The following is a 144,179-nucleotide window of genomic DNA, read 5'->3' on the forward strand; positions in this document are numbered from 1 at the left end:
TCCTCCCTTGCCGTTCTCGCAAGTGCGAAATTGGATTCGCTAAAGTACAGGACTCCGAGATCACCGATGTTTGCGAAACGTAGACTGCAGACAGTCCAAAATGGCTCAACCAGCATTTAACCCGCTAATGATAGAGCGACTTCTAACTCTCAACAGAACTAATCTCAAAGTAACGGTACAATTACGAGCCACTGTCTCCATATCAAACATCTGTTTGTCCTAGATGGACTGACAGCCCCTTGTGTAAAGGCGGTTTCAGCGCAGAGGAATAAGTCAGTGATTCAGGCTGTACAACGGAATTAGTGAATTGGTTTTCGTTGGTGAACTCTGTGTTCGCACTAATGCAACACCAACGAAGTCGAAAGCTTAGAAAGTCGAAATATTAGAAATTATCACGGAATTGTAACAGGCCTATGTAAAAAATTGTAGCGTCATTGGTATGAACATATTATATCTAAAATTAATAAATTTAAGATAAACAAACTTCTTGCATATAATAGACACTACATATATTTTTTATCCGTTATAAATGTCACTGTCAATTAAAAAAATAGGAAAATGATTTTATTTAGCCACAAGCAATTTATCCGCAATGTTTAAACATAATGAACGAAACGATTATTGCTGCGGGGCTGGCGGTGACTATCATAGCACTGCTTATGCTTTTTCGATGGAGATGGAGGACCCCTAAGGTACACTTACGACAACCTCAAAAGCTTAAATATAATCATAGACCAATGGATGGATGGATAAAAAACTATACCTATGATGTCTTCTCTAATTTTGTATAAGATACCTTAATAATATATATACCTTAATATGTAGTATATAATACCTTTGACATTAATTTTATTTATAATTTAGCTATAAACCTATTCGCAATCATGATCGTGCCAGATCAAGAAGACCTAAAACTACGTGTAAAATAGTGATATAGAATATCGTAGTATGTATATAGTATTAGAAATTTATAATAAATCCCACAATTTTATATTGCTCAGTTTTCACCGAGTCTTTAAAACTTTGACAATTCCAACGATTTATATTGAAGTTGTTGATTTCCGGACACAATTAACAAATGCCACCATACTAATTTGTATATCTTTAGGTGGAGGCTCCATCTTATACTCCAGTACAACTGGTTCACCGCCTTTGTCCCCATAACAACGTAGTGCAAGGCATTGAAGTGGAACAAAAGGACAGCCTTGACGAACACCTGGATGTACTTACTCGAAAATTAGCTGATAAGGTACCTATACTTTACAAATCTAATGCTTTAATATTAGGTACAAACAATATCTAAAACGAGGCTTATATCATGTACTATAAATACAATTATGTACTCAATTAATCGTGAATAACTTGGCTAAGAAATTTGAGCACACGTAATGTTTAGGAAGGTCGTCTTCGCCTTTCTAAGTACAAAATCCGTGAAACCCAGAACGAGATCGAGAACCTCCACGCGCTGGACAACGACGTGAAGATAAAATATCGGGAGATCATGAACATGCTAAAGCAAGATCTTCACAGCAACGAAAAGGAGTGCAAGAAAATCCAGGAGCAGATTGAATGGGTCTCGCGTCGACGAGCTGAACTTAACAGTGAGGTAATTTGTAAGTCGTTGTAAATTTAGTTTTTAAGGTGATGCTGTTAGTATACATTTTATGGTCTGTATAATTGATAATTTGCCAACTTGTTCTTAGCCCTTATCATAAAAATCGTACATTTCAATAATTTAGGAATATAGCAGTTTAAGGCAAATCTATGACTTGAACATATCAAAGAAAATTTTACCCAAAAGCGTCAAGCATGTCGATGAATTTTATTGCATAGGTTCAGCGCGGGCAGATACTTTATGGCGAAGCTGCACTGGAACTTGCAAGCAATCTAGCAGAGCTTCAGAAGGGCCGCGGCGTCGATCATCGTATAGATCACAGAATGATGGACCAGAGACTGCCGGAGCACCGAGTGACGAACAAGCCCCAGAGACAAGGCTCCCTGACGTCACTCCGACTCAGGAAGGAACCCCAGCTCCCAAGAGCGACACCTATCAGCTCCATAGTCATCAAGTCTCCCCCTTTGTCAAATGATTCCTTGAGACATGCAGTACATCGGCAATAGTTTTCATTTTTTTACAATTCCTCTTTTTATTCATGTTTTACTACATTGTTTTGATTTTTAATTTAATAAATTATTAAATTAATTTTGGTACTTGGCTTTCACTGTCTCTAGTAAGTCGGAGCCAACGCGAAATATAACTTCCGAGTGTCATAGGTACTTGGCGCTAAGTCTTGACTCAATGCCATACGAACCGCATACCTATCAAATTCCTAATTCTAATTAGATAAATAATCTATACAGAGAATGTATGTGTTCAGAAAATCGCAATTGACTGACAATTTAACATAAATTACTTAAATACTAATAACCACAAGTTCACTTTATAAAAGCAATTATCAAGTTAGAAGCAACAAAAGCATAATAAAGTTAGGTGACGTCACCCTGAACGTATCAAGAGGAGACAAAACCGCGGCTCGACCCCCTCTATATCTCGTTAATTCCGAGGGTTAAAATCCCCGAAAAAGTGAGCACTTGCCTTGTTTACAAGGTTTTAGATTTTAATTTAGATTGGGGTTGCCATACGTTGGCCCGAAATGACGTAAACGTCAAACGGAATGCGCGGGAAAATTGTGTTCTCTTACAAAGGAGGTTAGGTTTTATGGAGTTACAAAGGAAGGGATCCATTAAAATCGCATTCGTATGTGATCACCTAATACAATATCATCAAGTCCCAACCGGCCGTGCTTTGTGAATAATTTCGCGGCAATCTGCTCGCATTTGTTTTAAATTAATGTAATATTTCATTATAGAAATGGTATACATATTTTATTATAAGTAAACAACGGTTATGATGGGTCATAAAATTATTTAATGAGTTCACTATTTGCGTATGTAATAGGAGGCAAACGGGCAGGAGGCTCTTCTGATGTTGTGATATCGCCGCATGGACACTCACATTGCCAGAAGGTCCGCAAGTGCGTTGCCGACCTTTCAGGAATTGGTACGCTCTTTTCGGAAATACTTCAGTCAATTTCAATTTCAAAAATTCTTTATTTAATGTTCAATAAAAATTAAAAGTGCTACATGTCCAGTGTACATTAATTCCTGGAATGTAGCAAACTTATAACTAACACGTTTTATTAAAAGCCGTATTGCTTTTTTTAAAAAACTTATGAGAAGGAACAGATAAAAACTAAAGTTATCATAATTCGAGATTTAGCATTGATAATGAGGTAAACTATGCAATCTTTAGCTGAGATTTGCGATTTTTGACATATACACATACATGACAGTCGTAGAACGATATAACATGTATGATATGATCGAAAGCTAAAAAAAGAATTAAAGAAAAGGCACTATCCTATTAAGCTTAATGATAATTATATCATTGGTAGTTAAATTTAAATAAGCTATGAATAGCCTACCTATTTCGATATCGATAATCTTTTTTATGAAGTAGGAATGATATTAAATAAGTGGTAGACTCTGAGTACGTCTGTTAGATATATTTTACTTCTACGATTACAAAAGATTAAAACAATTAAATACTTATAAAATGTATTAATTACCAAAGCGAAACGTATGTAAACGTAATAAAACTAAGTGAACCACAATCACATCTGTGCAATACAAATAATTTGTTTGTTTTCCTTGTGAGCAGTTGTTACGCCCGAGGCTCTTCACTTTAATTGACAAACAAATAAAACGTCAATTACGAAGGGATCCCTCTTTTTTGGATTTATTTTTTATAAGCACAGATTGTGTGAAATAAAACTCGCCTGCAAGTCTCAGACGGTTGTGGGTGTCGGATAGCATTTAGTTTTTTCCACCCTCCATAGGCACCAAATCTGTCTATAAACAATGAGGATCTGTCGCTACTCCGTTGAGTTAGAACGTATCGTTAGAATAACAGAAGATACGTTCTTTGCCTAGAAAGGAAAACACTCAATCATAAAAAACAGAGGTCTAAGTACTAAACCCTGAGGAACTCCACACCCAATCAACCTGGGCACTGAAAGCTAATAACCTATTTGTCTGTAAACAATATTTAAAGAAACGATACATAAATCGAAGGCCAAGTTTGTAGATCTATGTTTTTTATTTACTTATAAAAGTATAATTACTAAATCTTCAATTAAGCATCTACTCTCAAAAGTAAAGTCTCTTCAAAACTGTTTGACTCGAATCATTTTTATAATATCTGAAAACAAACGTCACTTAAGATGCTCATGACTTAAGACATTAATAGAACATATAATGAAATGCGATACAAAAACGTATTCATTATTTTATATAATATTAAGACCAACTTTCTTTTTATCGACAATAGAGCTTTACCGGACGCAGTAGGTGTATAGGTAAGCTTTCGTTTAGTTGACGATGAATGAACCTTAGAATGGACGATCATTAGTATGCTTGATCAAAAACGTTAACTAATAACTTCCTATATATATTACGACGTATATATATACGAAGTACATAGATAGATACCAAGTATAGAATAAAAGAGTTTTAGTCTTGCGTGTTTTTCTTTAAAATCTCTTAATCTTAACTTTGAAGCTATAAAACAAAGATTGCACTTGATACCATTTCTGTAATTCCAATTAGAATTCGGTCTATACCAAGAGGTATATAAACTTTTCCTTTTAAAATACTTTTTAAAACAGCATCCGTGTAAGGAGGGAAATAGCCGTAAATAAAGGAATAAAAATGTAAATCGCACCATCCGGCGACCTCGCGGCCGCCTTCGCGTCAAAAGCTTTGTTGGGCGACAGTGCTTCTCAAATATTATTTGGTTTTGCTAATGACTTAATGTTATCATATGAATGTGGTCATTGATCTGTTGTGGTCTGCTATGTACGTATCTTTAGTAACTATTGTGAGTGACACATAGTTCACAAGACTTAACAAGCAATAGTCGGTGTATACCCAATCTATAAAATAAAATATCCATGCCTACATGGGCTATTACGGCATAGTGGTGCACGGGTATGTTGTATAATCGAAATTACTATTTTAAACTGACAGGCACAGAGGGCTGATCACGTGTTGTACCCAACCATTTGATTACAAAGGAAATTAAGGCCTAGAGACTTAGCTAACTGAGCTACTACAATAGATACCTTACTTAGAGACAACTTGCAAATATTTACTCTCTACTATTCCATGGATATGTGACCTAAGAAAACTTTGGGAAATTGTGCATCCTTCAACTCGTAATAAGCGCATTAGGGGAGAAAAAATTTAAAACTCGCCGCGCCCCGAAAGTTTCGCGTTTTCTTTTTACATTAAGGACAAGAACAAAAATCGTCTACTTAGAAGGGTGGCACAAGTTTTAATGTTGCCATTGCAAGTGAGCTGTAAGAAAATTGGATAAAAACAATACCAATTAGAGATTTATAGAAATTACTATGCATTACCATCTGGCAGAATGTAGACTTCATAGCTTGCGTTCTGAACTACACATATCTATATTTCCTTCGCCATCCACAATTATAGTACTTGTCTCGCAAGTGTAATTGCAAGTATACGTACTAGAGCGAATCTCAATGCTCATATACGTAACGAAGTATAAAATAAAATGTAGAACTCTTGTAATCTTTTAGCACAAAAGCAACATGCAACGCCATCTCTGAACATAAACCTTGTATTTGTCTAGAGTACAGTTATCTTCGATAGATGGCAGTAAACGCAGTCGTTCGTATGGTGAAAAAAGCATCATCAGGGAACCCTATGCCTTGGACACAGAAGGCTAATCACCGATTTTTTACACATATGAAGGAGGCAAACTAAGTAAGGAGGCCAGAATTTTGGTGCTGTTCGTGAATTTTTACGCGAGGAAAAAATTTTTATTTCTGTATTTATCTGTATTTATTTCAAGTAATTTCCGCCAAAAAATAGTTGCGTTAGAACGTGTTATCTATGAAGGATTACCATCGGAGGATTTCGTTGGGGTTGGGTACCTATCTGTAATCATCAGTTTGGTTTTGCGTTAGCAATATATTACCTTAACTAATCGTGATAAAAATTTGAACATTGCATTTTTTAGGTGTTTGTATACAATGCATAAAAAACATATTTAACAGATGTAATAATAAAATAATCCCAGAATTACTTGAATTACGTTCAGACTTGAATTAAATAAACAATACTCAAAAAAAATATCGGTACGATTTGTCAGTAACTTTTTCGAGGCAGGTAACCAGAGGGCGCCTGTTTCGACGTCGAACCGACTGGCTGACACTTAAGTGCTCATAGCAACCGTAATGCGAATTTTGTTTCCAAATTTTGACCACATATTTTTCAGTATGTACTGAAAATGATCAGGAAATAGGTATAAAATCTGTGAGAAAAAATGTTCCTGAAAATGAACAGGAAATAGATATAAGACTTAAAAGGTGCCAATTTTTTGACTTTTTTTTCTTTTGGCGCCATGGAGAAATATGATGAAAGTTAATGTTTATTTATTACACTTACACCGACACCGACACCTGAATTCTACATCGAAAAGTTAGTTCTAGGTGGCATGAAAATCGATAACTATGTTCAAGTTGTATATTCTAGTATTTTTATATTTAGAATACGTATTTCGTAACAGTACAATAATTGAACAGTGTGAATAAATAAATATTATTTTGGTGGTTTTAAATCAATTTCCATACGCCAAAGAAGTAAAACTTCTGATGCGTGTACATAAGTACACACTCTTTTTTTTAAATATACAAATGCAAATATTGGTTTTTCAAAAAAATAATAAAAGACAATAATTACTGAATCAATGATTTATTCAACAAGATTAAATGATTATTTACATGAAATGTTTATAATATACACAATAGCGTGGAATCCCATGACATATACCTAATGTAACGACCAAAAAAAGACGAAAATTGTAAATCTTAAATTTATATTTCTACCTTGAAGAAGATTTTTGTTCAAAAGTTAAATATGCAAATATGCAAAAACAAAGAACAGCCTCAAAAAATACCTAATTTTAATTATATATATATTACACAAGCTTTAATTTAAAATTTTACATTAGTCACTATCAGCAGACAATTATAAAAATAAGATTACTTTCCACTTCAGTCTTTATGTCCTAGTAAAGTAAATAAGCTAGAAACAGAAGATGTTGAGACCATCTTAACCAAACCCCCTTTAGATGATTTTTTTTTATAAATAAAGATCTAATTGCACTTTTAACTTATGAAATCTTTTGTCTCTTTCTTTCAGATTATGTTCATGATGAGATGAAAAGAGACAACTAAAAAAAACTAAAAACTGTGCAACTAGACATGTTTTTAAATTATGAGGTATCTATTGGAGGACCTTATATGGAACTTGAAGTAAAAAAACATATACTTTGATATAATGATATCTAAATATATAATTTTTTGGCAGTTTTTTATTACTAGGCACGCTACTGAATTCGAGTTTAAGCCACTAATGTAAGTCACTTGTTAATTCTATTGTATACAATTGGATATGTATTTAATTAAATTTATGATTAAATCTCACTATGACTAATTATACGCGTCTTATGGTCATCATCGCCTGCAAACTCCGAATCTAGGACCACCTGAAAAATTATTTATTATTCAATTATCTACAGTATTATAAAAATAAATATTATTTTTTAACACATCATCACACAACACAACCAAATTAGACTTAGTTAAATAAATTGAATCACACTTAGTTAAATATATTGAATATGTTTTATTTGTTTGTTCCCTTTGGTAAATCTTAGAACCTTTTTGTAGTAAAATGTATGATGTATTCCATCTTTGGCTATATTTTCAGTGTATTTGTTTTTAATTATATTATATAATTTATGTTAACTGTAGGATTACGAAATAAATAAATAAATAATAACATCTCGGTACGACCGACCCAACGCGGGTGTAACCGCAGCGCGAAGGTAGTAAATGTTTTTCAGACCATCAAATTAGAGCCATTTAAAACATTTTGTTCCTAAACAAAAGTTCATTATTATTTTAGTGCAATGTAAACACCGTGTACATATTGATCTTTTATTTAGTTCCAAATACGGCCACAAAGCGCTGCTTAATATTTCCATACAAAAAACTGTCTGGTATTGTAATAGGTTAACACATCATATATTGTTAGTTATGGATAGATAGATTTAGGAATATAAGTTTAATTTTTTAATGTTTTTATCTAGAATAATAGGTGTGGGAGTTTTATTTGGAATTCTATTGTATTAGTAATTACTGTTAAGATAGAAAAATGTAGTGAAAATAAATAAATAAATAAAAATTAATATTAACTCACCGCTTGCATGTCAGCGACAGCCCGGTCTGTCTCATTTTGTTCATCATCCTGTTCGACCACCTCCATTTGGGACTCGTGTTCTCCATCTGAAACATAGTATTCGATGTCATTTGAATAAACTTGTGTGTAGATTTGTGTGTTAATTTAGTTTAGTTTATAACTTGTATATATTTTTCATTCTTTCTGTTCCTTTGCATTCTTTATTTATACTTTTTTGTGAAACTGTTAATAGTTGGTATAGAGAAAGATCTTAATTATAGGTATTTAAATGTTTGTGTAATTATTATTTTTTAAAAATTTGTAATAATTATTTTTGATTGGGAAAGAATCGAATCGAAGTTATACCATTAAACGATCATAGGATAGCGAAAACGAGAAATTTATATTTCTTCAGTTAATTAAAATTAAAATCTTGGAACAGACATTAATAATAAACAGAAATATGCTAAGGGCCTGTTTCACAATGTCCGGATAAGTTTCCAAATATACTATTTATTACTTATTGGTAGGATAAACGCTATTGTTGCGTCCTCGTAACTTTTATTATTTTTTATATGTTGCATAGCTATTTGGTACTTTATCCATACATTGTGGAACAGACCCTTAGTTTATGAAAGTATTAGTAAAAATTTCTACCATGACTCTTTCCGCACTTTTTTTATCTACCAATAAATCTATATTGGTTTTACAAAGAGGAAAAAGAAACTACCATCAGTGATATGCGTTAGCTGCAACGTTCCATCAACGATCTCCCCCGAGATGACTCCCGAGAGGTTGGAGATGTTGATCCTCTGCCTCATCTTCTTTGCCTCTTGCTCCAGCTGCTGTTGGATGTACAGCTCCTTATGATGGACTTTGTTGTGGTACTTCAGGTGATGGGCCTTCGTGAATTTCTTGTTGCAAGGCTCACATCTAAATAAAAATATATGTTATAAATATTAAACATTTTAAAGAAGTAAATATTGTTTTTTATATTGAATGTTTAGAATGTATGTGATTCCCTAGACAAAGACTTATTATTTTAGATCTAAAATTTGCAGAAATATATTGGTATATTTTGATTTGCTACGTCATTTCAATAATTTTTCATAAAAAAATAATAAAATATAGAAATATTAAACATCCTCTAAAGATATTGTACTCACTACTAATCATGTTACTCTATCGTTACGATTTTTTTTAACAAAAGTTCCTCCCCGCAATAAGTACGCTAGTATATTATGAATTATGGATAAAAGTATTTTCATCAACGATAATCTGTATATAATAAAGTAGTAACTAAGTAACGTAAACCTAACTAATTAAATTAAACACACATATAACAAAAAGTAACGTCGAGCAAAATCATGAATTGAAAATATACTCACGAATACTTCTTCTCCCCGGTGTGAGTCAACATATGATTAGCGAGTACGTACGAGTACGTAAACGACTTTCCACATAACGAACACTGGTAGGGACGAATGCCCATGTGCAATCTGGAATTTTTGAAATATATTATTATTTTATTTTTGAAATTTTAAACGAAATAAATTTCCAGATATCACAGACGCCTGAACTTAATTGGTATATTTTACTACTACAAAGACATCAAGAGAATTCCTTTGAAAAAGTGAAATTCCGGTGAAACACTTTGGCTATTTTAATGTAATTGTGTAATTGAAATGATAAATTGGTAAAAAGAATAAATCAATTGCCTATAAGTAGTACATATGTTTTTTTGTTTGTTAACTTTTCTAAAAATAATAACAATAGAAATCACTATAAGTACACTGCAGTTCTTGAGGCACTTTAAAATGCGTTTTACTGAAAGAATAGAATATAAGCTCACGATACGAAAGAAGGCTGTGTTTTTGTTTAAAAAATCAATCAATGAAACAGACCGAAATCTTAACTACATTGGTATATGACTTATTCCATTCTTTCCATATTATAGAGGGCAGCTGCAAGTCCTTAATTACTGAAACTGAGTTAAATATATATGGGTAAAGTACAGAAAGGGCCAAATTTTCTGGATTAATTCACTTTGTTCAGCCTATATGCTGTTTTCCAATAACTTCTGAAATGTCAACTTTTATATAACCTGCCTTACCGTTCATGTTTCTGTCGTGTACCAAAGTCTGTATACGTCTTATCGCAATGTCGACACGGGTAAGGCCTCTGACCCGTATGCTTCACCATATGCCGTTTTAACTCTATACTAGCCACGGCCGCGAACCCGCAAACGCTATATTAAGTGATTAAGTACATGTACCTAGTTTTACCATGGAAATGGCCCTTTTGTACCGTTGAGCTGCGTTGACTTTGTCTTATACTCAAAAACGTGTCTTAAGTATCTCACTCTATCCGTAGATTAGAATATCAATCATAGATTTTAAATGATAGGTAGATAATTTGTCTTTAACCACGCTTTAGAATACAGTATATTCGAGTTATGGTTCCGAGACTGTAATGAGCCGAAATAAGAAAGATTTAAACATTCAAAATATGGTAGTTTAGATAAAATATTTCTAATACACAGATAAGATAAGATATTCATGATTGATGATTTTTTTTTTTTTATTCTTACTAGGGTTGCCTGGAAGAGATCGCTTGTTAGCGATAAGGCCGCCCGTTGCATCCCTTGTAATTTATATATACTGTGTTATTTGTATTTCTTTAGCAACGAAGTGTAAGTAAATAAAAAATAAATAAATATTCATGTTGAAATCTTTCGTATTTTGACGTATGCTATTGTGCGATGACTCGCCTTTCATGCTTCTGTCGGCTACCGAAGTCCCCAAATCGGCGATCGCAAACTCGGCACTTGTACGGACGCACGCCCGTGTGTCGGAACATATGACGACGCAGCTCCATGTTCATCACGCACGCGTACCCGCATATACTACACACAAACGTATGGCATACGTATACGTATACGTCATTTGTCTCATTTATTTGACGTAAGACAAATTCACGTGCGGTATACGTCGATGTATGCTAATGTCACGTATACAAAAATTATTTCATTAAAAATTGATAAATTATTTTATTATTGATTTCCTTTGAAGACTTCTTGAATGCGGGTGCGGGTGCATGATCAACACAACGGTACAAAAAAGGCCACATATGGGCGCAGGGGACATTATCAAAAATACTGACCATTTGTTAATTTTGAAAAATTATATTGAGTATCAATCCACCCGCACCCATTGTTTCAAAAATAAATACACCAATCTAATTATAAGCTATTGCATAAATAATATAGCTTAATACAAAAAGAGGTCCTGGGTTTCAAGTCTGTTAATATTTAAAATATCCAACAAATAACAATACTAAAGGTATGACATAGAAATCTCGACATCGATCCATTTTCTTTCAAGATTATTGATATATGTAGTATTGTTATAAATATTTAAAAAAAATCACTACTTAAAGCTAGCATACCTGCATACAAATGGCTTGATTCCTAAATGGCGTCTTATATGCGCTTGCAACGACGCGTTTGAAGTGAACGACGCACCGCATGTTTCACACACGTGACTGAAAGAACAAATATCCTAATAAAAACGCCTTCTCTAGCCGTAGTTTTTTTTAACACCACATAATAAATCAAACATCTATTGGTGCAGTCGTAACTCCGACAAACGACCTCAATATATAAGACTAATGGATAATTAATAGCTTTTAAGACACTGTTCCTTTTCTTTTAAATTAAACGTTTTATTCTAATTAAAGTAATATAATAATAATAATCTTTATTTCTTCTCTCACATATACATACAAGGTTACAATGATTAAAACTAAGATGATAACATTTGAAAGTGTATGTGTGAGGCTGGTCTCTGTAACAGGAGACCTGAGTGACAGATAGCCAGCCTCTCCACCAGCGGACCACAATATACAATAGAAGAAAAAAGTAAACGCTAAAAGAAAAACATTGCAAACAGAGATGTAAAATTAAATTTAGTGTGTCTCTATGTGTATGTGTGTGATTGGGTGTGTTACAGAGTAACACTTAATCTAAATCTTCTGTTTCATCATAACTCAACGTCTTCAGCCAAGTAGTAAACCGTTTTTTTGCATTCATATTTTGATAGAGGGTAAATGTTAATTTTTCCATTTAATTTATTATATAGGTATACAGCCTAGGAAACCAAAGAATCTCTGAGAGAAAGAAGTTGTCCATTGTGTAATACGACAGCAAACTTTATGTTTAAAAAAGTGCCTGTACTGAATGTTTAAAGTTGCCATTGGAGGTTCAATATGAAAAAAGAACGTTATAATTGTAAATAATTAATAAAATACAGTAATCCCCACTATAACGCATTATCGTATAACGCTATTTCCGTCTCCGATATAACGGTAATTTAGCCCTATAACGTGAATTTCTCAATTTACATTATTAGTTTTGGATATCTTTGCACCTGTTTTAATTGTGTTTTAAATAATTTCATACAATTCGTGTTGTAAGAAAAAAACGATATATACGAGAAAACTCGTACAACGCGATTTCATATCTTGTACTTTACAATAAATCCTAATATAACTTACGTCTTAGAATACACATATTTCTTTTTCTTCTGTTGAATTTTTTTCTTCTTAGGCTTTGGTTTTGGGTTAAGAGCATCATCATGTATGGGTTCAGAGAATGCCATAATGGTTTCCTTTAGCAGCATGTCTTCCGTTTCTTCTTCTATTTTCACATCTACCGCTGGGGGTCTTATTTTCCTCGGCCGACCGCGTTTCTTTGGGGTATTTTGCTGTAACTATTTTAACGGAATTATTAAACCAAAACTATCTTCAAGTAATATTTTTTATCTTGACTAGAATGAACGGAAACGCACTCGTGAGAACTCTGGCATTGAGAGTGTCCATGGGCGGCGGTATCACTAAATATCAGGGCCCGTTTGCCCCGTTTGCTGTTCTATAAAAAAATTATACCAAATAATAATTATTATATTATAATATTAATCCAGTGGCGCTATTGTGTTTGTTTATAATCAGTTTTTATTTCATATACTAGCAGGTGATCAGCGTTTTATCTGACCCATAAATGGTTTGTTCATCGATTGAGACACACCAGTTTCGACACTAGGGTTTAATCATAATAATGTGCACAGACAGATAGTTGCTGAACTCACTAGGCCAACATTGCTTTGATTATAATTACTACTATTATATTCTAAGTACCTATGTAGAGGTAAAGTTTTAAACAACAATATGTACATCAAACAGTTAAACACTTAAATACTCAGACGTTTTGTAAAACTCTAAATTCCACTCTATGGTCATTATATGAATGATAGTAAATTATGCCTTTACTTCAGATATATGGTAATTCAATTTAATATAAGTTCTACAACCAACTAAAAGTATGGCAGCCATGTTTAAATGATAGCTAATTGAGGAAATTTATTCGAATTAAAATATAGCAATATTTAAAAATGTTTTCACTACTACACAAAAAATATATAAACATGTCTAGAAAATAAAATTCAAATACCTACCGGAACATCATCGGCCTCTTCCTCCCCAGGAACAAAATCTGGATCAGAATCCTCAGCCATTTCTAAAAATTGAGATTTTAATTATGGAACCTAAATAGTGAATTATTTCCCAAGCTATGCCTTGAGCTGGAGTATAGGATTCTGAAGAAAAACAAGACAACCTTTACAAATGAAGATCAATAATAAAGAATTTAAGAAGAAAAATACTAAACTCTTTCTGAGTTCTCAAAGTCTTTGGGATAAGGGCGGATAATCAAACAAAATGGCAATTTATATAAATAACTCTACAATACTTTTTATAAACAAATATTGCAATTCAGTGATATGAGTAGACTGTGCCTTGCTTAGAGGTGAAACATTTGGCTTACTTACTTCTTTATTAATTATTTAATTACAATGATAAACGGTTACTCAACAAGTAACGAGGTAAGCATAATAATGAGGTAAGAGCATGATGGTAATAGTTATGTGCTTTTGTTACAACAACATAACATATTTTGTAAAAAATCCTAGGCAATTTAGGAGTGACAGAGTTTATGGGCTGTTCTTCAGGTACATATGCATACAGTAGATTTGAGAACTAGTAATACATGTAAATGAAGAAGCATATTTTTACTAACATTCCTAAGTGTATATTACCTACAATAATGAATTATATTTAGATTTTATTTCAATTTTTCAGAGCAGTAATTCTAAAGGCAACCTATTCAAGATATTCTAGGTTTACTAGAAGATATAACTAAGTAGAAGTAAAATATATAATAAGTGCTATTAAAATAATTGTAAATACGTCAGCTTTCAGACTTAACTTCAAGAAAGTGTAAGAAAGCCAGGGTGTGTCAAGTCCAATACAGTTTTATACATAAACTCTACCATAAACAAATTAATGCTTTAATTCATTTCCTAAAATTATTATAAAACTACTTAATACCTTCAAATTGAAACAGTGTTTCATCAGAATCTGGTTCTTGTTTAATCTCCAATGTTCCAGAGGCAATTAATGATGTTAACGATTCGGGTTCCCTTACCTCTTCCTTGGGTTTTTTGCGGTGATATGGTGATACTTCTATAAATTAATAAGTTTGAATAAAGCAATATTCACAAAGTTCTGTAAAGTATTGACAGTATAAATACTGACAACCATTATATTCTATTCGGCTTATAAATTAAAAGGGATAAACAGAATAATGCGGACTCTTAGAGACATAAGAAAATAGAATCTTCATACTAACCAATTGCGCCATGTGGATTTGGATATTTACGAGGCCGTCCTCTTTTCTTTGCCTCTGGGGCTTTAAATACAACAGCATTGTTGTCATTCCTAACAAGGCGTCGAGTCCACTGTATTGATGGTTCATGTTCCACTGGAAGCTCATATTGCAACAGCATGCCATTTTGTTGCTTTACGGTGATTGTCTCAGTTTCAGATTCTGAATATAAATGCACAATTAAGTTTACTGTATGTAAATTACAGAAAACATATTTGGATTCTTTGTCTCTTCTCATAAGAAGAGGCGAAGACTGTCGAATTACAGTGCTTGATATGATAGTTATACGTACTGGTAATGGAATCGTTGTCGCCTGTACTAGTCAGAGACGAGGTTTTTAGAAACTCATCCAAACACTCTTTCAGTGTTTCGTTAGAAGATAAACATTGCTTTTTAAATTCATACGCATATGTCAACCGGTCAACACAATTCAGACATATTAACGTTGGCAGTGAATCGTTTTTAGTAACCTAAAATAGAAATCAGAAAACAATTTTAATAATATAGATTACATTAAAATTTAAGGCAACTCTTCAGAAACTTAATGGGGATGTTAGTAAAAAGTCAACAAATTGCTTGAAATTATACAATAATAGCAACATTTTTGTACAAATTTTAGGGTGGCCAACGCAACCATTTTGTAAGATAATTTTTCCATACCTCTACGCCACAGCACGCAGTGTATTTGTCGCTAAGTTGATCATTGTTTTCGTCCCAATCGAACAAGGAAACCATATCTCCCGTTTCCAGACATACTCGGCAAGTTAATTGCCAATCCATTGTTTATGTTAGATGAATCTTGGAATAATTTCATTGAAAATGTAGCTCAAGCAAGCAAATCTCCATATCTATTACCAACATTAGCAGGTAAATGGCGGCAAATGCGCTTTCGCGTCAATAACAGAAACATTCCGTTCTATGCAGTTAGTGCATTCGAAATACAGTTTTTATATAATTTTAATACGAGAACCAATATTCATACTTTGTAATTTTGCTATGTCCAACCATAATTGATATATCAGAATTATTTACAAATTCTAAACCTAATTAAATATGGTTTTTCTGTTCCATGCTATCTTTTCAATCTTGGAAAAAGCAATAACTAACGAAATTTTTGTAGTCCTTTTTTTAAATTTAGCATATTGTTATAATTTGAAAAATTGATGAACTGTAGATTTCATACTCACATTTTTGTCAACTGCGTAGCACGAAGTGTAACCTATCTCCTATGAGTCCAATTCTGCCAATATTCGTCATCGCCCCACCCCCTTTCATTCCTAATAATTATTTCAAAACGTCAATTTCATACAGAAGTCGACAACAACAAAAACAATGAAAATTAAACAGGAAATTACGCGGTTTTAAATCAAAATTAAAATGGAAGTGTTTAGGTCCGAAACATATTACATATTTGTTAGAAATGAATCTAGTCTCTGGTGGAATCGAGTAACTGGTGCGTTCTCCGTCCGTTCAGGTCAGTTTAAAATTTAAATAATAAATCATTATTTACAAGGAAACTAGAATTAATGTAAACTATTCACAAAATTAAAAAATATCTTCTCATATTTTGTTTTCTATAAAATTATAAAATAATAAAACAATTACAGTGCATCGTTTTTTAACGTTGTTATTGTTCTAGCATGGGATCTATCTGATATAGAAGATATAGAATGCTTAGGTATAACAGAGGGCATCATAGGAAAAGTAGAACATTCCAATGTTTATGAACCACGTCTTATGATTATAAAAGAATCTGTACCAGTTGGACAAATTTATTTCCACCATACTATTTATAAAATTAAATCAATATGTTTTCTGAACATGGGTATGACAAATCAAGAGCTAGAACTATGTCCATGCACAAAACATGGTTCATCATCATCTGTTAATTCAAATAGATCCAATAACAGAAAAATGGGTGCAAGGTTATTTGAAAATTCTGCATTTTTGAATAAAACTGTTGGTGCAGTAAAAAATGTAAGCAATACAATTAAAACAACTACTCAACAAGCTGCTACTCAGGTAATCTTCATATTATTACAATTATTAAATGTATTTGATAAGGTAATTGATCAATTTCACTATACTAGTATACAATGCCAAGTACAGTTATAGAAAATGTTATGTTTTTATTGATTTAAGGTTTGCCCTATAGAGAGATAATGTATTTACCTAGCTCCCACTTGTTAGTAAGTAAGGATAAGAGTTTATGAGCATGTCATTTAAAAGTCCTTAATACTATAATACTAGAAGAATAACTTGTTATATGAATTTATTATAAGAATAGTTATTTTCACCAGGTAAAGCAAACTGTGAAAAAACAGAGAGATGTGAAACTGGATGACAAATTTGAGAAGAGGCTTACAGATGAACTTCATAAGATATTTGATGATTCTGATAGTTTCTATTATTGTAGAACATTAGATTTGACAAACAGTCTACAAAGACAATACGAGATAGAGAAAATGCTTGAAACAGAGGAAAATGTGTGTAAACCTGTCACAGATTTAACTAGATGGTGGAAGTATGTTGATGATAGATTCTTTTGGAATAAATATATGTTAAAGGATATCATAGCATTGGAGGTAAAAAGTTAAAATATGACTAATTACAGTACAAATTTACCTATAAAATTAATATTATTAATTAACCACATTGCGTGTGTGAGTCATTGCTCACATGTAATAAATATTACAATTCAAGAAACTACTAACTTAAGTGTAGTAGATGTAAGTGTCTAATCAGGACTAGTACAACCATTTTATATTTGTTAGAATACTTTGCTTAAAAATAAACTTTAATGAAAATTTAAGTTTAATTGTTTTAAAAACAAAAGAAACCAATGTCTCTAAGTATCTGTTTCTTTTATGTAAGCAAGCATGTGTATATATATTGATTTAAGTTTTAAGGAGATGCCAGTTACTGCTCAATATATAAATAATATTCTATTACTGAAATGCTCCCAAGAAAGAGAGAGATCCATGAGACATGATTTAAATGCTTGACCTCATAGTTAAACTGGGCAAACTAACCACTAGGGTTCCTATATTTTTTAACACCTGGCAGATTTTCAAGACACTAAAATGTAATTTAGACTAACAAAAGTTATGTAAGCATCATCAGTAGTGTTTTTTAGAGCCCTGCCTGTGATGAATGGGTGCTACCAATAATTCAAGGATACATACATCTATCCCAAATAGCCTGTGAGCCGGCAGATGTTAATCCACTGAATACAGAAACCCTATCTAGTAATAACACCTCAGATGATACTTTCACCCTTGGTCTTATATCGAGAAGATCTAGATATCAGGCTGGAACCAGGTAATCTCATAATTCATAATTGCAAATGTAGAATTCATATCTTTTTCAGTTGTTCAGTCATAATAAATTCCTTTATATGTTTGGCTTCTAAGAAAAGTAGAAAACTAATCAATTAACACAGGATTATGCTTGCAACACAACCCAAAGGATAATTACAGTTAAAAGTATTTGCTAATGTATATTAAAGAGAAAAATTTTTGTGTACATGACAGATACTACCAATATTTATCAACACACATTAGTATGAATTCTTCATTGACACATAGCATATGTTTATATGCTATGTGTATATTTTGGGTTGTGTCGCCATAGTAGTACTATAAAAAGCGGATCAATTAGCATATAATACCTTCTTGAATAATAAGAAAATTTTGTGAGATTTTTTAATAATATGTATGTGTTGTTATCAGATACAATCGTAGAGGGATAGAGCCAAGTGGTAAAGTAGCCAACTATGTGGAGACCGAGCAAATTGTGTCACTTGTTTGCTCTGACAGCATACACCGAGCTTCATTTGTACAGGTATTATTAATTAAATTTATTACCACTTAATAAAATAGTATTGGAATAAAAAAATATAAAGATCTTTTATTATGTACGTAGCATTAATATTAAGATTGATTAAGCAGCCCTAAGCACTAAGAAACTTAATACTATTAAGTTTCTTCGGGTTTCATTAAAATCAATAGAAATGTTTTACAATTGGTTGCACACCCACTAAATTGGGTCTTCATGGACTACGATGACTGCTCTTTGTGGGCATCCCGTATCCTTGTTTGCCTATCCTAATAAGATTAATTTACATCTGTAAAAAAATATTTATTAAAGTTTGTATGAAGTATAATTTTTTTGTGAATTGTTTACTAAATCTATGAAAGTATTGAGTTGACGGAAATTTTGCGTGTTCATAATAAACAGCGATGATGCAATCTTTTTGCTTATGCCTTCAAATATATCGCTGGCTTTTAAAGCAATCAATAACGGCATTTTAAGTTTCAGTTTAAGTACTTTTGCTTAGACTTTTTGGCGTGCAGCCATTAAAATATTCAGGGGCAAATGTATGAGTCGTAATTATGAAACTGTGTCTTGCAATCCTAGCAATATGCTAAATAGACTTTTGATCAATTATGTTTGTGTAGCCCGTAGCTCTAGGTTTACACCATATGGGTCAAGTATATGAAGTACTTGAAGGCGGTCAATGTTATTTTGCATACAGAGATTTTCATCAAATTGTTATTATTCGAGGTGTGCATAAATACTGCTACAAAAACTATCGTTATGCACAGGTGAATCTCTGAAAGTGGTCATTCAACTCAAACTGTGGTGTTCGCTGTTTTTTTGTTCTGTAATATTTCAGTAGTGGTATTTCGACTGCAATTGTAATGCAAGCCACTAATAAAAAATCTAGAATGTGTGAATAATTAAGATTTATTTCTTTCTGCCAAGGTCCGCGGATCCGTGCCAATATTCTGGAGTCAGCCAGAATACAAGTTCAGGCCACCACCTCGGCTTGATAGAAGTAAGTAAATCATAGTTTAGAAAAATGAATGGTTTTTTTTTATAGAACGCAAGCCTGATGTTAAATGATACCGCCACCCATGAACACTCAACGCCAGAGTGCTCGTAAGTGCGTTGCCGGTCTGTTATTTTATCGCAAAAATCAACTTACCTTTTGATTAATATTAGATTTGACAACATTAAGTTAGTAATAAAAACTATTTTTACTTGTAAAATATAATATATGTCATGTAATATAGTCGAAATTCTTAGTAAAGCGAGCATTGTCTTCCGCTGAACCCTTAAAGACGCCGCGTCTCATCTCGAATAATTGAGACTTTGGAACGCGAACAATAGCCCTTTCCCTACGAAGTATTGATAATACACATTTATAACTCGAATTTCAAAACGAAGACGCCGTAAGTTAGTGAAATAAATTGACGTCTTACTCGGAATTCCTATAAATAATACCAATAAAATCAATGCAATTATTTATTTATTTTAGTGTTCAGTTTAATTCATTATTCGTTTTAGTATGTAAAAATTGTATACTACAAAAGTTAAGTTGAATTGTTATTCAAATTCGACTGTACAAATCGAAAAATACACAGAAATCTCGCCTCTGTACGTCGAAGTTTCAACAGTTAACTTATATGTATCTCGTAGTTCTAAAGTCGAAAACTCGCATGTCTCTTGACATTCGAGTTATATAGATTCCACTAAAATTGCAAGTACCGCGCCTTACTTGCGAGATCTCACCTCTTAGCAAACCCAACTCAGCTCATGTTATGTTTCATTTCAGCGGAAGAAGAGTCACACCAAGCCTTCAAGAAACACTTCGAAGAGGAACTAAATATTTACAAGCAAGTTTGTATCGTAAACCTGGTAGAACAGCAAGGCCGAGAGAAGATTATATGGGAGACGTATGGAAACCATGTGTTAAAGTACAATAGCCCCGATATTATTTACGCTACGTTTGATTTTCATGAATATTGGTAAGTTTGTATTATGGAACCCGTATAAGACCGAATTTGTCTAGTTTGTTTTTTATTATTCAAATATAGGCTTTATCTCTTATGGAAATTAAGAGGCTATAATATTTATAAAATATATTATAGTCTTTGATGTTTTATTATTTATGTGTTTTTACCCAAGTGGATGTTGATGCAAATGGGTAAAACAATTAAGATTGACTGACTGACCATAAATTATAGATGATATGAGCAGTGTTGGCTTAGTGGCTTCAGCGTGCGATTCTCATAACTGAGGTCGTTAGTTCGAACCGTGTGTCAGGCACTGGAGGCTGATCACCTACTTGCCTATTAGATTTAAAATTGATCATGAAACAGAATCAGAAATCTGAGGCCAAGAAGTTATATTTCTTTTGGCGCGATGGAGAAAAATGATGAGAGTGAATTTTTACGATGCGCGCGCAGACCAACACCTAAATTCGACATCGTAATGTTAGGTCTAGGTGTCATGGAAATCGATAAATATGTTCCAGTTCGTAAGTTTCGTAACAGAACAATTAAACGGTGTTAATAAATAAATATTATTTTGGTGTTTTTAAATCAATTTCATATACGACGGTGATAATATTACTAATAATTTATTTATTTAAATAAAATCTTTTTGATTATTTTTTTTCCATACGCCAAAGAAGTATAACTTCTAACGCGTGTACATAAGTACACACTCTTTTGTTTATATGGTGATAATTTTCAAATATTTTTAGCCGCGGTATGCACTATGAAAACGTCAGTATACTGATTAATGCAATCGCAGACATCATAGATGAAATGCGATTCTGTTGGCGCGACGACCGCGGCCTCATTTGCGGCCAAAATGGCGTCTTTCGTGTGAATTGCATCGATTGTCTCGATCGCACTAACGTTGTACAGGTAAGCGCGAAAAGGATAGACAACCTTTGTTGTGATTAAAAAAAATATCACACATAAATAAACCTAGGCGTTAACTGTATACTTATTCCTGGTTTTTATATGTCAAATACTGTGCTTATGTAATACGAATCATAGTTTTTTTACTATTAAAACTGACCTGCTATTGCGCACCATGAACGAATAAAAGTAGGTCAACAGAATGACATGACAATGACATGACATGACAACGACATGACATGACAATGACATGTGTCTTAATGTGCCCAGGGGACTTCTGTGCATCTGCAAAGAGCTAGGCTGGATTAGTACTACCCTTAAACTTTTTTTAAATTATGCGTAATATTATACGTAATACGTTTAAAAAAGTCGTAAAATAGTTCGAAACGATAACGTCGTACTGCATCCACCATGTTGATTAGAGACTACTTAAGATGTAAGCTAATTAAAAATTTAACTATCAATTGTTACATGGTTTATAATTAATAAATCTCCTAAGAATGTCAATATGGATTTATACTAATTATGCTTTTCAGACTGCTATTGCAAAGCTGGTGTTAGAGCTTCAGCTACGTCGTCTTGGCTTAGGCGGTGGTGGTCTCCCGCCCGCCCTACGACAGGCCTTCTTATCTATGTGGGCAGACAGCGGAGATGTCATCTCACGGCAATACGCTGGGACTAAGGCTCTTAAGGTATTATTATTTTATAGTTTCGGGCAATGTTTACAGAAACTTATGACAAAATCCATTAAATAATAATTATTGGTTGGAATTGTGTGTTATTTTACTTTGAATAATATAATAAACTAGGGTGGTGACAGACATTGTCATGCATGGAATTTCTTTCGGCAAACGAAAAATAATTCGGACGGCAGAGACTGGGAATCGAACCCAGATCGCTTGGTTACCAGTCAAGCTATCTGAGTGTCGTACCTGAAAAAATAGCTGTTTAGGCGTAGTATAAATAAATAACATAGATACCGACTGCGGCGCCATCTGCTGGCCTGATATGTGAGTCTAGTTTAGATTAACAAATCCAGGGCTCCACCAAAGGCATACGAGAACAATCATTCAAATCGGTCCAGCCGTTTAAGAAGAGTTCAGATATACTTCGTTTACAGTGACATACGTACAGTAAAGATATACATATATAGAAGACAAATAGAAAATCAACATTTTTTTCTTAAACTTCCTGTTGAAAATAGTTTTGAATAAGAGAATATTAAGGAAATTAAATTATAAAATATAAAAAATATTCTTTATAACTAAAAAAATAGTTTATTTTTCTATCTGCATTTAAGAGTCGGTAACAAATTGACTAATTTCTAATAATTGTTTTTTAGGGTGATTACACACGAACGGGTGAGAGAAAGCTTACGGGTATGATGAAAGATGGTGTTGCTTCAGCAAATAGGTAATTATTTATTTAAAACAACTTGGTCAATAGATTTTTACTATAACCTGTAATACAGACCCAATTACATGTTCTCTACCGTCGAACTTAGAATCAGCGAGTCACTGACTTACTTCTAAATCATCGGACAGGATGCGTCTGTCCATCAACCACACATTCTAACATATACATCTCTTTATTTCAATTTAGTTTACAAAATTATCACTTTCTTAATGTGTTTGGCAAATTAATTTTAAGTTTTTAGATACTTAAATAATATTATAAAACAATTTCGGCCATACTGAATTATTTTGTTTTTTTTTTTTAATTCGAAATTAGCGTCTGGGACACTTTTAACAGCATTAAAAATGTCTGGCAATATTAGATTTACGTTGTGGAAAGTACAATAAATATAATGCAAAAGAAACAAAACTTCTTAAAATGATTTAAAAAATCGATATTTTACCTGTGCAGGTAGGATGCGCATTGCGCACTGATGAACGCAACCACTACCACCAGCCAGACAGTCCATATGACGTGCGGGAGAGTGAGAGAGATAGGATATCTAAAAACTGGCCTACCTGAAATGCTCTCTCAAAAACGTTGCTAGCTCTTAGACGAAAATGTAATGTCAAATTTAAAAGTTTATGTTGTTTACAGATACTATTTGTCAACGTTCAAAGACGCGTTGCGTCAAGTGGCAATAGATGTGATGACTGGGGAGTCCCGCTCCATCCCCGAACAACTGATTGTGCCCTGCAATAAGTGCACTAGTACCGGCATCAAGCTTGATGTCTTTAATGTATGTATTCTTTTTATATACTGGTTGCCTGGAAGAGATCGCTCGAAAGCGATGAGGCAGTTGTCCTCCTTTTCATTTAATTATGTTCAATATACAAATTCAATTTTTATGTAGAACATAATTAAATAAATAAGAAAAGGATATACTATTATTGTAAGACTCCTTATAATCTAAGTATAGCGCTTAGCTCTTTATCTAGACTTTGAATTGACCCTTATATCTTTGTGTTAAAGTACAATGCACAAATATTTTAAGTAAAGTGTTCTAGAAGACTTATACATAAAAACTAAACATAACCTGATGATCTGTTTTATCTATCTGTCCCTTTTCATAATAAAATAAACAGTAGGATAGAAAGAGACGAGAGTATTAATATCGCCTTAAATTTTTTAGCTGGAACAACCAGCTCCTAGTACAGAAGCGATGGCCCAGCATGTGAAGTCACTAATTGACGATTGCAAGAAACTCCTCGTCGATACGGAACCGATTTTGGGCTCATGGGGTCTCATTGATGCGGATCCACAGTTAGTATTCAGACAATTAAATATATCTGAACAGTTGTTTATTTATTTATTTATTTATTTATTAACACTTCGTTGCATTACATAAAAGGAAAATATTAACATAATTTTAGAGCGATTTCTTCTAGACAACCACTGTGAGTTTATGTATTGCCGTGATGATTTATTAACGTTCAATGATCTTTATTAAAAAAGGATTTTTTTAAGAATTATGAAAGATTATACGGTGTGCGCGCCGTCACAAAAAACCGCCACCCCGAATATAGCTATAATTTGGGTTGTTTCTACTGTACTGTTAGATCGTTTTTTCTTCAAACGTAGAATAAGGCGAAAGATGAAATTTTCGATTTTTTTTTCCATATTTTCCCAGTTATGGATTTTCCATCTGTCTAGCATGACTTAAGTTTTCGGCAAATCGCAGGTGTGTCAGCTGTTCTCCGTTGATGTTCAGTCCGTATTCAGCCCCTTTTTATTATCTAAAGATTTCTTCTAATACAGCTGTGATTAATTTAGTTGATAGATTTGGGAGATATAGATCTGTAGCGACCAATTAATACCACTCCTCTTTACCACCGCGTCGGTGAATTTAGCGCTATGTGCGACGACACGTGCACGGTGGGTGGAGCTAAATTATAGGTGCGCGTAAGGCGGGCACCATATAATAATAGTTTTTTAGGCTAGGCAGGGAAACAAAGGAAACTTCTTCAGCTCTTAAGTACATATATTAAAGTTTACACTGAAGAAACAAAGTTAATAAAAGAAAAGAGTTTAGAATAGAAAAGATAAAAAAGCGACAGATCCTATAAACCGTTATCAGCGTGTGGCTATCTCAGATTTAAATTCTAAATATTCCAATTCTTTTTGCCGGATTGTTACACACAAGAATAGACGTTTTGGTGGGTCCTTACAACGATGAATTCTTAAATAATTTTATAAAACAAATCAAATCAAAATTTATTTATTCAGTTTAGATGCGACTTAAGGCATGCTTATGAATGTCAAGAACGTTTACAAAATTCGCGAAAGAGCAAAACTACGCCATCCGTTCGCAAGACTACCAGGAGGTCTTGTTCTGAGAAGAACGGGCAAGAAACTCAGCAAGTTTTATCCTCCCTTTACATACAATAATTCAAAAGAAAATGTCATAAACCACAACGTCATTTAAGTTGTATAACCTTAAGTTGTATAACATAAACAATTTGTATTAGTTAAAGTAATCTCAAATATTTATCTATTAATTTTTTTTTTTTGCAGTACGGGTGATCCCCATGAGACAGAGATGGATAGTGTGTTGGTGCTGACAAGCGAGGCGTATTACGTCACTGATTACGATGAGACGTCAGACCGGCTACTATCCGTACAAAGGGTTGCATTGGGTGACGTCACGGCTGTGGAACTTGGCACCCTGGACACAAATTCCACTGTAAGACCCATATGTCTATATAATAGGGCTAACTAATAAATAATATATGTAGACGGTTCTCTTTACGCACACAGTTTTAGTCTGAATCGTATGTTTGTATATAAGTCCGTAATAGATTTTTTTTTCAATTCAATGTATTTAATTAATTAAAGTATGAACTATTGCTGTCTCTTTTGCCATCTTATAGGTCAGATTGGGCCTTTACAAAAAAAATAGGTTGTGAATCAATAAAATCTATTCGACTGTCCCAACAGTGAGCGAGCGTTCAAGTATGACGTCACGCAATTTTTGGAGATTCTTGATGTAACGCGTAATCCCTCCCATGTAACGCGCCGTAAAGTTTTTTCTGTACCCATTAGTAAAACGTTTTGTTACCATGCAGTGACTCATTAAAACTAAAAGTTGCTATTTATGTGGTGTAAAGTATTGGAATCTCGATAGTAATATAAATAATAACGCATAATTAAATCCCCGCCCCGAATCGTAACGTTTTACCCCATACCCTCCCCCACTCCAATTCGTTACATAATACTTGAACGAATTATGCGATTTTTTAAAAATTTATTTGATATTTAATTAATCAAAGTATGTACCATTCTGGTATGCACCATTCTGGTATGTACCATTCTGGTATGTACCATACTGGTACTGGTACCATTATGGTATTTTTTTGCCATCTTATAATGTAGGCCCTTAACGAAAAAAACATTGGTTGGGAATCAATAAAATGTATGTATGTTTCGTCTGCCCTATCAGTCAGTCAGATTAATTAAATTGTCATAATCTATAGCTATAGGGAGAACAAATCTCTAAGAATCTCATCAGTACTAAATATTACTTGATAAAATTGCATTAAAGGTTTTACTATGCCTTGGCACAATTACAGATATTTAGCGTAGGCCGCAAGAGTGCCACCGAGCCGGTCCACTGTATTCGGATTCATTACGTGTATAATACGGAAGCCGGGTATTTCCACATGTTCCGATCGACAACCCTACGATTCTTCAATAACATGGCCGTTGTTATCAACACCAAGGATGAAATGATAGGTTTGTTAACGACTTGTGAATTAATAGTTTTTTTTTTTTTTTTTTTATAGAACAGGGGGCAAACGGGCAGGAGGCTCACCTGATGTTAAGTGATACCGCCGCCCATGGACACCCTCAATGCCAGAGGGCTCGCGAGTGCGTTGCCGGCCTTTTAAGAATTGGTACGCTCTTTTCTTGAAGGACCCTAAGTCGAATTGGTTCGGAAATACTTCAGTTGGCAGCTGGTTCCACAGAGTAGTGGTGCGCGGTAAAAACTGCCTGGAAAAACGCGCAGTTGTGGAACGGCGGACGTCGAGGTGATACGGGTGGAATTTTGTATTCTGCCTCGACGTCCGATGATGAAACTCAGCTGCAGGTATTAATCCGAACAACTCATCTGAACACTCTCCATGGTAAATGCGGTAGAAGATGCAGAGAGACCCCACATCTCTACGCAACGCCAAAGGATCAAGCCGCTTGGAGAGATTTTGGTCGTCAACGATTCGAATCGCTCTTCGTTGAATACGGTCAAGTGGAAGAAGCTGGTACTGGGGAGCACCCGCCCAAAGGTGGGAACAGTACTCCATGTGGGGCCGAATTTGCGCTTTATATAGTTGCAAGCGGTGGCCCGGAGTGAAGTACCGTCTCGCCCTGCTGAGCACACCGAGCTTTTTGGAGGCTAATTTTGCCTTTCCCTCCAAGTGACCGCGAAACTGAACGTCGTTCGATATGTCAACGCCAAGTATTCCAATGCTAGCTGTGGCTTTAAGGAGAGTGTTTTCGAAAAGAGGAGTAGCGACAAAGGGTATTTTTTTAGCGGAAAACGCGCAAACTTGTGTCTTTTTGGGGTTAAATTGGACTAGGTTTAGTCTGCCCCAGTCAGAGACTCCACGTAGTAGGGTTTCTACTTCAGACACAAGTTTGTTCCGGTACTCATCGACATCTGCCCGAGAAATACTTGCCCGGCCAGTGTAAAGAGTGTCCCCAGTGCTGTCATCCGCATAGCAGTGAATGTTGCTAAGTTGCAAAATATCATTGATATGCAGAAGAAACAGGGTCGGGGATAAAACACAGCCTTGTGGGACCCCAGCGTTCACGGGTTTAAGGTCGGAACATGCTCCGTCGATGACGACCTTGATGCTCCGATCGGCCAGAAAGCTGGAGATCCAATCGCATAATTTCTCGGGAAGCCCATAGGCTGGAAGCTTCGAGAGCAGTGCTCTGTGCCACACCCGATCGAAGGCTTTCGCTATGTCCAAACTAACCGCTAGAGCCTCCCCCTTGGACTCAATTGCCTCCGCCCATCTATGCGTAAGGTATACAAGAAGGTCACCAGCCGAACGACCACGACGAAAGCCGTACTGAGAGTCACTTATCAGCTGGTGGCCCTCCAGATACTCGAGGAGCTGGCAATTAATAATGGATTCCATTATTTTGGAGAACAAGGAGGTTATCGCTATTGGGCGATAGTTGGACGGATCGGAGCGATCGCCTTTTTTAGGGATCGGATGTATCGAAGCGATCTTCCAGCACTCCGGGACAGTGCCAAGCGAGTACAGGTACCGGAAAAGGCGCGTTAAGACCGGAGCCAACTCAGGAGCACAAGTACGCAGCACAATTGGAGGAATACCATCCGGCCCGCTCGACTTATGTATGTCCAAGGAAGATAATGCTTTACGGACAGCACGTTGCCGGAATTTAACTTCCGGCATCGAAGAATCACACCGTGAAATGCTCGGTGGTGATCTCCCTCGGTCATCCAAAGTCGAGTTGGACGCGAAGAGACAGCCTAAAAGGTCGGCCTTCTCCTTCGCAGTGTGGGCCAGCGAGTCATCCTCCCTGTGCAATGGTGGAATGGAGGGCTGACAAAAATTCCCTTGGACAGCTTTGGCTAGAGACCAGAAGGCTCGAGTCCCCGAAGGGAGTTGGGCCAATCTCTCGCCAAATCTGGCAATGTGCTCTGACTTTGCTTTAGTGATTTCCCGTTTGAAGGACCTGGAGGCTGAGTTATATGCTTTTTTGAGTTCGCTGGTATTAGCATCACGAGATTTCGCCGCTTCTGCCCATGCCTTAAAGCATTCTCGCTTTCGACGCGAGGCTGCCTTGCAAGAACGCTTAAACCAGGGCTGAGACTTGCCACCGATCGGCACCGCAGAAAAAGGAATAAAGAGTTCCATTCCCTGCAGAACCAGCCAACCGACCATCGGCGACAGAGGCAGCGACCGGAATCTGGAGCTTCAGACGAAAAGCAAATAGGCCCCCAAGGGTAGGACGCAAAGAAAGACCGCATCCCGTCCCAATCTGCTGACTTGTAGTGCCAAATACGGCGAAAACCCAAAAAGCGCGACCGCGAAGGGCGCGTAGATGGCACAGTACTCCGGACCACACAATGATCCGATGAACCCAATGGCGGGTCAACGAAGACTTGATAGTTCTCCGGATGCGAAGTCAGCAGAAGGTCCAACAAAGAGGGTTTATGACCGTCCACATCTGGTATTCGCGTAATCGCAGGGACCATTTGTGTCAGGTCGTAGGCTAAAGCAAAGTCGTGAAAGGATCTTCCCGCGTGATCGGTGGTTTCAGAGCCGAGCCAATCGGCATGGTGGGCGTTAAAATCGCCAAGTATCACGATTTCGGCGGTAGGAACCCTTTCAAGCAGGGAATCTGTAGCCATTTGGATGTGCTCGATGAGTCGGTCAGTTTCGTCATTTCCGCTATGGGACCTATACAGGCACGCATAGAATCGCGGATGGTCATCGCAGTCTATGCGGAGCCAGAGGTTAGATAGGTCCCTTCCTTCAAGCGTCCCAAGGCGACGAGAACAGATATCCTCTCTGACGTACACGCAAACTCCCGCCCGCGGCACAAATGAATGTTCCAATTTGTACCCCGGGTAGGAGAGGTAAGAAGTATCAGCCGGGGAGGATATCTGAGTCTCAGTCAGGAAGAATAAGGCCGGCTTCGCAGATTCAAGGTGAAAGTGAACCGCGCTTAGGTTTGAATTGAGCCCCCTAACATTGGTAAAGTCCACTGTGAGCGTGGAAGGGGTTGCCTTCGGCGAATTCTTCCGTTTGCCCCGAGATCGAAACCTAAAACTAGAACTGGATGTTTTGTTTAGAGCGCAGTTTTTGCCCACCCCGGAATACGAAGGGCAGCCTGTGCATCCACCACCGGATACTGATTGTTCCGATGATGGACGCCCAGAGGGGGATTCTCCACGTGTGGTACCCCCCCGGGGTAGTCTTTCTTTAAACTGCACCGTCATACTCTGGGGAAGGGGGGGGGGGGCTCCGGGAGTCTCACTCACCGAACGAAACGCGAGTACAATAAGATAAACCTATTGCATCACTTCACGCCGGTTTTCTGTGAGACAGTGGTACTGCCCCGGTCGTGCCTGCCCATTTGGCTGAAGCCCGAAAGCAACAGCATGGCACTCCCACTAGGAAGGGGATTGACTGATTGCACTGGTGAAATAACCTCTTTCACAGGTTATTTCACCAGTGGGCGATGGGGTCGTCAGGTCTCTACGCCTGAAAAAATAAATTAGATAGTTAATAGTTTTTTTTTGTATGAAATATACGTATATATACAAATTTAAATATCTGCACTCGAATTCTTTTGAATCAACAGTTCACGTATAATGCAAAGCTATTCAAAATTTAGCCATATTTTTAGAAACTCTTATTTTAATATAGTTAATGGAAATGCGTTTTTGGATGAGTAGCCAGGAAGTGATGGTTTCTATTGCCAGCGAAACAATAATTGTTTATATTGTATGTATGTCGCAGCCAACTAGTTTAATAAATTTAACTAACGGCCTGAAAGATATTCAGCTAGTTGTTTAACATCTAGGCAAATGACTGTTGACTTTTAATTTAAATTTACTTCCACTTTCTGCCATTCTCAAACTCCAATAATTGTTTGTACTAAAATCTACGTAAACAGTCAAAATATAAATATAAAGGTTTTTTTTAAAAACACAAATTAACACATTTTTTTTTATAAAAATACTTAAGAGCACGATTATAATATTTCAGAATCGCTACACTCAATATGTGAGTCCATAATGGTAGCTCGCGACATCGCTAAATTGCCTCCAATAACCTTTCACGATGGCATCAAATTGGAAAGAAGAAAATCGAAGGTATTAAACGATATAACACACTTTTACTGATTCAACAGTTTGAAATATGTATTTATGATGAAAAAAATTAAAACAAAAAAAAAATTGTCCAAAAAATAAAATACAATTTTTTGGGCTGGCTCCTTATCAATAAGGAGGTTGATAGATAAATATGTACATTTCATAAGAATCGGTCAAGCCGTTTCGGAGGAGTATGGAAACGAAAATTGTGACACGAGAATTTTATGTTAGATTTTTTTTTTAAATTTATTTCATAACCATGGATACAGAGTCCTTCAGTCGGAATCATAGAGATTACAATATTACATAAAATTCTAAAAAGTATAAAATGGACTTTATATCATAACATTTTTACTTAAAATATTCTTAAGCAATTATTAATATAAAGTAGTTAATGCAAATTAACTTTAAGATATCTATACTAAATGACAACACAAAAATACTCTATATAATAAATAAAATACAATTTTTATGTTAGATTATCCATTGTATTGCCATCCTTGACAGGTTCATCCAAGTCAAGGTGGTGTAGGGCGGTCTTCTCTATACGTCGATCTGTCCCGGCTTCCTACCCTCACCAGGAATGTTAGCGAGACGCAGCTGGTAGCTGACATACGGAGTGTTGGTACGTTATAATATAAAAAAAATTGATTGAGATTTTCTTTCTAACAATTTTATTTCGGTGTGAGATTGGAATATGACAATTAACATGTATGAGACTGTTAAATTAAATTAATTTTTTTCGCCTTATATCTTATATTTTATGTCACCGTCAAACTTTAGATGTTTCTCTCGCTCTTGGAGACCCTTTCTCTCTCTCACACACTCTTTTTGCCCTCATTGTTTCGAAGTGTTAGTTCACTTTAACTTAACAGACACTAATAAATATTTAGTATATTATATGAATATATACTAATATTTAGAAGACTCGAAGTTAAACGTTAGTTTATGCCAATTGACTTTTACTCGATTCCTATGTAAAATGTACCAGTTATAAGATTGCATAATTTTTAATGGATGGCTATTAAATAGTATGCACACATATTTTAATTGAAAGATATTTAACATATACAAAAAAATAATATTATCGTTAAAATCCAGAGGTAGACAAGAATTCTTCGACACGCGATGTTTTGCATCAAATAATCCGAACAGTAACCGACCCCGGTACATGTACGCCATGCATTTTTATACGACCGTTAGTGTTTTATTTATTATATTTTTGTATTGTATTATTTATTTTTTATTATGTTTTATATTATATTTGTGACGGTGACGGAGAATTGATCATTTAGATTCATGACTTTTTATTTAAAAAAAATCCTTAGTATGTATTTGAGGTACATAAAAATTGAAGATTAATAAAAAAAAATGTTTATTTTTATTCTGAAAACGATGAGATGGATTGCCATCATCATGCAAAGAAGGGATAATGTTTAACCATTTCATTAAATTATCAATTCTACCGATCACGACATCACAAAGAAAAGTGTAAGTGCGATAGTTATAATTTTAGATTTAGTTTTAAATAGAACTGGGAGTTTTGAATTAAAGGTATAAGTAAAGTAAGGCCAATTTAATAGATCACTTTTGAAACCTCAAAATTCAATATTATATTAAAAGTTTAAATTAGTAATGAAGGAATAATTCTTCATATATCAATAACTTTATTGACAATTTCTTGTAGTTTTTAAATATAAAAATCATTATCAAAAGAAATGTAAGCATAAAAATTTTCATAATTACTTGATTCGACTCATACATTGTAGTTCCTATTGATTTATTTTAATCGATATTTTAGTCAAAACGTACAGATTTCAAATGTGATCTATTAGATTGGACTATATATATAAGACTGTAATATTGTAGTGTAGAAATTAGATTATAGAAGTTAATTAAATAGTCTTAGTCTTAGTCAAATTTTTAGTATTGAAAACTATTTAATTAATATTACAGGATCAAAAGCTCTTACAAACATGACGGAGCAATTCAGTAAACTAAACAAATTAAGTCATACCCTCAACGCTAGAGCGCGCCCCAGTCTACAACTTAAATTCGATCAAAGTGCCGCTAGAACACGAAAAATGTTCACATTAGGAAACAAAACGGATAACAAGAAAAAAGGAAGCCTCTCAGACGGAATGAGCTCGGATTACTCAAGCGATGACGAAAATAGAACAAATATCTTCGAGCCGACCTTGGACAACTTCGAAAACATGCAGCACTACATCGGAGATCAGCAGAAAAGGGACGACGATTGTGAATTAATCCAAAATCCACTTTACACCTCCAAAATCGAACCACACGAAGAGCCATCTTCCTCCACTCCAACGGAAAAGCCAGCGACAACTCCACAAACACAAAAAACGAACCCCTTCGATGTAGAATCGACTCCACAGATTCATATCGACTCGGATTTTAAACCACTTCCGCCCAACTCTTTGTTGCTATCCCAGAAGTTGTCGCAAAGCTCAAGTCACATTTTCGACGATTCTACACCCGAGGGAGTCAATTATCACGTGAGGTCCAATTCGCAGCATGAGATAACGCTCAATATCGCAACATCTCACAGTGAGAGCGCGATACGGCAGCTCAGGAATATCGCCAGTCCGGTGACCAGTGCTCGGGATATGGTTCTTTCGCCGCTGTCGAAGTTAGCTAAAGGGGTTCAGACACTCGGCGCCAACTTGGACCCAAGAAAAATTAAGGTATAGTTGTGTTTGGGTGTGTGTGAGTGGATAATTTTAATACAAGAATTCCGAATTTGCAAAAAATATATATATAAAATTGTACTAAGGGGCCGTTCATAAAATACGTCACACTGAACCCCCTCCCCCCCATTGACACTCGGCCTGACCCCCCCCCCCCCCTTGTATGCGAACGTAGTTTATGAACGGCCCTTAGGTATGATAGTGATAGTATGAGAATTGCAATTAAATATGTAATAATTTAAATCTAAATAAAGTATGATATTTGAAGCAATTAGGATATTAAACGAGTTTAGTTATAGGATAAATAAATAACCCAGATACCGACTGCAGCGCCGCCTGTCGGGTTGATTTGTGAATCTAAACCACCATCCAGGGCATACAAACGCATACAAAATATTCATTTAAATCGGTCTAGCTGTAAGAGGAGTTTCGTAACAGCAGATATATATAAAGATAAACATATTTGGTAAACATCTCTTTAGTATTGTCTTTTATTTACATAACTTTTACACATTTAAAGAAAAACACTTTTTTAACGGATTATAGATATGTATTATTATATTTAAACTTATAATTATTTTTACATAATTTTAAATTTAAACCGACGTTTCGCGTGCTTTACAGCGTGCGTGGTCACGGTGACTGAAGACAAAGGTGTTAAATGTCAAAAAGTATTACAGCTGCAGAAAATGTTGTGTTATCTGTATTTATTTCCCCGGAGTTGGTATCGACTAAAAGATGTAAAACCCTACATCTTTTAGTCGATACCAACTCCGGGGAAATAAATACAGATAACACAACATTTTCTGCAGCTGTAATACTTTTTGACATTTAACACCTTTGTCTTCAGTCACCGTGACCACGCACGCTGTAAAGCACGCGAAACGTCGGTTTAAATTTAAAATTATGTAAAAATAATTATAAGTTTAAATATAATAATACATATCTATAATCCGTTAAAAAAGTGTTTTTCTTTAAACATCTCTTTCCCTAAAGTTCAGAGAACTTTTTTTAGGTATGATTCCCGCTTGTCCAAGACTTATTTTTGACTTATGAAAGACACACAAGATTTTGAGAATTAGTTTAGACTCGATAAGTTAGGCTAAATTGATTTGTCCGATAATTTGTTGAGTTTATATTTCTTACTTCCACAGGGTACTGCAGCAGTAAAACACGTAAGTGAAGCTCAATATGAGGAACATAAGAAATTGCAAGAGAAATGGCAAGGTTGTAGTACTCGACTTGTTGCTCTCTAAGTATTGCCATCTAATTGAATTTACCGTAAATTTGAGGTTATATAATTTAAATAACATTTTATTGGTAACCACTAAATTATAAAATTTATATCAAAATTAATATTTTGAAAATGATGATTGAATTAAAATATTACAATAATTTATTTTAAAACCATTCCGACATTTTGAATTGTTTCAAGCAACCTAAATCTCGTATTCTAAAACGTCAATCAAACTTAATTCTCGTTTCCAGAGTTATAAAACCATTCTTTATGTATGAAGATGACATTTTGACAGGGCTCAAGACGAGATTATGGCTTGAGATATAAAATAAGAATATCAATCTTCAGTCTCACGTTCAGTACAATCTGTGAAGTTGTAGTATTGCATGATAGGGTTAAAATAAATAATTCAATAGCTTTATTTTTTATGAATGATTCATTAACATTGATACAAATATTGCAGTACAATATCCATTTTAATTGTTTAATTCAAATTGTCGATAAAGTGAATATCTTTAGCATCCCAAATATACTATACCCGCCTGAATGTCCAAAACGATAGTTAAATTTTAGACGAAGCTTAGTAAAGCTGATTTGCAGGGTTCTGTAGATTAGATTGTGTGTATGTACTTGTACGAATTTAGATTCTAGATCTGTTTGTATGGGAAAAGGTATAAACTCTCTGTAGAAAAATGTGTCTAATAATTGACCTGACCATTTAATTTTACTAAGTGACCTGAAACCTGTCATACATATAGAACAGTGTTGCCATGTACAATCTTGCCAATTAATTTGTATGTACTGTTAGCAAATCGTTTCCATAAAAGTTTATGTTCTGTTTTAAGATATTCATAAACAATATATGTTTTGTCGTTGTCACAAAACATATGAGGCTTTTAAAATCAATGAAATACTCTTTATAATTATAAACTATTAAATAGTACATCAATCGTATTAAAGTAAAATATTAATCATTTAGTTCGGGACAATTTTTATTAAATACATTTGTCAATGCAATTGATAATTTAGAAGACTATACCTTTTCCCTAATTTTATTGTTACCATAGAGCGTAGAATGCCTGATGAATTCAATGATAAACGCTTCATAAAGCATTCCTAAACATAAGATTATATCCTCTTTAAATTAATAAAGTATGTTGTCAATTATTGCGCGATTTGTCGCAATTGTATAAAATCATACTATGTAGTATTTAAAATTTGTTGCTGGCCTCTTAGCTTCGATGCCACGGAGCTAGTGTAGGTATTATAAGCCAACTCAAGTTTGCAAACTCGGCTTTGAACAATCATTAGTGGAAACTATTGTGTTATTTTGTAAAGTTAACATTAAACATGAAGTACATAGTAATTTAAACATAAATAAAACAGTATAAAATAGCAACTAAAAATTTTCAGTATTACATAGAAATAATTTGTTAAATTGCAAATTATGTTTTAAAATATTATATAAAAGTATTAACTTATATGTCTTTACGCCGTTTAGATGTATTTAGTAATCAAATTAATATCGCTATGACGTTTCTAAAAATCTACACTGTATCTGTACTGTCTGTGCTGCGCTAATGTTGCCAACAAAGAAAATTTAGCAGAATTATACACTATTTGGTAAATATTTATAAATTTATAATGCATTACATTTTATAAGCACTACACTGAAATTAGATTTTAAAATATAGCTGTTACAAAGTGTTATTTAAAAGCTTTTGTGAAATATTTATTTAGATTGTAATAGACAAAAAATATGTAGAATATACTCTCAAACATTATAAACGACACTGTTTTATTCATAATTAGACAAGTATTCAAAATATCTGTTAACGCGATAACTCAAGAAAAAAATTCTTTAAAATGTTATTTTATTTTAAGTTTCTATAAAATTTATTTCTATATTATTTAATACTAATGAAATTCTGTTTTATTTTTACTTCTTGCCTTATTAAATATATTTAAAATAACAGTATTAGGTTTTCAATAAATGTAAGCGTGATATGTTTAATAGCTTGAAAGTTTTCGCACCAATTTAGTGGTAAAGCATCAGTCTCAAGTATATCTCGCTTGAACGAAAAATGCTGCCAATTTATATAATCGTATTGTGTATAACTATATTATACCTGTTATGTAGTCTAATCATGGCTCAATTAAATTCGTTCCTAGATTTTCCAATACAGAATTTAAAGTAAAATTATTAGCGAATTCCGCTTTTTTATGCTACACAAATCATGATAAATTTTCACGATTAAAAGAAAAACTTTGACCCAGAATTAGCGCAGGTGTTTGTATTTAATCGATGTTCAGTAGTCGCAAAACTCTAATTATTGAAAAACAAATACTTAGCAAAATATGTTCTAGGAGAGGAATTCTAGTGTAAAATATTATGAAAAAATTCCTTTATTTTCACTACACATGCGGTTTCGTTCAAGCGCAAAGAGGATAAATATAAACCATTAAAACAATATGTAATCTACGATAACGACTGTATCCATGTAGAAATACGATAAATATATTATGTGGTATCTGTTGAAATGTAGATCTAATATATTTTGTTCATAATTCTGTGTTCTTTTTTCGCTAATATATTTATTTTTAAATGAATTAATTTCTGTGTATCCGAATTATTGTAAAAAAAATTATGTTGATGGTTAGTAAAACAACGTATCTCAATAATATTTTTTAAATCCACTTCGTCAATAGTTTTATACCAAACATGTTTTTGTATATTGTGTTACATCTGTTCATGCTTAGTGAAGATTTCTACTGTGATTATAATTTATTATGTACATTATAATTAAAGTTCCTTAGATAAATGTTATTTTACTAATTGAAATCCCAATCATGTTGTTTTTGGAAAATTAAAAAAAAAACTTTTATTCAGTTAAATGTTTTAATATTTTATATCACAATTTATAGCTTCGATTGAACTATTTTTGCTTGGTTTTCCACAACTTTCCAGGTATATCTGGGATGGCGGATGGTCTGTTTCCGGGATAGCTTTTTTGACAATCCGATCTTCAAACCAGGTGTCCAATCCAACGTACTATTTGGGCGTTGGCTTCACCCATTATTTTTGGTCGTTCTCGTTTTTCCTGATTCCAGAATACATCCTCTGTCGCACCTAGCATATTACCGCAGAACTTTTCTATCGGCGATCAAAAGCTTCTCTTCGTTTAAGCCTCACATCCGCATGGATCCGTATGGAGCTTGTGAAGAGCTGGGCTTCGCTAACAGAGGGCATTTTGAAGACATATAATTTATAATAAAACCTTACTGCTTACTAAACAATGCAAAATAATGTTTAAAAATACCTATTAAAAGTTTTACAGACTAAACAATAATATTACTGGCAATGCGTGTAGGGGTGGGTAAATACCATACCAAATAAGTAATTTGTATGTGTGTGTAAACGAAGCCTGTGTTCAAATCGGATTGGATTCAGTCACGTTTAATGTCTGATGGTGTTCTAAGGAAATCTTTTTTGAAAGAGTTCCAGAGGAAATTGAATGTTAAGAAAATAAATTTGTACAGTGCAGGTAACCGATTAAATAATTAACGTTTAGTGTAATTATTTAATCGTAGATAGAACGCAACTAGAAGATAGATGGGGTCATCAATCTGTTTATTGCGAGTATTGTAGATAATACTAAGATTGATCAAAAAAATATTCTATGGCTGTTGACATTTTGACAATTGACTTTTTTGAGTTAAATAGTACAATGCATTTAAGTAATAAGTCGCGAATAACCAAAGACAAAATGTATAATGTGTAATATACCTTTTTCTCTAACAATATATTATATTCGATATTTAGATTGCCTTCCTAGTTCCTATAGCCTCCATGGTGTAAGGTTTCGTTGCGGAAAATATTTTTTAATACAGTTGCTCAAAAAGTGGCATATTGCAGGGAGGTATAGCGTTCGGAAAGTGGGCTATTACACACTCGTGCTTTTTCTTTGCCATTCCCGCACTCGTGCGTTTTCTTTGCCAACTGTCAAAACAATGTGTATTAAAAAGAAAAAACCAACCACGAAGGTTTTATTCAAAAGATTCATAGAAGTTTTTATGATATATGATTTCTAAATATTATAATAATTGGATTCAATAAGTTCGGTCAGGTTTCTTTTCATTTCATATCAATTAAAAAAATATTAAAAAGAATTTTATAATATATGCAAATACGTATTTTTAAAAAATGTTTCAATATCAGATTTAATGATTGGACTCAATGAGTTAGATTTGGTTTTCTTTCAATAAAAATAGTCTACTGAAGAATAGGCTGTATGGGCCAAGTTCCCTTTGCCTACCCAGAATGGGTGAAGAAAATAAAAAACAAGCTTTGCTCATATTCTTTGCGGTTGGGGCCATTTTCCAAAAATGTTCTTTCGAGTTGAGTTATTTGTTGCACAAAATGAGTAATTTCGACGATATTTTATTTGAATGAATACCACCCGAACGCAGTATAATTGCATAAAATGCTTCGGAGAACAATTTAGCGGAAACATATAAGTCGCTACATATCTACGTGCAACGAATTTATTCCGTAGAGAGAATAGAAAAAAGCAAATATTTTAATTAAATTGCTTAATTTTTTCGCAACTGTATTAAAAATAGTCGTTCAGTACACGTGCGGAACAGTCATTGCAACTTGTCCCGACTGTCAACCCTCACCTTCGGCTGCGCCTCGGCTCGGGTAGACATTCGTCGGAACTCGTTGCAATGACAGGCTTTCCGCACTTGTAATGAAATATACTATATAAGTCAAATTACTTGCTAGTTATTACTACTTCTAGTTAATTTTTGTAAATACATGGTAAAATTGTGTTGATGTTATCTTTAACTTGATTTTAAAATTAGAAATTCGTGCGTGTTGTTAGTTTCTTGCTTTTATTTTCTCATTGCATTATTAAAGCGTTCTAAACTAGTTTTCGAAATGGTAACTTCCTATTATATTATGAATCTTAGTAAAACACATAAAAACCTAGACTTGTCTGGACACATAGTGCTTAATAATAAAAGTGCATCTAATATTAAACACTCTTCCTGCAGAGTGTGCCTTGACGAAGGTTGTGTTTCTCTTTTAGATATAAATTATAATACTTTAGACACCCTGCAACAACTTTGCAAAATTCAAATCAACAAAAACGATGATTTACCTAAAAAATTATGTAATATTTGTTACAAATTCTTAAAAAATACTATGTTATTTATAAATAAAGCAAAAGAAACTGAAGAACTTCTTAAAAAATGCCTTCATAAAAAGACTAAAAGTGAAGAAGGAATACATAACAACAATAGTGATTTATCTGAACCTGAAGACTATAGCTTATTAAATAAAAATACTGAATCTACTGCAAAAATGAAGTTAGAATTTGGGAAAGATAGTCATATTAAAGAGGAAAAGGTTTCTTCAATGTGTGATAAAAAATTAAATACAAAACCAACTGTAGCTAAACGAGTTCAATGTAAAATATGTAAGTCAGTAGTCATGAGGTCATACTTTAAACAGCACATGACCATGCATGATCCAAATCATTCAAAATATGTATGTGAAATTTGTGGAAAGTCCTACAGGTTGATTTGTGCTTTTTATAATCATCGTTTTCAACATAGCACTGATTTCATACACAAGTGTCAATTGTGCCCCTATAAAGCACGAGACAAAGCACTACTAAGAAACCATATGAAAGTTCACATTGCTGACTATAAATATATGTGTACTGAATGCCCATCAAGATTTCTCTTTAGAAGTAATCTTAACCGACACATGTGGAAACATAAACAGAAACAGTTTAGCTGTGACACATGCAAAAGAATGTTTCATACTAAATTAGCTGTTCAGCAACATTATGAAGTTGATCATTTGGGTATGAAGAATCATGTGTGTAATTTATGTGGTAAAGCATTTGGATATAGGAAAGCAATGATGAAACATCAAAGAACAGTGCATAAAAGAGAGAAAAGAGAATATTCAAGAATGCCTACATATTTACAATTTGAAAATAAAAATTAACATTTTACATCTAACTACTTAATGTTGTTATTAGTGGAGATATGTAACTTCACAAAGGCAATACTGTAACTGAAAAGGTTTATCTGAGGCAGAATTAGGGCTGGTTATAAATTGGTTCATACCTTTGTTAAATCTTCAACTGTAAACTGGCTGACTATATTATTTATATCTAATACAGTTTATAAATTAATACATATTACAAATGCATGTAAGTAATAATAAAACAGTATTTTTAAGTATTAATTTATTTAAAACAGGTGACTAGACAGTAAGCTATATAAATAGAACACCCCATAACAACATACAAAAAAACAATATAATAATAATATTTTATTGCAACCCATTTAAGTAAAATGTTAAAATATCTTATACTTATTTTATCTATAACATATAGTTAATATATTCTAAACAATTCATAATAAATAACTACAACATTCAATAAATATTGATTACAAATCTTTGGTATCTAGTTTAAATATTCAATTTTCATTTAATAATGGAAGGTAATATGTGTGTATATAAAGGCCACAAGGTTTATCACTTTAGTACAAATTATGTCTTGTAAAAATATGTTTTTATTAAATCGGCTACTAACAGCAATCTATTTGACTAGATAGTTCCATTATAACAGATCAGTATCAACAGCATATTTTCATTAGGTAAACATCACACTTAGTTATAAGGGCACAATTTCATCATATATTTAAGTACACTTAGGGTAATGGGTCCTACATGGAAGACACACTTTAAAATTCAATCTCAATAAATACTATTTTGTATCCAAAAGTTGCGCTAGTTAAAAGTGCTTCAGTTTCAAAAGACAACTAAAGCTATTATATATATAGCAAAAGAGAACAGAAATGTAGTGCTACTAATACAACTATAATGAACTTAAATACTACGATAAATATACATTGATGTATGTCTTATAGATAAAAAATTATGTGATACATCAAAGTTATATTATAGTTAATAATTTTTTATATGGTGCTTATGTTACATGCTCACATTATTTTTAATATGCAGTTACTTATTAAATATAACATATACCTGACCATTACAAAAAACTAAAAAAAATAAAGCATGATCTGTATAATAATTGTCTCAAGTTATTCAATACTTAAGTAAGATGTAAAAGGTAAGAAAAATTGGTTTAGTCATATGAAGGCCCTCTACACATAGTAACTATAAACATGGACGCAAAGATAAATTCCAAGGATTGTAATGAGAGCATTAAAGTACACCAAATATATTCAATTCTAAGAACAACCACTTGCCATATGAGAAGGTAGAGTACTCCAATTATTGATGGTACAGTTAATAGCACAGAAAACATTACAGGAACATCTGTAACAAATTATGTAAAATAATGTAAACAAATCTATTTTATACTTGTTTACTAAAGCATTATGATTTATACGATTTCGGTGATAACAAAACTTCGTTATACCTTTTTCACTGAGACTGCCCTTCCTCCCGAGAATTAGTCTTGCAGCCTCTATAATAAAAAGTGCTACCAGTACACCAAAATCTTGTCCAAGTCGAAAGCTTCGGTTATTATCGCTATCGTTATACTTTCCACCAATTAATACAGACTTCAAAATAAGCGTTCCTAGTTCACAGGTAGCGAATAGGCCAAAATAAAACGAATTTATATATAGAAGAATTTCGTATGCTAAACTAGAATTAACCATAATGGACAACTCTCCGTTTTTTTCAAGCTAAAAGTTGTATGTACGCAAAATTGGCATGAACTAATGGTATCAAACCAATTAATTTAAATATTTTTTATCAAAATTCATATAGCAGATCAAATTTCCTTTCATGAAAGTAGAGGAAATTTAAATTACATCAATTATTGACTGACAAAAACCACAGATACACACTGACAGCCCACAGTCCTATAAAATGCAGACTTAAGGCGGATGTTTGAGATTTAAATGTTACTTTCTTAAATTTTAATTTTTACACTATTAATTTATTCTTTAAGTTGGCATTGATCGAAATTATCGTTAGTAATACATATTATTTATTGTTTAAAAATTTGTCAAGCTTTCGTTTCGTCGTAGATTTTGGAAATAATCAAAGTTATTTCAAACTGCTAAAAATATAATTATAATGGCTCAAGTAACTCATCTGTTTCATGCGCATATGTATATATTTCCAATAAATATATCACTTGATAATAAACTAATTGATTTATTAAATCTCAGAGCACTCGATAAATCATCGTCATTTGGATAAGATGATTCAATTAAAAAGTGTATAATTTATTTAAAAAACATTTTTTCAATTCACGTTCCAATTAAGCTTTAGCATAATTCGGCATTGTGCGCCACTGAGTCGCATTATACTCTGTAATTGGAAAACTACCACAATGTGCATTACTAATAAAAGGCTTATTACACCACGCGATATTCAGACAGTCTTACTAAGATTCAGCCTAGTGTAATAAGAGTTAGCCAGTTAGCCTGTCTAATTAGACCGACCGAATGGGTTCGGCGGTGCTTACTGGCTTACTTGCTGAATATCGTGTAGTGTAATAAGACTTAGCACGCTAAATCATTCAGTCAGCGCGCGGCAGTCGCAGAGCAAAGACGATTGTACATGTTTGTTTTCTGTGGCCGCGTGCACCATGGCGTGTTCGCAAGAAAAAAAAGTACTTTGGAATGTTTTTTATTTTTTATAGATAAAGTTAGCCAACGCTCGACACACTGATACATTGGTAAAACAAACATGAATCTTAAATTTAGAAAGAAGGTTCGGACAATCAATCTTATTATAGAATATCTTAGCTGCAAACGATGTGTCAATAAATTTAAATAAATTTTCTGCGATTCTCTAATGACAACATACTAAAGTGTGCCAGCCTGGTTCTGTTCTTGATTTGTACCGAGACATGCCATTTTTATTGCCATATTGAATGTATGGAGTATCTATTAAATTACATATAATAATATAAATTACTAATATAACATTTTAATAGTCATTCAAACTCGGCAGCTCCTACTCTAAGGTAGTTTCTTAAGTCACATGGCGACATCCGTCACCGACTACGTACGCTTTGCAAATGAGTAAAAATGAGTTAGCATGCGGTATTCAGTCTAGTGTAATAGCGAGCTTGCTAATTAGATTTTAAGACAGTCTTACTAAGTCAGTCTGAATATCGCATAGTGTAATAAGCCTCTAAATTTAGTTGGCGTAGTTAGGTTAGTAAGTATTACCATACAATAAATTTTTACACGTCACTCTTTACTCTTTAGGCTGTACTCTATAGTCTGTGGTGTCAACTGGTTGTGGCCGACTTGTGAGGCGCGTGCACGTGTTACGAACGTGCAATAGCAAAATAGAAAATTAATGAACAAATGAATAGTACTTTTTTATGTTTTGAATATTTACCTCATTTTCAAGAACTATTTTAAAATGCTGGCTATGTTATGAATTGGTAAGTCTTATGTCAACTTTTTTAAATTTGGAAATAGTATATCCATGTGCGACCACGCGCTTAATGCACTTGATGAGTAAAATGTAGGTATTCAACTTACAATAGTAACTGTTTCGTATCTTAATTTAACTAAATTGCTTTTGTTTTTATTGTTATATTAAATTGAATGTTTCGGAAAAATTTTTTGACTACTAAATTTTTGTTCAAATGGGTGATAGGATTACGATTATATGCCTGATTCTTATTGTTGTTTTGACTTTTCAGCACACTTCCATATTTATTACACTGCAATATCTGCTTCATGAAGATCGAGTTTGAGTTTAACTTTTAATAAATTTATGTTTGTAACTGTACAATATCAAATTTATTGAATTCTGATATACTAACGGAAAAATTGAGAGATTTAGCTTTGGATTTTGTCAATATATTTTAATGAGCCTGTAAAAATATATAACATTTATTTCAATAAGAAGTTCTGCAAGCATAAGGGCATATTGCCTAACATCAGATGACAGACCTGTCCATGAACTTGATAAAAAATATAAACCACTGTACTTGTTATTTCAATGTTGTATTTTAAATAATAATTTCACAGTGTTGCCAAGTGGGTATTTTCCAAGAACTTAATCGGTTTTCAATTTAACTACAAAAGCTTTTAATAATAAATGACAATGTAGTTCCTGATATCTATTGCAATCAGTGCAATGTGTAGAGGTCAAACAACAATAAAGATAATTCAATAATACTTGTGCTATTTGATGAACACAATGAGTGTCAACAAACACTTCTATTAATTTATTACTCTCTTGAGCAATGATAATAGAAAATACAGATTTTATAAAAGCAATTTAACAAGGCCTTAGTCTCTAATACATACTAATTTACATTACATTGATAGATTATTATTCAAAGGTACCTTGGGGGACATTTCATATAGACAGATAATTTTGACAGAATCTTGAACATCTGTTACAGTTCTTGTTATTAAATGCTTAAGTATCAGAAAGAAATAAAAGAAACTAAATTGTATTTTATCACTATACTTTTATAGCACATCTTGCATAAACTCTATAAAAGAAAGATTAGATATAGCCACACAATTTAATGATATAATTTACAACTGTTTATCAATTGAAAGTTTTGTATTAAAAATATTATTGTTATAAAATGTTGTTGCTACAGTGTTTAGGAATTTTGTCAGGTAACAATAAATGTTGCTATAACTATTGTTATTCGAATGTTGATAAAATAATTCATTATGATTATTATATTTTTGATTTTATATTTTATATATAAGATTGCGTGTGTTGTAACCAATTTTCTCATTCTGTGACTTAATTGAATTACAATTATTTTTAGCTCTTTGACATTCTGGTTTTATCAATATGTCTTCTCTGTATGAGCTAGTATTAATTTTTGTTAGAAAAGTCCATTCATATTATTTATATTTTTATGTTTTAGATCTATCACACCCACAGATGTTCATATCAGTTTTATGATATCGGATCTATAAGGCATGGAGATGTCGCACCAGGGGGGAGCTGAGGCAGAAAGCCTCTTGCGCCCTGACCGCAACGCTACCGTTATGCCGCAGAAACGTAAGTTATTCCTAAAGTTTAATAATCCTTTTCCAAAATTTAAATTTATTAAGTAGATTTTTAGAAATTAACAAACAATCAATATTTCGTATTTATAGTGGTAAAATAATAGATACGCTATTCTTCTCTATGATACTCCATAAAATATTAAACTTGGCATTATTAAATTATATAATGTTAATACAATAGCAAATATACAACCAGGAGATTCATAAAAGATTAAGAGGAAAAGTAACAATTTTCAAACTTTCTCAGTCTGTCATGGGACCGTTTTCAAATAAGGCTGTCACTATTGATGGTCTGGTCCCAGTTCAAATCATAATTAATTTTGTTCTCCACCACTGGTAGGTCCAATCATTGGGTCAATCGTCTTATATGGCGTTGGAAATTAATTATTAATATTTAACTGTGGACAAAATGTGTGGTTTAGAGTGACACAGTCTTCTAAATGGCATCACAAATCTAAAAAAGGCACCTTACCAAATATGCTTATTAATTATGAAGCTTGAAAGATTCTAATACTTTTGTCTCACAGTACAGTAAATAATATATGTATTTATATTTTGCAATGTCACGTATCTTTACTTGACTACAAAAGCGATCATGACATAGATGATTGCATCACCTATTCTAATCTGACGTTATATGTTGGCCATGACTTCTCTTAATACCAATTTATACGCCTTAGAAACGTTTTAGGGCGCCATAATTGATTGATTCACTTTAAATTCCGATACTTTGTCTGAGGAACTGTCGGAGTTTATTCCGCTATTGCAACATGTTTTTGGATTGAGGAATCTCATAAGATCGCAGCTTTATATACTTAGTCAAGTAATGGCCTAAATTTCCAGGCATATAATACATAATTTGTATGAAAATCTATCTCATCCAAAATAAGTGTTTTACGAGTCCTGCAGGTTAAAGTAGCCCTATTTCACCGTTAAGGACTGGCAGTATGGGGTTTAAATAATGATTTTCTAGTGAGGTTGAAAAGTTGCTCCCTTCCAAGTAAAACAATTTAGCTGGTAAGCGGATTCAGGGTCATGAAACATTTTCACAAGTTGCCCCTTTATTCGCTTTGTTTTATAACAATAGTTTAATTGCTCATCAAATATTTCTTCGCTTTCTCTAACTACTTATAAAATACAAGAATAAATATCTGTTTCACATTCAAATAACTGTTTGGAAACAATGATTTCTGTTATCTGAAGTTCGACAATATCGTGTTACGCATGAGCGATCACGTTACAAAGTGCAAATTTAGGCGATACAAGCATTTATAGATAGAATAGATCTACTTGTTAAATCAAATCAAAAATCATGTATTCATATAGGTAACATTATGTACACTTATGAACGTCAAAAAAAAATAAGAAATATACATTAAATGGTTCTAATTTTACATTTACTGCCAGTTCTCAAATCAAGAACGGAAGAGAAGTATGGCAATAAACTCTCCGCCACTCTTTTTGATCGCCAAGTTTTTTTACACAATGTTTGTAAGGAGCTGCAACCATTACATCATGTTCCATATGACATCTTGTTCGTTTGGACTTCTCAAATACCCATCTCCGATGTAATTGCCGCGGATTCTAGATATTTTTTCAAGATAAGAAAGAGGCTCATAATTATAATCTGTATGAAAATTAAAGACTATATCTTCAGTCGGTAGCTAACGTTTGAGCGTCGTGGTCACCCAGTTAACATCTAGAGCGGACAATCTGTTTCTACCAGTTTCTTGTCAGTATCTATAGTTTTGAGGACTATTAGTCTTGCACTTCTTCGGTCCATCTTTTTAATAAACAGCCACGAGGTCTTTTGCCTTTGAGTTACCACTTACCAACCACGTATAAACATTTTATTGCAAACCATGCCAGTAGAATTAGGTACAGCGGCAATAAAAGCAAGTGAAAACTTCAACGCGACAGAAACTGGCAAAATATTTTCCTTTTTCGTATAATATTTAAAACAATTACTTTTACTATTAAAATTACGCGTTTGATGTTAATAAATCATGTTATATAAATCGAAAAGTATTTAAATTTATAGCCAAAATACTCTTGAAGTTGAGGTAATCCATGGTATGAGGCAATACAGTTATGTTTGCTAATTGATCAAACAAAATAGACAGAACGTCGCGTAGGTCGTAAAATCTGTGTCATACAAACTTGCTTCGTCGTTCACTGCGTTGTACCTGATTGTCATTTTAGTAAATGAAAGAAAAAGTTTCTTATTCCTGGTGTAAATAAACGCCGCACTTTAGTAAATCTTTTCTGTTATGGGAGGTATTTGGTATTAGTAAATAATGCTTAATTTATTTTAAATGTTTAACAGAATACGAAATCTAAATTAACTTTTGTACTTATCTATGGTAGTACTAAACTTTATTTTTGCAATGGAGAGCACTGAGTTTATGGACAGTACAGTCAAGCTCATAACCTCTTTATTGCAAAGTTCATTGACCGCTATTTTCAAAGCATTAATGCAGGCGTTAGGTTAATGCGTAAAATAAAGTTTTGATATATAATATGAATAGAACCGAGATTGGGTTAAATTACTGAAACCAAACCGTCTCCTGTTTATAAATTGCATTTGTATATGTGGAAACGAATAAATTTAACTACTTTCATTAAAAATATATCACAGAGAATGCTACATTTATCAAGTAACAAAGGCAATATTGACTCCAGACATCTTATAATGTCATGTCGAAGCAAATATGCAATTTTATATGGAAATCAAGATAGTGAAGGCTTTATGTTTTTCGAATTACCCTTTATATTTTGCGGTAATAATTCAATTTATCAGCGAACTTCAAAAGCCAGATCTGCCTGCCAACTCATTAATTGCAATGGCACTTAAAGGAATTTCGGAACGGGCATTAAGTACTACTCTAGCGTTTAATTAAAAAATGTAGGAAATATTTGAGCTCGTTTTAAATTTTATTTTCTTAAATGTGGTGAGGACTGTGTTTTCGATTTTAAATTTTGTGATCTACAGCATGGTTTGTTATAAAGTATTGAATACATTTATTAAATAAATATAAGCTGAATAATTGTAAAATTAATTAATCTTAAAATTTATTTAATCACTTCGCTTAAATAATATTTACGATGCTTTAGCATTTGTTAATATATTTTCTATTAAAAGTGAATTTTTTAGACTAGACAAAAATACACAAACTTAGAAGGCACCTGAACGATTAGTTTATTGTACCGATGCATTTGAGATTAAGTAATTGATTGATAAATGTACTATAAACCGTAGTTATAATTTATTTTGAAAATATTATTAGTCCAAGTTTTTACAACTATTAATTTATGTATGGCTTCAAGTGAGGATGTTAATTTGTAAGTCCTTGCCCTAGTAACAAAAAGATTATGTTAAAACCTGTTGTGCAACAGTCATTCAGTGGTTATCAGGAACATACAGATGTCGTAACGAGTAGGAGGATTGTCTTAGAACATAGTTGAAATATTTTGGCGCGTTAGGAACTAAACTTCAACAGTTTGTCCGAAACTGATTTATCAATGCATAAAAAACTCTACGAAACTATCGAATTGTTTTAATTATTTTGCCTAGATTCGATTAGAATCCCTTAGTTACCTTTTGTAAGCTCTGAAATGTTGACTAATATGTACTTAACATATACGGGTTACGCAGGCAAGAAAATTAGAAATAAAAATAGACAACCGAATTAAATTCCTTCTATATATCACGTTTACTTATATGTTGCCTTATTGAGTTTATGGTAGATCAAAGATGCCAAAAAATACATTTATTTATTTTTTATTCTGACAGTATCATATTACTACAAAAATGCATAATGTTCATGTAAATTGTCACGCTCATAATGCATTGCTAAAACGATAATTATGATAAGAAGTTATCGAACCCATACATACAATATTTAAATATGAAAAATTTAAATCTCTACTTTATATAATCTTATTTGCCACTTTGAATTGAGTCGGTTGGGTCCCTTTTTTAATGTCTGTTAAACACTCTGTTATGTCCAATCTGGTTCTTAAATATTATATTCCAAGTCGGCCTATATTAAGCTATTAATTTATAAAAAAAGTTTGAACGCGGATCTCATTTAGCATTTATTTGCGGCGAATTTATAATCTGCTAATGTTAATCCGCTGTGTGAGGAAAGTGTTAGTTCTGTGGTCCTCGATATTATCGTGTTTAAAAAGTTATTAGTTCTTACAAAATCGCAATTTATTAATATACATAATAATAATACTGTGTAGGTAAAACAATATTTTTGGATGATTCAACATTTTATAACGGCGTTTGCCGTAACGTAAGCCATTGTTTACGTTTTGCATAACAAACATCTTGTACGTAATTTTACCCGTAATAAGAATCGATTTGTACCTCGTTGCCGTTTTGCTAGAATAACGTATGAAATAATTCGCTTCCATGCGTAGTGGTTTTAGACTTGCATTTTTATTGCCATTGGCTATTATTCGATAAATAAAATTTCAGTTTTAATAACGCAATCTGGTTACGCGTCTGATGAATATCTTTTCAATTACAGAATTGCTTCAGTTGTGTAGTGCCATGTAGGTAATTTATATTCCTTAGCTAAATTTGCTTAATGAAAATGTATAAAATATAATATAAGATTTCTCCGAAATCTTTTCAGAAAAACGGGGTTTGGCCAAAATTCATCGAAATCCAGATTGAGCATTGTGATAAACGGGCTTGGTCTGGATATCTTAAATTGCTCTTCTCAATCTTTGAAATCGAATTTTACTGTGCTTTTATAATTTAATTATTTGATGTAATTCTTTATCTCTTTGTGTATGTGTGTTAAGAACTGAGACAGAAATGTTACCTATGTAACAAGCTAACAAAAAGCCTAGAAAGCAAGCTAATAACTTACGTAGTAGAATAATTTTGGCCCATATAAACTGGGATTATACAAGTATGCTTTGACGCAAATATTTAGGCCGTGATTGTAATAACGTTAATATGTAATCATAGTTTAGCCTAGCTTACACAAAACTTTAGCAGACAAGCACGTTTATGCGTATTTTGTATTTCATTAAGATGTTTTATTTGAAAAGATAAAATATTTCTTCGAAATATCAAACAAAGTAAGTCGTTTGAAAAGCAATCCTGTCGTAAACTAAACAAAGTGTTTGGAGAGTTTGTGCTCTATAGATAAACGTTTAATTTAAAATATAATTCAAAGAAATAATTCTGGTTTAATTAGTAATATTTAGGAACTGTAGGAAACGAAAAACGTACTTAGTTATGTCATTTTATTTAAATATTGATGTTCACAAATGTTCATAGTCATCAATATGGATAAATTAATTTCGATTACTTATTTAAATATCATGTTTTCCACTCGTACAAGCGACACTACACGCTAATGAGAATTTAAATCAAAGGATTTTAAATAAGCATTTCTACTTCACACCTTAGCTATACAATGTTTTAAAAAGCTTCCGTGAGCTTAAATGACGTTTTAAGTTGAAGAGTCAGCGAGGATTTTCAAAAGAGCTTGAACCATTATGCAGGCCTATTGTTCTTGTCTATAGCGTTGGAAAGGGTTAGTTCCTGCCTCACTTTTTTTTTACCTAGAGTTTTCAATTTGTTTATTGGCTGGAAAATGTTGGAATGAAGGATTTGAGGGCACAGTTTTGTGCTTTGTAGGAGTGACCCATATAGGTAGTAAGCTTTGCTGGGCTATTTGGGTTTTCTAAAAATGATTCCTGTTTTTCTGAATAGAAATGTACTATAAAGGTGTTGGATAATATAGTTCTTCTAACTATTATATATCAATGGAATTGGATTGAGAACTTTTAAATCATGTTTAACTATGTAGGTATTTAATTACAGTTATTAACTGCTTTAACATGTTATGAGGAGAATTTTGATTATTCATATAATTTTTAAATGCATTTAGATCTGTGTTACTCAATTCTTGTGCCGTTCTAAATACATACATATTTTTAATGAATGAATGAATGAAAAAAAATGAATTGATCACTGAAATTAAACTAAGTATAGGTTTTTGTTAAGATTCATTGTTAACGAAACACAGTAAGTAAATTTTGAATACAATGAAAAACTGTAATTGAAATTGCTAAATATATAAATGTATTATTTTAATCGCTACAGAGGTTTTTATATTAGGTCCCAAATTGGTTACCTTCAGTCTCAAGTCTCCACATTGTGTTATATTCAGCCGATATCTATTACCCCCCTTAACAGTCCAATTGCCTCATTGTGGGGCCCCACGTTGTGAAACCCTGCTTCAGATAATACCAAAAACAATAGCTACACATGGACTTTACAAGCATCCACATACAATACAAACATATATATTGATAGCTTTTAACGATTTCATTTGGTACTGAGTAAGTGTATTCAGCCGAGGTCAAATCAAGAACGGATCGAATACTAAAACAAACAAAATTAAATTATTAATTACAAAAACAATTGTATAATCTGTATGTTTTGAAACATTCATGTTTGTGTTACCTCTTCTTATATGATATTCGTTCTTCATATATGTTAAAAGGAATTTATGCCCGTAATATAGTAATTTAATACAATCCTCACATCCGTAATATTACATCAGTTGTTAAGTACTCAATTGTCTCTTTGTGATGGAAAGAGATTTGAAAGGGCAACGTACTCCTGAATATCGAAAATATTTATCTGTAATTGGGGCATTATTATATTGGTATACTTTTTCTACAGAAGTTTTAGAGTTTGTAGGTTTGATTTCCGGCTGTGCACCAATGGTCATTCTATGTGCGGATTTAATATCGCTCGTACAGTGAAAAAAAAATTGTGAGGAAACTGAAAGGATCACAGATCAGATATAGAAATCTGAGACTCAGAAGATTGTAGTGTCTTTGGTATATACATACAATAAAAATCTGTTATAACGACATCGCAGGGCCTGTCCATATTTGGTCGTATAAACCGATAGTCGTAACAGGCTTATGACGCTGTTATTAAGTTTAAAAGAATTCTGCCGGGTTTCATTCAATCTTTGATTTTGGTCAATATCACTTCACTGTATATACATTTTCTACAGAAAATATTCAAATCAGTAGCTAACTAAACAAATAATTAAGCTGTAACAAGCAATTACGTAATTGCAGTGTACTGAACTCAGATAACCGAGAATGATAATGAGATAATGACGAGCCGTTTACCACTTTCTATTGTTGACGCATAATGTTGCCTAATGGATGATGATAAAGTAGTTAGTAGAGCATTAAGACTAGTAGAACTCAGAATCATTCATAAAGGATCTCGAAGTCAGTATGACTTATTCTCTATATGTATTGCATTTCGATATCTTTGAATCGTTTGCGTCTCGACTTTGATCCTAACTTGTCCACAAAGACATGCCAGTTTCTTCACGATCTTCGCCGTACGAGTAAAAGTTATTCATTTATTTTAACTCTTGCATTACAAGTGCAGAGTGGAATGGTGGGATTTAGAGAAGGCGTTTGACAAAAACAGGCACACCTAAAAGCAGGAGATTCGAATTTATTTAAATTGAAAGTATCTGAATTAAAAAAATTATTATTATTATTACAAGTAACAAATATTATTAGCAAGGTGATGGGCTGCTTTATCGATAACAAGCAATTTCTCCAAGCAACCCTAGTGAGGACACAATTAAAAAAAGGGTGAAATGCAAGAAGTGCATTACCTAATCAACAAAAATAAAATAACAAGTAACATTGAAACATTATACAATTCTCAAACAAAAAATGGACTAAAAACTGAAAGCTAATCTCGCGGTACGTAAATTTCAATGCGCAAAAGAATAAGAAAATACATGAATTACAAGTCACAATTAAGCAAGATAGGATATGGGATAAGAAGTGTTGAAGAATTTTAAAAGCGGCTAGGCAGGTTGCGTTTATAGAAAGAATTTATTTCTAGTACACAGTTGGAATCTGGAAGAAAGCCCTTGTTGAGGTCGAGTTACACGCTTAATCTATTTGATAACTGCTTCATACCGATGATACGATTAATTTATAGTTTTATATATATAGTAAAACAAATGACTCCGATGACGTCATAAGGAGGCTGTAATTTGTAGCCGATTGTAGCCATTATAAGTGACGAGGTGGACTAAATATTTTGTCTATCTAAATATATAAAAGAAAGTCGTGCTAGTTACACCACTTATAACTCAAGATCGGCTGGACGGCGGCTCCGAATAGCAGAATAAGTAATCAATATTGCATAACAATAAATAAATAAATTAATTTTATGAATATAAAGAGCATGTGGTGCCATCTGTTGACAAAACAACGCTTGAGGTGAATGGAGAATAGAAGACATTTGTTACCTTATCATCTATATACATCGCAATATTGGCGCTAGGGAAAAGATTCCTAACGTGTAAAACTACCATTCTTCCTTAGCAATGGCAAGCAATAAAACATTTCTCTATTTGCAAAAATGCTATATTAATTACCTTGATGAAATCCTTAAATAAGTTTAACTAAAGTAACAACAATATTATTAGACGGAACGAAGTTAGGCGGGTCAGATAGTACTACAAGTATATATAAAATTAAATTTACAAACTAGAATTCATTTTTCGAGTTTTATATTAGAGAAATTGCACCAAATGTCCATTCCGAATAATGCAATATTGTTTGGGGTTACTGCGTACAAGTGTGCTACATCAATGTATTGTCTAGGCGTTCCAACGCATTAATATAGTGCGCTTGGGTGCAATGATATTACGACATAAATAAAATAAATACATGTTCAGATGGTTTGTTGTCTTAAATCCTTCCTCCGGTTTGATAGGTAATTTCAAGTAATAATGAAAAATACATTCCTTTATTAAATTGAAATTAGGACGCAGATTTTTATTCTCTGCTTCAATCTAAAGGCACTTTCACGAAGTAAAAGTAAAGGTGCAGAAATCTGATGCCCAGACTTAATATATCGTAGTGGTTTTTTTACTTTGACATTTAATTTGCACTAAAGGAACAAATATATGTATTTCTTTATTCAAAACAAATAACATAATACATAAAAAATTTATCAAATAATTAACCTTAAAATGTAATAATTAAAAAATATTATTAAAAGGAGACCCTTTAGGCAAGGTTCCGAAGATACTGGCAGCGTTCCTTTGAATAGCTAGACTAATACTCACGTCTCATCAATCTCGCGAGGGGTACTTATGTACTACTTGTTTTAAATCGATTTGAAATTTTCAACTGAATTTCTTGGAAGAAAAATTATTTATTTTACGTAGACGTAGTTGCGGGTATAACTCTGTGGAGAATATCAGCAGCAAGTAAATTAGGTTTTGTGCCCGACTCGCAATTTATTAGCAAGAATAAAAGTTTTACTGCCTACGATAACGTTACCTTGATATGGGTTAGTTCCTGATATTATTAAAAACTACAGTTTATTTTATTGTGGGTTCGAAAGTTGACGTGGCCAAAGAAAATCTATGTGATTTGAATATTTCCTTCAATGTGGGTACTAAATTTTCAACAACAATTTTTCTGTGATGACAAAAAATCTGTATTATCAGATTTCAAAGTTGAAATTATCTATGTAGGGAATAGGAGATTTATTTTAGCCGTGTTGGCTTTGTGGTTTTAACGTGCTACTCTCATTCCTGGGGTCGTGGGTTCGATCCTCAACTCTCGACCAATTCTAATAAAATACTAATGGCGGAGTAAGAAAGAGACAATCGCCATTTTTTTACACCGTATAGTTATTGAACGTATATTTCACATGCGCCATCCAAAAGTTACAAACAATTAAAAGTAGACAAAGTATATCATTAACTAAAAGTTACTTCTGTATTTTAATACGGGACTCTTATATATATTTTCTTTTCAGACAATGATTTAATCGATAGTAATGCTAAATGGCTATTAAATTAAACAATACATATTTACCTTCTGATTTGGAACAGTTCAGCTTTCAAATGTAGCTTGTCTAAAAGAAACATACAGTTATCGAAACGTATATATATTAAATTGTGTAGAAAAGTTTCAAAATTTTAACAGGGATTTCGCGCGTAAGTTTTTTTAAATGATGGTGTTATTTTTTTTTAATGGAATCTCGCTGTTGGCTTAAAGGGCCTTTACAGCTCAGCAGGGGCTGTTTTGGCGAGCTTAGGTCAGCCTGAAAGGGTGGGGTTCCCGCGACTCGCGCAAGGGCGTCTCCTGTGAGACTCGAACCTCGGCTTGGGCCTTCGCGGGGGGTCAATCGCCTGAAGGGCAGGACGGAAGCTCACTGGGGTGAGCGAAGTACGAAGTAAAGGTCCTCGCCTTCCCCAGTGAAGGCGGTTTTTAACCCTAGTCTGATGTTTATTGCTACTGTTATTATTATTGGCCGCGCGGGCGGCTTTTAATTTTTCGGATCCGTTAGTACGTGTCGGGGCCTCCTGCGAGCCTTTTAAGTCGGGAAGGGGGATGGTGTTAGATAAGCGTCTTTTCTTTTATACTTAATTTGTTAACATATAATTTCTCGATATTTCTGGTCTCTTTAGTGTTTGAACGGCCTTGACACTTCTGTGATATATTTGATTAATACCTATAAAAATGATTTCACGTCACAATAATATTTTTATTGATGTCGTTAAATTAAAACTAGATCGGATATTTATAGATTTATATGCGATGATTTGAAGAATTCGTTTTGATTTGACAGAAAACTATTATATATGTGATTCTGTTAAATCTATCGAATATTAGAGCGGCGTAGAGTCCGCGGAAAGAGAAGTAGTGGCGGTTATGTAAAATAATATAATTCTTGGTCATACATTTTCAATAATATTTCAGGATTTTAATATATTTCGAGTCATGAGTTTGCGTCATGTATAGTACATAGGACTAAACTGTTTTTCTAAGTATATATATTTAATAATATGGTATAAAAATGTTACATTAAATAACGTATCTTTGTTTTGTTTTAGGTTGGGATGCGAGTGAGGGCGAAAAGGCGCCGTTCCTCCGAAACGAGCCGGTGCGGTTAACGCCCGCCTGGGAAGGGTCAAACCTGCCCAATGACACGCTTAATTTGAAAGGTAATAATAGAATTTATACACCGGTTTCGCCATAGAAAATGTATCTAATAACCCACTGGACATTGACATATTACAGCCGCTAAACGCCTATTCAACTTTGGGGGGTTTCGTCTTCAAATTAAGGTCTCTATTCCCACCGTATCATATAAATTATTTTGTTTATGTAAAAATTTGTATGATGTACATATGTAAGGGTTTTTGGGTCAATTTACAAAAAGTACACTTACCGCTTAGTCTAATACGTCAAAATGTATTACGAGACTTGCTATCAAACTGGTTTTATTCTACACATTTAAAAAGACTCAGTATTTTGATTCGTTCAAGACCTATATTAAAATTTTACTACGGATAACGACCTGATTAATAAATTGCACTAAATGTCCACTCTAAATAATATAATATTATTTGGGGTTACTGCGAATGAAGTGCTACATAATAGTATCGTCTAGGCGTTCCAGAAGGACTGTTATTTAGTGCTTATGGGTGCAATGCTGGTACTACAATCAATCAATATCCTTTGCACTGTTTTGCTTTTAATTGGTGGATGTACTCAGTCGGTCCTACATTCGATTCGGCCTCTTCGCCATGTGAAAACGCCAAGTATGATTTTAGACGCATGAGTATACCTATAATTTATAAAAGGGCACAGTAGTGGATAAATGTCTATTCTAAATAATATAAAACAAATTTACAGCAACTTTATGATAAAAAAAAAATTCGAAACTTGTAGTAACATTACCAAAATTCTAAATTAAATTGAACAGAAGATCGTCTAAGTCCATTTCAAAACCAGAAAAGTATAAAAAGTCATTAATCTTTAATTAGGTAAATTAAAATGACAACAACTCTGTTATTTATGAGGTCTTATTGGCGTAGGATTTATTTATACACGAAAGCAGTGGTAGCATTAGCCAGGGCCGTGTTTATACGGCGAAGATTAAGTTAAGAAACAAAGTGACTCCTAAGGTCAATTTGTGATCTTGGGTAGACCCCAATCGACAGATTGGTCACGTACTTACCTATATAGAAAAATTACCTTTTTACGAGTATAGTGCCATCTCCTTGCGAAGTTTGGCGATCATCATGGCTAGTTTAATTTTGGATACCGCACTTCTAAACAGTGACTTGGTGCTTTAACTAAACCACACCACGTAAACGATTATTGTAATCTTTAATTCAAGTCTCATAATGATAAGAGTTGTAATCTATAAATCGTTTAGAAATATCCCATATATTAGTGACCCATCAACATAATGAATGTGTTTCTGATAAATATTCACAAGGCTTCGCCTACGAACATACGCGCCTATTTGCGTAGGCGATGTCATCGACTAGTTGGTCTGGTCTTTCGAACATCGGCCAAAACTGTTAAAGCAAAGTTTAAATATAAAAATTGAAAAGATCTATTGACCGATCTCCTGCAGGCACGAATTTAGCGTAGTATATACATAATTACTTTTAAAATACGTTAACTTGTACGAAATATCTCTCCTAAACAGTAGGTAATTGCATTATTTTACCACGATTGTGAATTTTTAAAGATTTCCTACCGTTGACAGGTAAATAAATTGTACTTCTCAAATGTAAAGAGTAACCAAAGTAACTAATGGAATTACTGTAGAAAAATGAAAGATTTCGGAAAAGCTAGTGTTTGGGTGTGAAAAGTATATGGACGACGTAGGTTACTTCTCTATGCTATCCGTAGAAGTTGGTAGAAATTTTATTTTCCTGTTAAACAAGAATTAAAATACAATAGAAGCCTTTTAATAATCAGTGGAATATAATTGGATAATTTTCATAATTATCCTTCAATGTTACAAGGAATCTTAATTGTGAACCTTCAAACTTCTACGTAAAATTGAATTATTCAACCATAGAATGCAAGTTATAGACAGGGGAAAAATTAGCTTTAATAACAGGTTTATATTAATTAGGATAATTTTTTTTAATATTTTCGAAAAAAAACAGTTTCCCACAAATGAAATACATATAATCACAGTCAAAAGAGAATTTTGTTTAGTATAATAGAAACATAGGATGCATACAAGGAATAAACAGTGTCAATACTAAAATAAATCCTTACGAAGCATATGTCTCGGATTATTAGGCAATAAATAATTGTAAAAGCAACTGACATAATGTTTTGGAAGCGTCCTAAATAAACGTGTGGAAGATATTGACGCCCGCATCGAAACATTGCCACATTGTGTATCAATTCAAGCATAGTACAAGACGAATTCTTCTAAATCTGTAATCTGTATTACAAATTGATGTTTGGCCAAGCGCGACTTCACCGTGGTCGTGAGTTCAAGCCCCGGTTGTGTGAGCAAACCGATATGCCTTATAAAAACTAAAAGAATACGACTTGCCCAAAGGAAAAAAATATTAAAGCAAAGTTTCCTTATTCATATTATTATTAATCATCTTTCCAGAATTAAGAATTATATATTTATACTGCATTATTACAAGCTTATTTTTTTAAAACACCTAAAATGTATATAGCTTATTTATTTACTTTGATTGGTCATGAATGTCTAAAAGGATATTTAAAGAAAGATAACAATTATTTTTTATATAATCCAAGCTTTATACCGATTATATGCATGCGTGTGTCGGACACGCCAAATACAGAACCACAACAGTTGTTCCATCGTGCAACATCTCTGCATGAAACAGTAACGTATTAAGTGTATTGTAATTGTAACGTATATAAGAAACAATACTGGAATATTCAAATTACTAAAAATGTACATATTATTTAATACAGATGATGAAAAAAAATACAGGGCCTGTTTCACAATGTCCGGATAAGTTCCAAATAAGCTATTTATTACTTATTGATAGGATAAACAGTATTTTTTGCGTTTCACGACTGTCAGAGAGCGCTATTCGTCATGAATCGCGAAGTATCTTATTTGGAACATTTATCTTCCGTATAATTTATGTGTTGCATAGCTATTTAGTACTTTATCCATACATTGTGAAACAGACCCTAAAATATACCTTGGTATTTCAAATATAGAACATGATATTATTTTAAATTAATGGTAACACTTAAAATAAAAATAAATATTCTGTTGCATCTATGATCATAGCCTAATTTCATAATCTACACGCTTGACGGATTGCTTTTCAAGATTATTTCATAATTGACAACTTCCGTGTACTTTAAAAACTAAACAGTCTATGTTAGTGTTTATATCTTTGTGGTCTAATGCCGAACGTTTCTGCAGGGATCGCCATGGATTTGGTACCGCCGAAGGACAAATGGAATTTAATATACCTCACGTTAATTCTCCACGGGCTGGGGACATTGACGGCTTGGAATATGTTCATAACAGCGAAAGACTACTTCGTAAAGTACAAGTTGGCAAATGCACCTTCATATGCAGAGAACCTTATGCCTTATCTGGGCTGGGCGGCACAAGTACCGAACCTTGTATTCAGCTGGGTTAATATTTTTGTTGAAATTGGGTAAGTTATACTGATACAAACTAGTAATAAACTATTACACTACTCCTACTTTTTGAGTAGCAAATCCTCTCGGGTGATTAACATTACATAAAATTTAACGATTTTAAACTTTCCTGTGTTTTGCCAGATTATCGAATAATAATTTGATTTGAAATATCAAATATTAATTAGACGAATATATAAATGTTCCTAATCTTTGGGATTGGTATTGCTCCAGTTCAAATAATTTGTATGACTCAAAACTTGGCTATTGGCGGAGTTTCTGGCCAGTTCTTCTTGCCCACTCTACGCCCTTGACTTGCGAACTAGTAGTAAATTTAGAATCAATTTAACAATTTTTCTGTTGACGTTCATAAGTATACTTGTTTACCTATATGAATAAACTTATTTTGAGTTTATAAATTTAAAAAAAAAATATTTATCTTGGAAGAACGCTAGTAATTTGTCATACACCGGTGTCCCGTAAATCAACGTAAAGCCTAAATTAAGAAGGAAACCCGCAGAAAAACACTTAAAATTATATTGTATGTACAAAAAAAAGAAATTGTGATTAAATACACCAGCTTTTTACGTCTTTTTTATAACACGTCTGATAATTGGATGTTATAACAATTTCGAATATGAAAATTGTTTTTTTTTCAATGGAATTATTTTTTTACTAATTTTCTACTTTTAATAACTACTACCTACCGAAATAACGATTTGGGCTTGACGTTGATTTATTGAATACAATGGGAACTAAAATAATTATACCTATTTCGGCCAATACATTGCAAACATTAGAAGTTTAATGCGCTTTGAATGATATGACTATTAATTAAATCCTTATAAATGTTACCCTATTAAATGCTATATATTTCCCACTTCCAACGCAGTGAGTTATCAGTATGTCTGTCTCTCACATTTTACAGTGGGTACATCGACGCTCTACTAAAACACTTGCAAGTTTCATATAAACTTGTGAGCACCTAAGTTTTGCAACAACTACATATGCTTCCCTTAATAGTATACTACAATCTTTCACTATCACGTTAAATGTTCTGTTTTGCATTAAATTATAAAATCTGAAACACGGCAGTGCTTAATGGAAAACTAACGACAAACGATGGTCGTTAATTTCTGATTTTTCGATGGCATCTTTCGTCGCCACGTTTCATCGTCGGTTTGACCAATCACAACCAAACGACCCGTTGCCTCGTTTACTTTATTTACGAAAATACTCACAGACAGCCAGAAAGTGACAATATAATAATAGTAGCGGCACGAAACTCTAGCGGTGACCGTTATTGCGCAGAAGTACCTGAGGGGGGGGGGGGGGGGGGGGCTAGCTGAATGAAGAGCGTCGATTGGCTCTCCAGTCGCATTCCGGCCCCCGCACCACAGTACACATGCGCAGCAATCCCCTCCACGTATCGGCCAGCGCTAGACTTACGTGCCTATAATAATATTACATTAATGATTATTATAAATAATATAAATTTTTCATTTTTGTTCCGCTATTCAATGTCTTAGTAATATATTTATTCTCATGGGATTAGCAATGTATTAGAATAACATTTTGAATCATTCATTCATAATCATAATTTCAGCGGTGACTTGACCACTCGTATTGTTTGGTCGCTCTGTCTGGAAGTCGTAATGCTGGTCGTGACAGTTATATTTGCGATGGTTGACAGCTCTCAATGGGCCGACATTTTCTTCTGGGTAACGATGGTCACTGTCTTCTTTTTATGCGGTTAGTATAAGCAAATAATAAAGCATTATTTTGAGTGGTCCTCCATCTTTATGCATCTGTATTTTATTGATATAGATATATTGTTGTATGTTTATTTCTAGTATGTTACAAGTTGCAAACCCAAAATTGTTGTTAAATTTCTTTAACTGTTTCTTGATAATTTGTCAATTAGGCAAGTAGGTGATGAGCCTCCTGTGCCTGACACACAGCGAATGTTAAATGTGCTCATGGGCAGAAAGTCCATTGGCGAGTCTTTTTGATATAGTGACTATCCCACTTCCCAACGCAGTGGATTTATCAATAATGATATTTATCACAAATAATAATGTGGGTACAGTAAAGCTCTGCTAAAACACACGCAAGTTTTTTATATAAACTTGTGTGCACCTAAGTCTTGCGACAAGTACGAATTTTTTCTTAGAAGAAAAACCAAAGTGACTTTTGCGTATATAATATTAATTACTTACCGAAATTAACATAATACCTCTCATGTTCTGCCGATGTATGGAATCATCTGTTGAATAATCTTCTCTCCTGTCTAACATTAGTTAAACTTCTCTGGTTTCGACTATAATAATTTCTTTATACAGGTTCCAATGCGATATTCCAAAACTCAGTATACGGTGTGTCAGCTCGCTTGCCTCCTCAATACACCGGCGCAGTAGTCCTAGGGTCGAATATCTGCGGCACCCTCGTGGTTTTCCTGAACTGGGCGAGTGATGAGTTTACCCAGAGCCACCGAACGTCGGCCATCTATTACTTTATCTGTGGGATATTCGTGCTACTGATCTGTTTTGACACCTACTTCGCCTTACCGCTTAATGTAAGTAACAGTACAAACTAGTGACTTTCTACTTAGGGTCTGTTTCACAGTGTCCGTATAAGTTCTAAATAAGGTATTTATTACTTATGTGATGTGATGTGTGCCTGGGTTATCCATAAGAGATAGACATATACCATCACGGACTTTTCTGTAGACCTTTTCAATGTGTACAATACTTAGTGCATTATTTTGATAAAACTCGTAGGGTTCAACTTGCGTTTGCAATGTAAAAGGAAAAAATGTAATTATTTACGACATCACATTAGAAACCTCAAAAATAACAGTACTTCTCCACTATTTAATGGATGTTATTATACATATAAACCTTCCTCTTGAATCACTCTATCTATGTAAAAAAAGCCGCATTAAAATCCGTTGCGTAGTTTCAAAGATTTAAGCATACAAAGGGACATAGGGACAGAGAAAGCGATAAACTACTGTTTGTTGCTTTTCACGACAATCGTGAAACGCGAAGTTTCTTATTCGGAACTTTTATCTTCTGAATAATTTATGTGTTGCATAGCTATTTGGTACTTTATCCATACATTGTGAAACAGACCCGTAATATATATAAAAAAACCTTAAACTATTGTGTTTTATGATATCAAATAAAATATATAGAAAATTTAGATTTATTTACATAACGAGAGACGCCGTTCATTTATTGAATATCCCACTCCCAACGCAGTGAGTTATCAGTATGTCTGTCTCTCACATTTTACAGTGGGTACATTGAAGCTTTACTAAAACACTTGCAAATTTCTTATAAACTTGTGAGCACCTAAGTTTTGCCACAAATGAATAACATCATTTAAACTGATTTTTATAGTATTAGCGTTGTTCGTGTCTAAATAGTCAACCACGAACATCTTAGTCATTCTAAAACATGGATATGTTTTTAAATGCAAACTTCATATATAATGTTATATGATCCCGAATTCCATAAAGAATAATTCTAATTACAAACATTTTTCTATGTCAGCTGTCTCTTTTTATCACAGCGTTAAAACAATGTAAAAGAAAAAGACTAAATAGATAGTACTTTTGATAATACTGATTCAGTTTGAATAATTAAGAGAATTAAAAGTATATGCTATATTTTTTAACGTACCATCAAATCTGCGATTCAGACAAATATTTCTGTTTTATGAATATCTCATTGGCTTTTTTCGAATTCGTATTTATTTTTAGCTTATTCCATAATTTATTAAAAAACTTGATTTCAGAGATTTTACCGCTACCATGTGACATTGCAAGAGCGAACCTTACAAGTGAACCCAACTCTTGCCACCAACAATCCTCCAGTGAAACAGAAGACACCCTACGGACTTATCTTCAGACAGGGCTTCATACAATTCTACAATGTATTCCTCACATTCTTCGTCACGCTCTCTGTATTTCCCGCAATTCATTCAGGTAATAATTATTAGTACAACCTTTACAATATAATTTAAACTTTCGTTTAAGGCAAAAGTTTAGCAAATTTCATTGGAAACAAATTCTCTATGTCATAAGTTACTCCATTAGTTCAATAAAATTTCAGTTCGGGAAATCAATGATTCAAGTGTTTTTCTATGTATCGTCGGGGCAGTTCAAGTATTACATAAGCAGTTTTACTACTATTTATCCCCCTTCCTCTTGTCAGTATAAGTAAGCAAAGATTTCAAAAGAAATAGTATAAAAAAATTGGAGGAAGTCTCTAAAATGCAATTTATGTAATATGGTGTAAAAAGTAAATAATTTACATTCTCGTAAACACTAAATTAGAAAATCAAAGATCCCTTATTACTTATCTAATACTTGAACGGTAGTGTGGTTTAGAAAAATTAAAAAAAAAAAATAACCGCAAAAGCTCTTTATAACGGACCCACTTCCAACGCAGTGACATATACCAAAATGATATCGTCATATTTATTCAGTGGGTATATCGAAGCTCTGCTAAAACACACGCATGTTTCTTCAATAAACTTGTGTGCACCTAAGTTTAGCTACACTTATTAATTATAAAAAAACATACTTTTTCTTCATATTTACTTCCTTTATGATACTGTTTATTATATGTTTTATGTATTTTTCAGACATCAAACCCATGTCTACGGATTTCTTTGGAGATCAGTTCACTCGTATCACGTGTTTCTTGACGTTCAACGCTATGGCCATGATTGGGAATATCACTGCTAGTCTTTGGCAATATGTAAGTTTTATCACCATTTTTTTTAATGAGGTGAAAATCCACTTATGCAGGCCCGCATCAAGAATGTCGAGCTTGACGCGGGGACTGTAGGGCTGGGTCTATACTCAAATCCCTCTGCTATTCAGAGGGGTAGCGAGACCCCACCCACTAAAAACACCTCAGCCCGTCACACGCCCTTAAAATGGGCCCTCGGGGTTCGCTAGGCATTCTACCCAAGCTCAATTTTTATATTATAAATTAATATTAGGTCTACAAACTTTGCCAATAGCAGAGGGTTTACCAGTAGTGTATGTATTTGTACTAAATTTGTATTAAAATATTAGTTCGTTTTGACTAAGCCTCGTCAGAGGTACTTGTCAAAAATTATGTAAATTGTTAAAAAACATTATATATTTTTATTTTTCTACTACTTTAAAAAAATCTTAATATGTTTAAAACTAGGTAATAAAAACAAATAAATATGTCTTGTACATGAATTTATAATTTTGCTTCCTTATATTGACCCACTTTCCAACGCAGTGCCATTATACAATAATGATAATGACGCATCTATATAGTGGGTATATCACAGCTCTACTAAAACACACGCAGGTTTATTCAATAAACTTGTGTGCACCTAAGTTTAGCTACATTAAAAACATCTGTAAATATGCATTTATGGTTATATATGTAACAGGTATATTATGATTATATATCAGATCCCGTATTCAAGAAGATACTAGAGTCCTATCAGATTTCAATTAATATAACTATAATTTCTATATCACTGTATTCTGTATCTACAATGAATTTGTTATGTTAATCTTAATATTAATTTCAGCCAACCCCTCGATGGCTCTCAGTATTCACAACGCTGCGTATCCTGTTCATCCCACTGTTCTTTTTATGCAACTATCAGCCACTTCGCCGGCAACGGACGTTACCCGTGTTAATTAACAATGATTGGGTTTACTGGGTTATGTCTGTCGTCATGGGATGGAGCTCCGGCCATGCAAGTTCTCTTGGAATGATGTATGTTGGCGGGTAAGTAATCATTTTTTAATGTTCTTTGATGTGTAGTATTGTGTTTTATTAACATAACTTTTACACATTTAAAGAAAAACACTTTTTAACGGATTATAGTTATGTATTATTATATTTAAACTTATATTTAAATTATCAAACACCTGGGATCCAATAATATCCAAATTAAAATCTCAAAATAAACAATCCGCGAAAATGGAGGACACCGTGAGCAATTTCTGCAAAAACCCTACATCTTTTAGTCGATACCAACTCCGGGGAAATAAATACAGATAACACAACAATTTCTGCAGCTGTAGTACTTTTTGACATTTAACACCTTTGTCTTCAGTCACCGTGACCACGCACGCTGTAAAGCACGCGAAACGTCGGTTTAAATTTAAAATTATGTACAAATAATTATAAGTTTAAATATAATAATACATAACTATAATCCGTTAAAAAGTGTTTTTCTTTCTTTGATGTGTTTTGCCATATCACAATTATTATTATTATTAATCCAGTGTCACAACTGTATTTGGGTCTTGGACTTGGCTTTTATCCGTTCCCTTGATTATCATTATTTCATAGATCAGTTGGTCGCGGTATACGTCTTGTCGATTTTTTTTTATTTGAGATTTTCCTCACGATTTTGGCCTTTACTACATAAGCACGGCATGGCACGCAGCTTATGGTATATTTTGTTACACCTTCATAGACAAAGTGCACAGACGGGAATCGACCTACGACTCAGGGATTATAGTTGCACCCTGAAGCCATTAGGCCAACACTGCTCTGATTTACTCTGTTGGATATAGATAGTTAAATCCACGTAGACGCGCCCCATTATTCCTCCTTACCGTTTATATTATATGTGTGCAAGCTTCCGTCAATATTATATATACGAACACTACAAGAAACCGCTGACTGTTCGCATCTGACGGAGCAAACCCGCACCAAAACGTATTCCGATTTATTGCTTCCTTCGCGTTGAGTATCTTTTTAGAAACTGTACCAGTTAATATGCCCTGAGATGGGCTTATTAACTGGTAAATTATAATAAATATATTATAAATAATATAAAATATTCGTGCACTACATTTAAATATTTTCTTTAGGACCGTAGCGCCCGAGCACGCAGCTACAGCGGGCATGTTAGGTGGCGCAATGCTCGTAACGGGCATCGTGTCCGGTGTCACATTCTCGTGCTTCGCCCCCTCCTTAGTGTCACTGGGCGTCTGGTCGAGCATGTAGCGGCTAATAACGTATCTGGGAACATTCTGGAACATTATAGTGCTCAAGTGATTTTGAAACCTTTGAGCTGAAATACTAGATGTGTTCTGAAAATATGACATGACCTAGAGACAAGTTTTAGAAAGGAAGTGACGTGTAATGTGAGTAGAAATGGTTGACGTTAAAAATACATGTTAAATTGTTGAGTTAGATATTGTTGATATTGTATAAGTTATAAATAGATGATGGAGGACATGAAACAAAATTTTGAATAAATAGAATTTTTATTAAGAAAATTATGACAGCTATAATTACTCAATATATTATATAAAAAAATTGAAATTGAATGGACATTAATTACTCATACGATTTCATTGTCAGTAAATATGACGAATGAAGTACTATTAATCCTATCTAGATTCATTGTATAAGAGTAAGTTATATGCATTCGGGTGTTCTGAGAAGTCTAAAGCTAGACTAAAATTATATAAGATATAGATTAAAAATAAAAATGTTACTATTTATAAAGTATGTAGTAGTTGGTACAGAATGTTTGGAAGACATGGACATAGAATGACATTTTATAATTAGGTATCTTAGGTATTCATATCTTTCAATAGCGTATGCGATTTTACTTATACGTACGTAAGTTCGTTGGCAAAGCGTTCCCTATAATAATATTAATTTATTCCAATGTGTTTTTCAAGTAAACTTTATGGGATATCTAATTATTAAAATGTCTTAACATTAGATATATGAATTTATTATTAAAATTGTTTGATTGCATTTATGTACTAAGAGAATTTATAGGTAGATTATATTTGGTTTATCCTGATAGAATTAAGTTTTTAATCCAAAGCAAAGACCTATGGAATATCATTTTTGTTAGATTTATTAGCAACATTTTTAATTGTTTGCAGTTTTAAAATGAAAGTGGTATGTCATAGGTATTATAGATACGGAGAGTTAAATATCAAGTCATATTTGTACAAATAATACCATTGCTGGTATGATAAAAATACTAATAAAATAGGAATATATTTCTTAGAAATAACAAAACCACATGAAATTAATTTTCAGACAAATTGTTTTAAAGGGTGCTATAAAGGAATTGCACTTAAACTTTTGACTAAAGCACAAAGTATGTATATGTAACGTCTAGAGTTAGATTGTGTACTAATACCATGTTTTGACTGAATTTTAAAGGTAGTGAAATCATGGGATTGTTTTGAAATCAATTATAGTTTAAATCCTAATTTCTGTATATTTTCCGGCCAGTAAACAGGTCTGTGAGTCATTTGACATGCTGCTATTTATTGAACGTAGTACTATATTGAAACAAATATACTTATTAAATCTTGATACATGATTACAAGTTGTGTGTATATATTTTTATTTTTTTGCATGATTAAATTTTCATCATATTTTATGTAGTGTGATTTTTTATACTATGTTTTTTTTTCAAGAAATATTGTTTCCGGGTAGTTGAAAACTTTATGAATGGTATGTTATGAAAACCAAAAATTACAAATTAGAAATAATTTGTCCTCATACACTAGCCATTGTTAATTTTATTTATTGCCTAGTAAATTTTTTTCTATTATTTTTGTCTTTTATTTTTTGTGTGTGAAATATTTTAACAACACATACCTTCTTGAGAATACACTAATTAAAATGCATTAATAAACAACATAAAAATAAATGTTTACCTGTGTAAGTAAGTTTACGACAATAGACGCAAACAAAACGTTACTGTCCATGTAGTCTTAAGAAGTAATAATTTTTATGAAAATACAACTAAATAACTGCCACATAAGGTATTTAAATTGAAATTTATTATAGTCTAAAACTTCATCCTCGCACTCGCAAAAATTGCTTGGAGTAAAATGATAATACCTCTCGTCCAATTACTGTCATGGGGATTGAGAGGGTAATTTTTTAAACAGTTGAATAATTGTTATACGGTGGAACTTGAACGCGTTTTATCCGGTTAAACTAGTTTCCATGGTTTAACTTATGTACTATTTTAACTTAGTACTTTTTTCTATTAGTAATAGCTTACATTTTCTTGGCATAACCTTCACATAAAGAGCTAAAATATAGCAATTCTGAGTTGCTATCTAGGACAATACGTATCTCAGAATAATAATTAGTGACGAGTGACATATGAGAAATGTTGACACATGTCACTCGAATTATGTCATTCAATTTGACAGTTAACATTGCTGCCATACAAAATAATCGTAATAACCAATATTATTGAAATATGTGCCTGGTTAAAAATTACCAATTATAGCTTATCCTGTACAATATTGAAGCTGTTCTTTCCTATTTACATTAGTTAGCTAAAATGTAACACTTTAATGTAATACGCACTCCTTTTAGTGTTTGAGGCTGTGAAATAATAGCTTTAACCTTTCCATTGTAGATATCACTAATCACATTTTATTTAAAAGTAGACTTTAATTCGAGAGTAAATATAGTTAGGGTAATCGTGGGTGTATTTAAAGTCAATAATATTATTATTGACTGAAAGTTCGTTAACAAGTTATTAATATTGTTAATTTAAAGACGAGACCTTGGAGTACAAATAATTTCTTAGGAATCTTACATTTTATAGATTTCAATGTCTTTAAATAATAAAAAAGGAAAATAATCAGTCTTATCTATATATATCAGATTTGTCTCCTAACGACAAATTGTGTTTATCTGAGAAATGTGAAACAAGATTGAAGCAATACCAATGTAATGCCCTGATTAGAGGATCAGTGTTTTAGTTAAATACCTACTAAATAATTTATATGATTATTTTTGTCTTAAAAAGGACCAAGGTTGTAGTTTTTATACATTGAAATTTACTTTGGAGTTTTATCATTTTGACTATGACGTTTTATTTAGTAAACGTTCGTACCTGTTGCACTAGTTCGTGTAAAAATAAGCATATTTAAAGTATATGTCGGAGCAACAATGGCAGCTGACAGTAGCGTCATTGCTCTGACATACCTATATGTTTTAAAATTAAGAAGTTTTAAACAATGCATTTCTGTAAAGAAGCAAACAAGATGTATGCAATATATCCAAAAGAGACAAATTTATCTTGCTAACTTATTAATAAGTATATTCGCGTGGGTAGAAGACGTTTATGGAATAACTATGCTACATAGAAATGCAATGCTTAAAAAACTATCGTTTTTAAATAGTAGAACCTCTTACCCTGCACTGCCTGTCATATGCTTACCTAATCGTAATTATAAAAACAATATAAAATATCTAAAATTCATAATGTTTCTAGTGATAAGTAATATTATATAATAATGTATAACCTATAATATATATAAAAATACGTATATACAATTTAGGTGCTAGTTGTTAGACGATATTATATTTAAATCAAATTGTAATAAAATGTATTCTTACTAATCTTTCACAATCAAGTAATTTTCGTTCTTACTACTCAACTTAAGATTTGATGATAATTTTTTATCGAATTGAGTCCGTGCTATTGTTTATCTGTATGTTCTTTTATTATTGGGCTTCTCGTAAGGGCGGTATAAGACTAGCGTATTTTTCTGCGCGTACCTATGCAGCATACGCGCTTAAACGCGTGCTACAATACGCGCTTCAAAAAAACCGGACGCGGTTCAAAAAAACCGGACGCGACGTGTTCGCTCGAACCACTGGTGTCGTCGTGTCAGTATCAACATTGATTCTGGCGAAGAAACATCGCTAAGGCTTAGAAGCGCGTCGTTGAGTGTGTGCCAAAAGGTTCACGTGCCTAAAAAACGCTAGTCTTAAGCCACACTAATGCTAAAAAAAATATTACCACCTTGTACGCTTTTTTTCTAAAAAATTGCCCAAATTTGTGGAATATAAATATTTAGCCAACCATTCAATAAGCGTTTCAGTCCATCAAAGACGCCATTGTTAGAAAAGCGCGCGAAAATTTCTTGATAGTGATCTCTATGCTCTCCTTTTTCCTCTTGACCTTCAAAGTAACATTGTGACAATAATAGCAACCCTCACATCCAATTGTAACCGTATTTTTCCACTTTTACACATTATTATCATATGACTAATCTTCTGCTTCTGATATATAATAAAAATACTTATCCATTTTCAAATGTGTTTTATTCTTCTTTTCAAATCAAATCAAAATATCTGTATTCATATAGGTAAACATGTACACTTATGAACGTCAAGAAAAACAAATTAAATTAAATTTAAAATAAGTAACAATTAAAATAACTATTAACGTTAACTAAATCTGCATTTGTTTTCTATATAGCTTTGGTTATGATAGGATAACGTTTAAGTTTGTTTCTCGTCTCCGCCTTTTATGTTACTATACGAATGGCTGATGTCCACCAATGTGTGTGGTTGCAGGTAAATTAAGTAAACATTAATTGTAGGCTAACAAAGATATTTAAGTATAATGCTGTTCTCTTATTTTCTTTGTAGGTAAGACAACTGTTCCCAAAGGATTTGAAAATAACCAGTAGTGTCTACGGGAATTATCTAGGACAGTATAGATCAGGTGCTACGAACATAATATTAATATGAAACAACTTAAATTATAGGCACGTATGTAGGCTTCATTCATATTAACTTTCGCATACCTTGTTTGTTAGGTACAGCGCACATTCAAATCATGATGTCTATAATATAAAAGAAACGATTGCATTATTTGTGCTATATATACGTATGTTAAGCTGGATTTATTTCCAAATTTAAAACAGTTTTCAATACGTCGAAATCTTTTGCGTTGATCTGCAAATGGAATTTCCTTTACTGGAATTTCCGATTTTTATTATTTTAAAGATTTGCTTCCGATTTTGCATGATAGTGCAGCAATTTGGGTATTTTTTCTATAGAAACTCTTTGTTGGGAAATATTTACTATATTGCAGTCGGGTATAGTTATTTTTATACTTAAATAAATAAGCGAAAACAATAGTCCAACAGTCAATTTATTGTGTTTAATAAATAATAATAAATATTTTTAATAAATAAACCTAAACTCTATCCGTATCGATTTGTGTTATTTACATGAGGTAGATTAATTGGTGGGTGATGAAGATGACGATGATGATGCTGAAATTGATGATACGCTAGAATAGCTTGGTGATTGGTTGGAGGAGCTGTCGCTAGGGTAGTAAGAGCTGTACGCTAGAGAGCTAGGGTCCCATACCCTGGAGTAGGGGCCAGATGACGATGGCTCCCATTGCGGTCCGTATGTATCGGATGGGGCAGAAATTGGGGCTGAAGTGGATGGTGGGCCGTATTGAGAAGCTGGAGGGCCGTATTGCGGGGCGGGAGCTTCTGTGGGTGCGGCCATCATCATTGGCATAGCTGGAACCATATAGTATATTAAAGTACATTCAAATGATTTAGAATAATAATTACCTATTACGAATAATATTTTAACTTTAGTTATATAATCGTAATTCTAAGTAATTGGTTTAATGTTTAAGATGTTATATTATATATTATCTACCAACCTCCTTTCTTCATCAAGAGATTGTAAATCAAGAATCCAAGGACTAAAGTGATGGCCAGCTTGCTGAGAATGAGTGCCTTAACTGCTTTAATACCAACAATCGTCACCAAGATTGGCATGAGTGCTTTTAACTTCAGTTTCAGTAGGAGAAGTACGGGCAGAAGCAGTTTCTTCTTCAGGATGCCTCGGGCTGGAATGGGAATTTATTAACATTTGATTTAATGTCTACTCTATTAACCGATGGTAAGACTCAATTTACCTTCACCGTTGTCAGAAGTCTCAGGGAAGTCAACATCAAGGCCCCTGTCAGCGCGGTAGGATACTTCAGCGCTCTGGAAGAGGAATTCCGGAAGTTGGACCTTGAACTCATTTTCGTTAAGCACCCTCCCAACACGGTCGAAGATAACTTTATCAATGTTCTTCTCGTCCAGGGCTCTGGCTGACTCCGACGTAACACCGAGCTTCGTATCCAGGAAGGACAGGACTTTCACTTTGAGGCATGACATCGGGGAGTCGGCTTGAAAACAATCACTCACAACACTGTTTAAGAGATCATCACTATTTTGCAAACGCGATGTTTCGATTTCATTGTCCCTAATCGAGTAGCCGTGGACGAGGGCGGCTGAGGCCAGCAGAAGGCACAAACACTTCATTTTCGCGACTTATCACTTTGTCATTAGATTAGATTAATTAAACGTTCGGCCCGGCCGGTTAATGGAGTAACAGTGACTTAATTTTTCAATGGGCTTGGTTTTTATATGTGATCCTTTGGATAGCAAGGCACGCGGCGCTGAAGCGTGTCAAGAATACTAAGCGTTCATACTTGGCAAAGTATTTAATTTCATTTAAGAAAGTCCTTACGGTGAGAGTGACGGCATATTTGGCAAAAATATGATATTAATAAATCAATTATTAGTCTAGGATCTACTTAGGAATGTAATTACACATTGTATGCACTGTATTGTACTGTAATGTGGTATGTCACAGTATCAAAGCTCTTTCAAGGCGACGATTCTATACGAATAAGGATTTTTTTTTATAAATTCTTATACCATCTAATAAGTCTTCTATTTGTTATTTATAGGCTGGATCGATTTTGATGAAACGTTTGTGTGTGTTTCAGACTGCTTGGAATTAAATTGTTGTATTTGAATTATAAATAACGGATGCTTATGGTAAAGAATCTAGTGAAATAATATCAGCCATGGTCCGTTATGGAAAACACAATTTGATATATAATAATGGAACGAAACCATCAAAATGTAATGGCCGTTGTAGAAAGACTAATTAAATTAACTATTTTTCTCCGCTTAGGATAAGTGAGACCATAGAGAAAAAATAGAACCCTGTCCTCCTACTAGTTCAGCAAGGTCGTACGAACAGTTATAAGGATTCGATTTTACTAATTTCTTTTCATAGTTCTATTATATTACGTATAAACGTACAAGGTGGTTATATAGAAATATCTGTCTAGCCTATGGCCTCATTGCATTTTTCTCTCAGGTTGCAAAATAAATACATTTAAAATTCTGTGTGTCTATATTACAAGTTAATAACTGCAGAGGTAAGTTACATTTCAATCTATAATAAACTGCTACATGGTTGGTTGGTACAAGTAATTAGAACATGTGCATCGAAATCGAACGACTCCTCTAAACACCCTTCGTGTTAAATGCGGTAGAAGATGCAGAGAGACCCCATCTCTACGCAGCACGAAGGGATCAATCTGCCCGGAAAGGGACTGGTCGTCAACGTTTCGAAACACTATGATGTATTTGGTGAAGTGGAAAGAGTTAGTACTGGGGGTGGATGGCCAGCGCTAATAACAGTACTCCAAGTGGGGCCGATTTACGCTTTGTATAGTTAAAAGCGATGGCCCCGAGTGAAATAGGTTTCGCATTGCTACGCACACCAAGATTTTTAGATCTTAATTTAGCCTAATGGTGACGATGATTTTGAAAAAAAAATTTCCATGATTTTGCAGGTTCATTAGAAATTCCACCTGTATAGTATATATCAGATCGTCCTTAGTTGTGGGATCGGGTTTACGACGTTGCGAAATTAAGTTAGAATTTTTTTACTTCCTAGATATTACAACCACATTCAGATTAATTAAATAAATTAGTAAAGAAATTATTAATTGAATTTAACCAGAAAATAAAAGATCACGATTTGTTTAATTGATTTGAGCCATTTCTTAAATATTTCATTATGTACCTATTGAATTAACGAATCTGAGTACGCAGTTGCCTTCTTGTCAGTCAATAAATCAACAATAGTTTAATATGCAGTCGTTCGGAACTCTCACCAGGCGGCACCCGACTTTACATACCAATTAATCAAATTCTTCCGATTTTGTAATATAAAAATGTTGGTGCGTAAGTCAACAGTGTTGCTAAGTTTATATAACTTTACGCGCGCGCCGCTAGAATCTGAAGTAGAGTGTGGCTTACATAATATATTATCTGAAGCAGTTATTAAAAAAAGTAGTAGCAATATGTACATAATACATACAAAAGAAAACACTTGGACAATATACAAAGCCAAGCCAGAGTACATTGATAAAAAATATATGAATCAGAAAACGGTAAAAAATAAGTAAGTACAATAATATATAAGAAAAGGAATCTGAAATTAAATATCGACAACTTAATATTTAAAAAAAAAGAAGTATTATTTACAAACAGTGTTGAATGCATGATGCGTGTTGAATTTTAAAGGCAGGTTAAAGTTCGACGAAAATCCGAACAAAAGTCCGTTTTTCCATGGAACAATACTTAGTCATAACTCTGAGTATAATGAATCTGACGACTAACTCTTCTCTTCTAAAATGTTTATCTTATTTCAGCTGATTTAAATAGTATAAATATTTTTTCCATTGATTGTAACAAATGCTTTAATCTATTTATATATGCTTTATTATGCAATACTCGTCTTAAGATCCTAGTCACATCTGCGTTTAGGCAAACAGTCAAAACGTAGTACGTTACATAAGTACTTGTAGTTATGTAAAACAATTATTTTTGTTAAAAAAGTCAACAGCTACTATCATGATGCTATCTTAGGTTCTTGGAAAGTGAAAAGCTGTGAATCTTACCCAACCTCCATTATGCAATAAGGGATGTCGGCCATTTTGTATTCGTCGTCTGTCCACCATTTGCATTTGCACGCGGCTATGTGAAAACACTATTTACCTCGAACTTCCGTTTTGAACTACTTGTGACATTATTGGATCAGCTAATTATAAACCTTATAATTAAAAGTTACACTCAGAAACGGAAGTATAAATAACTGTCATATTTAACAATACAATATAATATCTTAGTTGCTTTTAAAAAGCGTCAGGTAAATAGCTATAGGTAGAATACTACTAAATAAACACGACAAAACATTTTTCATCTTCGAAGCAGGTTTAGAACAACAGAATTCTACATTTTGGATATAAAATTTTATTTCAGATTCCATGTTCAAACTCTTAATTTTTATGTTTAGATTTCTTACTTAGGAAAATGCACTAAGCATTCTCGGATAGATTAGATGTCGGAGACATGGATTGTCCTACTCCGGGATAGTCTATGAAAGCTAGTAACAACGAAGTTACCACGAACGAAGAAGAACTGTATTCTATACTCAGATATACTTATTACGCTGAAATAACTTGTAAGTTCTTAATACTTAATTAAATATATATGTTTTGGCTGTAATAAACAAACAATTTTAATTCGTACTTAATCTATAATATATAATCTAACAGTGTCAATCGATGCTAATACGTCTTGAGTAGGTCACTCGGTGGCACAGTGCGGAGTGCGGAAGCTATAGACATACTGACATACGAACTGAATTTTGATTAGTTATGCTTTACTGAGCCCTTCTTACGACCTCTTTCCATTGGCTAGTTCTATCATCCTGGTTTTATAACTGATAAGGTAATCAGACAATGAAAGCACAGAATAATATTTCTCAATCCATTTCAATCGATGTCACGTATAATATATTGATATTGTCATTAGGGGTAGTGTGAGGAATATTGTAGATTCAATTATTATTAAGCAATTTTGTTACTGTTTGTGTACAGAAAAACCAATAAAAAATAAAATAAAAATATACGTCTATTTTGGAACAATACTGCCCGTACAGAACGCTTTCGCAGACATCATCAGTAAAGGGATAAACAAACTGTCATAAAAATAGCAAAATTCTAAAGATAATTTGGGCCAATCTTTTGATTCTTTAAATAAAAAATTACTAATTTTATATTTTAAAATTCATTCATTCAATTCATAAAGCGATCAATTCCTGCCGAAACTATTTCTAGGGTATACGCTTTCCTATTTGCATTATCGAATATAACTTTTAATGATACTGTTCAAATGAGAACACTGATACGTAGTTGATAGTCGTAGCGCGTAGCACTTTCGCGACTTCTTTACTCATGCAAAGCTCGATGGGGCTCATTTCGAATACAACACGTAAATAATACTATGATGGCATTAAAAATGTTTTTTGTACTCAAAACGGAAATGTTTTAGTTAAGAATATACTTGAACAGTGTCGAGGCTTTGCAACTTCATGACACGAGCCTAGGAGTAGATTGAAAATGACAAAATCATTAAAATGAGTAAATTCGTGTCGGTGTAAATACTCGTAAGTGAAAAAAAAATTTACACAAGAAAAGAGTGTGTATTGTGTACACATTCTTATGTTAAATATATTTTGTAAATCAGGTTAATTATAAATAACCTACTAAGTCTATATCATAATGTTAAATAATGTCTTTATGCAGAGAAAATTTATAAAAAAGACTTAAACAGTGAACGCTTCTTACGCCAGTACGTCTGTATCAATAGCGATTGCGAACCGATATCCTTACATTCCTGTATGATGATGTAGTTCTCTCAATATTCGTAGCGATGATATCGCAATCTTGCGGCATTGCTAGTGGAATCGCAGATCGAAATCGGAGTAATAGCAAAATCAGTCATAAAGAAGATTTTATCGTTTGAAAAGAAAAATAATTTTTGTGGCTTAATATTTACTGAAATATATCCATGCAGTCATTTTTTATTCTAGAACTCAGATACAAGTCGTGTTTTTCAGGTGCTCATTAGAAATATCGCTTTAAAGTAACGGCCAAACTCTGATCAGTTTTTTTGGATTAAGGTGTAATTGTGAATATTGATTCATAATATAATCCAAAAACTCCTTTATAAAATTATGATTTATTAAACTATTTTATAGACTAAATAATGAGGTTAGTACGGGTGTAATATTTATTATACTTTGAAATAAATTGATGTAGATTTGATAATCATTATTCATTTACTAAACAGCATACAATGTGTCTTTAACTACATTAGAAACTCATAAATAGATCTAAATGTGTGAACTTTCTACTTACAATTCAGGTTGCGAACAGCTTTACATTACAATGAAGTAAAAACAACCTTTAAGCAAACCTTTTATTCAGGATAGGAAATCAAAGTATCAATAATATCAATGATTTATTAAAACAATAAATAACACACACATTCACACACACAAATAAATAAATTACACACTTTATTTACACTCGTGGTTTCGAAAAACCTTTTTGGTTTGGTTCCATTTCATCGGTCATCGGTAGCGTTGGGAACTAGGAGGTATTTAAAATTATTGGTAGGCGTTGTAAGCCAGTTCTTGGGCCATCTCCTGTGGCTCTGCGTCCCTCCTGCGGCGAGTGGTGGCGTACGCGGCGTCCCATGGCCCGTGGGCGGCTATTTGTGGGTGAGAGTTGTCCGCTGCGATCTGGGTAAACTACAAGGTTAATAATAAAGCATTAAGAAGCAGTCAGAGAGAGAGAAAATGTGCAGTAAATAGTGCATTGCAGTACTTGTGCAGTTGTGCGTAATTTTATCAATAAACGTAAATCTATTAATAATACTAACCTTCTTGCAAAGTTGGAAGATGGCGAGACCGACGGATACAACGAAGGAGAAGAAGGACAGCTGCAGGGCGTTCCAGGCCTTCAGACCGAGGACTCCGATAGCGAGAGGAATGAGGGTCATAGCCTTGAGGAGGACAAAGACAAGGATGGGTACGATGATCTTCTTCAGCTTAGCTTTACGTGCTTCACCCACTGCTCTGGCGCCCTCCTTGTTGAACTTGATGTTGAGGCTGAGCTCATCGTTCTCCAAGTTCCTGGGGCTAACAGTGATCTTAGTATCGGCTATGGGCATCTTGAAAGTGACGTCATGGGACTGGATGTAGTTCTCAATGCTGTCAAGAAAGTCACCGTTCGATCTGCCCGTTGCTTCATTGCCATTCTTTGTCACTTCAACCGCATCAGAGATCTGGGGATAAATATGTTTTCAAACTAAGAAATAATAAATAAACTTAGTAAATTCAAGTTTATTTAATGCTGTAAGAACAAAGGAATTAATTGAATCAAAATCTTACCTGGAAGGATTCCTTCTTGAAGATGCTGTCTAATAACGACATGACCTTGTACTTGATGCAAGCTGTGGGATCAGACCCTTCCGCACACCCGGATCTCATTTCTTCAACCATCCCATCCATGGGAGTGCCCTTCCAGAAGCCATGTTGAGGCTGCGCTAAGGCACACCCAAACAAAGCGATAAAGCACACCACTTTCACGGACGCCATTGTTCTTGATGCTAACTGGAGGACGGTTGGTGAGATTGTGATAGTTTCGACAAGGACCCAGCTGTTTTTATACAGCTATTTCAAATTCAGAACGTAGTCCTTAGTTCCGGTACGTATTGTCTTGCTATGTATCAGTCAATTGCGCACTTACGATCTTTTGGCACGTGATGGATCGAAGTGTAAGGGAAAGCTATTTGATTCGAATCCTCTTTGATATCTCAGTTCCGAAAAGGCTTAACGTTTAATGTGCTTGTTAGAGGCGTTGTCGTTTTAGAATTACAGTGTTCGGAGCACCTTTTCTGTTGTTTGTGACACCGTACCCTGATTCGATGGCTGCGTGATTCAATTATTTTGTCTCTTTTTTATAGGTGGAAATTTCTATTGGTGTAAGCAAGAGATAGTGATAGTTGTTTGTTATGGAGGAGTGGACTCGTATCAGGCGCAACTTGAATACGTAATTTCTTTCAAATCGCTATCGTTGAACTTGTCATTTTGGAGATAATCTCATTGAAAAATAGAACAGCTGTTATTTATTACATTTTAAAATATATACATTAAATATTATTTTTATCCCTATTTGTCACTAATTGTCATTTACTACACTAAAAAAACATTCTTAGATGAATCCGGAAAGAAACTCTCAAAGTTGTAAGTCAAGTTCCCAATTCGCTTGTCTCTGCAGGAATACAGTATGTATACAAGTATTTTTACTAAGATTATAAAATATTTCAAAAAGCAAACATTGTTCGGTTCGGTTCGGTTCGGTTATTTCTTGTATACATTATGTTTCTTGAATATATTTATAAGCTGTATTTTGTGGTTTAGTTAAGGTTATATATTTTGAAAATTCTTTTGGGAAATTTATAATAATTTCATGTTGTATCTGCGTGTTATATATCATTCCCCCACAAATACAGATGTAGATCGATAAATAAATTGAAGGATATATATTGTTTCAATAAACACGTTGTGTATACATGTAGTGTATGGGTGGAAAGTATATATTTTAAATACTGTATATATAAAAATAATTAAATGTATTGCAATAGCTAATTAACGTTAGGAATTATAATATTCACTTTCACCGATGCGGAAGTATTCAGAACCCATTAGTATGCACTGTACTCGGCAGCAATGTATTGGAATTATAATATACCGTCAAATATATTTAATCTAGGACACATTAAATTTACGGTACAAAAGCAATTATACTAGGCTGATAGTAGTCATACCCAGATTTATCCCTTTATTAAGAATTAATAAGAATTTTTAATAAGATAGTAATAAGACTTAGAACCTTAAGAACACTAATCAGGCATTAAGTTTAACCAAATATCTTAACCGTGTGACCCTAAAGTCTTAGATTCGATCCCCGGCTTTGGGCTTAGTCCATTAGTGCTCAAGAGGAATCCTGGAGATGGACCTATAAATTCGATGTTGTGTGTTAGAAATTGTGTTGAAGGCTCCTAATTACCTATTAAAAAAACACATGATCAGGGGACTTGGACAAGCCTACCTATTTGTATGAAAATTACTTCAAATTACACAACAAATATATATAATACAAATAACTACTGTTAAAGCATCTTCACTAAGCCCCGAGGAAACACAAACAGAAATTTAATTCAGACCTAAAATTTTAGTCATCCTACAATTGATGGACGCCTTTGATGAGATTTAAGGTGAGCGGGGTTATTTGGAAGTTGCTACTGAGAACGCTAAACCCCAGGCAAAAATCTCGCTAGGCGGGATGTGGTAACAGTGGAGCATTATCAGCTGACACGTGATGCGACCGTTACGGCTTTTTAGTTTGGGGTGCAAACCAGCAAGTATCCTACTCTGATCAAGCCATTCGCTTTGTAACAAGAGCTGGGAGAGATCGGGTCCAGTACTTGCGATGGATCATCCATTCTTCTATTACAACTATTAAACTTCGATATTCTTACGATAAATTTGGAGACAGGTGGTGAGTTTCTATTAGAATTCAGAGTGTATAATGAATTAAAAATTAAAGGTTATATTTATTTAAGTGACATTGTGGCACAGAATTTTTTTTTTACAATGATGATACTTTTATGATATACGCTTAAAAGAATGAAGCCAGATAAAATAATGATTACATCATTCTGGTATCTCGTAGTAAACATTGACTAAATAACTTGCTACGTCAACTAAATTCAATGCAAACTGCATTTAGACCTACGCAAAGTCGAGGCTCTGTAATCATAAATTCATTGCCACGCATAGGAAGCGCACACGGACCAAAACTAAGGAGCGAAACTTCTCATATGGTAAGCCAGCCACCATTCAACCGAACAACCGTTCAGTCTTCAACAGACATCATACTGCGTGGACAAAGATATGTCAGAGTCTTAAAATTAGTTCTGTGTACAGCTTTCTATTCATACCATTCCTTAAAAGGCGGGAGAATGTCGAAGCCATCTTTTACAGACTTTAGTAAGAGAACAGGAAGCCCCTTTCAGAAGATAGATCAAGAAAAAGACGAACAAAAGATAGTTCACGAAGAAGTCCTGCACAAAACAAATTATGAAAAGCAAAAGGAAAAAAGTGAAGAGCTAGTTCAAAAAGTTAGTAAGAAAGCTGCTGAATACCATTCGAATAAACCTAGTTCTGGTGTGTTCACCGAAGTAGTGACTCATGGTGCATTTACAAATAAGAAGGTTGAAACAGAAAAACCTAAGGAAAATCAACCACTTTCAAAAAGTAATAATGGGAACTCAAAACCGCTCCTAGGATTCCCTTCATCAGCCAACGACTTAGCACTGGACGCAAAAACGGACCTAGAATCTGATCCGAATATATCTAAAGAAATCAGAGAAAAAGTAATTGACAAATTGTTTACATTAGTATCAATGGTGCAACACACCTACGAGTCAAAAGTGAGAATAATGACTGAATTTGAAAGATTCAAGGACACCCACCTCAAAAACGACGTGAGAAGAGAAAAAGAACATTCCGAGCAACTGTATAAGCTTAATATAAATTTTCAAAGTGAAGTTATTCAAGCGATACAACAACTGCGAAGTGAGTTAGACTTATCGCGTAATTTGTCGAGTAGTTTAGATGATTCAAATTTATTAAGTTTAAAAGAGAGTAATGTAAAATTTTCATCTTCGCGGGATTGCTCATCTGATAACAGTGATTGCCAAATCAACGACAATGTAAGCTGAGTATGTTTTTTAGAATAAATCAATTGTAAGCTTGTTTTGTTTTATTTTATCATATTATTTATATGCTTAGTAATTAGGTTGTCAAGGTGGTAATGAAATATGCAAAATGTAGGCGTTCGTGGGAGAATATGACGTCATCTACGATGCAACCTTGTTCTTACAAAATACTATAATAAAAATATAAAATGTTATACTATAATATAATTATGTTATTATTCATTATCAATTCTATAAGTATTAACAGAAATAAATCTTTGTTATTAGTGGTAGGAACTAAATATTTGAAACATTCAAGAGTACAATTACCGCATGGACGAAGTCGCGGGCTATCTTTAGTGCCTATTATTACATTATACGTGCGGAGCATCTGCATACTTCCATATGAAAATGGGTGCTGTTTTAAGCGATTACAGTGCATCAGTAGTTAAAATGGATCTATTTGTAATCAGACGTTTTAAACAAGGAAAACCCGAATGAGCGTCTGTTGTTGAATCCAGTTCTTACTCACATGCCGTTTATGTGTCACGTATAGGTCATGTAGCTGTTTGGTTGTGCTTTAATCTTATCAGAGTTCAAATGAAACATGATTTAAACCAAAAAAATTACATTCCTCAAGAAATCTGTGACTGTGATAGTTTTTAGTAAGTAATTCCTGATCTCTACTTAAAACTTGTTTTGTTGTCTTGTTTATATAAATGGCACTACTGTATTGCTGGATTGTCATATTAATAATAATTGGTTTAGTTGAAGCTAAGCCAATTTGCACTAATACAAGTTTTGATCAAGTTTCTTGTGTTCCTGGAAATTATAGTCAAGTTGTGCTCAGAAAAGGCATGGTATCTGAGAATAATTTTACCAAATTATTAAGTCTAACCAGTTGCAGGATAAGTGATGTTGATTTTGAGGCATTCGATGGTGTCCCTGCACTACTAGAACTAGATCTGTCTCAAAATATGATTTCCTATCTACAGCTTGGTGTACTAGATGAGTTCAAACAACTCACGCATTTAAATCTCTCTTTTAATTACATAAGAAATTTCCCCCTGGGATTATTCGACCAGAAACCAAACCTGATAAGTCTAGACTTAGGTTCTAATAAATTACAAGCTTTGGAGCTCGGAATATTTGATCCATTAACAAAATTAGAGTATTTAGATATTTCTTGGAATTCTTTAATCGGTTCAGAAATAAGCCCATACATATTTGATATAAACAGACGAATCAAAACATTGAAATTATCAGGAAACAATATGAATGAAGCCAAAGAAAACTTATTGCACTCTTTGACAATGTTACAAGTGCTTGCATTAGAAGATTGTAAGCTTGATGTGTTTCCACCTTTTGCATTGCAGAGAAGTATGAAAAAGCTGCTCAGATTGGATTTAAGTTTAAATAAAATTCGACAGATTAGTAACGATTTATCTTTTGAGAATCTTACAAGTTTAATTTCTTTACATTTGACGTCAAATGTCATTGAAGATATTGGAGAAAACGTCTTCAAGCCTTTGAAAAAGATTAAGGTGTTAGTATTTCGCAATAATCGAATAAAAGATATACCAGACACCCTATTTCAGAATATTCCAGTGACTTTTGTGGATTTGGCTAACAATATAATAGAATACATACCAGTGAACGCTTTCAGAGGTACTAAATTAAGGAATTTCAATATAGCAAGCAACAGGATTACTTATTTGCAAGATAACTTTTGTTTAGAATTAAGGAATTCTGGAGCCGTCTTGACGAAATTTTATTTTAATGATAATCCCTGGCAATGTGCATGTTTAAGAGATGTACTTAATGAAGTCAAAAAGTTTGGAGTTACCTATAATGATAAAAAATATGATGGCAAGCATCCAGTTTGTGTGGTACCTGATGATTTTGTATGTCATCGTCATTTGCAATATAATGAAAACGTTTATAAAATATTTGATAGTAGATAAATTGTAAAATATTTGAGAATATTCCTAGATATTAAATACAATAAAAATATAATTTGATAAATTTATAACCACGCCACCTAGTGTCTAATTTAGGTATGACATTTAATACTGCAATACTTTTCGTAACGTTTCAAATACATAGTTGATACTTAGTGCAGTGGATAGGTGCCGCTAGTCACTGTTTAAATATTAATCCATGAGCCATCTATATATATAAAAGAAAGTCGTGTTAGTTACACCACTTATAACTCAAGAACGAAAGAACAGATTTGAGTGAAAATTGGTATGGAGGTAGCTTAGAGCCAGGAGACGGACATAGGATACTTTTTATCCCGTTCGACAGCGTTCCCGTGGGACTTGACATGAAACGTCAGTCACTATAAAAAGTGGTATAACAAATAAGAATCAGACTTGGAATAATAAAACGCAAATGATAGCTATGTAATTGACGTATAATGACAGCTGTGTAATGACGTATATATGACAATTTGATATTTGTAAGAAATCAATATTCAAAATATTTCTATTAAATAAATACGTTTAATTATTTTTACAATTTACAATTTAATTATAATGATAGTGCTATTGCCCATTCGTATAAACAGTGAAGAGAACTATAAAACTCGGTATTGTCGTATGTATACAGTTCATCCAAAGAATGATGAATGTTTCTATTTGTTGTTGTTGTCGAATGACGCATTTAATCGAGTATTGGAACGGGAACGTGAATATGATCACCAGGAATTAGATTTAGTAGTTCAAACGAATGTACCCCTGTTGAAATACCAACAAAAGGAAGTTTATGATACTTTAATGAAGGCAAACGATGATGAAAATGGTGGTTTATATTTCCTAGATGCCCTTGGTGGAACTGGCAAGACATTCCTCATGTCATTAGTTTTAGCAACTGTTCGGGCGAGATCCAACATAGCGGTTGCAGTTGCTTCTTCTGAAATAGCAGCCACATTGTTAGAAGGATGCCGTACGGCTCATTCAGAATTAAAATTACCGTTAAATCTTCAAACTATTGGAGAACCAACGTGTAATATTGCAAAACACTCAGCAATGGCCAAAGTTTTAGCGGCATCGAAAATCATCATCTGGGACGAATGCACAATGGCGCATAAACGTGCATTGGAAGCACTTAACCGAACATTAAAAGATTTACGCAATGAATCGAGATGTTTTGGAGGAGCAATGATTTTACTGTCTGGCGATTTCCGCCAAATACTGCCAGTAATTCCAAGATCTACGGCTGTCGACGAAATAAACGCTTGCCTCAAATCGTCAAATCTATGGCGCTATGTGACGAAACTGCAGCTGACAACAAACATGAGAGTTACATTGCTTACTGATAAAAAAGAAGAAAAAGAATAAAGATGTAGATGACCTGAACTACATAATGGTATGCGTTTGGTGGTTAGAAAATTGAAGAACAATGTAATTTACGCTACGATAATGATAGGAAAATTCAAAGGTGAGGAAGTTCTTATTCCGAGGATCCCGATGATCCCAACCGATATGCCGTTTGAATTTAAAAGACTTCAATTTCCGATACGTCTTGCATTTGCCATGACCATCAACAAATCACAAGGCCAATCCTTAAAAGTTTGTGGTTTAAATCTAGAACATTCATGTTTTTCCCATGGTCAATTATACGTGGCATGTTCACGGGTCGGAAGACCATCAGCGTTGTTTGTTTTTGCGCCTGATAATAAAACAAAAAATGAAAAAATGTGTATCACAAGGTACTTAAGTGAAGAGCAACCTATGTACTAAAATACAGAAATAATAATGAATGATTAATGTAGGTATTTAATTTTTTTGTATATTTTCCAATAAAAAAACCCAAACTGCTTATTTATTGCCATTAAGGCGGAACAAAGTTCGCCGGGTCAGCTAGTTTAATTATATTATTTTACCTATTTATTTAAATTCTACATGGAAATTATGCGCTAATTACGCGACCCGTAAAAACGAATTACAAATTTTTAAAAGGTTAAGGAAGCGTTAAACTTATTGGTAATGAATTAAAAATCATATACACGAGTTTGATGATACTGATTATGTAGGTATGTCGGGGGACCTTGATTGGAGTTGCGGCTAAGTATGTATTTAAAAAAAAAATTGTTTCTTAATTTATTGAAATTCGTAATTCGTTCGTTAATAACAAACTGTCCGTTTGCTACTTTTCTTGGTTATTAGGCATTTTGCATAAAAAACTAGATTTTTTCGTATGAAAAATCGATAAATAAAAAATATTCGATTTCTTTATATTTGTCTAGTACCTACTTATTTCCTAATTTTTGAACTTTAAAGTTTTACAATAATAAGCTCCAACCACATTCTCGCGCCAGAAACAATTATTTAAAATAATAATAATATGCTAACCGATCCAGATATTATTAATTTTTTTGGACAGCGTCGGCGCTACGGAAAATGCAACCGCCCACCCTTGCTTACGAAAGCACAGGCATTTTTTTGGGGGCTGGTCTTCCTCCGCGCCTTTAATTTTTTTATATCAACTCCTGCAGCGAAAATCACTTGAAGGTGTTCCAATCAAGGTCCCCCGAAATCTAAATAATCAGTATCATGAAATTTAGGTATGTATATGATTTCAAAGACCAACCCAACTTTTTTAAGACATACTCTTTTTTCTCTATTTTTCTAAGTCATTCATAAAAAATGTAAATACATTTTAGATTTATAAAGTACTGTGAGTGTGTGGTGTCAGAATCCGCACTTAGAATAGCTCGTGGCAGGAGACGCTAAGACGGTGGACTTGTCCGCATCCTGCCACGCGGTCTGTCGTTAAAATCACGTGCAATGCTACATGCGTCAAAAGAAGGGATGTTTTTACTCGCATAAGCCCCTGTTCCCACGCTGATTACACAACGCGTTTCACGGTAGAACAGCGAGGCTTTGGTCTCCTACGGCGACGCGTATGGGCTGCGGGATCGATCTCCCTGGGCCTCTCTTGGTGCTCATGATGCATCTTGTTACATCTTAGGAAGATATCCCTGAAGTTACAAGCTGTTCTTAAAATATTGTCGCAAATAGCGTCCTCACCTTGTAATACGCCCAGTAGAGGGATAATTTCCACCTCCATGCTGAGCCATCCTCCGGAGTTACGATGGCAGATTGGTGCCTCCTCGTAACCGACTATCTTACTTACATATACCTAGGTTGAGTCGCTAAATAATTCATACATCATTAAAGATACGTCACATTTATCGTAAAAAATGCAATATATCTTATTATTGGCACTTCAGACCACAGCTGTGCGCGTCGGCATTCCCTAACCGCAATTTATTCCTAATTAGCTCTATTCGAAACAGTTTTAGACAATTTCATAACCAATATGAGACCGCACTGAACCTAGCAAAAAACCAACAACACGTGCATGAAATTTTATAAAATCAACATCTGCGAAATCGTTGTTTTTTACGTGAATTTCTTTTGCGCACAAAAAAGTTGGGGTGCTTTTTAAGAGATCGCGTATCGCTCAGTTTCCGTACACGTAGCCACTATTCAGTTGTGTGGAAATAAATTATTTTATTATCTATAGGATGCTGCTGATTAGTTACCACAAAGTAACAGCAGTACTAGCATCTATTCTTAACTGATTCATCGTTATTGTATCACAAAGAACGGTTCGGTGGCCGTTGATACGTAATCTTATACTAAAATAAGTCCTGAGTACATACCTCAAGGTTGCTCCTTGTTAGGGCGAAAGGCACAAAAAAACACGTCAGCCGTAAGGATGGATAGATTATTAGTTTTGGGAACAAGAAATGTTAGGACTGATGCTGTACCTTGCCTTACAATAATAGTTCACGAATACGCACAAAAACACTCACTATAATAGTCTAAATGGAGGACGTAACTATTGACAAGAGATGCACAAAAAAAACACTATAAAATTGCATCTAACTGTACGCAACGAATGTTCAACCACGACACGTTCACAATGCGAATTGCGCGGATCAGCCGAGTTAAAAATATTTTTGGGACCACCCTCATGGCCCTCAATTTATTTTATCAACTAAATATGATTCTATTACGAACAGTCCCCCGTCCCAGTCAGGCTTAACATGACTGAGTCTAAAACCGGAGGCTGGTAGCAAAGGTTATGCCACTGGAAGACGTGACAAGCAGGCCACGGCTCTTTTTAAAACCGATTCCCCAACGCGGACCTCGGCGACTCGTGGGGTACCATCTGCACCCGGGAATAGTTTAATAATGCGACCGCGTCTCCAAGATAATGGTGGCATATTTGGTTCTTTGATAAGAACCAAGTCCCCAACTTTAGGCGGATCTGTTTTATCTATCCAACGAACTCGTTGCTGCAATAAATGGAGATATTCTATATTAAAACGTTTCCAAAAACTCTGAGATAATTGTTGTAGCAGTTGGAAACGTGAGAGCCGATTTATTGGTGTGTCTACAAATGGATATTCAGGTAACGCATTGAGAGGAGCCCCAATCAAAAAATGTCCAGGAGTTAAAGCTTCTAGATCATTTGGGTCCGAAGATATAGGACAAAGTGGTCGTGAGTTCAAAACAGATTCAATGTTACAAAAGACTGTGGCTAGTTCTTCATATGTAAGAACTGATTCTCCTATAATTCGTCGTATATGTGTTTTGGCCACCTTCACTACAGCCTCAAATATTCCACCCCAAGATGGATATCCAGCCGGACTAAATTTCCATTTAATTCCACGACGAGAAAGTGAACTTTCGATAGGCAGTTGGTTTTCAGTCAAAAACTTATAAACTTCTCCGAGGTAACGTTCACTGCCCTTAAAATTTGTCCCACAGTCGGAGCGAATCAAGTTTGGTAATCCTCGACGACTAACAAAACGAGACAAACAAGCGATAAAAGCTTCAGTACTAAGTGATGACACCACCTCCAGGTGTACGGATTTTGTAACAAGACAGACAAAGACACAGAGGTACCCTTTTACGATCTTGGCGTTTCGCAATGATGAAACCTTGATGGAAAATGGCCCAGCAAAATCGGTGCCTACACCAGAGAAGGGTCTAGCAGCAGTAATGCGATCTGGAGGCAAATCTCCCATTTGTGGTTGAGTCAAGGATGCTTTAAGTCGATAACAAGGAATACACTTAAAAATAACATTTCGAATAGCCCTCCTGGCTGACAAAATCCAAAATTGTTGATGAATAATAGCCAAAAGTGTATTTAAGCCAACATGTGCATTCTTTTCGTGTCTGTCAGTAATTATCAAATCTCCCAATGGAGTTCGATTAGGAAGGAGAAGCGGATGTTTATGATTATAAGGTAGTTCTGAATGGCGTAATCTCCCACCTACGCGTAACAAACCCTTATCATCAATAAATGGATTCAGCCGAGCAACAGATCCCTTTAATTTACCTTGTCCTTTTAGAGTAGCAAAGACTGTTTCAAAATGCTTAGCTTGGATATAACGAACCCAGAATAATAAGGATTCATTTCTTTCATCTGGTGATAATACATTTGACATATTCTTAATTGTTGGATTCCTTGAATTATAAATAAACCTCCTAATCCAGGCGGTCACTCCAATCAATTTGTCTAATGAACTAAACCTTGCGAGTAACGGGTCTAAGTTTTCTATCGATTCCTGAACGACAAGAGAAATAACTCTTAAACCCGGAAGAGGCTCAACAAGTTCCGTTTTAATGCGAGGCCAACAATTTTCGGGTTGGTACAGCCAACCTGGAGCCCACCATAAGGGATGGTCTAATATTACTGGAGCCTCACAACCTCGAGATGCACAGTCTGCCGGATTAAGTTCTCCCGGTACATGCCTCCAATCCAAGGTCACGACAGATTGCTGAATTTGACAAACCCTATTGGCCACAAATACTTCCAAAACATGAACTGACGCTTGCAGCCATGCAAGAACTATCTGACTATCAGTCCAAGCAAAACACTTCTGAATATTCATTTTTTGGCCAAAAATGGATTTAACATGGTTTATCAAACGTGTCAATAGAACAGCACCTGATAACTCTAATTTAGGAATTGTTAAGCGTGTTCTTACCGGTGCAACCTTACTCTTTGCCATAACTAGTTTAACCGTTACAACACCAGATTGATTGACAGAACGAATATAAACCGCAGCAGCATAACCACTTTCCGATGCATCACAAAAACCATGAATATCCACTATGCATTTCCCTGGTGGCAATAAAGACCTATCAATTTTAATCAATTGAATTTCAGGAAGCGACGAAACAAACCTAACCCAAACACTTAACAATTCACCAACTAAAGGGGCATCCCATGTTAATCCTTGTAACCAAAGCTTTTGTATAAAACATTTTGCCCAAAAAACAACTGGAGCTAACCATCCATTAGGATCGTATATCCTGGCTACAGTTGAAAGTACTACACGCTTTGTCCAAGATTTAATTACATCTATGTCTTGCACTCGAAAGGTAAATATATCACCTAACGGTTGATACTGAATACCTAATACTGCAACAGCGTCAGGGTTGTCCACGTTCTGAAAAATATATGGATGTTGTTGATGATCCTCGGGTAAACCAGCAAGAACAGCTTGTGAGTTAGACACCCATTTCCTTAACTCATATCCACCAGCCTTAAGAATCCCAATTAGCTCATCGCGTAGTATCAAGGCTTCTTTCTCATTTGCAGCTCCAGTGCAAATGTCATCAACGAAAACATCACTATTCAAAACATCAGCTGCTCTTGGAAATTGCAAACGTTCTCGCTCAGCCAATTCTAACAATGTACGAATAGCAATATAAGGACTTGATCTGAGTCCGTATGTATTGGTATTTAATTCAAATACTGTAACTGGATCGGATTCCTTCTCACGCCACAAGATAAGTTGATAGCAACGGTCATCAGTATGAATTACAGTTTGCCTAAACATCATTTTAATATCTGCAACAAATACAATCTGATGTCTTCTAAAATTTGTTAAAATATCACCAATGTCACGATGTAACTTTGGGCCCGAATGCAAACATTGATTTAAAGAAACTCCATTGGAAGTAGGCGCTGAGCCATCAAAAACCACTCTTATTTTACCACCTTTAAACACAGCATGATGTGGAATGAAGTAGTGCTCCTGTGTGCGCCAATCAAAATCAGAAACTGACATATGTCCGAGCTTAAAGTACTCGTCCATAAACTCTATATACTTAGCACGAAAAGTAGAATCTCTCTTCATTCGTCTCTCCATGGATGTTAACCTTTTCTCAGCTAAAGACCTGGAGTGACCCAAAGGTGGTCGGGATGGTAAAAAAGGTAACCTCGTGACAAACCTACCCGAACGGAGACGACCAGTGTTATTCTGAAAAAACAATTCACATTCTTGGTGCTCCGGATTTTCACGAGCCGCTGTGGGAGGCTCTTCGACTTCCCAAAACCGTTGAATGGCTTCAGCAAGTGAGAGTCCCACACACAAGTTACCATCTTCAACGCTAAGAGATTCTATTGGAAACACAGGACCCATAATGATATCACCAAAATCAGTTGTGACTGCTACTAAACCCGCTGGTTGTAAAAGTGTGCTTTTACTTAGCCGCAGCATTCCCAAAACTTCTGCTCCGAGTAGCAAATCGATTTGACCTGGAATATGAAATGTACAATCCGCTAAGTTTAGACTACGTGTAAAATCTAATATCTCCGATGGTAATTTAACAAGTGGGTGTCTGCCCATAACATTATCTAAAATTATGGCAGAAATTGTAATCTGTGGCTGAGAGCATTGAACAGGAGAAAAAGTAAGTGTAACTTGTCCCCGCAAACCAGCAACCTTAGAGCCACCTACACCAAATATACTCCCGCTAGCAGGGAAAATACGCAACTGTAACCTATCCACCAAATCCATTGACACCAAACTTCCCTGTGCTCCAGAATCCAAAATCGCACGCGTGGTTACCTGCTCACCTGATGGAGAACCAACACAAATCTGTGCGGTGGGTAACAAAACAGTAATAGGAGATGTAGGAGTTCTAGTAGGGACGTGACCTAGTCAATATCCTTCTGGTTCAGGGACCCGCTGGCCTAAACGAGGCCACTCAGAAAAGGGCAAAGGCCTAACAAAATCACGACGTTGCTGTTCAATAGCAGGTAATGCACAAGAGTCATAATTATCTTTGCTCTTAGGAAGTTGTTGCTGATCAGAGGTGACACGAGTCCTGTCATGAGACCTTAAGTTTCCCCCGCCCCTGCAGGGTGGTGGCTGCCTCCGATGATAATCATAATAACCTGATCCTGTACGGTGCCTGGAAGCATGACCAAAACTACAGTGTCTAACCTTCACACCACCATTCCACTGATCACCTGTATTTTGCATATCTTCAACAAACTCCCGTGCCGGTGCAGCTGATTGGGGTGAACCATTCATATTACCACAAAGTATAATGTGATGATTGCCATTACATTGTTTGCATGGTCGTGACACTTGGCATTGTGATGCCAGGTGCTTACCTAAACAACCATAACACCACTTCCGCTGTCGGGCAATATTTCGCCGTGCTTGAAAACGTAATGCTAAAAACTTTTGACATGACACTACGGTGTGATCAGGGACTCGACAATAAACACAACATTTGCCTGAATGTTGAGTTGCCACGTTATAAACTCGCTGGTCAGGGCGTCGCATTAAGCGCATATGCTGTTGTCGCGGCCTAGTAGAAATTGGGGCCGGCGTCGTGGACGGCGCTGGAACATTATCCTGTCTGCGACACTCATCCTCTAAAAACAAGATCAATTCATCAAACGTGGGAAGATGAGTGGTTGAATCTCCACCATACGCCTGTTCAAATCGGGTGCGCATATCTAAATTTAGTTTTTGTAATGTAATATGCAACAAAATAAAAGACCAACTATCTACAGGCAAATTTAAACCCCTTAAGCCATTAATTGCCACTAATAAAGGATTTAAAACTTGAATTCTTAAGTTGTGGCTCTGCACATTACTATGTAAATTTAAAATGACATTTACGTGGCTATCCGCTAGCCTACGTATATTTTGATACCGCCTCATTAGTAAATCTCTGGCTATATCATAGTTGTTGTCCACAAGTGCTAAATGTTGGACTAACCCTTTAGCCTCCCCGGTGAGACTAGCCAACAAATATGCCAACTTTTGCGCAGATGTTAAATCACCCCTTGAGTGCACTAAACTATCGAATAAATGTATAAACGCCACCCATTGGCTTAAGTCGCCACTAAAATGGGGCAAATCTAATTTGGGTAACCTACCTATAATACCACTTGAAAAAGTTAAACTATCCTTCGATTGAAGGTTATTTGACTGAGTAGCCGAATTTAATTTAATAATACCAACGGCTTCCCTGATTTGATCAGCCAAATCCTCAGCCTGATCCATGTCTGCACAAACCTTGTCCATCACCTCCGGTTCCAAACCCAATTCAAGTAATGCCTGATACGATTTATATAAATCTTTCATCCTATCCTCTAACGCGTCACTTCTTGATAGAAGGGCCTGAACGCGATCTTTTCGCGAAATATTTAAAACGGCCGATCCTAGCCACCGCAATACACCAGCTATTTGTGCCTTGTGCGAAACCGCCATTATATAAAAGTATAAAAGAACAAACAATAGCACAAAAATCAAATAAAAAGCAAATTATAATAAGCGGCTAATAACTTACTACAAAAAACGATTTATAACACTATCAAAACACTATAATCCCTACAAACATAACAAGATATATGCATTAATAAGTTATGAACCCAGGACTTATATACCGAAAAATCATTAACTAAAATGAAACCACGCTCTGCTACCAAAAAATTATGTATCACAAAGAACGGTTCGGTGGCCGTTGATACGTAATCTTATACTAAAATAAGTCCTGAGTACATACCTCAAGGTTGCTCCTTGTTAGGGCGAAAGGCACAAAAAAACACGTCAGCCGTAAGGATGGATAGATTATTAGTTTTGGGAACAAGAAATGTTAGGACTGATGCTGTACCTTGCCTTACAATAATAGTTCACGAATACGCACAAAAACACTCACTATAATAGTCTAAATGGAGGACGTAACTATTGACAAGAGATGCACAAAAAAAACACTATAAAATTGCATCTAACTGTACGCAACGAATGTTCAACCACGACACGTTCACAATGCGAATTGCGCGGATCAGCCGAGTTAAAAATATTTTTGGGACCACCCTCATGGCCCTCAATTTATTTTATCAACTAAATATGATTCTATTACGAACAGTTATAATACCGTTTAAATTTACCTAAATTAAGATATTTTATTGTAATTTAAGAGGCTGAACCATCACCCGTTCGTGTTCAAACATATACATATTGACAATACTGTTAAGGTTTAATGAAGAATTATATTATAAACCATTTATCATTGCGACAAACTAAAAAGACGCGTAGCAAATAATATAAGTATTATATTTGTTTAAAGTCAAAGTTAAAATAACTTCACTTATTTTGTTCGATCACTGTCCACACAGACTACATTTAGAATAAACATTTCTCCGATTCAATAGATTATTAAAGGTTTAAAAATGTATATAGACTTTACACTGAATGTATTTTTAAATGATAGATTTGTTTTGAAGAAAGAAATGTTTTATGTTATTGATACAGTAAATAGTTCAAAACCTACTTTTGATTAATTGTTTCATACAGCCTGTATCTAACTTTTGATAACTCAGGTAAAGCGAAACTTTTTCTAATAAAATGATTCCTCAAAAGCCTTAATTATCTCGCACGGCCATCGCAGTTTTTTACCAATTCACCCCGGCTCTGTTCCACACCATTTGGCAGAATACCTTTTTGTATTTCCAAAATTATGTCCATATTATAAATTACGAATATAATACGGATATGATAGCATGACAGATTTTATTTGACGTTTCCAAATTGCAAAACATATTTTTAAATCGGTTGGGTATAATCTGCAAACTAAATAGGTTCCACCATCGTAAAACGTACTGGTTTATTATAAGTGCAGTGCTTGATGCGTGGTGTCGGCATAGCTCTAATCATCACAAAGAACGTAATGAATCTCGAAGGCTCAGATTTTAAGATTGTCCTACGCTGACTAATCAATACATATGAAAGAATTGTTAAATTGCTAAAAAAAAATTTGAATTTCCTAATCAAACAGGAAAATATCTCGTCTTTGACTGAGGTCAAAATGCCGAATACATATATAAAGACAAATTAAAATATTAACAATAAATATAATTAATACAACTTATTGTTAATTAATAACAAAAAAAAATCAGTAAATACATTTCAATTTTTTGGTCCCATTGGCTGTGTCTTTTCATGTTGGCAGGATGTGATTTGTTTATAAATTTTAAGCCTATTTCAATTATTACGCTGAGATTCTATATTTTGAAGTTTTTAGCACAAGTTTCCTGGAAGAGATAACTAATCATTCGCCGTCCGTTGCACTCAACCGTACTTTTTATGTTTATTGTTTGCGTATGTGCAATGGGTAAATAAAATAAACCTTAAAATTAAATAATATGTTAAAATTCTAATGTAAAAATAAAGAAATCGTGATTGTTTTGTTTTTCTAATAGGAGATCTTCCGTGCCCAAAACGCGCCTTCCTTTACCATACGAAAGTCTATAAAATCTACGCCTACAATATATTTAGTTATCCATTATATGTGTTTTAATTAAGTTAAAGATTTTAGAATGTTGTGATTTATTAAAACCTGAAAATTGTTCAATAATATAATATTTAAAATATTTACAGTTTAAGAATGTTTAAAGGTTAGATTACACGTACACAAATAAAATATTTAGGCTGTAATGTCATTGCCACTTTAATTAAACAGTTTTTTATTAATGCATATTTATCACTTAATTACAAGCAATGCTACACAAACAATATGTAAATAAAAGTTAAGCAAAGTAATCTACCTTACTTTTAGTAATATAATAAATATTATTTATTTATTAAATCTGTGGCGCTACAACCTTTTTAGCTCTATGCCTTAGATTTCTGTATCTATCATTTGTCAATCTAATCAAGTAGGTGATCTTCCTCAGCCTGACACACGCTGCCAAATTTTTGGGTCTATGGTAAGCCGGATTCATCACGATGTTTTCTCCGTACGAGCGAATGTTATATGTGCACATATAAAGAAAGTCCATAAATGCACAGCCAGGGTTCGAACCTACAACCTCAGAAGGATGAGAGTCGCAAGCTGAAGCCACTAAGCCAACACTACTTTTAGTAATACGGAAGATTTTATTATAAACATTAGACAACGCATATTATATAATATACGAATGTTAAGCCTGTGCCTTTATTATTATAACTAAAAAAATAATACTGCAAATTAAATGAAATAAAAAATATTAATAAAATTAATTAAAAACAAATCATTTTTATATTTACATCTAAGTAAGTATTTATTCGATCTAAAATAATATGAAAAATAAACAGTTATATTATAAACTTCATATTTGATATAGATAAGACCAGTATAAACATATATGAACTATTTATCTTAAAATTCAAAGATTTTTTTTATATTAGCTTAAGTGAGCCTTATGACCTTATCTAAACAAATTTGAAGAAGAAAGCAAAAGCATTACACGGCGGATGTTGATTGGGACAGCTGATGGTGGCACGAGCCATACGTTCTTGTCAAAAAATTTAAAAAACTTCGCTCAATTTGCCAAAGGTAAGACAGGAAGAGGCGGCGTATTGTGGCCACTTCCGCGGTTCAGACGATAGGTTTATGAGGATATGACGACAGTATATGTAGGGTAAAAATAGACTGAGAAGGGGGCTTAGTCAAGATGCCTTAACTGTATGCAGAAAGTTGAAAACTAAATTTATCGAAAACAGACCGCGTGTCGACAAACAAATTTTAGTTTTCGACTTTTTACATACATTACTGTTGAGGCAACTTGACTAAGGAGCCTCCAGCAGTAAATATCAACTACAATCTTTTTAATTATCCTATATGTATATCAATATAATATGTATCTTTATATTATTTAGTAATCATGAAACAAAGTTTAATATGTCAATTTGTGCACTGTTTTATAATTTGAAATGTATTCAATATTAAAAACCACAGACTCTCCGAGCCTAAAAAATCTCTTTTATAGGTACATATATTCCTAGTTAAACTTGAGATAAACTAGATAAACAGGTATTTGGTAAGTGAATATATACTGTGAAGAGGTTATTAGCGAATAGTCTGACGTTGTTATTAAATTTAGAACATTATTAATACAGGTCCATGTTATCTAGCATTGTCGGGTACCTTTTTCTTAATTTGATCAATTGTTCATACAAATGTTGAGATGGAAAGGAGCTAAAAAATTGGCTCGTGCCCAAACTCTCATTTTTTACGGAAACCATTTTGTGCGAGTGAAATTAAATTTCGAACATGTGGCTAATGACAATAGAACAGATGCAATTCAGATAGATCTTTTGAATATACATATATGAAAAAATATATCATGTTATTCGTATATGATGATACATCACATTGTCAGATACACTGATGAGCAAGCGCGAATGTAGGGCCTTGGGGATACATCATTACCTCCCTAGATCCAGATTGTTACTGAGATTTAAGCTATTTGGCTTTCCTTTGAATTGCTTTTTTGTTTACCTTCAAACGAAAGTCCGTACAAGCGAATCGACTTAAGATATGTTTTGCAGCGTATATACATAGTTAATATAAAATCTATAGTTTTCTTGTAATACATATTCTGTTGTTTGTCGAGTATAATATTTATGAATGATGCCATGGTCGAACCATTTAGTGGTGGCTAATAAAAAATTTTGATTGAAATTCAAAGTTATCAAAACACCAAGAAAACATAATCTATAGTTTGTTTTACAAAATGTGTATGTCATGTATGTGTAAAAGAAATAAAAATACAAATTATATGTAAATTAATTACCCCCTCCAATTATTTAGAGGATATTACTGTTTTTAAATAAAAAAAACTATATGATTAGAACCTTTTTTACTGATAAGGTTTAAAAATTACCGTAACTTTGATCCCGGTGACATATTCCTTTAATTATTTTTATTTATTATATTATATTTATTTATATTATATTATTTTTTATTTCATTAGCCTTTATTTCTAAAAACGCGAATTAAGTAACAGAAGCTGGAGACATGATCGTAAAGCCGGAAATTAATGTCTGCTCGCTTCTCGGTAAAGGCGTTATAATTTATACACACAGATTAGTTTGTTTTCTTAATATGCAGTCTCTTTTACGAATTTTAGTGGCTGAGTTACTTAATTATACTTAGGGTTCTGCGTTTCAACCCCGATATCCAATGTATTGTTCCTTTTTTCATTTCTTATTACCACTTGCTCACACAGAAAGAAAACATTGTGAGAAAAAAACAGATATCGAGAAAGATGGTTGTTATGGTAGCTATCATATTTAAGATATACATATTATATCAGACAACAATATCATTATCAGTAAGGAAATCATTTCTTACGCAATTCATCTTTTTCAATCGTTCAATTCTTTTGTCTCAGCTTGCATTTAAATTTAATGAAATATAACACATTTTGTACTTAGGTAATCTTATAAATTTGTCAAGATAAGGGCCCTACTTTAAATATAACGGGGCTCATGTTTTTTAATTCATGTCAATAAAGTGATTTGAACAACACATGATAGCGATAAAAAGTACTATTTAATCTGGCGGAAGTTTGGCACATGCCGTCAAAAAAGCCGCCAGTGTTGCCCGCGGTAAAAAAATATATTTAAACAGCGTTTTAGCAAGTTTTTTACATTATCTGCATAGGCAATGTTTTTATATTGACCGCAGATGTTACTATATGCAGATGACATGTTTTTATGCGATTTTTAGGTTGTAGTTTTTGACGACAGATGTTTAGTGTTATATTGTGTTAATTATAATTGGACTGTTTCTAATAATATTAAGTTAAACAGATTGAGGATTATTGTATAATTTAAAAACAAGGTGTAGTCAATTGAGTGTAATTTTAGTAAGAGGATGACGCAATATAAGAGGTTATAATTTTTAGAAAAACAAAATATGACTATAATTAGCTTAAGAATGTTGAAACATCTCTTAAATATCTCAGATAAATAAAAATGTAAAACTCCTCGACAACAGTGGTTTCTAATCACATAATTTAAAAAATGTTGCATGCGGCCCGACCTAAATGTATTAAAAATTTAAAGCCATCGTTTAATCTAGCGATTTCGAGACGAATTTCGCGGAAACATTAGGAATTTTGAAGGAATCATGCAAGAGAATTGTGAGTTTAATAAAATAAAATATAATTGCTATTCAAAAACAAATAATTCGAGGGCCCGCGGCCAAGGGCACCATCAAAAGCGTCTTGATTTGAATAAATCAATCGCTTCAAGAACTGCATCGATCTACAGGGTGCGGTGAATTTAATGACAGTGGTGCTTTATCCAGAAACAAATATTCACTCGGACACCTAGGTTTATATGAGAAATAAAATTATTACATCAGACTTAAACCAAACACGTATTTGATTAGTAGAAAAATATAAAATTTATCATAAATAATATGAAAAGATTCAGTGGTAACCATTTTTAAAATCTATGTACTATAACATACATATATGCAACTGTCAATCAAGTTTCAAGTATCATAGTCGTAGATGATACAATATACATAAAAAGATATATGTACAGTCTGATCTGTGATACAATGAGTAAGCAAAATTTACTTTAAGACAAGGTTGAAAGTTCATTGGTGTTTTCTTTAGTATCATTCTAGGTCTTCGGTAACGATCTTCAGTCCATTCCGTACACCCTGTAACCGTGCACTTTTTCCAAACATTTGGAGGTCGACTTTTTGAGGGGTTTTTTCTGGCCGTGGTCCAATTATGCACATTTTTGCCGACGCGGTTCGTTTGGTGGGTTCTCGCGAGTCAAGACTGCTCTCATACTTATAAGGATGGATTCCATCAAATAAAAATCGAGTGAGACGCTTTTTGCCAAAGTTTTTGTTGGGATATTGATGAACCTTCGTTCTGAAGGCATTCCGGAGACCATTGTGCATGTAGCGTGTAGTCTTTGTATTTTCATTCTAAATTAATAATGTATGTGGAGGTTGAAAATATTGCTTAGATACCTGAGTAAAATGATTTTGGAATTGGCCATAAATGGTCTCTGCTATTTAATATGGCATTGAAATTTCGTATAAACACATCAAGAAACATATTTTATTTTTTCCAACCACCAATTACCAAGACAGAATAAATAATAAATTAATGGCGCTACAACGTCTCTTAGGTATGGGCCTCAGATTTCGGAATCTGTTTCATGATATGTCAATATATAATAATAGTAGGTGATCAGCCTCCAGTTCCTGACGTTAAAATATTAAACTCGCCAATAGATCCCCGGCTGTGCACCAATGGAGAGACAATCCACCAGTTGTAACCTACGACCTCAACGATGAGAGTCGCACGTTGAAGCCACTGGACCAACATTGCCAACCAAGACAAAATACCGATGACCATTGTCATTTCGATAGGACAAAACGAAACATATTAATCATAATAATATAAAAGTTTTATGACAAAAACATAGATAATACATAACATGTAATAGGCTCCTGAACTTTCAGGAGCCTATTACTTACTAAGATGCATATCGTGGGTTAGTTATAAAAATTAAATAAAATTTAAATCCAAAAAATAGCATAATGGAACAATGTTCGCAAACCTTCCTTATTATTATTTATTTATGAGCGTCTACTTATTTAACATTGTTATTATTGGCGTTTGTCACGTGCTATGCAACCATTACTGAACCCTCTTAAGTTTCAAACAAAAAATTACGCGTGTCTACTTAAACTGGCCCACTAACCACAGGTGGACTAGCACCTGATCTCTTTAGGCGGACAAGAAATAATATTTGAGACTCTACCAGTAACCAGAAGTAATAACTATTGCTATTAATACGTACTTATAAATGACGATTCAAATACTTTGTATTTTGTATGTTTTATTAAAGTAAAACTTCTTTAGGCGTCTGAGTGTAAAATTTTACAGAACGTCACGAAGAAGTGCAGCGTTTTAGTCGAAGAAAAGGGATAGAGCGATTGAGAGAGAGAGAGCGCGAGAAATGGAAATTGAGAAAAAATACACGCTATTAGTTGATGTATTCGTTTAGTAGTTACATATTGGAAATTTAGATTTTTTTATGGAACAGGGGGCAAACTGGCAGGAGGCTCATGTGATACCGTCGCCCATGGACACAAATTGACATTCTGTCGCATAAGGTCTTGTGTAGTAAACTCAGATTTTTCATTTATTTTAAACAATGTAAATATAGATATACAAGTAAAGGGAGTGATCATATACTGGTACATGATAATCTATTGAGGCTAATTTACAAAGAAGGTTCATTTCTGACATGTATACTTTATACGCACGCACTTTTTATTTACATATATGAAATCCTTCCACGGAAATATTATAGTGATGTGTGACAATCATGTTCTCGTCAAAAGTGTTTTGATTCATTTATAAAAATAAATTCGGTATTTTATAAAAGTTTTCGCTATATTATTTTTAATGTTAAAAATGTCTCATAGTCAGTTTTATAATAATTAAGTTAATATTATTAAAACCTCGACCCAGCTAGGCGTGTCTGCGAACTGGATAATTAGTACCGAGACTTAACAATTTAATTAAACTATTTGTCATTGAATCGTTTTATGGAAGATATGAATTTATTAACGGTTCTGTTTTTAATCCATTTAAATTGTGATATTTTCATAAACCCAAAAAACAGACTCCCATAACTATGTTATGGGGTATAGGTACCTGCTATTAGTTTGATACTTGAGGAATAATATTTTATATCAAAAATACATTAACATTAAACCAGGTAAAAAATGTTAAAATGTATTTTAACTTAATTACACTAGTAATATAATAAAATATAAAAAATATAAAAAAATTATGTCACTGAAAACTAATTCAAAATAGCCCAAGGATACTAAGTATATCTTGTATACGAAACCCAAACTAAACATTACCTCTTTATAATATTTGTTCAGAGATAAAAAATGAAATCGAATACTGCTATGAAATCAAAAGGTGCATCGGTTCGTGTAACCCTTCAATAGATTATTGAATCTTCAACTCCAAGGGTCCGAAAGGACTCGTGCGGTTTTTTTAACACGGAAGACGAAGCGAAAGCAAATACATTTGTCAGTCACAAAGGCTGGCACGCTCCACTCAAGAACTATCGTGTTTCTTAAAAAAAAGATAGCACATGTTCTTTACGCGGCACATGCCGAAATCTGATTACACACCGCCATGTTTAATCAAAGGGTTGCCATTTACTAAACATTGCAGATACTATAAAAACTGAACGTACCTTTTTGCGCCCGAACTTTTTTGTCCGAAAAAATGCGAAATCGATTTCGGCAGATGTCCACAAATAGAAAGGGTTTGATAGGATTTTCAGTAAAAAATGAATGCTTCGGTAAACAATGGTATAGGACCGTTATAGATTGGCTGTCAAAATTTGCTATTATTCACTAAAGAGTTATCTTTGTGATTAATATGGCGTGTTAATGATGGTCAGGCATGTGGGTTGTACGGAAATCATAGTTTTTGTTAACAAGGTGTTCAAAATGATGTAGTTAATTTGGAGGCGGATTTTTTGTAAATTACAGCAGTTTAACATTAAAATGGTAGATATAATCTATATAATTAGCATTGTATACAATATAAGTGAAATTATTCATTGATATTATTCCTGATAATAATTTCTATATTATATTTTTTACTATGTAGGTGGCTGATTTAGTTTCTATGAACAATAGAGTTAGTCTTTTTTGATTATACTTATCCTATCAATAAATATTATTGTCGTCCTGACGTAACATTAGAGTACTGACGACATTCAGCTGACAATTGACACAGAAAAGTGGAAAAAGAAAATTGTATATATATATATATATTATTCAACACAATAAATATTATTATAACTTAGGCCCAGTCTGTGATTTTTTTGAATAATCTATTACCGAGAGAATTAAATGTATACGGTTTGAAGATTATATTTGTATTTTGTTTTTGGAATTCAAATTTCAAACCACGTAAGAGAAACATTGCATTGATGAATCAATCAAGGCAAACAGTTTAATATAGATGGACATTTTTATATTTTACGAGTTATAATTTTACGATTCAATTGATAACCATTAAATCTGGTTCTCCTTCGTTGCCGTGATATCGTGGAATTACAAGTTTTACAAAAAGTCAAGGCTCCTTAAAGGTTTATGTAATTTGCTTGTTTAGCGTTTATTGTAATACAGGGCTATTCACATGAACACGGAATGTTAATAGTCCATATAATGCTTTGTTTTTTGAATGTTGAAAAGAATGTGGTTATTTAATATTTTGTCCGTAATTTATTAAAGCCAGAATCCGATACAAAATACATTAACGAATGTTTCTTGACTATGCCGTATCATTTTAATAGCTGTATGGTGTAGCAGGATTTATACAAATAAGCGACGATGTTTGCTTATTATTTAGAAAAAGGTTAAACAATACATGAATAACCATACTTATCTACACTAATATTATAAAGAGGGAATTGGAGAGAAGGGATTCATTGTTTGTTTTAAATTTAAAAGTCTATTTACCAAGAAAAGCTGTATGCTAGAAAACATCGTGCTACAACCGAATAAATGCGGGTGGAACTGCAGATCACATCTCGTAAATAATAATACTATTTGAAAATAAAAACATCATTTATTTATCCCTCAAATTATTCCCAATTTATGTCCCCAATTTAATGTAGAAAGTTGCCAATACTTTTATTGTTTTCCGAAATTAATCTCCGTTCCTCTTTACACATCGTCGCATTCGATGGAACCACTAAAAAAGCAGTGGGTCCATTCTTCCTTACTATAACATTTTCTTTTCGAATTTTATCTTTAGTTCTTGGGAATAAAATATGAAAGTCGCAGGGCGTTAGGTCTATGACGATGATTATCTCGAAACACGACACCACCATAGTCAAATATTCCGTTTTACGGTGCGCTGAAGCATTGTCGTGGTGAAGGAGGATCTTTTCGAGGCGCTTCCGTCGAATTTTTTCCAAGACACCCAGTCTGCTGTTACTGTCCTTCCATTTTATAGCATAACTGTCGCAAAGAATGAGGCAATAATTTTTTTTACTTGGCTTCTTCCTTTCAATACCTTAGTTGGGCGATCCTCAAAAGGACACCAAGAACAAGAACACCCACTGAGCTGATTGTATTTTGTATTTGGATTTCTAGCAATATACCCAATATATCCAATAAAACCAATTGTAAATAGTGGCACGAGATGGGGCGTCATTAAGAAATGCATACGCAGCGTATATGAGTAAGCCCACAACGAAAGTCATAATAAATCATTGACCGAAAATTTTCTCGCATTAGGTTCATTTTCAGGTGTGTTAGATTTGCCATTCCCAAAAACAAATGAATGCAATAAACTACATTAGGTTACCACAGAGTTCTAAAATTCAAATTCAAAAAAGTTTTCATTAGAACGTTTCTAACTTGCCCCTTCTAAACATTTTGAGTCTTACCCACGTATCCTTAGCAAAAATACCGTATAATACTTACAAATGCCGAATATACCGTTTACATTTGTTTTACGCATTTTTCTTCTTGTTACTCTGTCTAAATTTTCCTCTTCAACTTTACTCCAAATATATCTGTGCTTGGCATTGTTTCTCCATTTACTTCCTGCTAACGTTTATATATCTTCTATCCACCTTTTTTTCTGTGCATCCTTCTAATTCTTCCCTTTTTCTTAGTGTATTTAAAGTCCGCTTTTACTTGTGTGCCTCGACGTATGCCTTTTTTTAGTACTCTTTTGTTTTAGGTTTTGCAAAGGGATTTGTAATGATTATATAAATATCATACGCGGGCAATATAAAATGCATGTGCAATATTCTGAATTCTGACGGATAGCATTGACGTGTCTCATTTAAATTTGTGTTTCCGTCATTGTACTGTTGTTAACAAAAGTTTATAAAAATATTTCTTAATAATTTTTTGGACGTGTATCTTTTATTTGTTTACAGTAGAGAAAAATCCAAATAAGTAACGTGTAAACAACTTTATTTCTCATTACAGAATGATACTGTTTTTTAAATGTGAAACTTAATACGAACAAGATACACGTCGCCATCAGACAGCCGTCCTTATTTTAATCTTCTAGACTTTTATAACGTTTAATCTCCGATGAAACAAAACATTTCAAAGTACTAATTTTTACATTCATCTAAACGATATTTACCAAAACTACATTTCTTTAGGAGTGTACACGGGTATGCATTGATGCATTCAAGCTACATTTTGTCATAAACAGAATAATCACGGCTGGAAAATGTCATGGCCGATCAATATTTTTCAATAATCGAGACGTGTTTGCTTAAAATGAATTCATTGAAGTGTCTTTCTAAAATGTATTAGTTATAAAGATGGTCTCAAAAGAAAAAAAGCGTAAGTAATAATTATATAATATGTTTAATACAAGACTTAAACATATTTAGTCTAAGAATAAAAAAAAAATATATCTAAGAATAAAAAGAGGTTTAAAGATGTTTTTATATTTTCCTAACTAAATGTTTAATTTAAAAAAAAAAAAATTATTAATTATTAATGAAAATATGATATAATATAACTGAATCGTCGGGTCTGTTATTTATTCAACTGTTATATATTAAGATGAAACAATCAGATAGGAACATCCCTTTAATAGAAATAAAAAAAAGTTAAGTTTATACATTAGGTTAAGTTGGTTGGTTAAGTTAGGTGGTACGTTAAGTTAGGGATAAGGATTTAGGGTTAAGGATTTGTTTTAGGCTAGAACAATTATTATCTATATCATTTTTCATTACAAAGAGATCACGCATAATATATAAATAATTATAATAACAATGAAAAAAAGATACATTAATTGTTATAAATTTAACTTTTACGGATGTTATATTCGATGGCGATTGTTAAAGGGGTATTCGAACACCCCTTCGCTATTTTAAATCATAATATAATAAATAATATAATACAATAAATCGCTTTTTTTGAAGTTTGGTGTCAGCTGTCTTTAATCGTTTAAAACAAGAGCTTATAACTGATTAGGCCCCTCATGCGATGCTGGATTAACAAAATCTAACTAAATTTGTTAATTGGTTCTTAAATCTCAGTGTTACTTCTGCAATCTATAAGGAATGTAAGTATAGTCATAGTCAAACTATTGACGATTATCCGAAACAAGAATGTGAGAAATGATTTTGACTTTATGAGTGTGGGAAAAACAAAAGGGCTTATTCTTTGGTTTCAAGCGTGCTAACAATTGGATTGCGCTTCTAATTATTAACTAAAATATAAAATATATATGTAACTTACCTAATGTTACGTAAAATAACTCAGGTATTGAAATTGTGTGACATATTTACAATTTCAGGGTCTAAAAGAATGCAGATGTCATTCATATACATTAAAACAAAAGACTGTCTACGAACCAGACAACAGTAAATGTATTATTTAAGCCACAATAACCAATATATATGACATATCAGGATATAATCTAGGATGTAAACTGTGGACTCGTCAATTTGCGCGATCAATTATCGCAACAGGTGCTCTTAACTAATTGCTAAGTAATGTTTATATTCAATATGGAATTGAGTACTGAAGATCGTTAAAATTCGACACGCACGTAAGTTACGAGAGATTACTGTTGTAATGTTTTCAAGTACTTTTAATAAAATTTATAGTTTTTCAGCCTATTTAATTTTGTCTTTGAGAGACCTTATCCACTAAAAACACCTCAGCACTTCACACACGTTAAGATGGGTAGGGGTTCGCCAAGGCCTCCTCCAACTCTTTTGAGATGTATCTGTCTCTGCCATTTCTACGCCAGTCCTTTCCTGCTATTTTTATCAAGTGATCAGCCCACCTTCTTTTAAGCCTGCTCACTCTGACTAATAATAATAGTAAGATTTGAAATAAATTTTAAACGGTGTTAACACTGGACCGATCAATATATATTATGCTTACTGTCTATTGATTTCAAATGTATTAACATACATAAAAATAACCATTCACATAACGATTACACATCAATTTATATACAATACATATAGTTTGATGTTCTTAATATATCCTCTGTGGACATAATTGGACTGAGCACAGGTGATCGACTATGTTTAAAATAAAAACATTTTTTATCAACAGGTGATGGATGCGACGCCTCTATGTCAATGCAATAAGGTTCCATTTATGTGCAAATGTGGAAAAAATGTAACATATCCGTAGCACATGTTACAATGGCTCTTGGTAATTATTTAGTGCATACTGTAAACGCGGCACGCGCGCTGGACACAAATGTATTGGAGTTGTGCTGTAGAGTTTAATCTATATTGTTTTATACGGTCTAATAATAGCTAGGTGTGTCTGTTTTGTATTTAATTGCCTGTATTTCAGTATTCCGTATTCCAATGGGATACGCCCACAACAGCCTTCGTTTCATTGTTATTTTTTCAAGAAATGTAGATAATAGAAAAAAAGAATCTCTGGGTATATCGCCTCCTCGACTACTATCGAGAATAGGCACAGGAATCGGAAATAGGGTTTAAATAATCGCCGAATAAGTTTTTATATTACTTTTTATGAAGTAATAAATTGCTGTCATGTTAACATTTCAATATATATATATAATTATATTGAAATGTTATAATATATATTGAAATGTTATATATATATATATATATATAACAAATAGATCACGAATTTCGAGGTCTTTCAACCAATTTCGCGACACGATATCATTAATTATATTTTTTGTTTGACCTATAATTTACAGATATTTTATGCATTAAATACGTAAACAATCGATCTTGAGTATTCAAACAAAAAAGTTTAAACTTTAAAGGTTACATTTTACGTGTATGACTTGATTTTATTAATTGATTGTATTACTGTTAAAGCAAACAAAATTTTATTTTAAAACCACTTCATAGATTTCTGTGTTCATCTAGTCACTTGTCCCGTCAAAATCAGTCTATTAAAGCCTGTTCATCGTACGTACACCTGTTAAATACCTTTTTTTCGTACTTTGCAGGCGTTTTCTATTCGTTTATTATTGTTGCCTAGAATTTGCATACAATTTTTTTCCGATAAACAAAGGACTTCGTTAAGTTTTTGCATACATTAAGTTTGTTTTAATTAATTTGAAACGGAATTCTCTTGGAAGAATATAACTTTACAGAATCATTAATATAGCTTATAAATGATATACTTATACAAATATTTTGTTTTGGCATACTCGTTTATAAAGCTTTTTAATTTCACTCCATATAACAGTTACAGTTATATAGTGCTAAAACATTCTTGAGTCACGATAAATAAATATGTCAATGTGTAAATACAGTATATATGTGTTGGAACACAAATATAGACTATTTATCTTTTATTTAACCTAAGAAACGAATAAGTATCGCAATCCCGCACGGAAATTAATACGCAATGTAATACTGCCAGCGTTAGAGTTACATTGCCACAAGCACGCACTTTTTTTGAATTTAGTCTGTGTTATGTTCATTCCTATAATTTGTTTCCTGTTGTACCTGTAGCCATACATTGGATAGTCAGTATAGAAGCCATGCAGGACATGTAGTTTCGTCCTTAAGTTTTTGCCAGGATAGGCAGCATTTTGCTTAACTTTAAATCTGTCAAGATACGATGAGAAACCAACGTGACCTGTCAACACCTGTGTAGAATGAATCAACATTTGGAAGGAATAACTTAGTTGTAATAATTGATGATGATTCGTGATCAATCTCCTGTATTATTCAATAATTTATCTCTTGAAATATATATACGACAATTTCCCATATACGTATATATTTATACAAAGCCGACGTTGTCCTCTACACTCGTCTTTAATACAAAATAAATAACTAAACCTACACCATTCTCGAATCCTTTTGAACACTCACCAAGAATTTCATCAAAATCATTCCACGGCTAAAGCAGTTTAATTATAAACACACAAACATTTATGTACATATATAAATACGGTTTCTAATTCAGTTAATTGAGATTTTTACGCATATATTTCACTAATAGCCATTAGCACTTTTTGGAAAAAGACGATTTATTATCTATAAGCTATTAATCTGTCTCTGTTTTGATTTTATCTATTGCTCGGAAGTGTCGGTGACAATTAAGATGTTAAGTTTTAATCTTGAACGCTTGTCACGCGTAGAATTTTTTTTATATTTTTATAGTTTCGCCATAAACGATATCAATGTCGAATAACAAATGTACGGTAATAAATGATGAAGACAGTTGCCTCTCACGCTTCTAACCCACGTGAAATGCAAAAAACATTTCACGGAAGTAGCTTGTTTGGCACAGCTTACAAGAATTTTAGCTTCTGACTTTTTTCGTGATGTTTGACAATTATTGATATGTTTTGTTTACGTTTGTATAACGAATATAACCGTGCAAAGATTTCATCATTTATATACGTTTCAGAGTTTTTAGTAATTTTTTTATTCGCTAAAGAAGGGTTTTACTTATTAACTACAGACAATATACATTATGCACAACGTACTACAATTGATATAAATATGTCAGTAGGTAAACGGTTCTATTAAATTCGAGTGACTTAGCAAGGCCCTATAGCCGTTTGTTTAAGTCATACATCATACTCATAGTCAATGTTTTTATTATTTACACTCTATACTATCCTTTTCATATATTATTTTTGCTGTCCGGGCTAAAATGACAGTTTAGCCTACAGACATTAACTGTCATGGCATTTGACATTTAACATATCTTTAAATTTTGTTTTTCGTTAAATGTTTTTCGAGAATATTAATGTTTTTGAGTTATTCTGCTATTTGGCACGTAGACAAATACAATAATAAAAACCACGAAATGCGGTTCAGCCGTTCTCGAGTTATAAGTGTTCGAATAAACCCGACTTTGGTTTATGTATTAAGATTTTTTCCCCCCGACCATATTGTTTTATGAGGTATACATTATTATTAGTCAAAAATGTTATCAGAATGATTAAGTACAACTTATGTAATCAACGGCCCACTATTTTTTTTGTCATAAAAATATGTGATACATATAAGTATATATCACAAAAAAATTCATGATTTTAATCGTAATTTTAGAAAAGCGCTGTATTCACTAATTCAGCGTTCAAAACATTTCAGTTGTTTTTATATGAACCACACTTTGCCATATTTCACACCCGGAAATGTGCTAACCTTTTTACTTGAGGTCACATGGGATTATTGGGAGTGAGAAAATTTAACGGACTTGTAGTTTTTTCCTACGGTTCTACTAAGTTCCTTTGGGAACGTAGAGAATTAATGTTTCTCCTCAAATTGTAACTAACATTTTTATGATATTAACTTATCGTTTCGAATAGTTAATAACAGTCGTGGTTAACCACAAAAGAGTTCTAAACACGTTAACCAAAGACAATTAAATTTATGTTTGTATTTGGAACTGGATTTGAATTTGTTTTTTCTAGATATAGTTAGTATTATACAATTGTAATTCAAATTATAAAAAGAACACTTTTTAAGTTCAAGTAATTATAACGAAATATTTTATTTTTTATTCAACTTAGTAAACCAAGGTAGCCTACAAAACGTGTCTATTAAAAGAAACTGCAAACAATATTATTTGTGTGTTCATAACAAATATATCGAACAGATAAGGAAATGAATGTTGTATTGAGTATGTATACCCGTTTTAAAACGTCGACTCGGCAGGATTGTTAAAGTTATTAGTCGGTCCGTGAGTAAGTAATGTCCGAGTCCTGTACAGAGAGTACATACGAGTTGGGCAATTTAAACATGGGAGTACTTATAACTGCCCTGACTACTCCTCAGGTTTAGGGGAGCAATGACCTATATCCTAGCCGGAATCGAAACACGGAATAAAGCTCCAACGCACCAACGTCAAACGCCAAGACTAAACTCTATTATTTCTGTACTAGAATTCACTTCTAATCATAGATTTCAGCCGCCATTTTTCGACAGAAACGTCACATGTTACCTTTCCCGCCGACTCTAATTCGATTCTTATTAGACTGTGAAGCGTTCGAAATTTGAATTATAAAAAAATGTTTTATAATCTGTCGTCATGGAAGTCTTGTGAAGTTAATGTTTTTTAAGAATTTATACCCGTGTTGCCGGTGGTACATTGACTCGGCTATTTTTAACTAATTCAAAAGTTTATTACCAGCTACGCAATTAATAGGATTTTATTGGGCGGTAAAGGGTTAGGAAGAGTCACAGTTCTTTCAAGTATTATTGCGTAAGTTACTAAAGGAAGAGAAATACAAAGAGCAGCAAAGATGATGTATGTAGTTGCGTCACTACGAACAATAGTATGAATCGGCTAAATATTGTTTTTTCAAAAGGTATTTATTGACATAAAGGGATATGTAGTAGCTATAGAGATTAATGTTAATGGAGTATAAAATACTATTAAAACAACAATAGTAGCTTTAGTAAATTGATGGGAATTACTAAAAATTAAGACAGATAGACAAACAGAATTTATAAGTATTAATCTATAATACATTTACGGGCTGTAAAATTTACTTGTCGTTAATTAAAATTAAAAAATCTACTAATGGCCTATTGACGACTGTTATAGTAAACCTATTATATCTAGTAAATCTCGAGGTTGTAACTATTAAAAAAACTCCTAAATTCAAGAATTAAATCGTCATACTTATCACTCTCAGAAATTAAGATACTAAAGGCATATTTATGCCAATGATAAATATTAGATTCTTATTTAAATTAAGATGTTAAGATGCACCTTTCCATCTATAAAATTTAATAAAATGCTTAATTTAAGAAACCATAATTTATGTGATAATTTCTTTAGCGCTATCTTTAAGCCAGGTGCGGGCGATGTGCAATTTATCTGCAATTTACTTTATATTTACGAATTTTATCGCAATTGCATTATTTATAAATTAAAATAAATTGTAATGTCAATAGCTAAATGTTGATATTACTACCAATCACACGCAGAAATGTGGTGCGTGGACTGAATATTGAACCTTGTTTGCTACTACAAAACAACGTTTTAATTGATCTAATATCATTCATAAATCAGACAGTAGTCGACTCATGAAAAGTATTTTTACCTAAACAACTAGGGAGAGATGTCGACACTCTGAAATACATATATTGCTTAAAATGTGTTCTTATTGCTTTTTATAACTGTTCGTTTTTTTAATTTTAATAGTATTTATAATTCTAAAAAACTAAGCTGTATTTGATCAAAAGGTAAAATGAACTAAAGTGAGTAGATTGTTTATCGAACCTATTATGCCTGTTTGTTTGGTTTGTTTGAGGATCACGGCTAAAACGATTTAGTGAAGTGGGCTAAGTTTATTTTGGTGCCATTAAGAAGTTAGATTAACATGGAAAAGAGGTATATTAAAAGAATATTGTAATACAAATACTGTGCCAGCTACCTTTGGGTCAGCAAGGGCCTTGGGGGCTGTTTCGTCTGCATTCATTGTCTCGACCACTTGAGCATATTACTTTAAATCAATTGAATGTTGGAGTCGTAAAGGATGTTCTTCTTAATTGAAAAGAATTCGAGACACCAGGGCCAAATAATATTGTTTGTATTGGAAATAAAAATAATAAGAGCACGATCCATCTACATCATAATCGCAAGTGTAAAATGTTGAATAATAATAAAAATTTACTGGTGAGAGGAATAAAGAGCTGTTGTGATAGGAATACTTACTTATACGTACAGCTGGAACAGCTAAACCTCTTGTATTCCGAGAAAAGGTAACGCCACCAATTCAATCGCTGCTGTTTCTTTCCGGCGATATTTGGCTAGTTGTTTTTTATAGAGGAACATCAAGCAGGGGGCTTATCTAATGTTAACTGATCGCCTTGTAAAAAAGTGCAAAAGCATTACCGGCCCCTTAAATATTAGTACGATCTATTCGTGATACGTTCTTCCAGGTGATATTTTTCATCAATTCTCGCGAGGAATGCGTTGCTTTAAAATTATTGAATAGGTCATAGATTGTCAATCTGCGAATTATCGAAAAACAAATTATTGCACGAGTTTTATCACATATGCAACTGTCAATTAATATTATCAAGTTAATAAAGTAATGACATAAATCTGAGTGTAATATTGTGACCGCATTTTTGTGCTGTAATGCGACCTTAGCTTCCTTTTGTGCGAAAACGGAATTTGACTTTAAATATGTATTAACTTTTTAAAATCTCAAGGCTTGTGTCGCAATGTGCCGATACAATATTTTATACAATTAATACAGTTAAAACTGTTTTATGTAACGACGTATGAACATTCATTCCTAGTAGTTAGTACTTCATATATAAATATTACATATAATATTTACAACCATTTCTTTAAAGAAAAGAGTTACTTAGAGTCTATGATATAAAAAATGATTAATCACGTTTTATATCATAGACAAAAGAAGGTGTGCTTCTGTCTGACACGTCATGTTATCGATTTGTGACATGCCGGTTTCCTCGCGATGTTTTCCTTCTCCAAACGAGCGAGTTTTTGAGTCGCGCGCTAAAGTCACTAGGCCAACACTGGTTTTGCCTAATGTACATTATATGTTTTGTAATAAAAATAAAACTACATAATACAGATGTATTTACCAAGATGTATGCTTGCGAAATATTATAAAGTTCACTGTAGATAATAGATATTACACACTTTTATATATTGATGAACAATTTAAATATAATTTAAAAGTTAAGGAAATAGGTTTTAACCTAAATGATACATGAGATTCATTAATATTTTAGAGTAAAGATTATGCTATGGTTTTGAGTTTTAGTATTATTTAAGTATGAAAAACTCAAGTATGAAGAACTGAAATTATCGACAAAAATGACCTAAGTAACATATTATTTAAAAAATGGCAGTCACAGTTTCACCGTGTGAGCCGAAATTTATTTAAAACATTCCATTAATGTCATAGCATACCTTTAATTTAAAAGGTCATATTATTTTAATTTATTTTTTAATAAAAAAATGCGGTTTCCAACTGCATTTTTGTTTCATTGAGTAGGCTTAAATGTGAGCGAAGGCCATATATCGTTTACGTCATTCAATTAAGACATAATTTTTGTTTAAATTCATTGTTTACACTGATTTTACCGTGTATACAGTATAGTTTGCTTCTATAATAACGATAAAATAAATAGAGGCAAGTTATAGAGTTTTCCAACAAATTCTAGAATAATTCGTTTTTGAAAATTGAATTTAGAACTACAGCATCTAGATAAATCAAGTGACATTAAATTACAGCAAATTGTAATACACTAGTGAATCACTACATTATACCTAAAAATAAATGACAGGAATGGTGTCTTACCTGTGGTTGTTACCTTTTCATTATCTCGACTTAGATATTCCTTGACATTTATTTGCCGCCAATAATGCACGTCACGCTCGCCTTATAACATAGAGTCAAAAAGTCCACAGTCACAGCATTTGCCAAGAAAAGATGATCGCAGAGGTGCACTGAGGTTTAGACCACAGAGGTTATAGTCATTGTATTTATATAGATAAACAATAAATTAATTAAATCTGTTGTCATAAAAAATATTAATTAAGATTTCAAATGAAATACAAATTACGCCCAGATATTGTTCTTTAGTGTTTCAATTGCTGTAATAACTACTAGTCTAAGAGTTTCTTATCCTTTTACACCTATTTATTGCAGATGAAAATCTGGCTATTGCAAGAAATATTATAAGGGGCCGCTTTCTCGTTCCGTTGACTTATTAATCTCGAATTCTTAACAAAAGCCCAATTACTTAATCTGCCTCCAACATGCCTCCAATATGTTCCTATAATGACCCTATTCAAATTAAATAGGTCATTCCACCCCATATCTTGGGGTCAGTACCCCAAATAACAGGACTATGTTTTTTACCCATGAGAGAATCATTTTTTATCGGCACCTAACGCCTGATTTTAACTTATATGGTTACCGTTAAATTGAACTACACGTGGTATTGGTCCTTAGGGATGCGTCCGGAGATTTTTTGAAAGCCTTCATTGTGTAAATCAAAAAATACTAACGCTACTAATTTAACATAAGTCTGTATGATATTGTAATTTATACTAAAGTATGAGTTTATCAAATTTTTGTCGTTTTAATAAATTTCAGCGAATTCATAAGGTTATCTTTTGTTGATTGCAATTGTTTTAAAAATAATAAAGAATTTAGTGTTAAAAATCATTTTTATTTCAAAGTATAGATCAAATCTTAGGATATATCCGTCGCAGTGTGCGGTGTGTAGCGGTGTTCCGCATTCCTGTCGGCCGCCGACCCACTGCGCCACTGCCCGCGTATCCCTGATCCTGTCGAGGGATGTGCTCTATCGATATTCTAATATCGATTGCATTTCACTTACATAGGCCAGGGGAACAATAATATCGAAAATTACTTTCAATATCAAACGAGAACAAAGGTGACAGTAGTTTAAGGAGGATATCATTATTTGCATTTCTATTCCTTTTATAGGATTCCGTTCAATTATTTTTCATATGTCTATAGTGCTATTCGTGTACATTTAACTTGATAAAAGTCTTACAATAACAATTATTAAACTAAAGCATTTTCAACATCTTTAATGTAATAATTTTTAAGCTAAAACTAAAACAAACTACAAAGCAACCTGTCACCTTTCAGGATACAACCCAGAGAAGACATAAGTCTTAATCTAAAAATAAAAATATAATCGTAATAACTACTTAAAATCTAGTAAATTAGACTTAAAGAAGCCTTAACTAATTTTATAGAGTTATTACAAAAGTTTTAACAGATGCCCGGGCACCTGTATGCCAGCGCTTGTCGAAAAATATTCCATTTATTCCTTTTTTGTTATCGACACGATAAAGTACGCATAGAATCAACTCGTACATCTAGTAATATTACGATCCAGACAACCTGTTTAATACCAACAGGTGGCGCTGCGCCATTTTAGGACACCACAGACATTGAGTAAGCGATACAGTCCACGCGACACGGATAAAATTTAAAGCTGATTTTGCTGCAATTTGCATTGTGCTTGGTAAATTTAAGTGTCAACATTCTTTGGTCTTAATTAAAGGTCAAGTGTTTTATGTAAACGAAGTATGGTATTTTAGCTAAATTATTTCTCTTTATCTTGCCTATATATCTCTATAATGGAAACCAAATACAATTCAGGTAAAAAACCCAAAACAATGTACTTCGTAAGAAGGATTCTAAAGGGATATTTTGCGGTCCCGAGTGGTCTTAATATATCTGGGAAGACTCCGAGGAGATGGATTTGCGTGCTTTCAAAGTGGCTGAGAAGCGCAAGAAAAGCGATGTTCTTATGTTTCAAGTCAGTCAGGTCAAAAATCACTTTGGGTCGCTGCAGCAACGGAATTATACTATATTGCCTAAGTAAAGACTGTTCACGAAAATTGCTTCACTTTTTTACCTGTCTTGCGTCATGGCCAACCATACCTCAACTTATAAACTTATACACAGTTGTTAATGTAGAATGAATATAGTGATTCATTATCTGTATTTACACATACTCTTTACTAAGTGATAAGATCATACTGTACCTCATTATATTCTTAATTTTGTAAGGAAAACCAGTAGCATTAAACCATTTTACATTATTATATAAACAAAACAATAAACGTGAGTTATAGATTAAATCATTATCTCTTTCTCAGATCTAGGTATTAAATATTTATTTACAAATCATACATATAAATTATTTCATAATATATTTAACATAATTTAATATTTTATCGATAATTATCGATAAGGACACAACACTTGGTGGTAACGGGTCCCAGTCCTACATACACTAGCGACTAACTACATAGTTACCGCTAGACGATTCATCAAATGTTAGTTAGTACCTATTGCTCAATAGACCACCAATGAGAATTTTTGAAACCCCCTTAAGCATCAAAATCTCCGAGACTTGTTTCAACGTGTTTGGAATTTGGGCCTGACGAGCCTCCGCTTCGGAAATTATTAAACGAAGACGCAAAATTCCTTAAGAGCCTTAAGAGACTGTTTGACCTTAATAGGTCTTTTTTATAGTCAATGATAGTACATAGACTATAAAAAAATCCAGTTGCGCTACGCCCTATAGTATCTTAGCCCATAATTACTGTATCCTTTTCGTGATCTTCTTTTTTCTCAATAGACTCAGTCCCCTGGTTTGGTCAGTTTAAGGGACGCCGGTTCCCTTACTAAGTTTTCCTTCAAGTACTAGTAAGTGTTAAATATGCATATATAGGAAGAAAACTTCACGGCTGTGCCATGATCGAACGACTTCAAGATTAAGGCGCACTCACTAGCCTAACTCTAGTCATTAGCGTGGACTACACCTATCTAAATTCAATAAAAACTATCAAATTCCGATCACTCACTAGAAATAATTACACCACAGTTTCTTGTTTAAACCCTTTCACGCTTTTCCCATTAACGTACTTTTGGACCGCTTAAAACAATGAGTTTTTACGAATCTTAAACGGATTGCTCTGTACCTAAAGTATAAATTAATCTGTGAAAACTGATAGGGTGGACTAGTGGCTATAGCAATTAAATAAATCGTTAGTACTTAATACTTGTAACACTGTGTTTACTTGTTTAAGAGAAAATATATAAATGAATCTATAAATGACAACACACATCAAAAGAAAAGAAAACATAATCCAAATTCAAACGTAGTGCATCATAGACAATTATATGTGGACAGCATCACGACCTTCGAACAAAAACAACTAATTAATTTTTTTTTTACCTTCTGGGAGATATTTAGATATCATTGCGTTTATTATGGTGTACGAACTTATGACATGAAGAAAGCACATCTGTTTATTGACAAGAATTTAAATTACCGTAAGAAATCTAAAATTAATAAAATCATATGTCTATCCCGCTATAATGCACTTTTTAGCAAGTTTAATTTTTTGAATTGTCTGAAACGGATTTTCAATTTAGATAATGAATAAAATTTAATAAGTGCAGCAATTTGCGCACGCGTTTTTTCTGTTATTTTTAATGAATACGTGTAGTAAAAGTTAAAAAAAATGATCTAAGAAGCCCGACATATATTATATTCAAACATCCTTCTCATATTTCTTTAAAATCCATTATACACAAACAATAAGTGTACACACAAATTGTTGCAACAATTGACTTTTATGATATGTTTTTTGCGAGTTCGCACATTTTGCATAATACCATCGAGTTCTTTTTAACCTGTTTTGGTGATAATAGTTATATTGTTATTACCTCTGATTCATGATTCAAAATGTTACGTATTACACTTAAATAAACTATTGAAGTTTGAGATCTACCGTATACACTTTTATCGACATTTTAAAATTTTCGTCTAAAAAAATATAAATCTTGCATGTTATCTACCAGGATTTATTAGAGATGTTGGTGCTTTTCTTGAATAACTCGAACTAAAGAACTTAGTGTTATACACATATGTAGCTATTTAATCGATGCAAATCTTCTAAAGAAACCGCATTTGTAGCTGGTAAAAGTAGCGTATTTTTTCATTCCATTCTATTTTGCGTGTCATATTTAATTGGAAACAATATTGCATGTATTTTCTATTCAAATAATCTTTTGAATGTTATGTGTTTTATAAAATTTCCTTATGGGACATTGCGCTACTCTTGGTATTAATTGAAATGGTAGTATTTGAATACCAAACCAAATAATTCTCGTTATTATGTATGTAGTACACCAATGACTTAAGGTGCTGGTCATATGTCATCTCTATGGCGAATATAAAGTATTATGGGAGTCAATAAAACAAGAGTATATTGTATACATATTTATTACATTACATACTTAATTAATACGTAAAGTCAATAACAGTTAACATACATACAATGTGATACAAAACTTAGATACACCAAGTTGTAGTTTATTTAGATTTAGACTAAATAAAAATCAATGTCAGTTTTAGATAAAAATAAATAATCTAGTTATCCTAGGATGGGAAGTAGCCGAAAGATTTAGCCTTTAAGATAACATATTTAGTTCCCATTCAGTCTTAATTGGCAACACTGAATTCATAAAACTCAATAAAAAAGCTATATTTCAGTCCAAAATAAGAATTACGCACAAGCATTTTATTTACAATAGCCAAAGCAAAATGGTAACTCAATTTACGCGAAATGTTAATAGAGGGGTCATACAATCTTAACTCTAATATATTCTTTTATATATGGTAAATTTTGAAGGTTTCTCGGGAAATGTACAATATATATGAGGAAAACCATTCAAAAAACCCTTGCCTCTGTATGCTTGTCTTAGGCTTAGCCTACGCGATGTCACTTCACTGACAAAATGTCAATCTCAAAATTATAAAACTTAATTTCGTTAGCGAAAATGCACCAACCTTACAACTAAATTTAATTTAAAAATAATTTATGTAAATACAAATGCATGAAAGATATGTGCAGTTAACGAAAGAACGATCAGTCGACAGCAACTTATATACTAATGAGTATTTAACACGAAATTGATTGGTCATAGATTATAGAAATCGACGCAAGAACTACGGAGGTTATATATAAACTTCCAAGTCTTTTGTCGTTGAAGATTCAGACGATGTGCGCATAGCGGAAAACTGTAGCATCTGTAACAAAAGAAAAATAAATTAAGAAATATATTTACATTCAGTTTCAATTGAATAAGAATTTTTTTTTTCCTTCTAGTAATTGCTAAAACTATAGACATTATTAAGTTTCATTCTGCCATTTTCAATAATATTGGAAAGTAAACGCTTAGTTTTATAATAACCTGATGTAATAACACTATTTTATAAATATACGTGTAAAGTAGACCGGTTTTTTTAATAGCTAATATCTTTAATGCCCGTCAGGTGACATCTGCGTTTTACATATTTCTTTTTATTTGCATTAACAATATGCTCTAGTTTAAGAATAGTGAAATAGTGTGTTTATTCGAGCATCTACATAAAATAACATAATTCATCATTTAAAATGGTTTAAATTTAATCCGCGACCCTACTTTTTATCTACTTACCTACGTTTTATTCGAAACATCAACATTATTAAAAGTATATTAATTTTACAATTATGTTGCTACAATTAAAATAATAATGTTACCATGTTTTATTACCGTGATAATAACACATACATAACTAGATAGAATGGCCATTTCGGGATTTGTGTCGGCATCGTTTGCGAAGTGCAAAACAATGAAACCTTTTTGCATAAAAAGAGATTTTTGGTAAAGGGACCACCTCATACTCGATTACCTTTTTTTAAAAAGCACTTTTATTGCAAAAATATTAGTCGGTGCCTTTAAAGCGCAATATTTGCGCAATATACGTAATAGATGAATGTTTACTGCATTTTTTCAAAGTTCTGACGCAAGCATAAACCTAACAATATTTTGTACGTATTCTTTATTATTAAAATTGTTTGTTGGCTTGCATAAAATGTTTGCGTGCGTATGATCGTGATAAACTTTGCAATAGTTAAGTATAGAGCATAGATAGTTTATCGTAACTTGTTTACAGATAAAATTGAATGTTGTGTTACAGCTGTCAAGATGGCTATATTACATAAAACGAATAACAATATAGTAATTATTTAGTACTATGAGCAAAAAATGTTGTCATTTGGCCCAATGCACCGGCCCAAGTGGGCATCCTTGGAGAACAGGCTGTGCACCTGTCATTGTTCAATTAAACCCGGCGACACGTTGTCTTAAATAATCCTTCAAATTGTGCACATTGAGTGCCAAGATAATGCCTAGTTAATAATCGCCTTATGTATTATTTATTCAGCGTTTGCTTGTCTTCTGCCAGTCACCAACAGATGGCGTTGCTTGCCCTGTTTCAATATTTGTACTCTATTTTTTTTATTAATTATTTTTTAATTGGGAATAAATTATTGAAATATAAAAAAATAAAAGTGTCCGCGGCACTTGTCGCTCTCATCGTATTGTGATCGCTTGGATCGTCAACTAGAACACTTTATACTAGGAAAATATAACTTGGCAAGAGTTGGAAAAAACCCGCGAAGGTTGAATAACTAGTGGATGACGTAGTAGTAGTAATAAAATAATTTATAAAATTAAGGTCATTGAAGTTTTTAATATTAAAATTGGTAAAATGTACAATGTAAAAATTGCCCGAATTTGGTATTTTTTAAAATATTTATTAATGGCACGTAAAAATCTTTCATTTTGTGCAAGCCAACCTTTGAAACTAACTAAATACCAAGTTACACGGAAGTAAAATAAATAATGGTGTAAGATCAAGAAAAGCGAGTTTATCTTCAGCTTATTACGGGGAGATGCGGTACCAGGCTCACAGATACTGCGAGAGATGAACTTATGACGTACCTAGTTCAATGTAGGATGAGCATGTGGGCACGTGGGCAGAGGTGTGCGTGAGCGCGTGTAGGCGCGTCATTACTACCAATGACGACATTTTGACGCATTCCTTTTATGGTAAATTTTTAAACTTAGAACGATAAACATTTTTCAATTTCCCTTTTGAATATATAAAATCTATTTTAAAACACAAAGATTTTGTTTTAAACATGTTAATAAACGATATGAATGATGTTAAAAAGACACCTTTTTCTTAATATAAGGTTGATGCTCTCTTGTTCTCACGTTTGAGTTGCTAAGAAGTAAATGCGGAAACTGCACCTATTAAGTATTAACACACGTTCCCTGCTATGAGATACAGCCACTTACGTAACACTACGTGTTGAAAATACAATGTACGTATTTTCACAACATACATACATTTTGTTGAGAATCAGAGCATGTGTGCCTATAAGAGGTTTTGTTGGTGAGCTGCAACTTTAGTTTTAATACTAGAGTAGCAGAAATTTGTTGGAGGGGAACAACACACACCTGTATCTTCGAGTGTGTTATCACGCGTTATCACGGTTACGCATACTTTAACATTTGAAATATTTTTATTTCGCAATAACGAGTGGGTTGACTGATAACGTATAGGTATATTGTAATCGGGGGGTTTGTGTGCTTATTTATTCGTATTATATTTTTAAATTATATTTGATGTCAACATTTTAATTATTTTGACGACTTTTCAATACGATATATTTTTTTGTCGTTTGTAAATAATTTAATATAAGTTTTTGAGAAATCAAAACTAGTTATTTGGTAACCTTTGTTTCGCTATTCGCCACCGTGGCGTTAGTGAGCCATTACATAACTCGTCAAACACGTCAAGACATAACTTATTAATTATATGAAGAAACTGTCGAATCGCGAATCAGATTATTTTAGACAATTGAATAGAAAATAGTATAAAAACTATTTTCTATTATATAAAATTTAAATGTGCTTTATAGCTGGCTGGATAAAAAAGAAAATTTTAAATTTTTTAAAATCTAGGAACAAAATGTAAGAGGTACTCTGATTAGGTGGATGTGCGGGTGAATGCTCCCGCGCTCATCATATCTAGTATATTGGCATTGCTGCAGTGCCATTGACTTATACGAATAAAAAAATAGATTTGTCACACAATAGATACAGTCTAAATTGAGAATCAGCTTGGTGTAACATTCGTTCCAATAATAATGCAGCGAACGGATCAGTTTATTAATTCAAATAAAAATCAAAGTCGTAAGTCATACTAGTATTTTCGTTTTTATTAGAAAATTTGTTTATTACAGCGATGGAAAACAAAACTATGTACCCAACAGGTAAATGTATGTTGATATATTTATAGCTTTATTTAAAAGCTATTGTGTGATGCACCAAAATACATAAAAAAGATACGAATTACCACGTGGGAGGACTATTTGAGTTTTATCCAATTTTATATGCCCAAATGTGTCTAAGCCAATATAGATGAGAATTTTTTACATACAGAAAAGGCAATTAAGGGGTCAACATCCTACGGCGTGATTTCATTTATAACTATAGGTATATTATATGTATTGTAAACATTCCTGAGCATTCATTTTGTATTCAAGTTTTTAGGGAACATAGTTATAAAAAATAACAAGTAGTTGTTGTATTACACTTGTAATAAAGATACTTTTAAGATGTAAGATGGAAAATAGATCTTTGGATTTTATTTGTGATTATAAAAAAGCTATATTAGTTCATATTTACATATGAACTGATATGACTAAATTCACATTAATTTCAAATTGACATATTATTATTAATATATTTCTTAACCTACATAGTAATAATAATAATAATAAATTTCTAAATAGAAATTTAAAAGAAATTTAAAAAGTTTGGTCCCTGTACCTTACCTTTAACGCTTGTAGCATTTCCTCGCTGCATTACTAATTCAAATAGAATATATTAACTATATTGATTGTTTAGTACTTAAACGATACTTTTTTAAATTCTCTTGAAAACGTCGATATGGCAACAAACTTAGATGGCGGTAGATAGCAATTCCCAGTTACCCTCATTATCGGTTCCGCGATAAAATGTAAAATGTTTTAAAAACAACTGAATGTTGTATAAAGTTAAGCCACAACAGGTGAACGCAAGACTTATGCAATGTTCGTTATGTAAGATCTATTGGCAAGTTCGACTGGAGCTAATGCAGTCGCTCTGACCCACTAACTGACTTCTCTGACCTTTGGTTTTACTGTATTACGCACTGTGCCGAAATGCCACAACCATTTATTGTATTTAGTGTTGGGGTATTACACCGCTTCAATACTTTTCCAATGATGCTAATTTGTAACAAAATTTAAGGAAAATGTGTGGGATTGCCATATTGATAAAAGGGACATACAAAAGATTAGATTATAATTAAAATAACTTAGATTTTAATTTAAATATCTAAGTAGTAATGAATTTATAATTTAATGAGATTTGTTTTAGTTTATATTCAAACTTATCTAAGGTAAGTTTTAATTTATCTGGGGCATAAAAGGTTAAGTGCATAAATAATTTCTATTGTTTCTGTATTATACAATTGTTACCTTATTGTCAATCAAGTAAGGATATCGGATCATTTTGACCTTTCGCCAAGGACCTTTATTACGAATAATATTCCGTGGCGATTAGATGATTACACGAATATATTATTTAAATGTGAAAATATAATTGAACTAATAAAAATTTATTAGAGTGTATAATTTTTTATTATATTAACTTTAATTTGAACGATAACAATATATGCTTATACTTTTGTAGAAAATACAAAAGTAAATTGGCAAGTGTTTTTGTAATTGTTGAGTGAATTTTTATATATAAAATTTAGTTTGAGACCCCTCAAAAAATATTTGTTCCTAATGAAAGCAAATATAAATCTATACTAATAATAAGTAATAATCTATAAAAAAGTAAAATTCTATGGCTGAACCTATGTCAGAGATATCAAAGTCATTTTATAACTAAAGAATGCTTTAATTAAATAGAATACGTATTAAAGACTTAAAACCTGTTTCCTAGTAAAGTTTATTGACTTGTGTAGCTACCAAAATAGGATATATTTATATAATGTAGTAATTTCGTAGATTTCTGAATGTTTGGTTTTGTTTTTCTAATAATTTAGAATAAGAAGTATAATATTATTCACGAGTCAACCCAATTGTAACCAATTATTGGAGCCATAGAAACGCGTATGGTAAATGTAACTTAAACATTGGTAGATGGTACTACCAGTTAGTAGTTTCCAAACACGGAGAATGGAGGAAGATACGCCACACCAACACGAACTTGGAACGAGAAGAGAAGGATCGTTCGCATTATTCATTTCGAAATTGATAAATAGCATTTTGATATTAAAAAAAGGATTTTTGTTCTTGCATAAATAGCGAGGCACCTGCTAGAGCACAAGTTCACTTAATTATTTAAACATAAAACATCTAATTAGACACACCAGCTGTCCTTTGGCCTTGTGGTGCACCTTTGTAGTTGCATTTTGCGATGGAAAAAATGCATATTGCAACACTAATTCATGTTCAATATCGATGTACATTAATTATATTTCTGGCAATAATGTTGAAGGAAAAACTTATGGTTATAATGTTCATAACGAGAGAAATATCAAATAATACTTTTTACCTATTTTCTGATATTTAACTGTATGTATTTTCAATTATTGATATTAAGTTATTCTCCGTGACTCAGTTTTAGAAGAATTGATTTATTTCCAGAAAATTTCTTGGTACGATGATTTTCAATAATGAAAGAAATTTTTAAATTCCATTTACATTTTATGTAATTTTCCCAATGCTAACCAGACCGACTAAGGTATTTAAACTATGTTTACTTTTAGGTCATTTATTTTTGTAATATGTTAATTATTTAGCATGTATAAAATTGTTTATTGATATAATTTTCGTCTACCTACTTATTTAACGTTTTTCACAGTAACTATATTTTACATTTGTTCACTTGCTTGACGTGCCATCGGCTTAACATTTCTTCGTGTTTATTTTTTGCCTAAAAGTCGTGACATTACAGATTTAAACTATCCGTCGGACCTTAAACTATGGAAAAACTTCTATCTACAATCTCACAGATAATGTTTAAACGTCGCCATGCGTTATCATAATCAAATTACACCACATTTGGTTACGACACAACTCGTCTTGGCCATATATACGTTTACCAAAAAGCCGGCATAAGTTTAAATGCTCTAACAAAGGAAGAAGTCCACGTGCGAAGCATAACTTTATGAGCAAAAAACCAAGCTAGGAAGGTAGTGACCTATGATGACGCAATGCCAAAAACAGGCCAGCCTGCACCTCGACCGGGGTCAAGGAAGGTCATTCAGTAACTTAATATCGCTTAATCGTCGCAACATCTGCGAAACGGAGCACCTATCAGCCCCTGACTCATCGCAATTAAAGTTCACGTTGGAACACAATGCCCCCAGATTCCGCCCTAGTACGACACCGAATAAAACTGATTAGACGTAGCTTGAAAATTTTAAAATGTGTGAATAAAATGGCGCGTTAATTTCGTAATGTCGCCGAAGAGCGGCGAGGAAGCATGTCCGCGTCTATTTTGAACTCCCGATCGGGCGTTCGCCGGGTTGTTGAACTGGAATATTTCGGCAAACACAGGCGCAATACACGTTTTCTTAATCTCGACATATTATGACATAGCCGTTTCTTTATTGTGAAATAAATACATGCAGAAACGATTTTGCGATTTTGCAAGTAGGCTACCTCGACGACGGGCGCGCTGTTAAATTGGTTAATGAAAATATTTCTTATTTAAATTTTTGTTTGTGTCAAACTGATTTTAATTACCTGATACTATCGCCATTGTCCATAAATATTACAAATGAGCGAGATGTTTTTGCGAAGTATACGCAAACATGCGGAGATGTGCTTTGAGTGTGTTAGTAGTGTTATCGTTGTGTGTGTGCAGTCTGTGTGTGTACGTGGAAGCGCGCGATGAAATAAAATATGTCCGGTCAACGAACTCGCGGTCGGTGCCATAAAAATTGCGATACTGTCCGAAATTCGGGCACAAAATTAAAATGTTTCGATTAAAACCTTTTTTTGATGGTTTCCTGTTTAAACCACACTTTTGACGAATTAGGTTGATATAAGTAATTAAATTACATAAAAATATGATCAATCGTTTGAAATAAAAAAATAGTACTTCACGTAATAGATAGACCTTTTTTTGATTTTAAAAAGTAATAAATATCACACGAAACTAGGTTACACTTAACTGCATAATAAATTTATGTCAATACCTGCTCAGCACTAATTACTACGATCTATTTAAAACAAAAAACAAAAGAACATTGAAAAAAGACCATAATTTATCTTACTTTAGGTATGCATGATAAGGAACTAGTAAACACACAAGTTATAAAAATATAAATTAAACGATAAACTATTTAACTCACCTCCGATAAATGGTATGCATCTGTCGAACGCGTTCTAAATTTGAAAATGTTCTACGAGCCATCTTTTGCTGAATGTACTTCCTGCTTGCATCGCTGTCAGCTGATTTCCAACCGATGACCTTGTCAATTCGTCCGCCTTCATTATATTAGTACTATTTACAGTCGTTGTTATCGAGCAGCCAATTAAATTACACTCCTAAACCTCCTCTTTCTGCAGGACGAGGTTTCTTCCGGACGTGTGCCTGTCGATATTTTTCGTCTTCCGCAACACATCTTGATTTAAGTGAAGAAATTCAATAGATTTCCGTTGGGTCTAGCCCGATCATTTTGAGAGTTAATATTGTCCGGTAGGATCCAATACTTCCATTCTGGTGAGATTCTAATAAGAAAGTTCAATACACACCGGTAGGGTCCAAACTCCTGGCCATCGTCAATATTGACCGGTCGGGTCGAGTGTGCGCACGTCCATTTTACGTAATTAATACAGTCCAGTGGGGTCCAAGGTGAGAATATCCATTTCTTAGCACAGATAACACAAAAGTTCGTAATCGTGCACTGCGCGTTTAAGTTAGTCGACAGCAATGCGCTCACTTCGAACCGTGCCGGGGCTATGCGCGAGCCGCGTCGACCTCTCACTTATATGTTAAAACCGGCCTCCGTCGCCGCCATCTGGTGCCGAGTGGAGGAACCGAGAAAAAGACTTTTCCGACGCGTCAAATCTCACATGAGTTTCCTTTGGTCCGAATTGCTCAATTAACACATTAAGATTGTTTGAAGGAACGCGACATGATTGCGACACCTTATTTGGCGAGCAGCTGTGCTAGCTTTGCGTCGCGTGAAATAATTATTGCAATAATAAAACGGATAGTTATCGATTCGATTCGGTGTTCGTATTTTATTATTCGGGAGGATTTATTATTGAGAATATTTAATTAGAAATTATTACGTATTAAGCTAAGACAGCTATAAAAAATATTTAAAATTTAATTTATCTGTTTATATACTTTAAGACAAAGTTCATAAATGTATGTGTTATAAAAGCCTGACAGAACAATTCAATTCAATTCAAAGTAATTTATTCATTTACGTCAAAAAAAAAATATACAATAAATGCTTCTAATTTTACATTTACTGCCAGTTCTCAAATCAAGGGCATAGAACGCAAGAGAAGAATTGGCAATAAACTCTCCGGCAATAATTACTTATTTCAAGTTACTTACGCAGACTGAAATAAATCAACAAAATTATTGAAAATAATTAAATAATACAATCAAATTATTGTAGAAATCCTGTTTCTTATTTTTATATTTATGTCACATGTATAAATGTAATTACAGTCTGATATCATCGAAGGGGCAACTCATATTTGGTCGTTAAAACCAATAGTCGTAACAGTCAATGACGTTGTTATTAAGAAACTTATACAAGAGAATTCAGCCGGGACCTTTGATTTTGGTCAATATAATCGGTATGTTGATCTAAACGATGTCGTCGTAAACGATTTTTCCATCGCTTACGTATTTAATTCTTAGACACTATTTTATTTACCAAATTACCATTGACCTGTCTCGTATCTGTCCCATAAAAAGCGATCGTATGGCAGCTATCAGAACATTGCGTAAGAACACACATCCGAACTACTAATAAGTCACTTAGCATGCATCACAATCGAAATTATACCCAGAAACAACTCATTTATACTTAATAGATGAGATTATTGACTTTTCGGCTTTCGGATTTCTAGATTGGATTATTTAATAGCCTATTTACCGGTGTCGCATGAGTTATTTATTTAACAAATATTTTTTTTTAGCAAAAAATTTTCAAATTTAAACGGAAACTAGTTTTTCACTTTTAACTGGCAGTCTGATGTCACTGATACGCCTGTGGACACTCACATCGCCAGCAGGTTCGCAAGTGCATTGCTGGCCTATTAAGAATTGGTACGCTTTTTTCTTGAAGGACCCTAAGTCGAATTCATTCGGAAATACTATAGTGTGCAGCTGGTTCCTCATTCTGCGCGGCAAAAACTACCTAAAGACACTCAGTTGTGGAACGACGCGAATTAAGAAAATATTCAGACCACGAGGAATATTGTGGTCCATAAAATCTCCACCAATCTACCAGCAACAGATAAAATGAAAAGATCTAAATCCAATCTTAAGGTGAAAACCTCTTGAGAATATTTCTTTAAGGGTTTAGTTTCTGTTAGCCTACTTCGATTACTTCGATCCTTCAACACATGTATAACACCCCTTACGCCTACAAAATGCATAATCAAAAAACTAGGAACAGACTCAAAATCGTAGGTATATTTCATAAAAGTTTTTTTTTAAATATTACTTAAACATTTTTTTCACAATAACTTGTATGATAATATTTTTAAAATTAATTCCTAGTCTTTTGATTATATTGTTCTGAATATTTTTAGTATTTTTTTAAAGATATTAAATGTTCTGAACAGTATACACGATATCTATTGACAACCATTATTAAATCTTGTTAAAGAGTCAAAGAGGTCAAATAAAATAGAGAAGTTATAGTTGGAGAGTTATTTGCAATGCGACGCCCATCTCTGCTTAGATGCAGCCAAGAACAGAGCCGTCAGTGGAGACTTCTTTATTTAACATTTGTTCGGTGAATTTTTATGGTTGAATAATGTGAATCATATATTTCTGTACGATATAATAGAAAATTCTCTATGAGCAGGATTTACTACCAGTAAATACGATCTGCTGGTTCGATTAGGTACATGAAAATTCCTTCTACCGTAGAAATTACATCCAAAGAATTACCTAACATATTTTTAATATTACCTTTCGTTTCAATGAGTCTTATATTACAAGTAAGTTAGTGCTGAATCTTCCATCTATCAACGCGGAATCAGTTTTTTGATTGAAATTCAACCGATTTCTTTAACTACCGATACACATATTCCAGAAGTTGTAGACTTATCAATATCTGTCTACTGTTAATATTAAAATAATATAATTGTTGTTATAACACAGACGCCATGACTCCTCTATTCACTAAAGTAGGTTACTTTAAGAAAGCGTCTGAGTCGCCAACCGCTGACCACCTGTATTCCGACATTTTGTGATATTAATTAAATGATAGCCGATAAATAATAAATGCTCGAACATAAAGCTTAAATAACAAAATATTTTTATAAATATGTGCCTGAGTGCTTGTAGTATAATGTGAATAGAAAAATTTAAACAGTACTTAATCGTATAGCATTTACATTCAAACATTTTAACACTACTTATGAATAAACGTCTGAAATACTGAATATTTTTTTCTATTAGATACATATTTTATACATAGCTTTTACTGTGCTATTAATATACAATTATTTAGTTAGATTACATTTGTTTTACAAGATTATTAAAATAACCTAAGTTGCGGTTAGCAACTATTTGCTTCTCAGAAATTCACGTAAAGTATGCACTTTCAAATAACATAAAACGACTATTCGAACACAAGCATTATTTTATAACAACTAAATGTTATATTCGTGTAATATATTTTTGATATTTCAAAATCCGGTTGCACACGGATCTTTGTGGTCACAAGTATTGCCCTTAATTAATTTGTAAATAGAACAATTAAAAGATATTTGAATTATAAAGTCACCAAGATAAATCTATTACTTACCTGGCATATAATGTTGCTTAAATTCTTAATTTTTTCAAACATAGAACGAGTACCCAGTCAGCTTTCACAGTATACAAAATATGTTTTAAATATGAAAACGGGACACGCGTAAATTTTATTAGTTTTTATGTTAAAAACAATTTTTGTTTTTGTAGAGAATCAATCCTGATACTCCGTTGCGTTAACCACTGAGCCGCTATATTTAAAAAATCTGTGGAAATTAACAAAACCAACAAACATAATTTTAATAGCGACATATAGTTTTTGTAAGTTTATTAGGTATATATCAGATCGAGGAAAACCCAACCACACGGAAAAATTTTAACTTAAATACTTAGATTTAAATATAATAAAGATAATTTTATGTTACGAGAGAATACAATGAGTCGTCAGGCTTTTTAAGGCTCAGGTAGACGGTAGGGAAGGTTCCCTAGAAGCAAAACCGAGTGCTAAAACTATAGCGATATGACGAGATTTTAAATTATAAGATCGACTCATGTTGAGGCACTAAATGATATTTTCATGTTCGCGTTAGTCGTTATTTTATGCCTACTAGATGCAGAATTATATGAAATTAATATTATAATTGGTAGGCAAAGAAAACCTATAGTATTTTTGAAGTTATACTTATTATGGCGCATCAAAAATGATGAGAGTAAATTTTTTCTATTGTTAGTGTCATTTTTCATCTTGTCAAAAGAACTTCTAACGCTAAATGTACATAAATATACACATGTTTTTTCTTGTATTATTTTAGATTGAGTTTGATAATTTTTATTTTCAGTGTTTCTTGATTTGGTTAAGCACTTCTTGCTCTCTTAATATTTATTGCTTATTGTAAAGGATTTTGGCGTCCGTAGCATCCCTTATAATTTATATATCACTAGCTGACCCGGCGAACTTTGTTCCGCCTTAATGGCAATAAATAAGCAGTTTGGGTTTTTTTATTGGAAAAAATACAAAAAAATTAAATACCTACATTAATCATTCATTATTATTTCTGTATTTTAGTACATAGGTTGCTCTTCACTTAAGTACCTTGTGATACACATTTTTTCATTTTTTGTTTTATTATCAGGCGCAAAAACAAACAACGCTGATGGTCTTCCGACCCGTGAACATGCCACGTATAATTGACCATGGGAAAAACATGAATGTTCTAGATTTAAACCACAAACTTTTAAGGATTGGCCTTGTGATTTGTTGATGGTCATGGAAAATGCAAGACGTATCGGAAATTGAAGTCTTTTAAATTCAAACGGCATATCGGTTGGGATCATCGGGATCCTCGGAATAAGAACTTCCTCACCTTTGAATTTTCCTATCATTATCGTAGCGTAAATTACATTGTTCTTCAATTTTCTAACCACCAAACGCATACCATTATGTAGTTCAGGTCATCTACATCTTTATTCTTTTTCTTCTTTTTTATCAGTAAGCAATGTAACTCTCATGTTTGTTGTCAGCTGCAGTTTCGTCACATAGCGCCATAGATTTGACGATTTGAGGCAAGCGTTTATTTCGTCGACAGCCGTAGATCTTGGAATTACTGGCAGTATTTGGCGGAAATCGCCAGACAGTAAAATCATTGCTCCTCCAAAACATCTCGATTCATTGCGTAAATCTTTTAATGTTCGGTTAAGTGCTTCCAATGCACGTTTATGCGCCATTGTGCATTCGTCCCAGATGATGATTTTCGATGCCGCTAAAACTTTGGCCATTGCTGAGTGTTTTGCAATATTACACGTTGGTTCTCCAATAGTTTGAAGATTTAACGGTAATTTTAATTCTGAATGAGCCGTACGGCATCCTTCTAACAATGTGGCTGCTATTTCAGAAGAAGCAACTGCAACCGCTATGTTGGATCTCGCCCGAACAGTTGCTAAAACTAATGATATGAGGAATGTCTTGCCAGTTCCACCAAGGGCATCTAGGAAATATAAACCACCATTTTCATCATCGTTTGCCTTCATTAAAGTATCATAAACTTCCTTTTGTTGGTATTTCAACAGGGGTACATTCGTTTGAACTACTAAATCTAATTCCTGGTGATCATATTCACGTTCCCGTTCCAATACTCGATTAAATGCGTCATTCGACAACAACAACAAATAGAAACATTCATCATTCTTTGGATGAACTGTATACATACGACAATACCGAGTTTTATAGTTCTCTTCACTGTTTATACGAATGGGCAATAGCACTATCATTATAATTAAATTGTAAATTGTAAAAATAATTAAACGTATTTATTTAATAGAAATATTTTGAATATTGATTTCTTACAAATATCAAATTGTCATATATACGTCATTACACAGCTGTCATTATACGTCAATTACATAGCTATCATTTGCGTTTTATTATTCCAAGTCTGATTCTTATTTGTTATACCACTTTTTATAGTGACTGACGTTTCATGTCAAGTCCCACGGGAACGCTGTCGAACGGGATAAAAAGTATCCTATGTCCGTCTCCTGGCTCTAAGCTACCTCCATACCAATTTTCACTCAAATCTGTTCTTTCGTTCTTGAGTTATAAGTGGTGTAACTAACACGACTTTCTTTTATATATATAGATTTGTTTTTTCTTTTATTTATTTATTTATTTATAGTTAAACGAAGTATAAATAAAAAAATACTACTTGCCCTAAAAATATAAGTGAAACAGACTGGATTGAATCTTCTAGAGCTATAAAAAAACTGATTTCAAAATCTATATCCCTATACGCTCCGTATATCCCTTTACAAAATGCATTATTATAATGTAACATTTAGCCTGTGCATGCGCCGTTTTCACCAGGAAACCGCGCTTCCACGCCTTTCACTCACGCGACTATATAAACTTTACCTATATGTACATATTACTACGTTTTCTCGGTAAAACATTATTGTATACGTTTAGGTTTATACAACCAGTTCTGATATTTTTCCATGCAGTAGGTAGTTACTTAAAACGGAGATGTATATATAATCATATGTTCCTGTATGTGTAAATAAATTGAACTAACATTTTACTTTAGCTTTGTAGTAGCGACGTCAAGAAATAAAACATTATTTTTTTTATTTTATCTATATATACATTCTAAAAAAATGTGTATACCTAAAAAATACAAGAAAATATGACATAACAAATTTAACACACACATACACATCAATTACATTAGAACTTAAGCTATATCAAAAGAAAAACTAAAGAAACGGCCTCAAAATAAACAAAACACAAATTACTGATAATAACTAATAATATAAATGAAAACTAAAAAGATAAAAATAACAGTAATAAGCAAACAAAAATTCAAAACTAATTATTTAAGAGCCTGCAAAACAAAGTTACGGAATGTTGGTAGACTGTTGTACAACACATCAATATATTAATCCTATTCATACTTTTATAGAGCTATTTAATTATCGTTAATGCTATGATAATTTATATAACTGAAACAATTTTATTCAAATATATCACAAGTTCAAAGACAAAAGTGGCATAATAATCCTACGTAAAGTGATAAAATTACTATGACAAGCATAGATAACAAATTACAGATAAGCATCAGCGATATGAAATGTTACTACACCTAGAATAAAATAAGAATTAACTATGATGAATGTATGTTACAATTAAGTCGTGGGTAATTGAAAATATATATGTTTTAGGTACGTTGGTATTCTTCGTATCCTTTGCCTGATAATAAAATAATATATTAAGCCATTAATCATCTATTCAAGTGCTAGTCGTATTATATTTAGTTTATTTGTAAGAAATTTTTAACATTTGCTAGGCCACCCTTCTCCGAAAGACTACCTCATAGCTTCCCCACCATATTGAAGGTTCTTATTCTTGCGCATTGGCTGATGTAACTTTATGAAAATCTAACTATAGATAATTTTAAACAATTTGATTTTTTTTGTGTGAAAAAAAAGGGTAAAAATCTATTCTTATATGTAATAGTATTTTTAAAAGCAAGGCAGGTAATAAAATACTAGATTCACTTAAGTTTTTAAATAATGTAGGATAGGATTGAAGGAAGGAAAATCAAAAGCTTTGTAGTTTTATAAAATATTTATTCTAACATGCCATTTAGCAACAATTAGCTAGAGTATTTAACTAACAGTCTTATTACTTTACAAGAGTATAACATCATCAAGTTACAGAAATGCAATGAAAATAAATGCAAGGAAACATTAAATTCAACCACGACCGGGCAGGTCGGAAACAATAATACAACATTTCAAAAAATTACAAATACATCAATGTTAATTAATAAATAATCACTTAATCTACGGTAACTTTAATAAATTAAATTCCCCAAGCCTTGTACGTGTACGCAGACTTTTGAGCGGGCAGGCAAACGCAGTCTTTGGTTCCCTATGTACATAACTACGTACTACGTATAGTATATCAAAACATCCACGTATTACAATTAAATTTTCCTTTTCTTTCTATTCGATGATACTTCATTTCGACTCGCAGATATCAATTTGTGCCGACGATGCGTACAACAAAACTCAGGCATTGCAACTTTTAGTAATAAAAGTCAATGTGAATAAACATTAAGATTAAGAACCTACAGCTAGAACTAAAATACTGATTCTAGTAAACACCAGTGGGATCGAGAATGATCGCCATGGTGATTAATTAAATTAAAATTAATTAAAAATAATAACCTAGTAAACGTTAGTGGGGTCCAGAGCCATTGTCACTTAACACTAAAGTTTTCAGTCTTAATACACTCCCGTGGGATCTAAGATGAACATTTTTGCGTTTTTGTCACAAGCACACAACTCTTCACACATCAGTACACTCCCGTAGGGTCAAGCACGAACATTTTGGCGATTTTTTGTAAACTCGTCGCTAAAATGTGGCCGCGATGATAATCAGTAGACGCCAGTGGGGTCAAGGACAAACATTTTGATGATTTTCTGTAATAATTCTTGCACTCAAGTTTTCAGTAAACACCGGTAGGATCCAGAATGAACATTTTGAAATTGGATAAAAACACTTGAATAATTTTTCAGATTCTCCACAATCAGTAGATTCCGGTTGGGTCCAAAACCTTGATGCTCATGATGAACGTTCCTTGAACTCTGACGATCGATCTTATTCACGATGAGTAAGCGCAAGTGATAGCGACGTGCGAACAGCGTAGCGTGTCGATTACGACTGGTGGCTGTGCGTCACGTGCCTAGTTTTTATACCTGCTCTCGCGCAGTTGCGTATTTTTTGCAGTTTGAATTTGGAAGCTTTCAGCCAGAGTGGGCGTCCGCGCCCCCGCCCTTGCATTTTTTATGCAAAGTTATTTTTTTTTATTAATAAAAATGACATGTCACTGCGCAGCTAGCCCATATCAACTTTTTATAACACAGATGTTTAGATATTGATTGAAACGATAAAGCAATGTTTTAGATATGATTTATTAATGCGATTATTCTATTTTTAATTTACATATTAGTTTATCGCTATTTGCTTAAAAAATATAAAATGAAATATTATGATAAATCTTTAAAACATAAATAGCTATATTATGAAAGTAAATCTGCATTGTTCTTCACTATTCGTATATTTTTAAAACTCAGCTGAAATTGGATTTATATTGCAATAACAATTTCCGTGTTATGAAAAACTACCAAGTTTTGTCACGTCTGTAAATTAATCATAACATGAGATATCTGCAGAACCTATACGTGACATGGATAAATAATCGCGTGGATCATTTGATAGAATTTATTATTCAAAATCAAATAATGAGTCGTTTTGTGCATTTTTACATATAGAGTTTATTATACTGAAACGATGGAATTAAAAACAACTCAAAATCTAGAATATTGAATTCATGTTTGAGTATGGGGTTAACTTTACTAGCACTTAGCTTTGATAAAACAATTTTTTAATATTCTGAAAATTATATAGCATAAATAGTTTAACATTGTTAAAAAATATTTGCGGTGGTGATTATGACGAATGAATATCTATCGAGATGCACTCTACTACTATTTATGTATCAAAATATTTTATAAATAATTATTTCTTGACTTTAAAATATATTTAAATAAAATCATCAAAAATGTATTTGTGTAACGAATAAAAAAAAATCCTAGATTTTCGTAATCCTTGTTTATTTATTTATTTTTAGTTTTTACAAATATCCAATTAATGAATAATAATAATTTAATATCTAGAAAACAGTATTATTGTGCTTAACTATTTTTCTTAATAATTTATTTATATTCTGACTTCTTGCAAATTTAACTCAATAAGGTAAAAGATAAAAATATCGTTTTATTCTTACCAAGCCTACACAATTTTAAACCTCAAAACCATGGTCCTCGGTTCTCGCACTCCTAAGTTACAATCTAAGTATACGTATTCTAAGAAATATAGAAAAATATTTGTCATATTTATGACTAAATCCGCAATACTACTACCGTAAATTATTCCCGAAGTCCCTTATAATCCTCTTAAATTCCACAAAGGGGTAACCGCTGCGACAATACTATTGTTTTTCTAGCTACTGAGGTATAATTCAATTTGCTAGCATATGTACTACTTGTGTTACAGTTTTAAATTAAATTTATTAAGAAATAATTTTTTATATTAACAAGAAATAGCAATAAAGCCACCATTGCTACTTTGCTTGATTATTTTGCATAATTACCAATGGGTAATTATGCAAAATAATCGCGGGTCTGTTAAGTGCATTTTAAATTTATTGAAAGAAAATTTTGTTTAACAGACAGTAATTTCAAATCTCACGAGTATTAAGCATCTTATGAATCTGTGTTTGTCTGTGAAGTGTGTATGGTGTGTAAAATCTCCCATTTGCTTGTAGATCTAGTTCACAGTTCATTTAGTGTTTTGATTTTGTCTAGTTGAAATATGCAGGGGTTAAAACAAAACACAACTATGATGCAGGGGATCTACCGATGACGCGATTTCAGCGCGCCCGTCTAGATAGTCGCGCCCTAGGCTGCAGCCTAATTAGCCTAAGCGCTAATCAGACCCTGGTTTTTAGTCATTGTTCGTCGTATAAAGTTCATAAATATTAATCTTGCTATTAAACACCATAAAATATTAATATGGTAGGTAGCTTAAAATATTTCTAATTGTATCGTAGTACAACAGAATATTTTTTATATTAAAATAATTGGTTTTCAAGGGAAAATATGAAAATATACCAATGTATATTGGTAAATTATAATAATTTAACACAATTTCAATCAAATGTATAAATCAAATCGTTTATTTTCTAGAATAGTCTTACATTTAGTTAATAAATTACAAAAATCCACCACATATAAATAGTCTTACAAATGTCATCTTATATTATAATGTCATATAAAATAATAGGCAAGTTAAGTTAGGTGTTTAAAATATGTTTGAAACTTATTATCGGGCTAAGATAATGTAAATAAGGATTTAATCATAAAACTAAAAAGTAATCACATGGAATATATAATAATAGAAATAACCATACATTTATAAGAAAGTATATTTTCTTGAAATTTAAAAACAATATTTAAAAATCATTGTAGAAGTTGGCAGAGCTATCTAACTAAATAGAATTAAAAACTCCTGTAATTTAGACTCGAATTCATTTCAGCTCAGAATACGCAATCAATAGGTGATGTGGGTTTTGTGAATTTGATAAGGGAGATTTACGAAATTCCAGGACTAAAGGATATTCATATCGGGCGGTAGTTACAGAATATTTTTCCTTAAATGTCAAATTGACCAGATAAAGTATCTATGCATTGGTACGTCATTGCGGTCATATTATCTCAAATACGGAAAAGGTTATTTAACATAATTAATTATCATTTTTACCCAGAATTTCCGTTTATTGTTTAGGGTTGTACTATTGGTAGTTTGAAACTGAAAAAAAATTTTTTTAAAAGACTTCTACAGATGTCTCATCAATATGTATGTTATATAGCCTCTAATATACTGGCAAACTATACTTTTTTAACTAAAAAAATAATTATTGTTTATACAATAATGTAAAGTAAACTTTATTATAATTAAGTAAAACTGATTTTCATGGATTATAAAATTCTTTGGATGAAGAAATATTTTGTTTAAACAAGTAAGATGTAAGTTGTCCTAATCCTACAAAGTCCTACCGCCAAAATTATATCTAATGAGTAAATAAATATCTCAATATTGTCAAACATCATTGCTAATCCGTTTACTTTAATCCCTTTTAGGAAATGTATTGTTGAAACAAATATAACAAGGCAGCTAAGTAAACTATGTAATATTTATAACATATTACATAGTTCTGGTACTATTCGTTAGTATCATTGAGTGAACACTGTATATGTAAGCATTTCAACTCTGAGGACCTAGGATTTAAGCTCCGATCATGGTAGACGTATTTGTCAATTCCTGGCATAAACACTATTTTTTTATACCATGTGTGTGTGATTAGAGGAGAGGCCATATCCATTGGTGCACAGCCGGGTATTGAACCTACGACCAGGTATGAGAGTCGCACGCTGAAGCCACTAGACCAACACTGATCTATATGCAAATACAAAGAATACTATTTTAAATATTACCAGTACAAGCATCCCTAACTTTTACCGCATAGATGATCATGTCAAAATAATTGGTACTATACGGAAATATATTTAATATCTCGTTCCGTAATTAGGTATTAATATCTGTTTAATTGCTATGTAATAAATAATTGGCTTGCATTTAACCGCTGTATGCGATAAGAGTATATTTTAATTGATGGAAGATGATAAAATCGATTTTGTCATTTGCGCTAATCAACATAACTTGGGTTTTTAATGGAATTTTTATTCAGGTGCTGATATAAACCACGCGTCAAACTTCAACTTCAACAAAAGACTAGTTAACAAGACAGCTAATGAACTACTTGTCACTTGTATGCCAGTTTCATTTTACAATTAAATATTGTTCTGAAACAGCCTTGTTATCATAAAAAATTACACTTACTTATTCTCGGATTAGTATTGATATCTAGACTATATTAAGACGTGTCATTTTTTTATGCAATCTAAGAATACTGGTACGAATAATAATATATCTCTACTTAGCGACATCTTGTAGTATAATCACAAAGACACCTGACAAATTTTGTGTCCTCGCTGCCTGTAGAGTAAACCTAAAGTTCCAAATTATTTAATATGCTGTATACAGGCAATATTAGGGGTATACCAAAACATGAATTTAAATAGCCTTTCTATCTCTAAAAACCTGTTAATTGTTTTTAAAGCCAGCCCTTTCGTCAACCCCTACAATTGTTTTATAACATCGTAACAGGCAATTTTGCGCAATATCCAATGTGCAACTTTATACATTTTTTAATGTTTTTATTGCCATATTCTGTGCACAATGGTTCAGCATTGTTGGGTAAATTTCGTATCTCTATAGAGTTTTGTCTTAAAAAACTTACGCATAAAATTTCGAGAAATTCGAGGAATTTGCAATAAAGCGTTAAAAACTTTAAAAAGATACTCAATGTTTTTTTGCAAACGTTTTTTTTTAACAATTAAATGCTTCATCGTTTCGTCAGCTTTCTTTCTTTCTTTTTCTTCGATTTATTGTATTACCAAAATACGTCCCAAACTTGGTAAACAATATTAGTAGATTTATGTACACAATTAATTTCTCTATGAACAAGTTCCGATAAAAGAAAGTGACATTACCATTTTGGCGTGAACCCGTCAGCTTTCAGTGTTACACCGGCGTTCGTATGTCAAATTGCTGACTTTTTATTATAACAGGTTACTCGTGCTAGATTAGAAATGGCGGTGTCATTGAACTTAGAGAGTATCAATGAATTGTAGATTTAGTAGGACAGTGAGTTTTGAATATCGTGTTGTTTGTGTGAGTGGCTTTCAACGAATCTTATTTAAATTGAATTATATATATTTAAAATTAATTAAGTTCCTTCATTAAATTAAAATACACTGTTACAATTATAATTTGATGTACGGGATCCAAATAATATGAACATGAACATTTTTGTTTAACTTTTAATCAAGAAATAGATAAAAAAGTTAATTTTTATACCGAAATTTCCCGTAGATATAACAAGTAGTATTTGGAAACACATTATGGTTTTGACTCGAGAGCCGAGTTTAAATGTTATATATTGCCAGGCTTTACTCGAAAATAGCTCGATGTAACTTACACGCATTCCTAATACACCCAACGGAAAAGTTCATGTTTCATTCGTACCAGTTGTTCCTGAGCTACATTCACACAAACAGAATTTTCAAGTCTATAATGACTGCGTCGATACTAATGACAGACTTATTTTAATATACGACTCTATTTCAGTAATCATTTGTAAAAACCTTTACCTTAGGTAAAAACCAAACACCGAAAATATTTTTAAGCTTGTGTAAATTTATTGTATGAATTATAAGAAAGGTATAACAATACCAGAGTTAATATTGTTTCAAAACTAAAGAGTTAAACTTAATCTCATAAAACACCCGCCAACTTAGGAACATTGACAATTATTGTTTTTAATTCCAATCTGGGTGTAGATGATGGGATTATAAAGAATTAGGATACATCACCAAGTTTAGACTGTTGAGCGATACCGACAAGTTTCTGCTAAAAATGTTACCTGTTTCAACATGTCTACGTTAGGAAAGAATTCTGTAATAAATATATTTTATTATATAGATAATTATTAAAACAATAGCATAGACATCTAAATCTATCTGGTCCTTGTAAAATTACAAATGCTTAGAACAACCTCTTAAGAAATCTAGACTTTCTTAAGCTTCTTTCAGTTTACAGTTCAATGTGAAACTTGAAATATAAATCAGCAATATTCCGTCAATAAAATTATATTGTATTAGTGTACTATTAGTAGTGTATTATTCTGACTATAATAAAAACAATTAAACAAAATCGTATTTATTTCTTTATCGGCCTAATTAATTAACCCTAAATTTAAAAAAAAATTAAGTTAAGTTGGTTATTAAAGCAATGTGTTTGTCATATATACTTTAAACGGATAAGGATAAGAATATGTAATGCTTTATTGAATTGAAAACAAAAATACTCTACAATGATTTCTAAAAAATGAGATACGTGCAAAATCTAAGTCAGGTAGATTCTTAAAAAACACATTGTTAAAACACAGCTTTTGTTGCAAAAGCTTTTGTCTATTTTGCGCAAATATTACCTTTTTGTCTTAATGGCTAGAAAGCGCGATGTTATAGCCATTTAAAATAATGTGCTGATTATCAGGTATTGTTTCAAATAGGAAGGTCAAACGGAAATGTTATTCATTCCTAATAATAAAATATTTGCTCTTTGAATATGGTTGAGCTTCATGCACTAAAATCAAATATTTAATTTAAACCTTTGATATCTTTCCTACAGAGCCGAGATCTCTATAGACACTTACCTATTGTTGAATAGTTGACGATGTACATCGTGCTTGTTTAAAAAAAATCCTTCGATGTTTCTTTAATTAATTGTTTAAGTTGGTTTGTCGGTCTACGTACAGAATACAACGCTAATTACAATCAACTGCCCTAAATTGCTAGTAAATCGCTTTGTTTCATGCAAAAGAGTTCAACGGGTGTACCCGTTGAACTCTTTTACAAATCTACATTAATGATGCAAAATAAGTTACTGTAATTGAATTAATGCAAAAAGCCTCTTTTTTCGATTTCATTTACTATAGACCATTAACATCGTTATCAGTATTATCATCATCAACAGAAAAAAAGTTTAAAAGACGACAAATATTATGTTTATTATTAAGTTTCAGTGCAAAGTCAACAACAAAATTTATGTTAATGTTATATACACTAATAAAATTTCGTCAAACTTCACCACGAGCCAAAAAATTGCTAAAAAAGTAAGGTGCGGTCGTCACTTCGACGATTTAGGCTAAATTCCATAGAAGGGTTAAAAAATTAGAACAATTTTGTATACGCGTAATTGTCGCAGGACATTTGTTTTAATGTTATGCAAACATGCCAACACAATTTGTGTCCGTGCATTTTTTACGTGTCGGTAAAGTTGTTTTGATTTTTATTGCGGCCTTTTTAAAAAAGTTAACATCGGTCAGTCGTTCTTTGTCGTGTAAACAATTGGTCCTACAAATGTTTAGTGTTTATGATTTCAAAATTGTTTTATTAATATTCAGGGTAATATAAAAAGCATTTATCTAGCGTTTGAGTATCACATGTTTAATAGGTATATATTAAATAGTTATAATCAATCTATATTATACGAGTATAAAAATACGTTTTATATTTTATATTATTTTACAGAATAATATGATAAAATCAAATGTTACATTAAAAATCACTGTGTACTAATGTAACCATGGCGTTGTTAAAGAGCGCGACTAATGCATATAAAAGTAGTTTTTCAACATGCAGCGCTCCCAAAGTTTCTTGTTAGCGATCTTCGCCCGAGAAGATAACCAGAATACGGCGAAGAAATGTAAAGAAGATTTGTAGCCGGTGCGACATATAATTAGTGACCTGCCACGTTACACACCAATAGTATCACAGTTTTGACATTGGATCCGAATCAATCCGGACCATAGCAATCATTAAATTCATCTCCAGCGCGTCTAAAAT

The 144,179-nt window shown here is 33.1% G+C and overlaps 10 protein-coding genes and 1 long non-coding RNA gene across 15 annotated transcripts; 6 read left to right on the plus strand and 5 right to left on the minus strand.

Annotated features, from left to right (window-relative positions):
- The first annotated feature begins 549 nt into the window (after nt 1–549).
- Nucleotides 550–2,156, plus strand: LOC110991864. Of its 2 annotated transcripts, none has more exons than XM_022257405.2 (4): nt 550–692; nt 1,109–1,249; nt 1,397–1,606; nt 1,834–2,156. In XM_022257405.2, the coding sequence occupies exons 1-4, from the start codon at nt 606–608 to the stop codon at nt 2,119–2,121; spliced, it is 726 nt and encodes a 241-aa protein (XP_022113097.2). In that variant the 5' UTR covers nt 550–605; the 3' UTR covers nt 2,122–2,156. The 2 variants fall into 2 exon arrangements, with proteins under 2 accessions (XP_022113097.2, XP_022113098.2); XM_022257406.2 differs by having other exon boundaries at nt 1,442–1,606.
- Nucleotides 2,157–6,827: 4,671 nt separating this feature from the next.
- Nucleotides 6,828–15,984, minus strand: LOC110991831 (zinc finger protein 771). Of its 2 annotated transcripts, none has more exons than XM_022257356.2 (12): nt 15,773–15,984; nt 15,405–15,582; nt 15,077–15,274; nt 14,776–14,910; nt 13,845–13,906; nt 12,889–13,103; nt 11,782–11,877; nt 10,448–10,582; nt 9,723–9,833; nt 9,065–9,267; nt 8,356–8,441; nt 6,828–7,639 (listed from the first exon to the last, which is right to left on the minus strand). In XM_022257356.2, the coding sequence occupies exons 1-12, from the start codon at nt 15,890–15,892 to the stop codon at nt 7,568–7,570; spliced, it is 1,611 nt and encodes a 536-aa protein (XP_022113048.1). In that variant the 5' UTR covers nt 15,893–15,984; the 3' UTR covers nt 6,828–7,567. The 2 variants fall into 2 exon arrangements, with proteins under 2 accessions (XP_022113048.1, XP_022113047.1); XM_022257355.2 differs by lacking the exon at nt 10,448–10,582 and adding an exon at nt 11,105–11,239.
- A 395-nt stretch (nt 15,985–16,379) lies between these two features.
- On the plus strand, nt 16,380–37,883 carry LOC110991826 (phosphatidylinositide phosphatase SAC2). Its single transcript, XM_045632741.1, has 18 exons — nt 16,380–16,586; nt 16,752–17,134; nt 17,413–17,697; nt 18,249–18,433; nt 18,844–18,955; nt 19,880–19,952; nt 20,733–20,925; nt 21,666–21,831; nt 22,365–22,520; nt 23,171–23,241; nt 23,881–24,022; nt 24,416–24,546; nt 25,798–25,966; nt 26,853–27,015; nt 31,032–31,138; nt 31,646–31,763; nt 33,095–33,846; nt 35,004–37,883. Exons 1-18 carry the CDS (start codon nt 16,490–16,492, stop codon nt 35,103–35,105), a joined length of 3,405 nt encoding a protein of 1,134 aa, XP_045488697.1. The 5' UTR covers nt 16,380–16,489; the 3' UTR covers nt 35,106–37,883.
- A 1,970-nt stretch (nt 37,884–39,853) lies between these two features.
- LOC110991850 (zinc finger protein 501-like) lies at nt 39,854–41,521 on the plus strand. Its single transcript, XM_022257382.2, has one exon. It carries the CDS (start codon nt 40,029–40,031, stop codon nt 41,106–41,108), a length of 1,080 nt encoding a protein of 359 aa, XP_022113074.1. The 5' UTR covers nt 39,854–40,028; the 3' UTR covers nt 41,109–41,521.
- Nucleotides 41,522–41,540: 19 nt separating this feature from the next.
- LOC110991851 (transmembrane protein 80) lies at nt 41,541–45,481 on the minus strand. Its single transcript, XM_022257384.2, has 3 exons — nt 45,470–45,481; nt 42,559–42,829; nt 41,541–42,455 (listed from the first exon to the last, which is right to left on the minus strand). Exons 1-3 carry the CDS (start codon nt 45,479–45,481, stop codon nt 42,262–42,264), a joined length of 477 nt encoding a protein of 158 aa, XP_022113076.2. The 3' UTR covers nt 41,541–42,261.
- LOC110991849 (equilibrative nucleoside transporter 3) lies at nt 44,384–69,277 on the plus strand. 2 transcript variants are annotated; one of them, XM_045634405.1, is made up of 10 exons: nt 44,384–44,553; nt 46,015–46,151; nt 57,103–57,213; nt 60,447–60,687; nt 62,277–62,422; nt 63,013–63,245; nt 64,472–64,661; nt 65,324–65,439; nt 66,260–66,462; nt 67,560–69,277. In XM_045634405.1, the coding sequence occupies exons 2-10, from the start codon at nt 46,070–46,072 to the stop codon at nt 67,693–67,695; spliced, it is 1,458 nt and encodes a 485-aa protein (XP_045490361.1). In that variant the 5' UTR covers nt 44,384–44,553; nt 46,015–46,069; the 3' UTR covers nt 67,696–69,277. The 2 variants fall into 2 exon arrangements, with proteins under 2 accessions (XP_045490361.1, XP_045490362.1); XM_045634406.1 differs by lacking the exon at nt 44,384–44,553 and adding an exon at nt 45,734–45,754.
- A 3,345-nt stretch (nt 69,278–72,622) lies between these two features.
- LOC110991832 lies at nt 72,623–73,896 on the minus strand. The gene is made up of 3 exons (XM_022257357.2): nt 73,430–73,896; nt 73,172–73,360; nt 72,623–73,022 (listed from the first exon to the last, which is right to left on the minus strand). Exons 1-3 carry the CDS (start codon nt 73,821–73,823, stop codon nt 72,730–72,732), a joined length of 876 nt encoding a protein of 291 aa, XP_022113049.1. The 5' UTR covers nt 73,824–73,896; the 3' UTR covers nt 72,623–72,729.
- Nucleotides 73,897–78,661: 4,765 nt separating this feature from the next.
- On the minus strand, nt 78,662–79,876 carry LOC110991876. 2 transcript variants are annotated; one of them, XM_022257429.2, is made up of 3 exons: nt 79,609–79,876; nt 79,098–79,502; nt 78,662–78,957 (listed from the first exon to the last, which is right to left on the minus strand). In XM_022257429.2, exons 1-3 carry the CDS (start codon nt 79,813–79,815, stop codon nt 78,823–78,825), a joined length of 747 nt encoding a protein of 248 aa, XP_022113121.1. In that variant the 5' UTR covers nt 79,816–79,876; the 3' UTR covers nt 78,662–78,822. The 2 variants fall into 2 exon arrangements, with proteins under 2 accessions (XP_022113121.1, XP_022113120.1); XM_022257428.2 differs by having other exon boundaries at nt 78,662–78,966.
- Nucleotides 79,877–81,944: 2,068 nt separating this feature from the next.
- Nucleotides 81,945–83,115, plus strand: LOC110991833. Its single transcript, XM_022257359.2, has one exon. It carries the CDS (start codon nt 81,996–81,998, stop codon nt 83,004–83,006), a length of 1,011 nt encoding a protein of 336 aa, XP_022113051.2. The 5' UTR covers nt 81,945–81,995; the 3' UTR covers nt 83,007–83,115.
- Nucleotides 83,116–83,352: 237 nt separating this feature from the next.
- Nucleotides 83,353–85,140, plus strand: LOC110991834 (carboxypeptidase N subunit 2). Its single transcript, XM_022257360.2, has one exon. The coding sequence runs from the start codon at nt 83,702–83,704 to the stop codon at nt 84,944–84,946; it is 1,245 nt and encodes a 414-aa protein (XP_022113052.2). The 5' UTR covers nt 83,353–83,701; the 3' UTR covers nt 84,947–85,140.
- Nucleotides 85,141–119,879: 34,739 nt separating this feature from the next.
- On the minus strand, nt 119,880–128,556 carry LOC123690655. The gene is made up of 2 exons (XR_006751253.1): nt 127,927–128,556; nt 119,880–120,702 (listed from the first exon to the last, which is right to left on the minus strand). It is a non-coding gene; the product is annotated as an uncharacterized LOC123690655 (long non-coding RNA).
- Between the last annotated feature and the right edge of the window lie 15,623 nt (nt 128,557–144,179).

Source organism: Pieris rapae, chromosome 2 (assembly GCF_905147795.1).
Source record: "Pieris rapae chromosome 2, ilPieRapa1.1, whole genome shotgun sequence".
NCBI classification, from domain to species: Eukaryota; Metazoa; Arthropoda; class Insecta; order Lepidoptera; family Pieridae; genus Pieris; species Pieris rapae.

What these genes read in the sequence shown, in the direction of transcription:
- LOC110991864 (XM_022257405.2), top strand. Translation starts at nt 606, where the DNA reads ATGAACGAAACGATTATTGCTGCGGGGCTGGCGGTGACTATCATAGCA. An exon ending in GGAGATGGAGGACCCCTAAG is followed by an intron (nt 693 to 1,108) that starts GTACACTTACGA and finishes GTATATCTTTAG; the next exon opens with GTGGAGGCTCCATCTTATAC. An exon ending in GAGCTGAACTTAACAGTGAG is followed by an intron (nt 1,607 to 1,833) that starts GTAATTTGTAAG and finishes TTTATTGCATAG; the next exon opens with GTTCAGCGCGGGCAGATACT.
- LOC110991831 (XM_022257356.2), bottom strand. Translation starts at nt 15,892, where the DNA reads ATGGATTGGCAATTAACTTGCCGAGTATGTCTGGAAACGGGAGATATG. An exon ending in AAATCCACATGGCGCAATTG is followed by an intron (nt 14,911 to 15,076) that starts GTTAGTATGAAG and finishes ATTAATTTATAG; the next exon opens with AAGTATCACCATATCACCGC. An exon ending in ACACGACAGAAACATGAACG is followed by an intron (nt 9,834 to 10,447) that starts GTAAGGCAGGTT and finishes CAAAAATTCCAG; the next exon opens with ATTGCACATGGGCATTCGTC.
- LOC110991826 (XM_045632741.1), top strand. Translation starts at nt 16,490, where the DNA reads ATGGAAGTGTTTAGGTCCGAAACATATTACATATTTGTTAGAAATGAA. An exon ending in CTCATTGATGCGGATCCACA is followed by an intron (nt 24,547 to 25,797) that starts GTTAGTATTCAG and finishes TTTTTTTTGCAG; the next exon opens with TACGGGTGATCCCCATGAGA. An exon ending in CCCTGGACACAAATTCCACT is followed by an intron (nt 25,967 to 26,852) that starts GTAAGACCCATA and finishes GCACAATTACAG; the next exon opens with ATATTTAGCGTAGGCCGCAA.
- LOC110991850 (XM_022257382.2), top strand. Translation starts at nt 40,029, where the DNA reads ATGGTAACTTCCTATTATATTATGAATCTTAGTAAAACACATAAAAAC.
- LOC110991851 (XM_022257384.2), bottom strand. An exon ending in GGGCAGTCTCAGTGAAAAAG is followed by an intron (nt 42,456 to 42,558) that starts GTATAACGAAGT and finishes AATTTGTTACAG; the next exon opens with ATGTTCCTGTAATGTTTTCT.
- LOC110991849 (XM_045634405.1), top strand. Translation starts at nt 46,070, where the DNA reads ATGGAGATGTCGCACCAGGGGGGAGCTGAGGCAGAAAGCCTCTTGCGC. An exon ending in TACCGTTATGCCGCAGAAAC is followed by an intron (nt 46,152 to 57,102) that starts GTAAGTTATTCC and finishes GTTTTGTTTTAG; the next exon opens with GTTGGGATGCGAGTGAGGGC. An exon ending in ACTTCGCCTTACCGCTTAAT is followed by an intron (nt 63,246 to 64,471) that starts GTAAGTAACAGT and finishes ACTTGATTTCAG; the next exon opens with AGATTTTACCGCTACCATGT.
- LOC110991832 (XM_022257357.2), bottom strand. Translation starts at nt 73,823, where the DNA reads ATGAAGTGTTTGTGCCTTCTGCTGGCCTCAGCCGCCCTCGTCCACGGC. An exon ending in GACTTCTGACAACGGTGAAG is followed by an intron (nt 73,361 to 73,429) that starts GTAAATTGAGTC and finishes TTCCCATTCCAG; the next exon opens with CCCGAGGCATCCTGAAGAAG. An exon ending in TCTCTTGATGAAGAAAGGAG is followed by an intron (nt 73,023 to 73,171) that starts GTTGGTAGATAA and finishes ATATGGTTCCAG; the next exon opens with CTATGCCAATGATGATGGCC.
- LOC110991876 (XM_022257428.2), bottom strand. Translation starts at nt 79,815, where the DNA reads ATGGCGTCCGTGAAAGTGGTGTGCTTTATCGCTTTGTTTGGGTGTGCC. An exon ending in TCAAGAAGGAATCCTTCCAG is followed by an intron (nt 79,503 to 79,608) that starts GTAAGATTTTGA and finishes ATTTATCCCCAG; the next exon opens with ATCTCTGATGCGGTTGAAGT. An exon ending in TCTTCCAACTTTGCAAGAAG is followed by an intron (nt 78,967 to 79,097) that starts GTTAGTATTATT and finishes TTAACCTTGTAG; the next exon opens with TTTACCCAGATCGCAGCGGA.
- LOC110991833 (XM_022257359.2), top strand. Translation starts at nt 81,996, where the DNA reads ATGCAAACTGCATTTAGACCTACGCAAAGTCGAGGCTCTGTAATCATA.
- LOC110991834 (XM_022257360.2), top strand. Translation starts at nt 83,702, where the DNA reads ATGGCACTACTGTATTGCTGGATTGTCATATTAATAATAATTGGTTTA.